At 40.7% G+C, this 104,484-nt stretch overlaps 1 protein-coding gene across 3 annotated transcripts; it reads left to right on the top strand.

Moving 5' to 3' along the window:
• Positions 1-1,342: 1,342 nt before the first annotated feature.
• MYPN (myopalladin) lies at positions 1,343-103,266 on the top strand. 3 transcript variants are annotated; one of them, XM_004049489.4, is made up of 20 exons: positions 1,343-1,401; positions 13,100-14,002; positions 34,487-34,662; positions 37,014-37,065; positions 39,889-40,003; positions 41,582-41,653; positions 50,014-50,155; positions 53,297-53,320; positions 57,265-57,381; positions 57,859-58,231; positions 65,623-66,213; positions 66,883-67,021; positions 80,184-80,405; positions 85,623-85,772; positions 86,709-86,791; positions 88,612-88,738; positions 90,627-90,834; positions 93,076-93,241; positions 98,009-98,142; positions 101,535-103,266. In XM_004049489.4, exons 2-20 carry the CDS (start codon positions 13,101-13,103, stop codon positions 101,702-101,704), a joined length of 3,963 nt encoding a protein of 1,320 aa, XP_004049537.1. In that variant the 5' UTR covers positions 1,343-1,401; position 13,100; the 3' UTR covers positions 101,705-103,266. The 3 variants fall into 3 exon arrangements, with proteins under 3 accessions (XP_004049537.1, XP_063566121.1, XP_063566122.1); XM_063710051.1 differs by lacking the exons at positions 1,343-1,401; positions 13,100-14,002 and adding an exon at positions 28,146-28,277; XM_063710052.1 differs by lacking the exons at positions 1,343-1,401; positions 13,100-14,002; positions 53,297-53,320 and adding an exon at positions 28,211-28,277 and having other exon boundaries at positions 101,535-103,257.
• Positions 103,267-104,484: the final 1,218 nt, after the last annotated feature.

Below are 104,484 nucleotides of genomic sequence, written 5' to 3'. Positions count from 1 at the left end.
ATCTGTTCAATGTGCTATAAATAGTCTCACGATGACTGAAGAGGATAAAGATCTCTTCATAAATTCCACAAGGTCAGAAATTTTTGTGTATTTTGTGCACTGCTTTATACTCAGTACCTGGTACACAGTAGGCATTAAGTAAATAATTATCAAATGAATGAATGACTAGGAAGAAACCCTATAAGCAGTTGTATGACTTAATTAAGAAAGCTAGATTTAAACCAATGTGTTTCATGCTATCAGAATCTAAGAATGATCTTTTTAAAGAATAATAACCATCATTTAAGTCTGAATTTTCAAAGTCCTGGCTTCTACCGTGATTGATAATGTTATAACATCATTTAATCTATACTAAGCAATCAGGTTAACTTTTTTCAAGTTTATTTATTTATTTATTTTTAATTTTATTATTTTTTTTGAGACAGAGTTTCGCTCTGTCCCCCTTGTTGGAATGCAGTAGCGTGATCTCGGCTCACCGCAACCTCTACCTCCCCGGTTCAAGTGATTCTCCTGCCGCAGCCTCCTGAGTAGCTGATTTATAGGCATGCGCCACCAAACCTGGCTAATTTTTGTATATTTAGTGGAGACGGGGTTTTGCCATGTAGGCCAGCCTGGTCTTGAACTTCTGACCTCAGGTGATCTGCCCACATCAGCCTCCCAAAGTGCTGGGATTACAGGCGTGAGCCACTGTGCCCAGCCAAGGAATTTTTAACGTTAGTTACCTTGTCTGCTTTTGCTTAGCCTTTGGACAAACAATCCAAAAAAGCTCTCAGCTTTAAAACGTTAGACCTTAGCTTCATGTTGGTTTTCATAGCCAAATGTCCTAAAATGTATCAGTGATTTAATGAGAGTAAATTTCCTATAGATTAAAATTAAAGATCTTAAAAATTAAAATGAAGAGTTTTTGTACATTTAAAAATAATGCCATTTTTTTGAATGATGAACTATGGTATAATGCATTTAGTGTTCATTCCAAACATCAATCAATAAATAACTTGGGCCTCTAGCTATAAGGGAAATTCTATAGGTAAAAGAACTGATTGACCCCCACCCCCATAGGTGCTGTCCTGCTATGGAATCCCTTTGCTCAGTTTTCTCCTGTCCAATCAGGTGGAATGTTTCACAGGCACATGGTTTATACAGCTCAAAATAACTTGGGACCTGTGAGCTGACAAATGCTCTGGCTCCGGTGGTGACAGGTTGTCCAGCTTCTTACAGCCATCTTCACTGAAACTAAGGTTAACTCCTCACTCTCTATGGACGGCTACTCTCTATTTCCAAGGGCGTGAAGAATTTCCCTCTTCTCCTGTGCTTTCATCTAAAAGTTCTCCCTGGATAATTATCATTGCAGTGGAGTGCCTGGATTGGACATCCTCATCTGGGTCAACTAAAAAAAGAAAGGTAATATCCAGATTTAAGTTCACAAGTGTGTTTTGATAACAGGGCACTGACAGTGGAAAAGCGAATATTTCAAAGAACTCATTACTGTTACTTGAAATGAAACCTAGGATAACTGTCTAATTACATATGACGGGACACGAAATTAAGTGAAAAATAAAGCTTTCCACATGTAAAGATTTTGGAGGGGATTGATGAGACTCACAGAGATCACAGACTACTTGAGTTCCTAAGGAAAAATATCTCAACAGAAGAAGTTGTAACATGTTGCATATCTCATTGGCATTTTCCACACATTCGTTTATTAAAAGAATGTTGTTTATATAGAGAATATGTAAGCAATGCCTATTTCCTTTTTAAAGGAAGTTGAATCTAAAATAATATGCCTGCGTAAAGACTTTCATTTTAAATTTTTTTATCATGTAAAAGGATACGCTTGCTATATTTAGTGTTGGGAGATCTGCTCCCTGGATTAATGTACACAACAGCTGCAGAAAGTCTTGCTCAAGGGACATTGCTCTTTCTTTCTCCTTTCTCTCTCTCTCTCTCTCTCTCCGTCTCTTTCTCTCTCTCCCTTTTCAGCTGCATCAGAAAGACACTTGACAGTCAGTGGCAAATGTTTGGCCTGGTACATTGCACTATTAGCAGTAATAGATGCACATCTTGAGTTATATTTTAAAAACTGTATAAGCAAAGAAAGAGAAAAGATGGATTATTATGTATTTCCAGTCCTCAAAAGTGAACATTACAGTAATGGTGTTAAGGAATTTTAGTACCTTATCAACAGATTTTTATATGCTTATTAAAGATATTAACATCAGCTTGAAAGAAACAACACAGTCATCCAGTTTTCTTTCTCAAAAAAGTATGATTCAATTACTTTTACTTTAGTAATAATGAAATGCATCCTACAAACACTAAATTAAAAATTTGTCATAACTTTATAGTCTCTCCTTAATAATAGCAGCTCTTGAGTTCACATAAAATTCATAATCCTTTTCTAGGAAATTGAGAATGTCTATACTTACAGCTATCATAAACATATTTTTTAAAACAGAAAATAACATATACTGTCCGACACATGATTTGACAACAAGCAAAATATTTAAAATCAAGGCCACCCCAAGAAATCTGAAATATATGGATAATATACTTACAGAGGTGTCAAGAGATAAAATTATAGGCCTTACAGAATCTTATAATAATGGACTATGAAACAAACAGTTGAACACTATCCAAATTCTGGAAGTGTGTCTCTATCCCCACTTATAGTATATGGCTAATGCTACTGGAACTCATAATAATGTGTTAAAACCCCAGTCTTCCATATATCTACAATTTATAATATAGACACTACTACAATATGCTTACAAAAGCACTTTCAGTAGAACAGACACAGAACCACAATTTATGGACACAAGAAGTTGAATGAGTTTTTGTCCAAGCTGGTTTTGGAATTCATAGTGGTAGTTTTTGCAAATTTGCTTTTGAACATATGACACAACAGGTAAATCAGGTTCCATTTTGAAAGGGTTTTAATGAACTAATGTTGGTATGTGAAAAAGTGAGAGTTCAATTTTTCAACAGTTAGCTCCTACACGTAATAGGAATAGTAGACTCAGTTCACTAACCTGAAAATATAAGTCAAATGCTCCTGCCAACCCTAGAATAATTAATTTTTTTTCATTCACATTGAGATTTGACAAAGATGCTGCTGGTCTCATGGTGTTAGATAACAAGATAGAAAAATGAAAGCGTTTTCTTAACAGGTTTTCCCCTCTCCTAGGGGATGATATTTTTTAAAATATCTCTGTGGTGCTTCATGGTTGACCAAATACTTTTAAAACTACTATAACATTACCCATTTGCTTAAAGGGAACAACTTAGGTAGAGACTAAATGGTCTGTTTAGAAATTTAAGAACAATTTCAGCAGATATATTTTTGGTGGGAACAAAGGTTGGTGGGACTATTTACCTGCAGTAGCTATAGAGTTCTCAGAGTTCATGTATAACCAGAGTCACCTTGACAAGCTCTGTGCAGGCTCCCTGCTACGTAGACCTCCACTCGGAGTCACAGTGCACTCCACTGTCAGGGAGGGGCCCAATAGAGCCTCCCAACAAAGCGCTTGAACTAGAACTTGATCTTGAGATCCCTTGGGACACCTACTGCTCTCTCAATCTAGCAAATGTATTATGTCAATTTAATTAGGGAAGTTAGCTTTTTTCAAATCCTTAATTGCCTTAAAAATGACACAAATAGTAAGAAGCTGAAGAAGAATGAAAGTGTTAAATTTTTGCGTTTAAAAAATAAATATTTGAGTTGATAGGGATTGATGAAGTTTTCCCATTTGGGATTTCCTATATAACAGTTTGGTTCATTATGAATGGTGAGATCTTGAGAGTGATATAAAACCTCCTATGCCTATCACTTTTGTGACAACCACCAAACCCTTTTTCTTTTTTGATCCTAGATTCTTGAAGTCTTCTTGATTGCCTTCCATGAGACTTTCTATGGGCCATAGGATTTATTTTTTACAATATTTCTTCGCTGTCTTTCAGATTAAATAGTACCTTTGAGCTCTGGCTGCAGTGTCTTTCACTAGCGCTTCCCTACATGTTTGTCATCCTCTGGATACAAAAACATACATAATACGCTTCGTAGGAGCCAGTCTTTTTTCTCCTACTCAAACGAAATCTTTACTTTCTTTCCTACATTCTTACTTTTACCAATTCGATTAAAATAATAATAAGAAAATGGCCTACTCACCTTTGGCTTATTATCTAAAAGTCTTCATTACTTAACCTCTGCCCTTAAAGGAATGTCCCTAAACGGATTCGCATTAATTCCCTGATGGATCATCTCTGCTCGGCCTCTTTATCTCAACATTCTTTTCTGATGTATGCATTTTTCTGTATTTATCTTTTCTTCTTTCAAACTGAAAAATTTTTGAGATAATGTGTCTTATATGATTTCCATATTATTATTGACATATCATTTCCATATTCCTCAAGTTCTTACTCTGGTAATGCAGTATATACTAATTTATTAAATTACTAATGCCGTTCACACGAAAAATAGACTAGAAATAAAAGTAAGATGGGGATGATCACTGTGATAGTGAAGGGATGGATATTGTAATAGTGTACCAAGTACACTCCATCTGCACCCAGATTTTAAAAAGGTGATCTGTACATAACTCTCCAGGACTGGTTCCCATTCACTGGGATTTGGTTTTTGACCCAGCAAGAACTTCTCCAAAAGAACTGACTTAGATACTTCTCTAGGGTGATATCATTGGATATAGAAGGCAAAACCAACAGGTCAATACTGGCGTTAAAGAGAGGGAGCAAAGTCTATTTTTTCTTTCCCTAAAAAGCATTCTGGGCATATTAATTACACATCACCGGCAAAAGGTCACCTCAAATTTGCATAGTGCTCTACAGTTTTAAAGTGTTTTCACAAACAGACCTATGAAATGAGTAGGGTAGTTCTGCTCATCCCTGTTTTAGATGAGTTACTTAAACATATTTATCTTTTCCTATTCTGGCTCTCTTTACAAATAATTATTAACTATTAGGCTATTTTTGGGCCTGCCTCTAAACCAGATTTAGGTTACTTGGGAGTTCTTTGGTTTTTTCATGAATGTGCTTCCCACATTATAATGAATGTAGAGCAGTGTTTAAAGACACATGTAGCTAGGTGCAGTGGCTCATGCCTGTAATCCCAGCACTTTGGGAGGCCAAGGTGGGTGGATCACTTGAGCCCAGGAGTTGGAGACCAGCCTGAGCAACATAGGAAGACTCCATCTCTACAACAAATTTTAAAAGTTATCTGGGCATGGTAGAAAGCACCTGTAGTCCTAGCTACTTGGGAGGCTGAGGTGGGAGGATTGCTTGAGCCCCAAAGCTCAAGGCTGCAGTGAGCCATGACTGCACCACTATACCCCAGCCTGGGTGACAGAGTGAGATCTTGCCTCAAAAAAAAAAAAAAAAGACACATTAAAAAAAATAATAAATTCGTTTTTTTCAGCTTTATGAAGGTTTAATTGACAAATTAAAAATTGTATATATTTGTGGTGTACAAGGTAATGTTTTGCTGTATGTATACATTTTGCAACAATTAAATCAAGCTAATTAATATATCCATAGCCTCACATACTTACCACTTTTTTGTGTGGTGAGAAAATTGAAGCTCTACTCTTTTAGTAATATTCAAGAATACATTACATTATTACTAACTATAGTCCCCATGCTGTACAGCAAGGCTCCATAATTTATTACTTCTCCTGTGTAACTGGAAGTTTGTACCCTTTGACCAACATCTTGGCATTCCTCACACCCAGATTTGTTTTCTCATTTAAATATCTAATACTTCACAATCAGAATACTTCAGTATTTATGTTTGAATTCAAGTTACTTCATACTAGGTTTTGCCAATTCTCTGATCAATGCCCCAGCTTAAATTTTCATATTATAACTAAAAAATGAGTTTATTCCATGTATTTCCAACAACAGGGTCTTCTTAGAGCCTGAAGAAGGATAGCACCGAGTTAACATGAGTTGAAAAACATGTCCAAAGGTATCAGCCTCAAACTTTTGTTTTTATGAACCTGACTCTCTTTTTTTTTTTTTTTTTTGACAGAGTCTCGCTGTTTTGCCCAGACTGGAGTGTGGAATGCAGTGGCACAATCTCGGCTCACTGCAACTTTTGCCTCCTAGGTTCAAGCGATTCTCCTGTCTCAGCCTCCCAGGTAACTGGGATTACAGGCACCTGCCACCACGTCCAGCTAATTTTTGTACTTTTAGTAGAGACAGGGTTTCACCATGTTGACCAGGCTGGTCTCGAACACCTGACCTCAAGTGATCTGCCTGGCTCGGCCTCCCAAAGTGCAGGGATTACAGGCATGAGCCACTGTGCCCCACCATAAACCTGACTCAACATTTTCAGAAAGTTCTTAGGGCAGATCCTCTTTTCTGGAAAAGTCCTAGGGAAAAAAAATAGAGATATTTAGGAAAGTAAAGGAAGTAAAATAAGCTGTCTATGTTGCCAAATTATTTTATGTGATTTGCTAAAGTCTGTCTTGATGTTTGATGCCACATTAATTGTTTCATTTCCAATCTGGTGCCATTTCATCAATGCCATGATCTGTTTTCAAGGATAATTACTCATTCTTATTTTGAAAGTGGGAAAAAAAATCTAATTTTCCATTTTGTGAGAAACAGAAAAGAGGAAACAAACTCAAATATCACTGTGACGGGGCATGGTGGCTCACGCCTGTAATCCCAGCACTTTGGGAGGCTAAGGCAGGCGGATTACTTGAAGTCAGGAGTTTGAAACCAGCCTGGATAACTTGGTGAAACCCTGTCTCTACTAAAAACACAAAAATTAGCCAGGGGTGGTGGCACGCGCCTGGAACCCCAGCTACTCAGGAGGCTGAGGCAGGTGAGTTGCTTGAACCCAGGAGGCAGAGGTTGCAGTGAGCGGAAATTGCACCACTGCACTCCAGCCTGGGCGACAAAGTGAAACTCCATAATCAAAAAAAAAAAAAAAAAAAAAAAAAAGTCAAATGACACTCTGAATACTGCAGCTGAAAAGTCTAAGAGAACTTACAATTTTCTTTCCTGAAACCTGCTCCTGCCTCATTCCAGCAAATGATTTTGCCAATGACCTAGTTGCTCAGGGCATAAATATTGGAGTAATTCTTGACTGCTCTTTCTTTCACATCCCACTTTTAATCCATCAGCAAACCGCATTGGCTCTACTTTTAAAGACATCTCAAATATGAGCATTTCTGGCCATCTCCCATGGCTACCGCTCATTTGTCCAAGCCACCATCATCCCTTGTGTAGCATGTTGCAATTGCCTCCTAACTGATCTGCTCACTTCTACTGTTACTTCCTTCAGTTTGATTCTTTGCATAGCAGCCATGATTGAACTTTTTCAAAACCATGCCGTCTGCTTCTCAAAACCTTTAAGTGGTTTCCCTTCACACGTTTAATAAAATTTGAAGTCCTTTCCATGGTCTGCAAGACCTTAAATGATCTGGCCTTAAACCTTTCTGCCCTCATTTTCTTTGGCTCTTCTTTTTCACGCACTTCTTCGCTCACTGGGCTTGACTTAAACATACAAAACACTCACCTCTTCAGGCTTTGATGCTTACTTCTACCTCAGTCAGGAACATTTTTTTTTTACCAGATGGTCACATGAGTAACTTCTCCACTGCATTATAAGCTTTGCTTGACTTTGCTAGCTAAAATAACACACTTTGTTTCCTCCTCCATTATTCTCAATCCCCCTTTTCTATTTTATTTTTCTTCCCAACATTAATATTTTCCCTACTAGAACATCAGTTCCATTAGGATAGAGACTCTGTCTTTTGTTCACCACTGAATCCACAGTGCCTAGAACAGTGCCTGGCACATAGTAGATGCTCAATAAATATTTATTGGATGAATAAATGAATTATAGGGTACCTATAAGAGCACTTATGATTTTTTTAAGTACAAATTTTATAATAGTTATAAAATTAATGCTTAAAATAGAAAGTTTTTAAATTAATGCTTAAAAAAGAAAATAATTTTCATATTTTTTATTTTGGCTAATATTTTATCAGTTTAACAATTTATATATGCATTTTCATCTGAGAATCCTCAAAGATAGAATTGTTGTCCTATTTGACAGATGAGGTTAACTGAGATTCAGATGCATTAAGTGACTTTCTCAAGAAAACGAAGTTATTTAGTGTTGGAGCTGGGATTCAAGCCCAGGTTTCTGATCATAATCAGATGTTCTCTGATACTTCTGGTATGAAAGTAAAGCATTCCAGCCTGGTCAACATGGTGAAAACCCATCTCTATTAAAAATACAAAAATTAGCCGGGCATGGTGGCAGGTGCCTATAATCCCAGCCACTTGGGAGGCTGAGGCAGGAGAATCGCTTGAACACGGGAGACAGAGGCTGCAGTGAGCTGAGATCGTGCCATTGCACTTCAGTCTGGGCTATAAGAGCGAGAGTCTATCTCAAAAAAAAAGAAAGAAAAGAAAGAAAAAAGAAAACAAAGCATGATTTCAGTTATTTTATCCCTCATAAATAAATTTTCACTTGAAAGTCATCTTAAAGTTATGACTGCCTTTACCAGTTTATAGTTTTTCTTTGTGTCTATAAGTTTTCTTTGACCTCCTTTATCTGTCCTGTTTTATCCTACAATCAAAAGTGAAAGATAGGCCGGACATGGTGGCTCACACCTGTAATCCCAGCACTTTGGGAGGCCGAGGTAGGTAGATCACTCGAGGTCAGGAGTTCAAGACCATCCAGAGTGATCAACATGGTGAAACCCTGTCTCTACTAAAAATACAAAAATTAGCTAGGCATGGTGGCGCATGCCTGTAATCCCAGCTACTTGGGAGGCTGAGGCAGGAGAATCGCTTGAACGTGGGAGGTGGAGGTTGCAGTGAGCCAACATCACACCATTGCACTCCAGCCTGGGCAACAATAGCGAAACTCTGTCTTAAAAAAAAAAAAAAAGTGAAAGCTAATAGTAGAGTTAGCAGAAAATTCTAATGAACACATAAATTAAAAAAAAAAAAATTATTGACCACCTTCTATGTGCTATGTGGGTGCAGAGATGATGGTGTACAAAACATAGTGAAGGAGACAGAGAAGAAAATACACACACTTCATATATTGTGATAAGTACTGTGTTTGGAGACTGTGTCAAGGACAGTGAGCTTTGGGAGCACATTGGAGAGGTACCCAACTCAGGGAAGAGAAGAAATCCCAGGGCAGTGATGTCTCAGCTAGGAACCAAAGACCATGTAGGATTAGGCCTGATAGGATAGTGAAAAGAGGTGGGCACAGGAAGCAGTCCAAGCAAAGAGAATACAAAGATCTGAAGTCAACACAGTTAATTCATGAGACTGTATTTCAATAGAATACAGATACACTGAATTAACTATGAATGTAGACTTTGGTTTTTCTTCAAATTTTTCCTCGGATCAAGCCACTTCACTAGTTCTGCCTCCATTTCTTATCTATAAAATGGAGGCCATGATACATGGCCATAGCTGTTAAATAATAATAATAATAATTATTATTATAGTAATAGTAACTTCCATTTATTGAATGTTTACTAAATCCCAAGCACATTTAATCATCACTTCTACCTATGATATGGCTACTACTATTATATCTGTTTTACAGATGAGTAAACTGAGGCGTATAGAGTTTAAACTTTCCCAAGTTTATACGAGGATATTAGGAAGTGTCAGAAATAGGATTTGAACCCAGTTCTATCTAATGCCAAAGTACTAGGTCATAAGTACTACATTAAAACATTAAAGAAATCTTTATTTTGAATACCTGAAAGTTTTGTTGTAATAATTTATCATAACCATAAACATAAGAACAGGTACATTAACACCTCAATTGGCTTCTTTTCTTAAAAAAAAAAAACTTATCTAAGAATTTTATTTTCTATTTCCACCACAAATATAAACTTTTTTAAAGTTCTTCAACTTTAATATCACCTTCACCAAAGCATTGTTTTTTACGAACATCAGTTGAATACCCATTATAGTGGCAAGCCCTATTTTAAGGACTTTGCCTTTGATGTTATTAATCCTCACTCCCCTGGGAAATAGATTTTTTCATGTTTTACAGATGAAGAAACCAAAGCTCAAATAAGTTAACTTCTCAGAGTTACATAATTGTTACGAGATGAAGCAGGATTTGGAATTAGATCTATCTGGTACCAAGGCCAATGCTCATTCCATGTTGCCTCAGTATAAAAGCTATCTCAAAATAAAGAGTAAAAGACAAAGTCACATTAAAACACAATATACAGGCTAGGCACAATGCCTCATGCCTGTAATCCCAGAGCTTTGGGAGATGGAGGTGGGAGGATCACTTGAGGTTCTTTGAGTTGGAGACCAGCCTGGGCAACATAGAGAGACCTCGTTCCTACAGAAAATTTAAATATTAGCCAGGTGTGGTGGTGCGTGGCTGTAGTCCCAGCTACTTGGGAGGTTGAGGAGGGAGAATTGCTTGAATCCAGGAGTTTAAGGGTACAGTGAGCTATGATCATGCCACTGTGCTCCATCCTGGGTGAGGGAGTGAGACCCTGTCAAGAAAGAAAGAAAGAGAGAAAGAGAGAAAGAGAGAGAGAGGGAGGGAAAAGAGTGATGAAGGAAGGAAGGAAGGAAATTTAAAAAACCACAATAAACAGTAATGTCCAATGAATAGAGAGAAAGCCATCCTGATTTATAAGGCACTTAATTTCCCCTCCATCTAAACAGAAACAGAAAATTAAACGAGGCTAAAGAAATAGTTGAGTTACAAATGAGGATTTTCGGTATATTAATTACATTTTCAAATAACATTTTGCACCTTATTTCATATATCTTTAACTATTACTACATGTATTTGGTGCACAAATGAGAAAGATTTTCAATTGGGGTATCAATTATACTTTCATATACTATTTTGTATATTATTCACTGTTCCACAAAATTTAATAAATAGCCATATAGTTCTATTTAATGAGTAATAATTTAATTAACTAATTTCTTATTACTGAACATGGTTCCAATTTTTAAATATTATCATGTGATAAACACCTTTGTAGACAAATCTTTGCCCTCCAACACCTTTGCATTTTATTTAATTAATTAATTAATTAATTTATTTATTTATTGAGACAGAGTTTTGCTCTTGTTGCCCAGGCTGGAGTGCAATGGTGCGATCTTGGCTCACAGCAACCTCCGCTTCCCAGGTTCAAGTAATTATCCTGTCTCAGCCTCCTGAGTAGCTGGAATTACAGGCGCCCACCACCACGCCCAGCTAATTTTTTGTATTTTTGGTAGAGACAGGGTTTCACCATGCTGCCCAGGCTGGTCTCAAACTCCTGACCTCAGGTGATCCACCCGCTTTGGCCTCCCAAAGTGCTGGGATCATAGGCGTGCGCCACGGTGCCCTGTCACCTTTGCATTTTAAATTAATCTTTTTTAAAAGGCATAATAGACTTCATCCAAATAAGTAGCTCTAGTAGGGGCAATCTCAGTCTGTGGCAAGTAGGTGGGAAAAATATTTTACTGTGGATGGTCCTTTCAGTCATCTCTAATTGCTTCTCAAGGTGGCTGCCTACTTTGCCAAATCAGAGGTTAGTTTGGGATAGCATTCTAGAAGTTTGGGAACTGGGACAGTTCCTAGGAAGCCTTTTGTGTGATATAAGTGATGCTGTCATATAAGAGAATGGAAAGAAATCAACTGAAGTAAGTTCTATTATAGGATGTTAAAGCCAGAAAATATTTAGAAGATTACTTTTTTCTCCACTTTCCCACACAGTAGCCAAGAATGGCAAATAGTCTTCACCTCCATTGCCATCTCTCATTGGTGATGGCTGAAGGAGTGGAGTGTTAGGAAAGTCAAGGTCAAGGGGAAAGTACAGTATCACTGAGCTGCAGCTTTTAAGGATGAGAGAGAGTAGTGACAGCCTAAGTCACAAATTTGCCGTCCTTTAGTAAATGTTTGAATGAATAAATGGATATAATATTAAAAATACAAAATTGGCTTGCATTATTATATTACTTTCTTAAGACTTTAAAAATATTTATTTTTTGAATAGGTAATATCGTATAATTAAAATTCAAAAGTTAGGAAGAACACAGAGCGAAGTCTCCTGCCAAGCATCACATTCCATTATATCTCATTTCCCCTCTTAACCAAAGTTAATTTAAGATTTTTTAAAAACCTAGGCTCTAACTCATATCTTTGTAGCCTAATATGAAGAAGCTAAATCATCATAGTTTTCAAGAACAGGTTGAGCCTAATAACAACATTGAATTTAAACAGCTTGTCTCTAGCAAGCTTGTCAAAAAACAAAAGCATTGTTTACTTTCCATGAGCTAGCTAGATCAAGTTCATATTTTCAGTAACTAGGTGAGATTATGTTGTCAACATCTTTCAATTTCTATAATTCTATTACATTCAAGGTAAAGAGGAGAGGGTGGAGAGCAAATCTCTGTGTATGAAAGCACTGTATAACTAAAAGACCATTATCGACATTATCAATATCAGGCTTAGAAATGTTATTTAATATTATTACAGTTATGTCATGGCCTTCACAACTGAACTTGCCTTTAAAGAGTTTAATAAAGTGGTAATCATCCAGGTCTTTATTTTCAATTTCAGGGAAATTTCATTCTGTTCTTATTTATTTCATAATTTGAGAGTAATATTTAAGTCTTTAAAGTTTGTAAAAGGGGGAGGGCACAGTGGCTCACCCCTATAATCCCAGCACTTTGGAAGGCTGAGGTGAGTGGATCACCTGAGCCCAGGAGCTCGAGACCAGCCTGGGCAACAGGCAAAAACCTTGTCTTGCAAAAAATACAAAAATCAGCTGGGTGTGGTGGCACATGCCTGTAGTCCCAGCTACGTGCAAGGGTGAGGTGGGAGGATCGCTTGAGCCCATGAGGTGGAGGTTGCAGTGAGCCGAGATTGCATCACTGCACTCCAGCCTGGGTGACAAAGTGAGACCTTCTCTCAAAAATAAATAAATTAATTAAAAGTTTGTAAAAGTATTAAAATTAGGCAATTCTTTATTTTGAACTTTAATTTCTAACGAGTCTGCAGTGCTATAGTAGACATAGACTTGTTATTCCCTAGAAATGATCCAAACTTTTTGTTATTATTATTTTGTGACAGCATGCAAGACGACAGCATAGAAGCTTCTACTTCCATATCTCAGCTTCTAAGAGAGAGCTATTTAGCTGAAACCAGACATCGGGGAAACAATGAGAGGAGTCGAGCGGAGCCCTCCTCCAACCCTTGCCATTTCGGCAGTCCTTCTGGGGCCGCTGAAGGAGGCGGAGGCCAAGATGACCTTCCAGATCTTTCAGCCTTTCTGAGCCAAGAAGAATTAGACGAAAGTGTCAATTTGGCAAGACTGGCCATCAATTACGACCCTTTGGAGAAGGCAGATGAAACTCAAGCTAGAAAACGACTTTCTCCTGATCAGACGAAACACTCACCTAATTTAAGTTTTGAGCCTAACTTCTGCCAGGATAACCCTCGAAGTCCCACGAGCCCTAAAGAGAGCCCCCAGGAGGCAAAAAGGCCACAGTATTGTTCTGAAACCCAGTCCAAAAAAGTATTTTTAAATAAGGCTGCCGACTTCATTGAAGAGCTATCCTCCCTTTTCAAATCCCACAGCTCCAAAAGGATTAGACCTCGTGCCTGCAAAAACCACAAGAGTAAACTGGAATCTCAAAACAAAGTTATGCAGGAAAACAGCTCCAGTTTCTCAGATCTGTCAGAAAGACGAGAAAGATCTTCTGTTCCCATCCCTATCCCTGCGGATACCAGGGATAATGAAGTGAATCACGCCCTGGAACAGCAGGAAGCCAAGAGGCGTGAAGCGGAGCAGGCTGCCAGTGAGGCGGCTGGTGGAGACACTACACCAGGGTCTTCCCCTTCATCTCTGTACTATGAAGAACCTCTGGGGCAACCTCCCCGGTTCACTCAAAAGTTACGGAGCAGAGAAGTTCCAGAAGGAACTCGAGTACAGTTGGATTGCATAGTGGTAGGAATTCCACCACCTCAAGTAAGGTAAAAATGTCCCATTGGTAATGCTGAGTAATGTTGCTTTCCATCTACCATGACCCTCCCAAGTATTATCATTTAAGCACCTGGTTTACAAAATTATATACTCCCTTTGAGAAAAGTAGTCGGTATCTAAAGCAGCCTGGTCCAATAGAAATGTAAACCTAGTCACGTATGTAGTTTTAATTTCTCTAGTAGCTACATTTTTAAAAACTAAAAAGAACCAGGTGAAATTAAAGTTAATAACATACATTATTTAACTAACATATTAAAAACATTATCGTAGGCTGGGCGCAGTGGCTCACGCCTGTAATCTCAGCATTTTGGGAGGTCAAGGCCAGCCGATCACCTGAGGTCGGGAGCTCGAGACCAGCCTGACCAACATGGAGAAATCCCATCTCTACTAAAAACACAAAAATTAGCCGGGCGTGGTGGTATGCGCCTGTAATCTCAGCTACTCCGGAGGCTGACGCAGGAAAATCGCTTGAACCCGGGAGACGGAGGTTGCGGTGAGCCGAGATCGCGCCACTGCTCTCCAGCCCGGGCAACAAGAGCGAAACTCAGTCTCAAAAATAAATAAATAAAATAAAATAAATAAAAACATTATCATTCAACATGTAACCAATATAAGAATTATTAATAAGATATTTTACATTATTTTTATTATACCAGGGATTTGAAACTCGGCGTGAATTCTACACTGACAGCATATTTCAATTTGGATGTTAAATTTTCCTAGGGAATACAACCTTCATTTTGGCCGGGCGCAGTGGCTCCAGCGTCAGCGTATAATTCCAGCACTTTGGGAGGCCGAGGCAGGCAGATCAGTTGAGGTCAGGAGTTCAAGACCAGCCTGGCCAACAGGGCGAAACCCCATCTCTACTAAAAATACAAAAAAAATTAGCTGGGCGTGGTAACAGGCATCTGTAATGCCAACTATTCAGGTGGCTTAGGCAGAGAGAATTTCTTGAACTTGGGTGGCAGAGGTTGTAGTGAGCCGAGATCGCACCACTGCACTCCAGCCTGGGCTACAGAGCGGAGGCTCCATCTCAAAATAAGTAAATTAGGCCTGGCGCAGTGGCTCACGCCTGCAATCCCAGCACTTTGGGAGGCTGAGGCGGGCGGATCACGAGGTAAGGAGATCGAGACCATCCTGGCTAAAAAGGTGAAACCCTGTCTCTACTAAAAATACAAAAAAAAAAAAAAAAAAAAATTAGCCAAGCATGGTGGCGGGCGCCTGTAGTTCCAGCTACTTGAGAGGCTGAGGCAGGAGACTGGCGTGAACCCGGGAGGCGGAACTTGCTGTGAGCCGAGCTTGCACCACTGCACTCCAGCCTGGGCGACAGAGCGAGACTCCTTCAATAAATAAATAAATAAATAAATAAATAAATAAATAAATAAATAAGTATAATTAAAAATTCAGTTATTTAGTTGCACGAGCCACATTTCAAGTGCCCAGTAACTGCATGTGTCTAATGACTACAGTATTGGACAGCGCAGGGCTACAATTTATAGCCTAAAAAAGGTCTCTATGCAATGAATACCTGCAGTATTTTTTTAAACTTTAAAGAAACCCAAATAATAGCATAAAAACCTATAGAATTGGGCTGAGGCTAAAGTCAATTTAAAGATTCATTATACATGTATTAAATGCATTATACACTTTCCATGTCAGCTTCATGAAAGCTATGACTGATGGATAGAGAGGTTATTCATCTTTTATTTGCCTACCATGGTCAGCTTTTCTGTGAGGCAAATGCAGTGCAAGTTTCAGGACGCCTCATTTGCCTAGGCTATACCTAATTTTGCATTCTAAGTTTATTTTACTTTTTAAAGGAGCCCTTCCACATTTATGAGCTTCAGGTCCCACAAAACCTGGAACCAGCCTTAGCCCCTAGGGTAACATGTCCTACTTTTGATTTTATAATGGAATAACATGTGAAAAATGTGGTTGAAGTGGATTACTTTTGTAGAGAATTCCTGGTATTTAGAGTCCTATAAGAGTTACTTTGTGTTTGTAACTACCTGATTATTACTAGAATATGATTTCATTACTATTTAACATTTATTCTCTGTATGTAAATAGGGCATCTGGGCATCATCTTTTTATTCCATAATATTCAATTATAGGACAATAGTAGTATTAATAATAGCATTTTTGTTTATATATAGGCATATTAATTCAAGGGATTCTGGCCCAAAGACATATTCATATATTGATTTTTGCTTTTCAAAGGTGACATAAGGCAATGCCAAATATTATTTCTACAGTGGCAGATACATTTGACTATTAGGTTATCCTGCTGATCTCCTTGAGGGCAGGGATTCTGTTGTTTTTACCTTTGTGTCTTGAGCACTGAGCACAGCTTTGGGCTCATGGTAGCCACTCAGAAATGTTGAATGAGCTAGTGGATAAAGAAACAGGAAAACAAGAAACTCAACTTAGATTTAAATCAGAAGTGAGACAGTTGGCCTAAGATGTAGCAAAGGGTTGGAACTGAAAAACACAGGGCAGTGTCTACTCTTCTGCTCTGAACGTGCCTGATGATACTCCCTGGGACTCTGGTCGGTAATGCTAGTGAGATGTCATTACAGCCCCATGACAGCTACTACTCAGCGGCATCTGGTCAGTCTAAGTACTCATTTTTCAACCATGACAATCTCAGATACAAGAATGAATTCAATGCACCACTAAGAAATGTCAATTAGGAAGACATTCCCCACAAAGCAAAGTAATGTGGTGGCCACTCAGAAACCATTTAATCAGCCAACTAAAAATTTACAAATCTTCAAATTTAAAAGTGAAAGAAATGTACACAGTTTCCATGTAGCAATGCTAATTTTTCCTGGGAAGAATTTCTTTACTGACAGCAATCATGCCTGTATCCTAACCACTGGTTGGATGCTAGGAAATTAGTAGGTATATGCTAAATATTTTCTGAATGAGTTAGTACTTAATTTTATGACTGCAATTAGATTAAGAATAGAATTAGAATTGTCCGAGTAGACTATTAGCTGCCATTTTCCTAAGCACAGAATTTATATAACTCCAATCAGAAAGCAAATATTTAGTTAGTTAGTTAGTTTTTACTGTGTGTTCGGCACAGTGATCAATGCAATGACAGACACAATATAAATATGCATCCCTGCCTTCAAGGAGCTTGCAATACAATTAAAGAAATAATCCTAATTTTTATAGTACAAACTTTAAGTAGTGTCAGGTGTCAGAGAAGGAGTGAAGGACTAGAAAAGTCAAAGAAGTCTTCAGAGATGTAGGAGGATTTTACTTGAACTTTGAATAGTGAAAATTTAGGTAGAAAGTTTCTTATTTACTCATTCAACAAATATCAATTGAGTTACTAAAGTGATTCACTGGGAGTACAAAACAACTGTGAGCTAGTGGAGGTCATAAATCTTGTTTTGAAACCAAATCTAAACTCTTCTGAGAGGGTGGCTCACAATCTAATAGCTAGGAATCAGGCAGACAGCAAACAAATCAATCACTGCAGTATTATGTAATAAGGGCTATGACAGGAGTCTGTAGAGGAGGCAGTGGTGGCTTAAAAGAGTATATGAGTTGCTTGGCCTGGAGTGCATGATAAAGGAAGTGTTAACACAGGAGGTAGAGGAGGCCAAGGGTAGAGGGGAAAGCAAGTGCAAAGCTCCCGAGGCAAGTGTTATCAGGGAACCATAAGTACTCGTCTATGTCAAGAACATAGGGTAAAGGTAAGAAAGATTAGAGATAAGGTTGAAGAGGTAGGTGGAAGGAATGGGTCCTTTCAGGCCAGGTCACTTCAGCATGTTTATGGAAAGGCACAGACTCTCTAATTATAATAATATTTTTTATATAGCAGGGAGGACACTGACCAAACTGGAAAGGAGAGTAGAGTCAGATGACTTCGAAGAACCTTGAAAGCAAAGCAGAGTAGTTCAGACTTGGTTTCAAAACAAACTGGAAACCATTTAAGGTTGTGTATAGGGAAGTAACAAGATGAAAGGGAGGATTTAAGAATAATTAATCTGGAAGAATAAGTCACATCTGGAAAAAATGAAGCCATGAAGCCACTTAGGAAGCTGCGGAAGGTATCCTAGGCATCTGATGCTCTGGTCGGACTCGGGTAGGTGTGGTAGGAACGAGGAGGAAAGATGTCAGCGAGCAATGTTTAGAAGAAAAGAAATCAAGCTGAACTTGGTGACACACCGCAGAGGAAGGATGGGTATACAAAATTTACTCCACAAGTTTGTGGACCTGGATACTTGAAAGAAAGATGGGGTCTCCAGCATGGACTGAGATAAGGGAAGAAGTGGCTGGTTTGTGGAGGAGGTCGATGGGAATTTGAGGCTGAGGGGACAGAAGGACCATTTCCAGTAGGCAGCCAGAAATGCAGGACTGAAAGTCAGATGAGAGAGTAGTGGAACTAGAAACATTCCAAGGAATACCCTGGACACTGAGAAAAGCCTGACACAATATCTCTGTACTTACAAAGGAACTGTAAACACAACTAATTCTTGGAGCCATCTCCTAGTTGGTTCAGTCCAGTGCTAGAGTGGAGTAGTGATTTTGACACAGAGTCTCTCCGTCACTCAGGCTGGAGTGCAATGGCCAGATCTTGGCTCACTGCAACCTCCGCCTCCTGGGTTCAAGCAATTCCCCCACCTCCAAGCAATTCCCCTGCCTCAGCCTCCCAAGTAACTGGGATTACAGGTGCCCGCCACCACACCCAGCTAATTTTTTGTATTTTCAGTAGAGACGGGGTTTCACCATGTAGGCCAGGCTGATCTCGAACTCCTGACCTCAGGTGATCCACCTCCCTTGCCCTCCCAAAGTGCTGGGATTATAGGTGTGAGCTACCATGCCCAGCCTGGGACACATATATCTTTTTTTTTTTTTTTTTTTTTTGGGGGGGTGAAGTCTCGCTCTGTCACCCAGGCTGAAGTGCTGGAGTGCAGTGGCACGATCTTGGCTCACTGCAACCTCTGCCTCCTGGGTTCAAGTGATTCTTCTGCCTCAGCCTCCCGAGTAGCTGGGATTACAGGCGCATGCCACCACGCCCGTCTAATTTTTGTATTTTTAGTAGAGATGGGGTTTCGCCATGTTGGTCAGGCTGGTCTTGAACTCCTGACCTCATGATCTGCCTGCCTTGGCCTCCCAAAGTGCTGGGATTACAGGTGTGAGCCACCGTGCCAAGCCTGGGACACATATATCTTTTTAAGATATAGTAGTGCTATTGAGTTTTGAAGAGGGGTGGGGTAGAGACGCCTGGAGCCCTACTTGTTTGTTCGCCACTGAAACTTTTGAGGCATCTCCACAGGACCCAGGAAAACAGATTTTGATTCAGAGGATTTCCTTAAAAAATATGTTAAAATAACAAAGTAATGAGACATTTTGGTTTGCTAAATAGGAACACCACAGTCAATAAGGATAGTATCCTTTTTTGCTATCTTAGCAAGAAAATATAATAAGCATACTGGGCAACTGAAGCCTAACCTATGTGCTCCTGTGTATTATATAATCAGTATTTTGCCCATGTTCTTGTAACCCTAGTTTAACAAGTTGAAAAATTATTTTGTTTATATTGTTGATTTCCAAGTTAATTGGGTAGAAATTGTTGTATAAGTAGGGGTGGAATCCTGTATCACTGAAGCTAGTGTGTTTTGCAAGCCTGTTAATCTTTCTTGGACATAGCTTCATTGGAGGAGTTGTCTTAGAAAATGAAATACGTTCATGTATTACCCAGAGATGAAAGAGTCTGTGAGAATTCACAGCAAATGGCCGTGATCCTTTCCTGTATCCCAGCTCCAAATTCTTTCCCCAGGAATGTACAGCTGGGTAACTCTATGTTTGCTTGTACACAACCTTTAGAGGCAGCACAAATTTACCTTTTATAGATGTTGATGCCTGCTATGGCTGTTAAGTTTTGTTATTGCCGCTTCTAGACATTTGTCTACAAGTAGTGTAGGAAACAAAATAGTTATAAATAAAAAGCATATCTTAATTTCATATTACACTATTTAGAGGCTTTTTCTTTCTACTTTTTGGGAAAATCTAGATACCTTCATTCATTCATTCATCCAACAAATATTAAGTGCCTATTTATGTGCCCCATACTGTTGTAGACACTAAGGTTAAAGCAGCAAACGAGACAGCCAAATTCCCTGCCTTCATGCAGCATAGAGTATAGTAAGGAACACAGATAATAAATACAAATTCCATAACTGTTTATATAGTTACAATTGTGATAAATGTTATAAAGGAGGGAGCATATAGCAAAGGGACCAAACCTTATGGGTTGGGAAGGTTTTCTTGAAAATCGATATTAAGGCTGAGACATAAAGGACAGCTAAGAGTTAGGCTGGCAAAGTAGGCTGTGGGGAAAAGTGTTGCAGGCTGAGGGAATAGAAAATTTGAAGCCCTTTACGCAGCAAGTTAATTGGTGAGTTTAAGAAATTGAAGAAACCAATTATGTCTTGATGTCACTAAATCTTAAAGAGTGAGGGGGAAATGGTTTGAGATAAGCATAGAGAGAGACTAGAGGCCAGATTCTCTCTCTCTCTTTTTTTTTTTTAATGTGCCTTAAACTAGTTCCAAGAGGTCAGATTCTGAAAGCCTCCTAGAGCAGGCTACTCAAAGTGGGTCCATGGACCAGCAGCGTCAGCTTCACCTGCGACTTGATGGACAGGCAAATTCACAGGCCACATCTTGGACCCACTGAATCAGGATGTCTAGGGAAGAGGCTCGGCCATCTGTGTTCTAACAAACTGCTGATAATTTGTTGAAGATAAGCAATGTGTGCAAAGGGGTACATTGTTCTAGTCTCTCTATGTATGTTTGAAGGTTTTGATAATGAAAATATTTTTTAAAATAATATTAGTAACTTTTACATGTTTTAAAACTGATACAAGTGAAATCAGAATGTCTATTTTCTTCTACTACTTGAATTTTTTTCTTTAAAAAGTATATCCATGTTACACACAACTCTAAACCACTTGTTTTCATTGCTATGCAGTATTTTACTGTATGGCTAGAATAATATATCATTGATGTACATTTGGGTGGTTTACAGGTTTTTTCCTAACATGAACAATGTCATTACAAATGTTCTAGTATGGTACACAAGCTTTTCCTGGTGAATGAGTGTGTTGGGCATAAAATTGCTGGCAGACTATGTATAACTTCAACTTTATGATAATACCAAATTGTTTTCCAAAGGAATTGTTTTGATTTACATTCCCACCAACATTGTGTAAGAGTTTTGGTTGTTCTACATCATTGCCAATATTGATATTATTGTTTGAGACCAGAAGTGTTTCAAATTTCAATTTTTATTGGATTTTGGAATATTGCATTATACTTACTGATTGAGCATCCCAAATCTGAGAATTTCAAATCTCAGATGAGATTGGCTCTAATAAACATTTCCTTTGAGTGTTGTCAGCACTCAGAAAGTTTTAAATTTTTGTAGCATTTTGGATTACATATTTTTGGATTTGTGATGCTCAACCTATACCAGACTTTTACATTTTTGCCAGTCTGATGGGTATGAAGTATTATCTCAAGTGGTTTTTATTTTCATTTCCGCAGTTACAAATGAGGTTGAAATTTTTTTGTTCGTTGACCTTTCAGGACTCATGTTTTATGAAGGGCCTGTTTACATCTTTCACCCATTTTTCTATTGGATTTTTTGTTCTTTTCTTATTGATTTATAAAACTTTTAAAATATCCTGGATAGACTGGGTGTGGTGGCTCACGCCTGTAATCCCAGCACTTTGGGAGGCCAAGGCAGGCAGATCCCCTGAGGTCAGGAGTTCGAGACTAGCCTGGCCAACATTGTGAAACCCTGTCTCTACTAAAAATACAAAAATTAGCCAGGCGTGGTGGAGGGCACCTGTAATCCCAGCTACTCGGGAGGCTGAGGCAGGAGAATTGCTTGAACCCAGGAGGTGGAGGTTACAGTGAGCCAAGATCATGCCATTGCACTCCAGTCTGGGTGACAAGAGTGAAACTCCCTCTCATCCTCTCGAAAAAAAAAAAAAGCAGCAATATCCTGGATACTACTGGATACTAGTCATATAACACGTTATGAAAATATCCTCTTCTGGTTTCATTTATTTTTCTATTTCCTCTTTTTATTTTTATTTTATTTTAGTTTATCTTTAGATAATTAGATATTCTTAACTTTTGCTCCAAATTAATTAATTTTTCCCTTTATGATGTTGGTTTTTGTAGTTTGCATCTAGTTTAAGAAATTCTTCCTAACCTCAAAGTCATAAAGATATTCTTGTATTTTGTCTTCTAAAAATTTCATAATTTTGTCTTTCACATTTAAGTTTTTAATCCACTTAAAGTTGATTTTTGTGTATAATGTAAAGCCGGGAACCCATTTTCATTTTTTAAGATTGGATAGCCAATTATTCTAGCACCAGTTGATGGAAAAGTATATCTTTTCCCCACTGATCTATAGTGTCAGCTCATCATAAATTGAAATTCCATAAACGTATGGGCTTTCTCTTATTTTCCTGTGATTTATTTATCTCGTTATAATAGGCTTTTCACAGCTCTTGGTTTCCAAATTTTTCATTTTAAGGATTTTTGGCCTTTCTTGCTCTTTTGCCCTTATAATATAAATTTTGGAATCCTCTTACCAAGTTTTAAAATCTAGGCCGGGCGTGGGGGCTCACGCCTGTAATCCCAGCACTTTGGGAGGCCAAGGCGGGCAGATCACTTGAGGTCAGGAGTTCGAGACCAGCCTGGCCAACATGGTGAAACCCCGTCTCTACCAAAAATACAAAAATTAGCAGAGCATAGTGGCGGGCACCTGCAGTCTCAGTTACTTGGGAGGCTGAGGCAGGAGAATCGCTTGAACTCAGGATGTGGCGGTTGCAGTGAGCCGAGATCGTGTCAGTGCACTCCAGCCTGGGCAACAGATCGAGACTGTGTCTCAAAAAAAAAAACAAGAACAACAACAAAAAAAACTAATAAGATTTTTGGAATTGCATTGAATCTGTATATCAATTTAGGGGAATTTGACATCTTTAAAATACTGAGCTTTCATAGTCAAGGACATGGTATATTTCTCCATTTTCAAAGGTATTCTTTAATTTCTGTCACCCAGGATGGAGTGCAGTGGCACAATGATAGCTTACTGTAATCTTGAACTCCCAGGTTCAGGTGATCCTCCTGCCTGGTTGTCCTGAGTAGCAGGGACTGCAGGTGTAAGCCACTATGCCAGCCTTCATAGGCGGTATTCTTTAATTTCTTTCAAAAAAGATTTGTAATCTTTTCTCTGGGTCTTACAAATCCTTGGTTAGCTTTATTCATAGGCATCTCATTTTTAATGATATTATTATTTTTTAATGCTATTATTAATGGCATCATTGTTAAAAATTACTTTCTATGTTTGTTATGTAATCGAAACACAATCAACTTCTATAACCTTGTTAAATTCATGAAACAATTCTCCTTTGGAGGACTTTTCCTCATTCAACAACCGCTAAATTTATGGAAATCTATCTATAGATTTTTGGGTGTGTTCTTCCTTTTTAATCCTCTATTTCGTATTTCATTATTTTTGCTGTTTTGAGCTGGCTAAATCCTTTGGTACAATGTTGGACAGAAGTGTCTTTTTCTGTTCAATACATGCTCTAGTCTTATTTCTGATCTTGAAGAGAATGCTTTCTAGCTCTATAATAACATATTATGTAGGATTTTGTTGTAAGTTCTGATGTCTAAAATACTAAGATTTTTAAAAATCATGAAAGGATGTTGAATTTTTTCAAGCACTTTTTCTGCATTTATTGAGCTTATCATGTGTTTTTCCCCTTTACTCTGTTAGTATGGTAAAGAATATTGATTTTATAATGTTAAACCAATCTTGAATTCTTTGGATAAACACAATTCTGTCATAATCCACTATCTTTTCATATATTTCAAGATTTGGTTTGCTAATTTTTAAAAGGATTTTGCATTTTTGTTCAAGTACAAAATTGGCCTCAATTTTCTTCCTCATATTTTTGTCAGAAGGTAATTGGCCCCAAGCCCCAATTGTGATATTTAATTAGTACAACTGGCATAGCCCTTGAGGCTGGTTATGGTTTACATCTTTCTGATTGGTAGTGGCATCCATTCTGAATCAGCAGTTAATTACTTCAAGTATCACTCCTGTCCAGACCATACTGCAAAGGAATGCCAAGATTTAAAGTTTGGGTAGATGACAAAAATCCCCTAAAGGAAATTGGCAAGGAACATCCCAAATGGTAGGGGGGATATAGGGCAGTCATAAAAAAGAAGAGTTGTTTCAAGAGGGATTAAGTAGTTGACTACAGTGAATACTAATTAGAGATCAAATAAGATGAAAACTGAAAAGTATCTTTTGATTTAATAACAGGGAGGCCATAATGACCTCAGTAAGAGCAGTTTGACAGGGTGATGGGCACCAAAGGCTAATTAGAAGTAGTTTAGCAGTGAAAAGGGCATCATCATCCCAAAATGGTAGACTGAGCACATGGGCCTATCTTCTCTTCCAACACCCCAAAAGCTAACTGGAAAACCATATAGAATGCCATGTGTAGACCTCAATTTTTTTTTTTTTTTGAGATGGAGTCTTGCTCTGTCACCCAGGCTGGAGTGCAGTGGCATGATCTCGGTTCACTGTAACCACCACCTTCTTGGTTCAAGCAGTTCTCCTGCCTCAGCCTCCGTAGTAGCTGGGATTACAGGTGCCTGCCATCATGCCCAGCTAATTTTTGTATTTTTAGTAGAGACGGGTTCTGCCATATTGGCCAAGCTAGTCTCGAACTCCTGACCTTATGCAATCCACTTGCCTCAGCCTCCCAAAGTGCTGGGGTTACAGGTGTCAGCCACCATGCCCGGCCTATAGACCTGAAATTTTAACAAATTTCTCAAAGGTAGAAAGCATATAGATGGAAGAGAGTCAAGTTTTGTGGGTCCTGAAGTGTACACAGTTTCGGAAGTCCCCTTTAAGATAAATAATGCAAATTGTAAATATGCAATTGGGTACAGGGCTTTGGAAGGGAGCCATGTAGGTGAAGAACCCTGAAGCTTCATTGGTTTCATGGTAAATCTGCCTCTAAGCAGGTGGAACTTGATTGACAAGAGAACCCAAAGCCCAAATTGTATCCCAGAGAGGACTGTTGCAGCATAAGGAACTCTCTGGACATGCTCCAGGCTCAGGGACAAAAGATACAATAAACGAGAGGGGGCCCAGGGCAGTCAGGGTGATTAATCTGGGAGCTACATTCAGAGCAGCTGTGTAGGTCAGTGCCTCCTGCTTCCCCTGCTTGGGCTGAGCCACAAGCACTGCCAATTTACATGGAAGCCAGAGCAGCCAATGTGTGCTGGACAAGCAGGGCAGCATCCCAGATAGCCAGGAGGACTGAGGAGCTACTGGTACACAGCACATGCCTACCTGAAATTACAGTCTGCTTCTCTCCAGCAATCACCAAACATATCCCCCTGTAATCAGAGCCAACCTCCACAAAAAAGCAAGATTTTCAAAAAGCTAAGAAGTCAACACCATGAGAGGCTCTAAATTGAACAAATAGAAGAACTTACTCTAAAAGAAAGAGTTAACATAGCAAACAGAAGAAGGGAAGAAATCATTCTTCAAAATCTATAATGTGCAAAAATTCAAGTACATTGAATTAACAATAACAACAAAACTAAAAAATTCAAGATGTTCGTTTGTTCATTCATTCAATAACAATTCATTCAGCACTCCCTACTAGTCTCACCACTATCAGGGACTATTCCAAATACTTGGGATTCATCAGTAAATAAAGCAAAGTTTCCTGCCATATTATATTCTAGATGAGGTGAAGGAGAACAGATAAATATTATATTTAATAAATAAGTAAATTATGTAGCAATTTAGTAATAAGTACTATCAGACAAAGAAAAAGAAGGATTTCTAGAGGAGACAATAAAAACTTTCTAGTCACCCCTCCTCAAAGTAATTTAATGTTTAAAAAAACTATTTTAGGAACTATTTTCATCTTCACATTTATTCATCCTCTCTTTTGTTATATCTAAAATAGGATATGTGGGCCAGACATGGTGGCTCATGCCCGTAATCCCAGCACTTTGGGAGGCTGAGGCGGGTGGATCACGAAGTCAAGAGATCAAGACCATCCTGGCTAACATGGTGAAACCCTGTCTCTACTAAAAATACAAAAATTAGCTGGGCATGTTGGTGTGCTCCTGTAGTCCCAGCTACTCTGAAGGCTGAGGCAGGAGAATCACTTGCACCTGGGAGGTGGAGGTTGCAGTGAGCCGAAATCGCACCACTGCACTCCAGCCTGGTGACAGAGCAAGACTCCATCTCAAAAAAATAAAGAAATAAATTAATTAAATTAAATTAAATAGGGTATGTGGTAAGGGGTGGTATTGATGTCTTGGTATTAGCCACTACCTACTTATGCTTTTCTTAAGTTACCAAGAAGTTTCTGCCTGGAAGAACTCAATAAATTATTTTATTTTATTTTATTTTATTATTTTTTTTGAAACAGGTCTCACTCCTTCTCCCAGGCTGGAGTACAGTGCCATGATCTTGGCTCACTGCAACCTTTGTCTCCTGGGTTCAAGCGATTCTCAAGCCTCAGCCTCCCGAGTAGCTGGGATTACAGGCACGCGCTACCATGCCTGGCTAATTTTTGTATTTTTAGTAGAGATGGAGGTTTCACCATGTTAGCCAGGTTGGTCTTGAACTCCTGACCTCAAGTGATCCACCTGCCTCAGCCTCCCAAAGTGCTGAGATCACAGGCATGAGCCACCATGCCCAACCAGAACTCAATAAATTTTAATAACACTTAAAACATAGACATATCCTCCCACTTACACTCCTACCCTCCCGTGAGTGGAACGTGGACATGAAGACTTAAGTTTACTAACTCAGTAGCAGTCAAACAGGACATACAAATTGTGTCACAAAATTCAACATAATTTTATTAGACAACATTTATTATTATCTTATTGTCCGATATACTCCAGTTGCACTCTGTATATGAAGAAGAGTTACTCTGATGCTTGGAGAGAGCTGGAAATGTGAGTAAGTAAATGTACTACTTTTTGGCTGTGTTTTAGGCCCCACATTCTTCACTTAAGAGATCAAACATTGTTAAATGAAGCTGGGCAAAGACAATTAAAGGAAAGTCCTTTTCTGGTGCACAAGCCTTCTTGAAAACATGAAAATGAAAAAAACTTGAGGCTATAATGACCCTAGTTGAGTTATTCAGTTAACATTCATACAACAAATATGTTTTGAGCAGCTAAAATGTACCATACACTGTGCTAGGTGTGGGATAGACAGAGGTAAACAAAACAAATGAGATAATTTTAGCCCTTGTGTTTATTGTCCAGTAAGGAAGAGAGACACTAAAACAAATAAACCTACAAATAAATATATAATTATAAAATATATAAAGGTTCTGGAAAGGAAAAGAACAGGGTGTTAGGAGAGGGAATAACAGAAGTTGGGATAGGGACTTTGGAAGGGCTGGGGCATGGTTAAAGAAAGACTCTGAGTAATCATTCTTTTACCAAGCGTTATTACTGGTGAGTCAGAATAACACATTCAAATTACGTTTAGAAGTTGTTAATGTGCTAAAACAATGAGTCATAATATTTATCCAAGCCATATTTTAGAATAAATAGTAACCTCACAGCAGAATGGTGATAAACAGCCAAAAGTCCAGTTACATCTGAAAAATGTGTCTCTTCAGTGTCTTCCTTCTTTCTTCCCAGGCTTGCTAGCTAGCCAAATGAGCAGATCTGGCAAGCCATCCTTGTGCATGAAAGGTGGGTCCTTTTCTTTAACCATCTGGACCTGCCCTATTTATCCCAATCATTGACTCATTTTTATTGAGCCATGAATCGTGCCTGGCACCTACTGCCATTCTGTAAGTGTCATGAGGATTTGGCATTCTAAAAACATGCCACCGGTCAGGGCATTTCTATGAAAGCATTCCCTAACATGGATGGAGGTTTGAGAGTATGGTTCCCCCTGACCCTCAAAAGTCTTCAGCATAGCAGGGTAAATTTAATACCTTTTCAGAAGCCAGCCTGATCCCTGCCTAATTTCTAAGTGGGTCATGCTGTTAAAGTCAGAGTGACGGTTACCGATTGTTTTTTTAGGCCTGCTGAGGCCATCCTGGCCATCTGAGTAAGGACAAAAACACTTCTGACAGAGAGTTTGGGCATTTGAATCATTCCACTTATCTCCTTCTGGCTATCCAATTGCTCATAGATGTTTCCACTCTCATTTTGGTAAGGACGAGAAATGTTTTCTAAATAATTTAGATAATCCTATAATGTTTGTATAATGGAAAGTATTAGTTTTGAAATAGCTATTGATATTTGTTTTATCAAGTTAATAGAGTTACATTGCTTTAAAAGCCAAATGTTATTAAAGAACAGACCATTTTCAACTCCTTTTTGCAATTTTCTGTTTATTTACCTCTAACTTCTAAATAACATGCCAGTGGTTCAAACTTTTTATTCTCAGGATCCCTTTACAATCTTAAAAATCAGTGAGACCCAAAGGAGGTTTTATGTGAGTTGTAATATTTTATTTATTTATCATATTAGAATTTAAAACTGAAAAAGATTTTAAATATTGTTTATTCATTTTTAAATAGTAATAATAAACATGTTAACAAAAAAATTATAAAAAATAACTACATTTTCCAAAATGAACAAAAAACCATTTAGTGAGAAGAGTAGCATTGTTTTTCATTGTTTGCATATCTCTTTAATATCTGGCTTAATGGAAGACAGCTGGATCCTCACATTGGCTTCTGCATCCAGTTTGTTGTATTATGTTGTTTGGGTTGAAGTAAATTTTTAAAAATCCAACCTTACACAGTTATGTAGTCAGAAACAGGAGGAGTATTTTAATAGTCTTTTCAGGAAATTGTGGCTATTCTTATTTGATACCATATTAAAATTAACTAGCAGTCGTTTCTGAAAGATTCGTTGCAATATGAAATCTGAAACCACACCAATAAACTTTTGTGCTCTGCTATACTGAAACCTACTGGTCTGTCTTGAACTTTGAATGGATAATATCACACATTGGTCATCAGGAAAATTAGTAATGCAGATCTTCCAAAAGGTGATACATTTTATTATATAATATTTTAAAATCACATTTGTTAATATCATCACTGATTTCATTAAAAAAATTTAAGTATTGGAAAACCATAAACTTACCGTGGAGGATACAAGTTTTCCAAACTTCTAATTTTCCCTTGAAACCTCAAATTTTTTCATTCCAACAAATACTATCAGTTTTTTTTTTTTTACTTGAAATGTCAGGTTTACTTCCTTCATTTTTGAGAAAATGTCTGCTGAATATCCAAGTTTGAATAACCATAATTTGTCTATCATTTGTTCTTTCAAGTTGAAATATTGTTTCATGCATTAAGCAGCTAGTTCAACCCTTAATGTAAACATCACACAAGTGTTCTTCCATATGCAACAGATTTTTATGCTATTAGTACTTATGCTATTAATACTTCTCATTTTACCACCCAAATATTAAGAACACATGGACTCAAGGTGGAGATTAATAAAAGTAATGATTTTTACTGCTTCATCAAGGACATTTTTTGGTGAAATGGAATTTTTCTTTTTCTTTTTTCTTCTTTTTTTTTTTTTTTTGAGATGGAGTCTCACGTCGTGCAGGCTGGGGTGCAGTGCCGCAATTTTGGCTCATTGCAACCTCTGCCTCCTGGGTTCAAGCGATTCTCCTTCCTCAGTCTCCTGAGTAGCTGGGATTACAGGTGTGCATCACCATGCCCACTAATTTTTGTATTTTTAGTAGAGGTGGGTTTTCTCCATGTTGGTCAGGCTGGTCTTGAACTCCTGACCTCAAGTGATCCACCCGCCTCAGCCTCCTAAAGTGCTGGGATTACAGGCATGAGCCACCGTGCCCAGCCTCTTTTTCTTTCTTGTTTCTTTCTTTCTTTTTTTTTTAATTGCAAGTGTGGTGGTAAATGCAATAACCACTAATCAGTTTTGCAACAGTGCTTTAATTTGTGTTGCTAAAGCACCAGCAATTAGACCCACTGTGGCTTTTGCACCATCAGTGTAAATGTCAATACAATGAAAAGGCAAATAATATCTTTGTATTATATAAAAATAGTTCTGTCTTCACAGAAAGTGAACCACACTTTCAGAACCACTGTGATATGCTTCTACTGCTATTGCTTGGTTTGCTGATGTTAGCTATTTCTGCTGACTTCCTATTCTGCAAGATGAAGGGTTAGCACCCCTTAAACTAGCATTCCCCTTGCTCTTTTCTTTATCACTTCATTATAATCATCACACTGTGGTTTAGGAAACTGCTTACCTTCCTGTTACTACCTAAGTACTGTTCACTACCAAGCCTGGTAGGGTAAAGTGAATGCTTCTTTGCTTGTACAACTCTTTATTTTGATCTTAAAGTTGATGACACCATTTTTTTTACATGCTTAGTTCTGTGTTTCTATTGCAAATTTGTCTTAATCCTCCAACAGATTTGTGTAACTTCTCCTAAATATTCTCTTCCATGCAGTCTTAGGTGATCCATAAGGCCCATGTTTTTCCCTAGAGAAATCCCTTTAGAAGCCCTTCTTCCTCCTGCTCCAACATGGAGCAGCTGCTGGCTCAGTCTGCAACTCAGCCTTCATTCCGGGACATTCACTAACGGCTCAGAAGAGGAGAAGTGACCTAGTGGGGAGATCTAAAAGCTCATGTTCCAAACTTGTAACCAACCTCCCTGTTTTAAGCTCTGTATCTCTTCTCCCATTGTCAGCAATCTTGTGTCTCCAAATCCCAAAACTTTCTGGGGTTCTGCTGCACAAATTGGCTTCTTCTTTGACTAATATCCCCAAGTGGGCACTTGGTTTCCACATTTCCCAAATCTCCTGGCTCCTCAACCTGCTTTCCACCTTCCACGAGTTTTGAAGTCTTAGATCTGCTATTGTCTCCCCTTCCATTCTTTTTGTCCTTATGGTTTTGTACCTTTAAAAAATTCTTTTATTCTCATTTTAGGGGCATTTCAGGAGGGGGGTAAAGATAAACATATGTGCTCCATATGTCTTGTTTAATCGGACATCCAGTATTTGAATTTGGAACTGCACACGCTCTGAGGATTTGTTTGTACAAGCTCCTTGTGGTCTTGGTAGTTTTATGCTTTGGGAGATTTATGAACCCATTTCAGCAGCTCTATGTTCTGCTGCTGCCACAACAGAAATCAAAGGTTGCCATAGAACTTGATGAAGCAAATAACAAATACTTAGAAAATATTAACTATGAATTTTTTCCATCATTCAGTCTTTCAACAAACCCATCAAACACTTATTTTCTGAGTACCTACCATGTGCCAGGGCACTATTGTAGGTGCTGACATTGTAGTGGTGAATAAGACCAATACGGTCCTCTCATGCACTTTGCAGTCTAGTGAAGGGAGCAAACCACAATAAAATAAACAAGTATATAAGACAATTTCAGATAGTAACAAATGCTATGAAGATAACAAATAGGGTAATGTGCTGGAATGACTGAGGATAAGGGGGCTATATTGGGAAGAGGGTCAGGGAGGGCCTCTCTGAGAAGGCAACATTTGAGCTGAGATCTGACTCATGAGAAGGACCTATCTTTGTAAAGGTCTGGGGGAGGAGGGTTTCAGGAAGTACCAAAATTCCAAAGTGGGGAAAAGCTTATGTGTTCACAGAATCAAAAGACCAATGTGGTTGGAACATATTGAAGGGAAGAATGATGGGAGATGGGGTCCAGAAATTAGAGCTGGAAAGGCAAATTTGGATGATGTCCCAAATAGAGGTAATAATTGAAACTATAGGATGAGATAAGATGGCCAAAGGAGACAGAGTATATAGAAAACTGTGGTAGGCACTGTGGATGCTTGCAGGAGCATCCAAGACACTGTCCTTACCTTCAAAACATTTACAACCTAGGAAACTGGTGAGGCAAGACACATTTTCAAAATAGAAAATAGTAAAAGCGTGTATAATCAAGTATTTGCATGACATAGTATAGGTTTTTTTTTTAGGTGAAGTTAGAAAATGTAACAATCATTCAGAATTGATGGTAAAATATAGCTTTGTGGAGGAGGTAATATCTGAGCCAAATTTTGATGGATGACTTATATTTGTAGTAGCTGAAAGGCAGAAAAAGAGAATCTCAGACAGAAAAAACATGGGCAGAGACTTGAATGTGGGGAGGTGACCATGACATATTTATGGAATAATGAAGAATAGCTTGACTGTTGGGAAGTAAACAGGTGAGTTTTCTTCAGTGTGCTTTAGAATCTTGCCTTATAGGATATGTGTGGTGGCTCATTCCTGTAATCCCGGCACTTTGGAAGGCCAAGGTGGATGAATCGCTTGAGCCCAGGAGTTCAAGACCAGCCTGGGCAACATAGCAAAACACGTATCTACTAAAAATACAAAAATTAGCCAGGTGTGGCAGCACGTGCCTGTGGCCCCAGCTACTTGGGAGGCTGGAGTGGGAGGATCACCTGAGCCCGGGGAGGTTGAGGCTGGAGTGAGCCATGATCATGCCACTGCACTCCAGGGCAACAGAGTGAGACCCTTCCTCCACCCCCGCCCCCGCAAAAAAAAGGGCCAGGCGCAGTGGCTCATGCCTGTAATCCCAGCACTTTGGGAGGACAAGGCGGGTGGATCACGAGGTCAATAGATCAAGACCATTCTGGTCAACATGGTGAAACCCGTCTCTACTAAAAATACAAAAATTAACTGGGCGTGGTAGTGTGCACCTGTAGCCCCTGCTACTCGGGAGGCTGAGGCAGGAGAATTGCTTGAACCCGGGAGGCAGAGGTTGCAGTGAGTGGAGATTGGACCACTGCACTCCAATCTGGTGACAGAGCAAGACTCGGTCTCAAAAAAAAAAAAAAAGAATATTGCTGTATAAATGGTGGGAAGGAGACAGGGATTACAGCACTGAGTGGTTAGATCTAAATTACAGTAAAGATTAGCAACTGCCAAGGCTACTTAATTTTTGACACTTAGTAGTTATTATACCTCCCACTTAATTACTTTTTATTATGTTGATTAATAGTTATTATTTCAAAAAATGAAAAAATGTAAAAGGGTACACTGAGCCATCTCACTCCTATCTGTCCTTATCCATCTTGTTTCCGTTCGCCCCTAATAGCCGCTTATGATTTGCATTTTATTATTTCCAATTTTCTTTTTGCAAATGCAAACAACACGAACATATCTTATTTCTTGCCCCCTTGTAAGGTCATTTTCACAAGTATAGGGGTGGGGTAGAACTTCCACATATCTATGGTGGGGCGACATAATGCAACCCGTAAACCCCATTTCTTATACAAGGCTAGCACCCTGTATGCACTATTTTGCACCTTACTGTTAAAATTCAATTATATATCTTGGGATTCTTTCCATGTCAGTACATAGTGATCATTCTCGTCTTCTTTTTAGAGCAGCATAGTGTTCTGTTGTGTGACTGCATCAGTCCCCTGAGGATGAACGCCTGAATGGTTTACAATATTTTGCTGCTTGAATGAGTAGCCTATACATTCGTCATTTTGTATGTATACCAGTGGATCTATATGATAGATTCCCACAAGTGGGATTGTTGGGTCCAAGGATATTTGCATCTGTAATTCTGGCAGTATTGGCAGACTTCTTTCATAGGGTTTATGCCATTCACACTAGCAATGTGTAAGAGTGGTCAAACATTTAGACTTTTGCCAATCTTCTACGTGAAGAATGGAATTTCCATTTAATTTTAATGTCCATTTCTCTTATTATGCACCTCTACATTTTAAACATTATTTTATATAGTATTTTTGGTAAACTTTGGCCAGAAAACTAGGCTGTAATAAAAATTTCTAACTTCAAGGATATAGAATTAAAAGAAAATATCATAACCTACAGAAACATATTTAACTTGGGTTATTTGCCAGAGTTAGGCCACTCCTGGGAGAATATGACCCCTCTTCCTTACTCTGATGGCTCAAGTAACAGAAAAAATTAATTTTCATTTAGTTAGGTCAGATGAAACTTAATAGAAAGAAATGAGTGTCCTCAACTGTACGAACCTGTATTATCTCTTAGGTTCTCTCATATAAGCGAATGTAACACTTAATGCGTATGATAGGAATCGGAAAGTCATTTTAGGAGAAGCCAAGTTCCACATCAAAGACCCTGATCTTTGTACTTGGCTGTTCCTGCTTTCTCACCAGTTTTCTCAGTTGTACCATTCTTAACTGGAGCTACTTTCTAATTTCCTGAGTGTGGTGTCAGTATGGTTTGAATACTGCCAACTCTTCTCACTGTTACAAAAAAATAAGGTTATAATGATGGAGTTTTTTGTTGTTGTTGTTCTGACTTCAAATGAAGCTCATTTAAGAGAATATCTGGAGCTGTCTATGTTATTGTCTTGCATTTGAGTCATGTCCAATGACCATATCCTTTTCCCTGCAGGTGGTACTGTGAAGGCAAGGAGCTTGAAAATTCCCCAGATATTCACATCGTCCAGGCAGGAAATCTGCACTCACTGACCATTGCGGAAGCCTTTGAAGAGGACACAGGACGCTATTCCTGCTTTGCTTCTAACATCTATGGGACAGATTCGACTTCTGCTGAGATTTATATAGAAGGTAAAACAAAATACTCTTGGAGTATGACACTTAATAGTAAGACATTTAGTTATAATAAATAAATATTTATTGAGGGCCTCCTCTACCATGCACTCTTCTAGGCAATGAGGATACAGCAGTCAACCAAGTAGAACAAAAATACTTAGGCTCATTTACTGATAATTTACATTATATGATGGGAAAGACAGAAAATAAACAACATAAACAAATAAAATATATGATATGATAGGTATATATAAACACTGTGAAAGATACAAAAACCAAGAAAAAGAGATAGGAATGGCGTATGTATGAGTGTAGGGGGCGGAGGAGTGGGGAATGAGCCACAAGGTCGTTTGAGAGAAATTTACTCTAGGCAGAAAAATAAGCAAGTGCAGTGGCCCTGAGGGTGGGAGTGTGCTTGTCTTAAGACACAGAGATGAGCCAATGTGGCCAGGATGGAGTGAGCAAGAAAGTAACAGAAGATGAGGTTGAAAGGTAAGATGGGGTGGAAGTGGAAGGAGGGAGGTAAGCAGATCACAAAAGTCCTTGTAGGTCATTGCAAGGACTTTGGTTTTGACCCTGAGGTAGATGAGAAGTTCTGGAGCATTCTGAGCAAAGGCATGACATGATCTTAGTTTTTTTGTTTTTTGTTTTGTTTTGTTTTTAAGACGGAGTCTCACTCTATTGCCCAGGCTGGAGTGCAGTGACACCATCTCGGCCCACTGCAACCTCCGCCTCCCGGATTCAAGTGATTCTCGTGCCCCAGCCTCCCAAATAGCTGGGATTACAGGCATGCGCCACCACACCTGGCTAATTTTTGTATTTTTAGTAGAGATGGGGTTTCACCATGTTGGCCAGGCTGTTCTTGGACTCCTCACCTGAAGTGATCTACCCACCTCGGCCTCCCAAAGTGCTGGGATTATAGGTGTGGGTCACTGTGCCTGGACGATCTGACTTAATAGTCACTCTGGCTGCTGTTTGAAAATATACTGCAGGGAGTCAAGGATAGATGCATGGATACCATCTGGGAACACTGGAAAGGCATTTACATTGGCATCAAGTTTATATGATTAATTTGAGGTGAAAAAAAATCAACTTATGCTCCTTTGTATCTACCTATATTTGCATTCCTATTTTATCTTATCCTCTGAATTTTGTCTGCAGGTCATTCTTTAGCACTTTTTTCACCAATAATACCTTATGTATGCCTTTGTTTTAGCATTTAAACATATTATTATGGTATAGATGCCCATTTATCAACTAGATTGTAAGGCCACGACTTATTTATATCTCCAATATGTACTTGTACTAGGTACTTACATAGTACCAAGTACATAGTGAGTATTTGATAAACATTTTTTGAATAAATACATGAATAGAAATGTGTTGGATGTGTATGTGTTTTTATCCTCACATTTTTGGAGTCCAATAAATACCTCCAGATTTAGCTGTTATATATCTTCGTGGAATGCACTATCTTGAGAAGTAAATCCAGGATGAAAGCTCTGCTAACAGTGCTGAGATTGGATTGCTGGGTTTTTTTTTTCTTTGTGACAAAAAGATTTTAAACACCCCCTATCTCACAATGAAGTATGACTTCTTAATATTAGGACTGGACGGAAGAGCATCCACCTACACCTACAATGTTTGGAATCCAGTGTAATCCCTTCTTGTATTCAATCTGTGTAGGCCAAGAGCAAGAGGATTTACGAACACCAGAGAATGTCTGCAAATACTGCTCTGTTAGGCCAAAGGCATCAGCAGGTGTTTTACATATAAGTACCCTTAGAAGTTGGGTCAGTTAATTTGAACAGTGCCACTAACTAGACATGTGACCTTGAGCAATTCCTTCAACTTCTTAGGGCCTATTTCCTTGTTTGTCAAGTTGGGTGTTAGTGTAGTGAATCAATGAGTTCATTTCTTTTTTTTTTTTTTTGAGACGGAGTTTTGCTTTTGTTGCCCAGGCTGTAGTGCAATGGCGCGATCTCAGCTCACGGCAACCTCCGCCTCCTGGGTTCAAGCTATTCTCCTGCCTCAGCCTCCAGAGTAGCTGGGATTGCAGGCATGCACCACCATGCCCAGCTAATTTTGTATTTTTAGTAGAGATGGGGTTTCTCCATGTTGGCCAGGCTGGTCTCGAACTCCGGACCTCAGGTGATCCGCCCCCCTCGGCCTCCCAAAGTGCTGAGATTACAGGTGTGAGCCACCACGCCCGGCATTACTGAGTTCATTTCTAAGATTCTGTAGGTATTCAGATATTTAGGAATCAGGTAAACAAAGTATCATCTTAAAAATCTTATGTCGTGTTTAGGAACCAATTTAAGAAATTGTTATCTTAACAATCTTATGTCTTGTTTTTATTTTTCCAGGGGTTTCTTCTTCTGACTCAGAAGGGGACCCCAACAAGGAAGAGATGAATCGGTAATTCTGATTTTCTATCTTATAGCTTTAGCATCCTCAGATCAATTAATAGCTCAAAGAGAACGATTAATTGGTTACTAGAACTTAAGAAGGGTGGCTCCAGGGTTTGACCACAAAAATAAATAAATAAATAAACAAACAAACAAGTTGAGTGGATTTGAAGAAGACCCTACTTTTGCTTAAGTCTTGCCTAGCAGATAAATTTGAATCTTTCCAATTTACTCCCTACAGAGGATGAGCTCCTTAAGGGCAGAAATCCTTTGTTTATGCCTACCTTGAAATGATAATTTGCTTCTAGCTTTTGTGCAGATACGAACATTCATAACCAGAGTAAATGATTCCTCTTTTACCCCCTTCCTATATCATTCTCGTGGCCTTGAGTCAACTCCTCCTTCTCTCCTGCCTTTTATGCCAACCACCTCCTTAGAGGGCTTCCTGTCTGCTTCTGCCTTTTTCTCTCTTTTATAGTGTCCAAACTACAACCAGTTATTCTCTAAAAGAGATCAAGATTCTGATCCTATTGTTTTCCTGACTCAGAAAAAGATTATCTATGAGAAAACAAAAATCAAACACAAAACAAACAGCAACATTTAAAAAAAAATCTTAACATGGCATACATGCAAAGCCTTATTCAGTAGAGCATCAACCAGGTTTTTCTGTCCCCTCCTTCCTTCCCCACCTCAGGCTGTCTAAATTGTTGACATCTCACCCAAACCATGTATAGTTCCTCTTCACTCCTTTGTTCAAGCTATTCACTTTGCTAGGATTGCCCTATCTTCTCTGTCTAGCAAACTCTTATTTGTCCTGCAAAACCCAGTCTAAATGTTCTTTCTCTTTGAGCTCTGTAATAAACTTCTCTCCTATTGCACACACATCACCGCTTCCTTGTGGCTCCCATAATGTGTTACAAACCTAAGGGGTATGGATTTTGATCTATAAACTTAAATAAGAAAGAAATATCCCATTTATTTATTTGCTTTAAATCTACTTGTAGTTGTTGGGATTTAGCCTCAGTTGTGTATCATAGAGACTCAAATTAACTGTGACTTAAATGAAACAGATATTTATTTCTTATTTACATACAAATCTGGATTTGGTGGGTAAAATGACCCCACATTCCACTAGGTTCCTCTGTGCTTCCTGCTTTCTGCTTTATCTCACACTAAGATGTTGCCCTCATCTTCTTAGGCTAAAATAGAAAGAAATAAAGGCTCGTCAGCCTTTTAAGGTCATCTCTCTTAAAATGCATATACCACTATCCCTCATATCCCATAACCAGAAAGTACCCATGTGGCCACACCTAGCTGCAGTGAATTTTGGGATATGTAGTCTTTATTTGGAGCAATCATGTAAAGAAATCAGGTATTCTATTATTGTAGAAGAAGAAAACAGATGCTTTGGATACATGGATTGGCTTTGCATTAGCACATCATTCTGCTTGAGACCAAATGCTGCCTGGTTAGGGAAAACATCCAGTCTGGTATTGAGTGTCACTTTCCCCCTCACAGTTTTACAATGAGCCATAGAGAGAGAGAGAGCAGTTTTGGAGCAAGCACCATTCTAAACACATTACATGAATTATCTCATTTAATCCTCACGAAACCCTATGAGATAAGAATTTTTTATTATTTATTTGTTTATTTTGAGACAGAGTGTTGCTCTGTTGCCCAGGCTAGAGTGCTGTGGTGCGATCTCAGCTCACTGCAACCTCTGCCACCCAGGTTCAAATGATTCTCCCACCTCAGCCTCCCAAGAAGCTGGAATTACAGGCACATGCCACCATGCCTGGCTAATTTTTTTGTATTTTTAGTAGAGATGGGGTTTTGCCATATTGGCCAGGCTGGTCTTGAACTCTTGGCCTTAAGTGATCCACCCACTTCAACCTCCCAGAGTGCTGGGATTATAGGTGTGAGCCACCGTGCCCCCTCCGGGAATTATTATTTCCCCATTTTAGAGATGAGGAAGCTGAGGCAAAGAGATATAACACCTAGGCCAAAGGAAAGCCCTCTGTCATCCAGTCATCTATACATGGGTTACAGGTGAGAGGCCCATGTCCCAAATCCCAAGTTCTCTTCAAGTCCAGAGCTTGTTGCTTTCTGACATGTGTAATTACTGATATCTTTAACAAGACTGGGAGCCGTTTACCAAGAGAGATGGCCTTCCCCTCTGGACGTAGGTTCTCCCTGGGGTCAGGTTCTCTGGCAAGATCCACAGACCTCTGTCTCTTCCACAACAAAACTAAAATAATCTCCCCTCTGCAGCCTTCTCAAGAATACTTGCTGGCTCTCTTGCCCTTCAAATACTCTCTTTAATTTAATTTGTGTAAACTTGAAAAGCTTGTTGACTTCATGGCGTTTCTACTTTCTGCCATGCCAAATTCTCAGAGGTTAAGTTTTATATATGAGAGACCCTGTCTTGGATCAGAGATATAGATTTAAAAAGCCTGGCCTCTTACTTGAAACGGGAGGGGGAGGGAAAATACCAAGGGTAACAACAAAACAAATCTCAAAAAATTACCTCTGCACATGCTTCCATCACTGCATTTGTCTTGGATCTCAGTTAACTGTTAATATGTTTGACTCCCTGGCTACACTGAGAACAACGGCCCAAGGACAGGAATGGTGTCTTATGCATTTTCGTGTTTGCATTGCCTAACAAAGTGTGTAGCAAAAATGCCCTTGGTCAACGTTTGTAAAATATCATCAAACCAAGATTTTTATTACACTCACCTGTAAGCAGTGATGCCATTACTAGTTTTCCTAAAATAATTTTCACAAAGAGTGATAGGTCTATTTTATAATCTATATTTTAATAATTTCTCAGAATCCAGAAGCCAAATGAGGTGTCATCTCCTCCCACTACCTCTGCAGCCATTCCTCCAGCAGTATCCCAAGCCCAGCATTTGGTGGCCCAACCTCGTGTGGCAACCATCCAGCAGGTACAAGAATCCAAGTGAAACACAAGTGCCATCCACTGTGACAGACAGTCATGGTGACCATGACCATCTTGCATGGCATGATTGTGTTTTTCTCAGGTGCAACTCCATCATCAGGATAATCACCTTGTGTTTCTGATGTTTGAGAGCAGTGGTTCCTGTTGCTTTGGGAACATATTCTCGGGCTTCAATAGGCAAATTTCTGAGGAGAAGAAACGCTTTACAAATTAGTCCCTGGCTTTTCAGCTTTATAAAGGGTGCTGATTACATATGCAGTGAGCTGTCAGCTCTCAGACTGGCCTAGAACAAACACTCTATATCATAAAACCTGATTAGTTTCATGGAGCTGCAGAGAATTCCACTTTCTAAGACGAAGCAAGCATGTAGTTATTTTTTAGAAAACAGCAAAGGCTCTCATCCTTCAAGTTAATAATAATGATACATGCTTATTGTAAAAACACTTTAAAAGTACAGAAGTATGCCAGGTGTGGTGGCTCACACCTGTGATCTCAGCACTTTGGGAGGCCAAGGTGGGAGGATTGCTTGAGTCCAAGAGTTTGAGACCCGTCTGGGCAACATAGCGAGACCCTATCTCTACAAAAAAGAAAAAAAATTAGCCAGGCATGGTGCCATGCACCTATGGTCCCAGCTACTCGGGAGGTTGACATGGGAGGATCACTTGAGCCTAAGAGGTCAAGGCCACAGTGACCTGTGATAGCATAGCTGCACTCCAGCCTGGGCAACAGAATAAGACCCTGTCCTCCCACTCCCCCACCAAAAAATGTATTAAGTAAAAAGCTTAGTCAAGATTCTACTCCAGTGCCTTCACTCCTCAGAGGTACTTCATGTTAGTAGTTTCTAGTGGGTAGTTCCAGGCATTGTCTATGCATATAGAAGAATACATATATGTATGCATAGACTTTAAAACATATGAAGTCATACTATCTAAATATACATATAACATGTTATTGATGTATTTCTTTTATATACATATTTTTTTTCTATTTTTCAAAAAATTATTTGTAGAGACGAGATCTCACTGTGTTGCCCAGGCTGGTCTTGAACCCTGGCCTCAAGACATCCTCCCGCCTCAGCCTCCCAAAGTGCTAGAATTACAGCTGTGAGCCACCATACCCAGCCTGATATATTTCTTTATTGATGATCAATGTATTTAAATATATTTATCTACAACCTCTTTTTAAAAATTATCCAACCCATTTAGTAGTGCAGAGGGGTCAAGTTTTAGTTCTAATCCATTGGTTTTCAAACTGTGATCTGTGTAGCCCCAGGGGTTCTATGGAGCTTCTTCGGAGGTTTAGGGTTAATGACACAGATCCACAGATCTATATGTGAAGGGGTGGCGTGGGGATAGGCAGCACATATTTTATAGCCACCATGACCTAGAGAGAAATAGAGTCAATTCAGTCTAAAATTTGAAGTCTGTGATTCATAAACTTAGAATACATCAGTTTTTTGGTTTGGGATGCATTTCATATTCCAAATTCTATAGGTTTGTTATGTCTCACTATCCATCTAATAATATTAGTAACAATGAATTTACTGTTGCTTCCCTTCTACCAGTGTCAGAGCCCCACCAATTACTTGCAGGGATTGGATGGAAAACCTATCATTGCAGCTCCTGTGTTTACAAAGGTAATAAAAATATTACTTCTTTCTGTCATGGCTTTAAAGATACCACAGCACCCAAAGTTATAGGATACAAGATTTATTCATTTTTATCTCAGGATTTGGTCTTCTGTATGTACAGTATAGGGTTTGGGTTGTTTTGTTAGTTACTACAGTATCGCTTCAAGTCCCAGATTTCCAATAACAGTTTTAGTAATGAGAGAAATGTCTTTCCTTCTTACCACACTAATCTCTGTGGCCATTATACAACTGTTCAACATAGGAGCCACCCCTAGAGGTCAAGTGATAAATTTCTAGCCACATATTACTCCAAAGGTTTCTCTGAATTTTTAGAAAAATTCAATTGCAGGTACCTGCCTTAGGTGCTCAAGGAGATGGAGTTAAATGCTCTTAGGAGGTTTAACATAAAGCCTCCCTCCCTCTAGGACAAAGAGCTTTCTTTTTCTATTCCATAGTATCAACTGTTGAGGTGGCATCAAATTCTGAGTCTCATAATCTTTGTACTTAGCACTAGAAAATTTAGTCAAGCACATTCATTTACAAATGAAAAACCAAGGGAGGGCCAGAGAGATGAAGCCATGTAGCCAATGTCACAGATCCAGTTAGTGGCAGAATCAGGACTACAAACAAGTTGTCCCAATTCTCAGACTATCAGACTGTGTTTATATGTTGCCCAAGCCAGTGAGTGTGAAGATGAAAAAACTGAATCACATTAGATTTTATGGTATTATGAGGACCAAATAGGCAATATCTATGCCTGGATTTATTGTTTATTGTTTGTATGAACACCAAACTTAGGCCCAAATAGATTTTATCCTCTTTGAAGTATGCTTTGGTTTAGAGCAATGGTTCTCAATCATGGTTAATTTTGCCCTTCAGAGTCATTGGCACTTTTGTTGTCACAGCTGGGGGGTTGCGTTCCTGGCATGCAGGAATGGTGCTAAACATCCCACAACACATAGGATGACAGCCCCCCACAACAAAAATTGTCTAGCTCAAAATGTCAACAGTGTTGAAGCTCAGAAATCCTGGTTTGAGCAAAATGGAAAAAATGGGCTATTTTTCTAGTGAGTACTGATCCTTAAAGGAATAGCTAAATCCACAACTTCTACAGAAGCATCCATTTCATGGGAGCTCTGCTGTATCAGATCATTCAAGATGGTTTTCCAAAACCCAGAGTGGAGTCTAGAGCGAACAACCATGTTTACTAATATCCATATCAGTTAGGCAAACATTCTTATGTGAAACAAGATGCCTCTCAATTTTTCAAGTTCAGTTCATAACCTACATTTGAGATTTTAGCTTTACTATTTTCAAAGTCTTGAAGTAGGAGAGCAACATGTTGTGATTTGGTGGATATAAGACTTTGATGAGGAGTTATAGGTGGACCTTTATGCGGGGGGTGTATGTGTGTTTGTAACATAGCTAAGAGAGCTACTTCTTATTGTCTCTTATCATCATTGCTAAGTCGTCTAACCTTAAATCAGTGATTAAGTGCCACAGACACTTTAATTTATCATGCCAGTTTGTCACACCTTAGAGACAGTGCTGACTCTTCAAAGGCAGCTAAACCACAAGATAGTTTATACTCAGTCTCAGCTAAAGTCTCCCCCTCTCTTCCCTTCCTCAACTCCATCTGCCTAGACAGACAGGTGACATCAGAGGGATATCAGGTAATATCTCCACTCAATTTGAAATCTTCCTAGGTACTGTATCTTCCCTGCATCTATGTCCAGGAAAAGAGTCCAACTCTGTAAAATAGTTGGAAGAGATTTATTCTCAGCCAAATATGAGTGACCATGGCCTGTGACAGAGCCCTCAGGAGATTCTGAGAACATATGCCAAAGGTGGTTGGGTACAGCTTGGTTTCATACCTTTAGGGAGACATGAGACATCAATCCGTACATGTAAGATGTACATTGATTTGGTCTGGAAAGGCAGGACAACTGGAAGTGGGGTCTTCCAAGTCATAGGCAGATTCAAATATTTTTTTGATTGGCAATTGGTTGAAAGAGTTATTAACAATAGAAAGGAACGTCTGGATTAGGATAAGGGGTTGTAGAGACCAAGGTTTTATCATGCAGATGAAGCCTCCAGGAGCAGGCTTCAGAGAATAGATTATAAATGTTTTTTATCAGATCTTATCAGACCTAAAGAGTCTGTTCTATCAGTAATTCCAGGAGGGTATAATGAGGCATGTCCCCTTCCCATCATGACCTGAACTAGTTTTCAGGTTAGCTTCAGAATGCCCTTGCTGAGAGGAGGGGTCCATTCAGATGGTAGGGGGCAGGCAGGGGAGGGTGCAGAGTGGGTGTGCGCTAGGAATTTCATTTTTGGTTGACACGTATCACCCAGAGCATACCTCTGGCACGTTTATCATGACAATAAAGCTGTTTACCTTTCAATCTCTCCCGTTCACCTTGAAGACTATCTCTAATAACTAGATAGGAGTCCATAGAGGCAACAATAGGTAAAAAGTTGTTATTATTTTGAAAAGTCCAATAGGACTTTAACATTTATTTATTTGTTTGCTTGTTTGTTTTTTGAGATGGAGTTTCAGTCTTGTTGCCCAGGCTAGAGTGCAATGGCATGATCTTAGCTCACTGCAACCTTGGCCCCCCAGGTTTAAGCGATTCTCCTGCCTCAGCCTCCCGAGTAGCTGGAATAACAGGCGTCCACCACCATGCCTGGCTAATCTTTTGTATTTTTAGTAGACATGAGGTTTCACCATGTTGGTCAGGCTGGTCTAAAACTCCTGACGTCAGATCCGCTCACCTCAGCTTCCCAAAGTGCTGGGATTACAAGCATGAGCCACCACACTCGGCTAACATTTATTTTATTTTATGTTATTTTATTTTATTTTATTTTATTTTATTTAGACAGAGTCTCCCTCTGTCACCCAAGCTGGAGTGCAGTGGCATGATCTTGGCTTAGTGCAACCTTTGCCTCCTGGGTTCAAGCGATTCTCATGTCTCAGCCTCCCAAATAGCTGGGACTATAGGTGTGCACCACCATGCCTGGCTAATTTTTGTGTTTTTAGTAGAGACGGGGTTTCACCATGTTGCCCTGGCTGGTCTGGAACTCCGATCTCAGGTAATCCGCCCACCTCAGCCTCCCAAAGTGTTGGGATTACAGGCGTGAGCCACGGTGCCCAGCCACATTTATTCTTTACATTTAATTTTCATGAGCTGATTAGAGCCACAGATTGAGCTGCCTTTGTGTGGTGATTCTGATTAGCTCCTTCTATTAATAATTAGATGCTCTGATTGGCAGATGCATATACTTTTGATAAATAAAAATAGGAAAATGAATTAATCATTAACATACTTTGTTTGTTAGATAAAATATCTAAAAGAAATAGCTTAATGGTGGGAAAATGGTCCTTAGTACACAGACCCAAACCCTGACGAGGCTTTCTCAGCCTCATCAGGATATGTGCTTTTGCCTCCATAAATGGGATAAGGATTGTTCAGGCATTGGGAACTAGGATAGGCAGTGGCTCAGATTCCAGAAAGACTTATCAGCAATGATGTGCTTGCGTTAGTTTCCATCAGTGAGGGCAGGATTGAGGTCATAGTCACTGCCAGTGTCATTAGCAAATTTCTGAGTCAGAGCCACCAGTGATGGATGGTATCATGTGGCTATAAGCCATGATAACAGATTATTTGCATATGTTTGTTTGGCTTATTCCTGCCCTATTTACTTGTTTAGGGACTTCTGGCATTCCATTCCCTGTGACTCACTTTCTATACTGCCCAACAAAGCATTTCTTTGCCAATCGTGGCAAGAAGCCAGTTTTGTTTTTTTTTTTAAGCAACGCTTAGAGAGCAGAGTTTTATTTAACTCCTTCCTCTGCTGGTGACAGCGAAGTACTTATCTTCTTTTAAAGAAAGTTAAAATGAAAAGGAGAGTAGCCCAGCAAAACAGTGGTAGAATTTGAAAGAGGACTGTGGGATTCCAAAACTAGTTCACTACTCTACCCATAGGTGATACTTATGTTTTTAAATGCTCTTTAACTGTGGATAGAGATAGACTATCCTCCATCCTCTACTCAGTATCAAAAATACTTTTGCTGTGTTTATGCGGGGAAAACAGCACTCACACTTCTTGAATGTGAAGGGAGGTCAATGATCAAATTAGAATCTTACTCCTATCACTGCTCCCACCCCAGCAGCAGCTGCTCTGGCAGGCTTTCAAGGCTGCAGCAGCCCTGGCCCCAGCTGCTTCAGCAGTAATTTGAAGAGTGCAAGGGGGCAGGGGAAGCGAGAATTTGAAAAAGAGCACTTCATTATATAACAGCAAAGGCAGGAAACCCTGAAATAAATGGGCCGGTAGTGGGATCCAGATTTCTGGAGTTCATGGGCCCCTCTCCCCATTCAATCAATTCTGGAGACTTTTCTTACTCAGTGATTGCATGGGGCACTTGTGACAGTCAAGGGGCAAAAGAGCTTTCAATCAGACAGTTCTTTATCAGTAAAAACCACTTTGATCCAACTCCAGCCTAAAGCACTGTGCACTTGCAGCATCTTCCAAGGTGCAAAATTATCAACTGGATTGAAAAACAAATAAAATGGCAAAACGAACCTTGTAGCTGACATCTTTTAACCAATAAGGCAGATGCTGTTTCTCAAGGATGTCCCAGCATTATGTTTGTGGTTATAGATCTACTAAGCAAGAACTATATCCTTTCAACTCACATTTATAGCAGTGGGCATGGTGCTGGGCACAAAGCAGGCACACATTTATTCTGTGGCAAATAACTTCCATTTCAGGCCAGGCACGGTGGCTTACAACTGTAATTCCAGCACTTCGAGAGGCTGAGGCAGGATGATCACTTGAGGCCAAGAGTTCGAGACCAGCCTGACCAAGATGGCAAAACCCCCTCTCTAACTAAAAACACAAAAATTAGCCGAGCATGGTGGCACTCGCCTGTGGTCCCAGCTACTTGGGAGGCTGAGGCAGGAGAATCACTTGAACCCAGGAAGTGGAGGTTGCAGTGACCCGAGATCATACCACTGCACTCCAGCCTGGGTGACAGAGCAAGACTCCATCTCAAAAAACAAAACAACAAAAAACAAAACAAAACAAAAAAACCCTTCCATTTCAGCTAAGAAGAAATTATTATTTTCATTACTTTGTGACTTCAGAGTGTCTTTAGGAGGAATAGAGAAAAAAAGTAAAATGTCAAATGGCCATGGAAGAAGACAAGCTTCCCAAGTCTCTATGTTGTCAAGTCACCCTACAAAGAATGTCCTCCCAGATGACCAGTTTAGTGATGCCACACAAGATAGATTTGCACTTTGAATACTGCATACCTGAGGAGGTTGTAGATCTTTGGTTATAGTGACTTTAGCCCAGACTCATAATTCCTAGAAAAGACTAACTTAATCTTTGCTAGTTGGAGACTGTTTGGTCTGTCTCATTTGTTGTCAGTGAAGCTGAAATGAATATGATCAAGTTTGTACACCCCATGCCATTAGTAACCAACAGCCTAAGACCTACTGCTGTGATGAACGTGATGACAGCTACACTATGTTCTAACAGGGTAACTGGTTTGGATCCTGATCTGTGGCAATGTGAGCCAGCTCTTTCTCATGAAACTTTGTAGAAAAGCAGCTTTCAGCAATAACGACCATCCTCATCCTTATAACTATGACTCTTAACAGTTTTCTAAGTGGCTTGTGAGATGACCCTTGGCACCTTCTTTACTGAGTATTGATGATGTGCCACACTGGAATGAGCTTCCATCACAGACATTAGGAGGCCCATTCCATACACTGTAGTATCTCACATAACTAGGCTGGGCTCTTGAATAGAACACAAGTCTTGCCCTTTGATGTTAAATGAATAACAACCAACTGATGGTTTAAATTGTGAGCAACATATTTTCTCAAGGAGATCCTTTTGCAAGCAGGGCTTTTGTGTAACCTCTGCAGATTGGGAACTGGCTCATATATCTGAGCTCAACTTTAGGCCATGTCAGAGCATATTAGATTGACCTCATTCTACTGTGAATGTACTGTTTCATTTACTCAACCCCTTCTGCCACCACCACCTTTTTTGATGTTTGGTTTGGCTTTCTAATTGGTTTGCCTCAAGAAGGAACGAAAACTCTATTATGTATAAGCTCCAGGAGGGTGTCTAAGTGCCATTAAAGTTTTCAATGGGCCCCAAAGCTGCCATTTGAGCACACAATTTGCTCAGAGGTCAGGGTGGAGGACATACTCACCAGTTTGCCGGGAGCACCCAAAATTCACTGATGCTTCCTGTTTTCCGTTCTTGTCATTAGTAGATGTTTTGGGAAGACAAATAATAACAAGATTTTTCGGTCAAATAATTCTTTATTAATTCAGAAACCACTCGGTGTTAATCCCATCCTGAATTACTTCAGCAAACAAATTTGGGACCTCAGAAAGAATAAAACACTGGCATTGAACTACAGCGCCTCCTGGCTGTCACAATATCAATGCATAACATCCCTGAGGTGAAAGTCTCTTACACAGCTAATGCTATGTGGTTTTCCCCAGCCCCATATTCTCCTTAGGTAAATGCTATTAAGTACGATAGGACCAAGTACAGAATATCATAAGTTGTTCAGACAAGAACTGTAAAAAATAACGAAATATTCGTAACAGTGAATGACAAAAGAGAAAAAACGATTGGCTTTCCCCTTCTCTGAAGCAAGAACCAGTATTTCCTAAATGCAGGTCCAAAAATTGTAATAATAGAAAGCCATGCAGCATTTGTTGCTTACAGAGTTTGTGGAGGAAGTTTAATTGTAACCTTTTTTATGCTTACAGTCTTTGGGCCAAATGAAAAACAAAAATATGCCAATACATGTGCCGAAAAAGCATTTCATAATCACATGAAGTGCCAACTACAGAAAAGAATGTATGGTTTTCAGCTCACAAACCATGATGAATAAGAAACTAGTTGTGAAAAAATGTGCATTTTATTATCTTCTAGAGTCTAATACAGAATACACTGATATCTTACAATTCAAAGTGGTCTTTCTAAACCTTTCATTGTGGGAGTGTGGAAAAGCATTTAATGATTCCTTCGCAAATACAACGTATTTTGCAGTGACATATGACTGTATGTGTGACTAAGATTTTATAAAGATTGTGATTGTTTTTATTCCTCTACAGATTAGTGAGCCTATCCTGTAAAGACTACATAAGAAAAACAAAACAGCACAATGAAAATCAATTTCCAGGACTGCAGAATGTAAACAAGGCAAAGCTAGGAAGACAGAACCAATTACTTGGGCCATGGAACCCTTCCACATTATAAGCAGCCACATTCTTTTGTGGACTAATACATCACTCCTATGTTGAACACATCTAGTAGATACTCACTGCAGATTTAAAGATTATTATTATTTCTGGAAATCAAACACCACTTGGGCATTTAAGAACAGAGGTACTGAGGCCGGGTGCGGTAGCTCAAGCCTGTAATCCCAGCACTTTGGGAGGCCGAGGTGGGTGGATCACTTGAGCCCAGAAGTTTGACATCAGATTGGGCAACATGGCAAAACCCTGTCTCTACAAAAAAAAAAAAAAAAAAAATTAGCCGGGCGTGGTGACCTGTGCCTTTAGTCCCAGCTATTCAGGAAGCTGAGGTGAGAGGATCGCTTGAGCCTGGGAGGTTGAAGCTGCAGTGAGCCATGATCACAACACTGCACACCAGCCTGGGAAAGAGAGTGAGACCCTGTCTCAGAAAAAAACAAACAAACAAACAAACAAACACCCCCGACCAAAAAAAAAAAAAAAAACCCAAACCAAAACAACAACAAAAAAAACACCCCAAAGACACTATATTAAAAGTAGCTACATTACTCAAAATGTCTTGCCTAATATTTAATAAATTTACTTAGCATTGGTAGAGAGAGAAAGGAAAACAATAGTGAGGGAAAAGCTTTATATGGGCTCAGATGATTCTGTCTTCAAACCTACTTTTAGGATGTGAGGGTGATCTGGCTGTGACATCTGTCACCCCATTGATGGCCAGAATTAATTCAGCTGATCAGGCTGGCTATGCGGGTGTCCTCTTTCTCCCTCATTGTTCCATGTGCGTCCCTCCCGAAGCTGTGCGCTCAGTGGAAGAAGATGACCATCCCTGATAGAGGAGGACCAATCTTAGGTCAAGGGCATAGGAGTAGCCACGCTCGCCTGCTAGAGCCTCCAAACAAGCTCTCAAAACTACTTTTGAATGCACATCAACAGAACTGAAGCTGCTAGAGATGTAGATGCTTTGGAGAAAAATGCAAATATGGAGATGGCATCTTTTTATAAAATTCAACACCGGAACTAGATTACAAAAATGTGTACTTTTTTGTTCTAACTACATTCTTCTTATCATTATAGATGCTACAAAATTTGTCAGCTTCTGAGGGTCAGCTGGTTGTCTTTGAATGCAGAGTAAAAGGAGCTCCATCTCCTAAGGTTGAGTGGTATAGAGAAGGGACTTTAATAGAAGATTCTCCAGATTTTAGGATTTTACAGAAAAGTAAGTTAATACTTTAAATTATTTTCTGATATTTTGTTTTTATGAACTTATTGTACACACTTATTTTTATAACTTTTTAACAACTAATTAAAAATATAGTCAAAAAGAATAAAAAACACCTGTAATCATACTCCTGTTAATATTTCAGTATATGTTCTCCAAGAATTTTTCCATGCATAGTTTTTAAAGAAAAGCATCATATTCTTTTTTGTAAATTGATTATTTACTCAACATTTAATGAACACCTTTCCATGTCAATAAACACAGAGCCTCCTTACTTTTTCTTTTTTTAGATGGAATCTCACTCTGTCACCCAGGCTGGAGTGCAGTGGCACGATCTCGGCTCACTGCAACCTCCACCTCCTCAGTTCAAGCGATTCTCTTGCCTCAGCCTCCCCAGTAGCTGTGAATATCTACAGTTATTGCCTTGGAATAAATTTCTAGTACGAGAATTGCTGCTATCAATTTACCTTTTTTAAGGCTTTTAAAATATGTTGCCAAAATGCCACCCCAAAGGGTTGAACTAAATTTAGGATGGTCACACAATTAATCAGCCAAAATGAGATCCTTTAGGGGAGTGAAAGAGGATGCTATTAATAATTATACAGGGATCCCAGGCATAAACTAGGTCTGCCCCAGTTGAACTGGGACACACGTCGCCCTAGCTATATCCTACTACAACCAACAATATGTGGGAATGCCTTTCATCTCACACCTTCACCAGCAATGAGTGTTAACCATTTTATTAAAAATCTTCACTAATTGTATAGGCCAAAAATGGGAACACTTGTTTTAATCTGTGCTTCACTAATTAAATCTGGGATGAAACTTTTCTTTTTCATATTTACTTAAGTCTTTGTATTTCTTTATTTCACATTGGGTTCTTGCTCTTTTTTATTGTAAGAATTATTTAGAAATTTACATGGTTAATTCTTCTTTTCTTATCGCACAATGCTTTCACCTTGTCATGCAGTGCTTTCTCCTTGACCAATTTCAGCCATAAACTACATTGCAACATACTTGCTTTTTAAAAATATGTTTTATTAACTATGTAGAGCAATCTATTATAGAAAAACTTGGGAAAGAAATTTGCTAAAATGTTGGCAGTCTTTCTCTGGGCAGTGAGTCTAGGGTCAATTGTTTTACTTCCTTTTGCATTTCTGTATTTTTTTAGTTTTTCCATAATGAACATGTATAACTTTTGTTTATTTTTTCTTTTTTACATTGATTAATAAAAATTTTACAATTTACCATGTACAACATGATGTTTTGAAATATATATACATTGTGGAATGGCTAAATTGAGCTAATGAACATACGTATTATCTCACATACATCATTTTTTGTGGTGAGTTATTTGCTTTTTTCTTAATCTTTTTCTGCCTATCACAAAATAGCAGTCTGTAGATCAGTGTGACATATGAATCAGAGCTACTGTCAGGTTTTATTGGTAGTAGCAGCAACAATAATATATTCTGAATGCCATTTAAACTGAGAGATGCCGGGAACAGTGGCTCACACCTGTAATCCCAGGACTTTGGGAGGCCAGGTCAAGGCAGACGGATCACTTGAGGTCAGTAGTTTGAGACCAGCCTGGCCAACATGGTGAAACCCTGTTTCCACCAAAAAAAAAAAAAAAAAAACCAAAAACTCAGCCGGGTGTGGTGGCATGCATCTGTAGGCCCAGCTACTCTGAAGGTTGAGGCAGGAGAATCACTTGAACCCAGGAGGCAGAGTTGCAGTGAGCTGAGATCACGCCACTGCACTCCAGCCTGAGCAACAGAGTGAGACCTTATCTAAAAAAAAAAAAAAAAAAAAAAAAAACAGAGAGAGAGAAAAAAAAACTTCAATGGGTCTACCAGTGTAGAAGATTAAAACTAAGTTCAACAACTACTTTTTGAGTGTTGGCAATTCAATATCAATCAAACACCTGTATTCAGTACCACCGTGGGCACTTTCATGAAGCCCAAAGAATTTTAAGATAAGATAAGAACCTACTCTTGGCTGGGCATGGTGGCTCATGCCTTTTAATCCCAGCACTTTGGGAGACTGAGGCGGGCGGATCACGTGAGGCCAGAAGTTTGAGACTAGCCTGGCCAACATGGTGAAACCCCATCTCTACTAAAAATATAAAACTTAGCTGAGTGTGGTGACAGGTGCCTGTAGTCCCAGCTACGCAGGAGCCTGAGGTAGGAGAATCACTTGAACCCAGGAGGCAGAGGTTGCAGTGAGCCAAGATCTTGCCACTGTACTCCAGCCTGGGCAACAGAGTGAAACTTCGTCTCAAAAAGAAAAAACCTACTCTTGAAAAAACTATGATCTATCTTGAGGCTCTTAATCTTAGAAACCTCAGAGCAGGAGGTATAGTGTACATTTTATTAGGATATCAGAGCCCAAAGCCAAGAACAATCTCTCAATCTTCACAAACCTTTTTCAGGTAAGGCTGAATGAGTGCCAGTAAAAGCAAGAGTCATTTCTGAAATATAACTAACTCAGAAACCTCCTTGGCTAAGGTTTATGTACCCCAAGTGAAACTCAGATTTATTTCAAGAGGAAGCAGTATCATTTAATTGTTGCTCTTGGGCAAGGCACAGTGGCTCCTGCCTGTAATCCCAGCACTTTGGGAGGCTAAGGCGGGCAGATTACCTGAGGTCAGGAGTTCAAGACCAGCCTGGCCAACATGATGAAACCTCATCTCTATCAAAAATACAAAAATTAGCCAGGCGTGGTGGCACATGCCTATAATTCCAGCTACCTGGGAGGCTGAAGCGGGAGAATTGCTTGAACCCAGGAGAACTGCTTGAACCCAGGAGAACTGCTTGAACCCAGGAGGCAGAGGTTGCAGTGAGCCGAGATCGTGCCATTGCACTCCAGCCTGGGCAACAAGAGTGAAACTCAGTCTCAAAAAAAAAAAAAAAAAAAAAAAAAAAGTTTTTGCTCTTTTGCTGCCTTTCTGTAATATCCATCCTGTCCGTGTTGAGATCTTATGCAACAAGTTATGTGACTTAATATTGTCACATAACCTTATTGTATCACTCCTGAGTGTGCAAGAGACTGTGAAATTCTATAGGAAGCTTCTGATGAACATGTAGTTTCTCAGTAAAATAAATGCTCAGAATCTTTTACTTTCTTTTCTTTTAGAACCTCGATCCATGGCAGAGCCAGGTAAAGATGATTTCAACTTTATTAGTATATGAGTGATTTGATATATACAAGAATACATAATGAAGTTACACTGAGATGAATAAAAAGTGAAAAATAAAGTTTTAGGAAAAAAAGATCCAAATGGGCCGGGTGCAGTGGCTCATGCCTGTAATTCCAACACTTTGGGAGGCCAAGGCGGGCGGATTACTTGAGATCAGAAGTTCAAGACCAGCCTGGCCAACATGACAAAATGAAACCCCATCTCTACTAAAAATACAAAAATTAGCCAGGCATAGTGGCGCACGTCTGTAATCCCAGCTACCTGGGAGGCTGAGGCAGGAGAATCACTTGAGCCTGGGAGGTGGAGGTTGCAGTGAGCCGAGATCGTGACACTACAGTCCAGCCTGGGCGACAGAACAAGAATCTGTCTCAAAAAAAAAGAAAAAAAAAAACCATCCAAATGAACTATAGCTTTATTGTAGGAGGAAAGGAGGGGTGCATGTGCAAATCTGGAATATATATTTAATACCTCACATGAATGCAGCTGGTTCTTGGTTATTGAGAAGTGTTTCTTAGGAATATTTTTCCTCCATAAATGGCCGCCATTTGATCCCTCTCAAAACTAGGCAAAGCAATTTTTATAATGCTAGGTCAATTTCATTTCCATAGCCTAGGTATCTCAAAACTTATGCAACATCAGATTTTGAAGCTTGCAGAGATTCAATAAAATATCTGTGATGTTATTAGATTTGGTTGGGAGGATACTACGATGAGATAAAAGTGACAGTAGGCGAAGTTAGAAAATACAAGTCACTCACAAAACAGGGCATAAACATCTGAATGCCCTCTCTGTGACCACCTGGAAAAATCAGATTATATTTGCAACCCTGTGACAGAAAGCTGGTTTGTGATCTCATTATTATAATTCTCTCTTCAGGCCGGGCATGGTGGTTCACGCCTGTAATCTCAGCACTTTGGGAGGCTGGGGCGGGTGGATCACCTGAGGTTGGGAATTCAAGACCAGCCTGGCCAACATACATACAACCCCATCTCTACTAAATTTACAAAAATTAGCCAGGATAGGGTTTTTAAGGGTTTTGGAGTGGGTTGAAGAGCGGAGATCACTGGTTGGTTAAAAAGTGCGGGGTGAAGTCATGGGACAGTGAGATGAAGAAGCCGGGTTCTCATGCTGATCTCGATCCTCTGTGGGGGTCTTCAAACTAGTTGCTGGAATTCATGGTCTGAAAAAAATGTCTTAAGAGATCCTTAAACAAAAGCCTTATGAGGCTGGGCACAGTGGCTGACACCTGTGATCCCAACACTTTGGTGGGAGGATTGCTTGAGCACACGAGTTAAAGACCAGCCTGGGCAATATAGTGAGACTCCCACCTCTACAAAAACTCAAAAATTAGCCAAGCATGGTGGTGCATGTCTGTGGTCCCAGCTACTCGGGAGGCTCAGGTGGGAGGATCACTCAAGCCTTGGAGGTGGAGGTTGCAGTGAGCCAAGATTATGCCTCTACACTCCAGCCTGGGCAACAGAGCAAGACCTTGTCTCAAAAAAAATAGAAGCCTTATGATTCTAATGTTAGAAATCCTGTCTATAGCAGCTGGGTGCGGTGGCTCACGCCTGTAATCCCAGCACTTTGGGAGGCCGAGGCGGGTGGATCATGAGGTCAGGAGATCGAGACCATCCTGGCTAACACGGTGAAACCCCGTCTCTACTAAAAAAATACAAAAAAGTAGACCGGCGTGGTGGCGGACGCCTGTAATTCCAGCTACTCAGGAGGCTGAGGTGAGAGAATGGTGTGAACCAGGGAGGCAGAGCTTGCAGTGAGCCAAGATCATGCCACTGCACTCCAGCCCGGGTGACAGAGCGAGACTCCATCTCAAAAATAAATAAATAAATAAAAAATAAAAGAAATCCTGTCTATAGCAACAATGGGGATGCAAATCAATTCTTAAACAGTCTTATGATCCTAATGTCAGAAATCCTATCTGTAGGAACAAGGGGATGCAAATGGTCAGGATCTAGTGCTATGTGACTTTTAGTGACACAGGAAGTGGGTCAAAGTGCAGCCTGATTAATGCTTAACTATATTTCTGTCCAGAACCTAGTATGCAATTCTTGTCAACCCTGTGGTTATGGTTTCAATATCACACTGACTGGAATTGTGTGTCTCAACTACCACTTAACAAGAATAGAGTTAGCCTGACTGGCTTAGACCAGTCATGATTTACCATCTGAGGCTGAGAGGAACCAGCTTTCTTCAGAACATATGACCACTCCAAGTAGAGTAGACAAAGCCAGGGTTCTATCAACAAGGAGGTCGGAGGATGAAGAGTTACTGAGTAGGTACTTGCCTTGGTCCACTGTGTGCTGCTGTAACCGAATACCTGAAACTGGGTGATTTTTAATAAAGAACAGGGATTTATTTCTTACAGTTCTGGAGGCTGGAAAGCCCAAGATCAAGGGGCCTGCATCTGGTGAGGGCCTTCATGCTGTGCCACTCCATGGCAGAAGGCAGAAGGGCAAGAGAGCAAGTGCGCAAGAGAAGGGAGGGAGAGAGGGGGCCACTCTTACTTTCATGACGAACCCACTCCCAAGATAACAACATGTATCTATTTATTAGGGCAGAGGCATCATGACCTAAACACCTCCCTTTAGGCTCCACATCCCAACACTGAAGCATTGGGGATTGTTTCCAGCACATGAGCATTGGGGGACATGTTCAAATAGCAATACTCAATACTACCTGCCACGCCCCACTGGCCAGATTTCCTAGAAACAGTCTAGTTAATTCAATTCAATTATCATGAAGCACTGAGATGCCTGCCAAGTTTCTCCTAATGCAACTATTTTTTAATAATTTTGTTTTTAATGTCAGTTCAATGGAGTGATAACTGGAGGTTTATGCTACTGTCTTATACCTCCTCTTTATTAGCTGTCAAGGAATATCTAACTTTAATAATTTTGGACTGTAATCATGTGGTTCTACCTGGGAATCACCTCTGTAGTTATTCACAGAGAATCATCGTTCACAGTGCATCAGAGTAATCCATAAGAATTACCACAGTAATACAAAAGTAGAAATGCATTTCACTCTTCTTTCACACAGAATTTCAAGTTACTCTATCAGCTCATTACTACTAGTAAAGCAAAATATTTATTTGCTGTCCAATTTTAAATTGTGGTCCTTGTTTAAAATAATCTCAATGCAAAAGCTCCCCAAGGAAATGGTGAGAGATCTAGGCTCAGAAAATGTTTTATTAGTCCTTTAATTTCACAGAAACTTCTTTTCCTTTGACTCCTAATTTGTTTTTGTGATTTTTTAAAAGTTTATTGTTATTCATTTCTATTTTTGCCATCTGTACTGATGACATAAAAATAGAAGATTATCTGAGAATCCATATTTTTACAAAATCCCCTTGTCAGGCCGGGCATGGGGGCTCACGCCTGTAATCCCAGGACTCTGGGAGGCCAAGGCGGGCAGATCACCTGAGGTCAGGAGTTTGAGACCAGTCTGCCAACATGGCAAAACCCCATCTCTACTAAAAATACAAAAATTAGCCGGGCTTTGTGGCACATGCCTGTAGTCCCAGCTACTCGGGAGGCTGAGGTAGGAGAATCGCTTGAACCTGGGAGGTGGAGGTTGCAGTGAGCCGAGATCTTGCCACTGCGCTCCAGCCTGGGCAACAGAGCAAGACTCCACCTAAAAAAACAAAAAAATCCCCTTGTCAGTACTTGGCCTGTCTGCATGGAGTTATTGTTTCTACATTCTTTGACTCATTTTGCCTACTAATCAGTCAATTCAATCAAATAATTGTTTTGACCAGTTGTTTTCAAAGAATTAATATAGCCAGCTTTTTATATTGACTTTGTAGAATCATCATCTGATACCAGTAAATTCTATAATTCTGTTTTCATAATGAAGTCAGTAACCATTCTGTTTCACTGGCATATAGAGGAGATTTGCACCTTGGTCATTGCTGAGGTGTTTGCAGAAGATTCTGGGTGCTTCACATGTACTGCAAGCAACAAATACGGCACAGTGTCAAGCATTGCACAGCTGCACGTGAGAGGTAAGGACCCTTTAATGCTAGATCAGTTTAGCCTATGACTTTGAGTGTGAATATGCAGATTTTGTGTTACCATTCCTTACTGTTTTTCATACAAAGCTGGCTTGGCTCTTCTAAAAAGATTTGAATTATTGAGGAAAATGTTCTTGAACAGTGTCCAATTTTCAACTTCTTATTGCGCTTACAGCCACCACCCCAGTTAACCTGCTGTCATCATTATATTTCCTAAGAGAACATCTCCTCAATAAATTTCTAAATTTCTTTCCAAAAGGGTACTTAGATTTTAAATTTAGTTTTTTATTTTTAATTTAATTTTTTCCTGTATCCTTACCATTCTTTAATGCCCCAATGATGATCTGTTTTTGACAAGCACTTTCCCATTCATACATTCATCTGGTGTGAACACTTTCCCATTTGTGCACATGCCCCAATTCAGGCTTACAGTGGCTGACAGCTCAGGTCCTGTGATTGTCCTTTCAGGAAATGAGGACCTCAGCAACAACGGGTCTCTTCACTCAGCCAACTCCACCACCAACCTGGCAGCTATTGAGCCACAGCCCTCCCCACCCCACTCAGAGCCTCCATCTGTGGAACAACCCCCCAAACCCAAACTCGAGGGGGTTCTGGTGAACCACAATGAGCCCCGGTCCAGCTCCAGGATTGGGCTTCGTGTGCACTTCAACCTGCCTGAAGATGACAAAGGAAGTGAAGCATCCTCCGAGGCTGGTGTGGTGACCACCAGACAGACCAGGCCCAATTCTTTCCAGGAGAGGTTCAACGGACAGGCAACAAAAACCCCAGAGCCTTCTTCCCCCGTGAAAGAGCCCCCTCCAGTTCTGGCCAAACCCAAACTGTAAGTAAAAAGTAGGATGAATAACCAGGAGCTTCTGTGATCTTTTCTTGAATCTGATCTCCTTAAAAGTAATGGAACTCAGCTAGGCACAGTTGCTCACACCTGTAATCCCAGCACTTTGGGAGGCTGAGGCAGGAGGATCGCTTGAGCCCAGGAATTCGAGACCAGCCTGGGAAAAATAGTGAGACCTCTGTCTCTAAAAGAAAAATTTTAAAGTAAAAAAATTAGCAGGCATGGTGGTGCACACCTATAGTCCTAGCTACGTGGGAGACAGAGGCAGGAGGATCACTTGAGCCTAGGATTTTCAGGCTGCAGTGAGCTGTGATCGTGCCACTGTACCCCAGCCTGGGTGACAGAGCAAGACTTGTCCAGGAAAAAAAAAGATGGAACCAAAAAGGGGAATTCCCAAATGAGAAAATACACATTAAATGTTTTGCCAAATGTACATCCTTACATCAATAGAAGCATACTATCACTATTATCCTTAATTAATAATCTACCTCCAAGCAATGTTGCACTTAAACTAATTCAGAAACATTTGTCTGACATTCTGACATTAGAGGCCCCAGGTAAAGTACTTCTGTGCTTCTCTTATAAAGACTTTTTTGTGTCTAATCGTCTTTACAGTCTCTAATTTCATCCTTATATTTCCCATTTCTGCTTCAACTTAAGCTTCTGTAGTCATTATGGAAAAGCTATTTAGTATTTTTTAGATAGTTCCTAGCTGCTGCTGGATGAATATAATAGGATGAATAAGTGGTCATGATTTTCTGACTCAACTCAGGAGCCTACTGTGGTTGTTGTCCTGACTCTCTAGAAAGCCATGTTGCAATGTTTAAAATGTCTATCCATAACAAAGCAAATACAGGGCATGATATTGCTATTATTTCCTGTTTTATCCACACATCAAAATGATAAAAAATTGTTTCTAATTACAAAAACCTTTAAATATCAACATCAAAATCTACAGTCCCAGTGCACCCACTGTGTGTTGCTCATCACCATGAGATGTTCACTAGAAGCCATTCGTGTTTAGTTTTATATTCTGCTCACCACTATATAAGGCAAAATTCTGGACATAAGATTCAATGTTGTGAAACATGCCCCTAAGCAAGTCACATCCAGAAATGTCAGTCCCCTCAAAGTCCTGTCAGTCACAGGAAACAGGAATCCACTTAAAGTAAAAAGAGGGGAAGAGATTATTGCAGGGATATAGGCAGAAATGGGTAAACCAAACACAACCAAACCCTGCAGGAGAAGAACTAGAGAGGCGGGAGCTGGGCCTCTTCACCTGTCACTCAGGATCACAGGTCAGTCCAGCCTCTGTCTGATGGAGCTTGCGCGGCTGGTTCGCCCTCTGTCTACGTGAGCATCTCCTTGTTTCCTCTTTACTTATCTGATCCATTCTTCTCTCTTTGAAGACCCATCAACTCATAAGTGGCCCATCATGGCCATGTCCCCATTCCACATCATGATCTGTGTCAAGTACCACTGTTAACTAAATCAGTCTCAGCCCCTCAACTCCCAATTCTAATTGGTCCAGGCTGGTCAGGTGACCTCCTGCCCCCTCCCCAGTACACTCAACTGTTAGAGGATTTATGTTTGGAAGAAACTGGGTGGGAGAAGTTCTCAGAGAAGGGAGTTACAGGGAACAGGTAACCCCAAACAACCTCCTGGGGAATTGCCTCCTTTGTAGGACTGTCTCTCCCCCAGTAACAGTTTTAGGGGCCGTTACATATGATGATGGAAAAAAAATTCTGCCAAAATATTTAAAGAGGTTTATTCTAAGTCAATATGAGTGACTGCGGCCCAGGGAAATACAGTCTGCAGAGGTCCTGAGAAAGTGCACCCAAGGCAGTCAGGTTGCAGTTTGGTTTTATGCGTTTCAGAAAGACAAGAATTGCAGGTAAAATCATAAATCAATACAAGAAGACAAACATTGGTTTGGCCCAAAAAGGCAGAACATCTCAAAGCAGGGACTTACCAGTCATAGGTGGGGCTGGGTATTCTATGGCTGGCAATTGAAAGAGTTAAGTTTTGTCTGAAAACTTGGAGTCAGTAGAAAGGATTGTTCAAGTTAAAATAAGGGAATCCGCTGTTTGTCATGTGATGCCATGCCAGAGTCGGGATAAAAAGAAAACCACCATACACGGGGTCAAAAAGGCCTGTTTCAAATTAGCCAGGTGTGGTGGTGCGTGCCTTTAATCCCAGCTACTCAGGAGGCTGAGGTGGGAGAATTGCTTGAACCCAGGCGCAGAGGTTGCAGTGAACCAAGATCGCGCCACTGCACTCCAGCCTGGGTGACAGAATGAGATTATTTCTTAAAAAAAAAAAAAAAAAAAAGACCTGTTTCATGAGATTTTATGGCTTGTAGAAGTGACTTTCCGGCCAGGCATGGTGGCTCATGCCTGTAATCCCAGCACTTTGGGAGGCCAAGGCGGGCGGATTACGAGTTCAGGAGATCGAGACCATCCTGGTTAACATGGTGAAACTCCGTCTCTACTAAAAAAAATACAAAATAGAAATTAGCCAGGTGTTGTTGCGGGCGCCTGTAGTCCCAGCTACTTGGGAGGCTGAAGCAGGAGAATGGCGTGAACCCAGGAGGCGGAGCTTGCAGTGAGCCAAGATCGCGTCACTGCACTCCGGCCTGGGCAACAGAATGAGACTCCGTCTCAAATTAAAAAAAAAAAAAAAAAAAAGAAGTGACTTCTCTCTCTAGGCCCCTTAGAATAGGATTTGAGCGTGGAAAAAGGTCAGAGTTCAGTCCTCAGGTACGTCAGTTAGGATTAAGTTGAGCTTCACTTTGCAGACAACCCAAACTAACAGGGTTTAAATACTTGAGGGTTTATTTTCTCTCACATAAAGTAGACAGGGAGTCTGGGGCTGTGATGTGGGTTCCATGGTCATTAAGAATCCAGTCTCCTTCTGTCTTTCTGCTCTGCCATCCCAAACACTGGCTTCTTCTCCAGGTCCCCTCATGGTCCAAGACGGCTGATGGTGGTCAAGTCACCACATCTACAGTTCAGGCAGTCAGAAGGGACAATAGGCAGAAGTCATATTCTTTTTTTTTTTTCTCCGAGATGGAGTCTTGCTCTGTCGCCCAGGCTGGAGTGCAGTGGCGTGGTCTCAGCTCACTGCAACCTCTGCCTCCCGGGTTCAAGCAATTCTCCTGCCTCAGCCTCCCAAGTACCTGTGATTACAGGTGCACACCACCATGCCTGGGTAATTTTTGTATTTTTAGCAAAGAAGGAGTTTCACCATGTTGGCAAGGCTGGTCTCAAACGCCTGACCCTGTGATCTACCCACCTTGGCCTCCCAAAGTGCTGGGATTACAGGTGTGAGCCACCCACCGCACCCAGACAAAAGTCACACTCTTGATGTTAGAATCCCTTCTAAGGAGACTTCTTAGAGGTTTCAACCAAAATCTGCTTCTGCCTCTTTGGCCAGAATTTAGGCAGATGGGACACTAGTTGCAAAGGAGGCTGGAAGTACAGTCTTTAGCTGCACATATTGCCACCATGAACAAAATCGGGTTCTTTTACAAGGGGGGAATTAAGTAGACAGCAGTGTCTGCCACATGAGACTTCCAATTAATATAAGACGTCTTTCTACTAAATCATGTAGTGACACCCTCTAAAAACATAGTTCTCAGCACTATATAATTCTTTAATATTCTTTGCCTTCCTTTTCTCTTGTGTATATGCATATGTTTACATTAGTATAGATATGAATATATATATTCACACCACATACACATACACCACACCCTTTGTAAATCTACATGCCTACAACCTTTTCTTACTAGTTTTAACCTCATTAGTTCAACCTCACAACTTTGCATTAAAATATATTGACTCAGTCTTCTCAAGGATACAATTTTCTGCTTGTTCCTTCAATTTGCTATTCATATGGAAAATAGAGATAATGTAGATCTTAAAATTGCTACAGAAAGGGAAGCTGTCATTTTTAAACCTTGTATCATCAAAGCCTGACTTTGAAATTTCAGATTGAATATTAAGCTGTCTAGAGCAGTGATTCCTCACCCTGGCTACACTCTAGAATAAAATATGGAGCTTTTAAAAAACATTTATGCCCTCCAACTCAATTGAATCAGAATCTCTCCACAGATTATTTTAATGTGCAGCCAGTTTGGAAATCACTGGTCTAGAGTTAGAGAAATAACCCCAGCCGGGCACAGTGGCTCACGCCTGTAATCCCAGCACTTTAGGAGGCCAAGGCAGGTGGATCACTTGAGGTCAGGAGTTCTAGACTACCCTGGCCAACATGGTGAAACCCCGTCTCTACTAAAAATACGAAAATTAGCCAGGCATGGTGGTGCATGCCTGTCATCCCAGCTACTTAGGAGGCTGAGGCAGGAGAATCGTTTGAATCTAGGAGGCGGAGGTTGCAGTGAGCTGAGATCATGCCACTGCACTCCAGCCTGGGTAACAGAGCAAGACTCTGTAAAAAAAAAAAGAATAAAAAAGAAAGAAAGAAAAAAGAAATAACCCTGAGAGTTGCTACTATTCCCCACTCCCTACCACCCACCCGCTATACCCAGGAAACCACAATAATTAACATTTAAAAGTGAGATAATGTCAGACAAAAGTCAGAATATACTAGGAAAGCCTATGCTTTGGGGCCAAATGTTTCTTTAGGGCAGCAGTTCTCAGTCCTGGATGACTGTGAGAATCACCTGGGGCTTTGTGGTAGGCAGACCCGCTGCATCAGCATCACCTGGAAGCTTGGTTGGAATGCAGACTCCCAGGCCCCACCCCACACCTGCCGAATGAGAAACTCTGGGGATGGAGGCCAGAAACCTGTGTTTTAACAGGCCCTCCAGAGGATTCTGAGGCCCAGTAGTTTGAGAATGACTGACCTACATTTGAAAAGATAATAATAACTCTGTCTGAATTCCATCCCAGGTAAATTAACTCTGAGCAGGTGCCTAAAGCAGCAAGGTTCATTTGTCGTTTACAGTCTCCAGGTGATTCAAATGTGCAACCAGCACAGTGACTACTGCTAAAACCATAGCAGATTTACTCAGAACTAGTTTTCCAAGTCAGTGATGCACTGGCAAATGTTTAATGACTGACAGGGGTGAGAAAGCCCTGATTTTTAGCATTTGCACCAATTTCAAGCTACTAAGAGAAAGTCATCGAATGGGTAGTTGAGATGTGCACTACCTGTTCTTCAAAGCCAGTGAACTGGCTCCAGCACACACTGCCAGAAATTGTCGTTGCCAAAACTGCTTTCAAAAGTACTTGATACAGTATCTCAAGTTTGTTGTCTGGCATTTTATCTTAAGAATTCAAAATCCTTAATAATTTCTTTTATATTCCTTATAATGCAGAGTCTTTGTGTCCCAAAAGCAACACATATTTCCAAAGAATATAAAACCAGCCAGGCGCATGCCTGTAATTCTAGCACTTTTGGAGGCCAAGGCGGGCAAATTGCTTGAGCTCAGGAGTTTGAGACTAGCCTGGGCAACAAGACAAGACCCCCAACTCTACAAAAAATACAAACAATTGCTGGGTGTGGAGGCACGCACCTGTGGTCCCAGCTACTTGTGAGGCTAAGGAAGGAGGATCACTTGAACTCAGGAGGTTGGGGCTACAGTGAGCCGTGATTGTGCCACTGTACTCCAGCCTAGGTGACAGAGTAAGACTCTGCCTAAAATAATTAAATAAATAAAAATAGAATAAAGAACATATAATTAATGGTCCTGAAGCACTGTGATCTCACCTATGGGTCTTCCCGTGGTTACTCATTCAACAGTAGATTCTCCTAAACATCAAAGTTTGACAGCCTTAATGACTTTATGCATATATGATTTTAAGACATTTTTGTTGCACTTTGTTTGTTAAAAAATAACTCTTTTGTGAAGAGAAATTCAATAGACCATTGAATTCAATGGACCATTAAGGCAAATCACGTGATGCCTCTGTGACTCAGGTTCTATAAATGGAGAAACTGCTTCCAGTTTGATCTTTCTCCTTTTAGGAACAATAAAAGTCTAAGGCAAGGTTTATAATCAGGGTGAGCATATAATCATCATTCAAATTAGGACATTTCTGAGAGCGAAAGTGAGTTCTATTAATAATGATGTCGGGGCCGGGCACGGTGGCTCGCGCCTGTAATCCCACCAGTTTGGGAGGCCAAGACGGGCAGATCATTTGAGGTCAGGAGTTCAAGACCAGCCTGGCCAAAATGATGAAACCCTGTCTCTACTAAAAATACAAAAATTAGCCGGGCATGGTGGCAGACACCTGTGTTCCCAGCTACTTGGGAGGCTGAAGCACAAGAATCGCTTGAACCCAGGAGGCAGAGGTTGCAGTGAGCCAAGATGGCACCACTGCACTCCAGCCTGGGCAACAGAGTGAGACTCTGTCTCAAAAAACAGAAAAACAAAAACAAAAACAAAAATAATGATGCCAGGAAAAGATGTTAAACCAGGACCTTCCTGAATGTATGGGGACATGTGGTCACCTTATCTATAAAGGTTTGTCATCGCGAGAGAATGAGAAACCCCTCTGAGACACATCTGGCTTCTTTGTTAAGGTCGGCTCTAAAACAAGGCAGAGTGGAGAATACAGCATGTTCTCATGGAGAATTCAGCCCTTTTCAGTAACTCACACTGGCGTGCCTTCTGTTCTGAAGCTGGGATACTTTCCTCTGGTCATCAGAACTTTGAGCACTGCCTCCAAGAGAAACATTGTCTCTATTTCTCTTTTCCAATTTATAAACTCTGTTGCACAACTCCAAGGTCGCAATACAAAGAATACAGTGTGAAGGACGCCCACGGAAAGAAGGAAAGACACACTCACCAATTATTGACCAGCTGATTTCTTGCCACTCTGGTTGTGTGTTCTTTATCAGCATCAAGTTATTTTATTTATTTATTTATTTATTTATTTATTTATTTATTTATTTATTTATTGAGATGAGTCTCACTCTGTCACTGAGGCTGGAGTGAGGTGGCATGATCAGGACTCACTGCAATCTCCGCCTCCAGGCTCAAGCCTGGGATCTCAAGTGATCTTCCTGGGATCCTCCTGGGATCGCTAAAGCAATCCTCCCACCACGGCCTCCTGAGTAGCTGGGGCTACAGGCGTGCACCACCGTGTCTGGCTAATATATATGTATATACAATTTTTTTTTTTTTTTTTTTTTGTAGAGATGGGGTTTCACCATGTTGCCCAGGCTGGTCTGAAACTCCTGGACTCAAGTGATCCACCTGTCTCCACCTCCCAAAGTGCTGGGATTACAGGCATGAGCCACCATGCCCCGCCTATCATCAAGTTATAAACAGTCTGTCTGAACACTGTTTGAAAGGTGAGGCCAATAATAACACATTTCCTTCTCTCTCTCCACCCTTGTTTTGTGTACAGTGATTCCACTCAGTTACAACAGCTTCATAACCAAGTCTTACTGGAACAACACCAGTTGCAAAACCCACCTCCTTCATCTCCTAAGGAGTTTCCTTTCAACATGACTGTTTTGAACTCCACTGCTCCCCCAGCGGTGACAACATCCAGTAAGCAGGTGAAGGCTCCTTCATCACAGACGTTCAGCTTGGCCCGGCCGAAGTATTTCTTCCCCTCCACGAACACCACCGCAGCAACCGTGGCCCCTTCCAGCTCTCCGGTGTTCACTTTGAGCAGCACTCCTCAAACTATTCAGAGGACAGTGAGCAAAGAAAGCCTCTTAGTGTCTCACCCCTCTGTGCAAACCAAATCTCCAGGAGGGCTTTCCATCCAAAATGAGCCACTCCCACCAGGCCCAACAGAACCAACACCGCCACCATTCACATTTTCCATCCCCAGCGGAAACCAGTTTCAGCCCCGCTGTGTGTCCCCAACTCCTGTCTCTCCTACCAGCCGGATTCAGAACCCAGTGGCTTTCCTCAGCTCTGTTCTGCCTTCTCTCCCTGCCATCCCACCCACAAATGCCATGGGGCTGCCTAGAAGTGCACCATCCATGTAAGTGTCATTGAGGTTTCTTGATGTAAGATGCTAGTTAAGAGGTGATGTGCGCATTGAATAGCTTGATCTGAAACAGGGCTCTCATTTTGTGGATTCCTAGATAATCTTATTCTCTTAGACACAGAATGGATGTGGAACACTTCAGGACAAAGGGGATGATTTCTTTGAATGATTATTAATAATTAAAATATCAGGCTAGGTGTGGTAACTCATGCCTGTAATCCCAGCACTTTGGGAGGCCGAGGAAGGCAGATCACTTGAGTTCTGGTGTTTGACAGCAGCCTGGGCAACATGGTGAAACCCCCGTGTCTAGGAGAAACACAAAAAATTAGCTGGGTGTGTTGGTGCATGCCTGTAATCCCAGCTACTCAGGAGGCTGAGGCAGGAGAATCATTGAACCCAACAGGCAGAGGTTGCAGTGAGCCGAGATCACACCACTGCACTCCAGCCTGGATGACAGAGTGAGACTCTGTCTCAAAAAAATTTTTTTTAAATTAAAGTATCAAAAAGACCTTTACAAATACCGATTCTCTGCACAGGGCTTAATTCCCTAAGTGCCTAATGACCACTGGTTTCCGGTTGTCATTTCAACCACTCTGATTTCTAGGCCTTTTTACCCTGGCCAGTGCTTTTCATGGGTGTGTCGGGTGTGGATTTATCTTACAGGCCATCCCAGGGATTAGTGAAGAAAAATACAAAGTGTCCTCAACCAGTGAATGATGATAACATTCGTGAAACTAAGAACGCAGTGATTCGAGACTTGGGGAAAAAAATAACTTTCAGTGATGTCAGACCAAACCAGCAGGTAAGATTGTTGGATTCAGAAGGTTTATTGAAATTTTATTGTAAGGAATTTAATTTTGCTTGATTCAGTCCTCGGATACTCAGGTAACCTCAGTGAGGCTGATGTTGCAGCTCAGATGGTAGAGCACAGACTAACCAAGGTCATGTGAGAAACCTGCCTGTGTGGATCTGCGGTTCTTAATTCTCCCAGTAGTTAACTGTTTACTTGTTTACATGTATTTACCCAGAATAGGATATATTAAAGAAGAGAGTAGACAATCTATTGCGCATCCCAGCAATCCTCACCTCAGTTTACAATCTAAACTTTTTTGAGACAGGTCTTGATCTGTCACCCAGGCTGGGGTGCAGTGGTACAATCACGGTTCACTGCAACCTTGACCTCCTGGGCTCAAGTGTTCCTCTTGCCTTAGCTTCCCAAGTAGCTGAGACTACAGGCCCGGCTAATTTTTTAATTTTTTGTGGAGACAGGGGTCTTGCCATGTTGCCCAGCCTTGTCTCAAACTCCTGGGCTCAAGCAATCCTCCTGCCTCAGCCTTCCAAAGTGCTGGGATTACAGGCATAAGACACCACACCCAGCCTATGACCTAGACTTTAAGGAATTCTGGGGTTCTAAGCTGTCTAATCTTCAATCTAATGTGCTTAAAAGTTTGATCACCGGTACCTCTCAATCCTTATATTAGGTTGAATCATGTGAAATAGCCATTAGGCAACATCCTGTTGTTCAACCTGTACAACTCTTTGCTTTCTAGTAGATGCTTACACCAAAGGAAAAAGAGGAAAGCTACCTGTGAGCATCATTCAAACAAAAGAAAGATAGACTGAACGTTTTCTTATTTGAGGCATTTATTTTTGCTTTTGAGAATCCAGTGGTTATTTTTAATGCAGGTTTACATTTTAATAATATAACTCTTGGTTTATTTCCCAAGATGGGAACTGATAAAAATATTACAAAATTTCAGTCAGTACAGTATGCCAAATATTGTGGAATTTGTGGACTCCTAGAAACAAAGCTCTCGATTTCCCAGACCATATGCTGTTTTCCTTAGTATTTCTGTCTCTTACTTCCAGTGGAGCCATGGATATATAGTAATTTGCAATTGTGTTATATATTGAGCAACTTATACTGAGTGGATTCTTTTGAAAATGTGCTTCTTAAAATCTTTTAAAAATTCACTTAAAATTATTAAGGAGAATATTTAAACTTGCCATAACTGAGTATACTTTTCATGGATTATTTCACCAAATTTCATCTATTTCTGGGAGGCAAATGCCAACGCTACTATTCTTCTCTTCCATCTTCTAGACAGAGAAACTAAGGCACAGGCTCAGTAGTGGAACTAGAACTAGAGCTATGGTTTCCAGGATACTCTCACACTTTCCCTGAAACGCTGCAGTGTTTTCAGTTTTATGAGAACAGTTACCTTCAAGCTCTATACATGTTGTTCTGTCTAATGCAGATTTGTTTTCCTATAATACTGTCACCACACTTGTGGTTGTTAATCCTTCTAAGTGTCATTGTAATTATAGCTGTATTCAGCCTATGTCTTTTACAACTCGGAGAGAGAGCAATTAGAGCCTTGTAAAAACAATGCTAGCTCGCACATACGCTGTTTGATTTTACTTTTATAGTTACTCTGTAGGTAGATCCAGGATACCCCATTGCCCAGCTCAGGGGAAAGAAGGGTTTTTCTCTTAGTTACCTGACATGTGTGTACATGTAAACGTGAAATTCCACAAGTTGAATGCCATAAACCCAGTAGAAATCTCTCTTAAACCTCCATCATGAATTAACTTCTGGACTAATCGCAGGAACTAGGAAAGTCTCTAAAAGCATCTCAACACTCTCCTCTGAATATTTGTGACATATGTCATTCTCCTGAGAATTATTATTCTGAGAATTATTACAGTTGGTTAATTACAGAATTGATCTTAGACTACATTCCATGCCATGGATAATGAAATCCAAGCTGCATAAATGAAATTCGGGAAACTGGGAGCTGTCTGAGATGGAATGCTTGCATTTGGATGGCAGATGTTGACTCTGAGGAAGTTTTGGGAAATAAAATGATGATCATATTATAATATTGTTTAATCCATTGCTGCCTTCGGAAATGATAGTAAAAACATCATGAAGAACTGTCTAAAATATACTGTGACCCACGCTGGTGAAGTTAAGATGAAAGTCAGCTTAGGAAAGTGTAAAAACACTAGACAAGCAGAGAAAAATTATGAAGAGACACCTGTGTATTGATAGTCGTCTAGGCCTGCAGTCCGGGGTCACAGGAATGAAAATAATCTGTGTTCTCATTCCCATATTAGCCTACACATGTGGGAATGGGGTGCAAATGATTCCTTTGGAAGAGTATGCATTTGTTTTGCTTTGAAAACTTTTAGGTCCAGAAAGCTGGGTTCTCTTGCCCTATTTTAGTTCTAAGTAAATAAAGAATACACTGTGCTAGAACACTTGCATGATCTAGCATTAACACATTGTGCTGAGCATGAAAATAAATCAGAAGTCCTTGAACAATGAATATTACTGACTATAAACAATTTTCTCCCCAGAACTCAAGTTTATAAATTATGTTTTAAAATGTGTTTTCTTTGATGTATGTACCACTTTGTGTTTCTCTGTTGTGATAGTTCAGTCTTTGCCTTTTAACTCATCTTACGTATTTACAATCAGCAAGTAACATTTGTAGATTCTTAGAACCTTTTGAAATGAGAAGGTGCCATCCTTTCAGAGGCTCATATTTATTAAAATTTTTAGCTTTCTAAACTTACAACAAAATGTCTTTGAGTTGGGGATAAGCCAAGAGAAAGGTTTCCTTATTTCTAGATTTTTAGGCTGCATCATTTCCTATTTTGAAGAGTACCATTCATCACCAGTGGATCTTGACTGGACATCAATAAAACCTAAATGGTTTAGGTTAGAATGGTGAATCTAAAAAGTCAGAGGAATCCAGGATCACGGCCGGGCGTGGTGGCTCGGGCCTGTAATCCTAGCACTTTGGGAGGCCGAGACAGGCGGATCACTTGAGGTCAGGAATTCAAGACCAGCCTGGCCAACAGTGAAACCCCGTCTCTACTAAACATACAAAAATTAGATGGGTTTGGCAGTGGGTGCCGGTAGTCCCAACTACTTGGGAGGCTGAAGCAGGAGAATCACTTGAACCCAGGAGGTGGAGGTTGCAGTGAGCCGAGATCATGCCGCTGAGCTCCAGTCTGGGTGACAGAGCGAGACTCTGCCTCAAAAAAAAAAAAAAAAAAGAATCCAGGATCGCAAAGCATAATGGAGCTTTCATGACAAATGATTTTAATTCATACATGACTTAGCATGAAGTTCTGCACCCAGTAAATATTTGTTGACTAGCTATGTTGATTGAGTGTTAATTTCTAATCTCCATTTCCCACCCCTCTACCCCCAGCTAATGTCTTATTCCAACTTTTCTCCTTGACCTCATTTCTCTGGAAACTTTCCCATCTCGTTATTTGGTCCTCTCACACCCCCCGCTTTTTATTATTATTATTAATGTTTCTTTTAAACTATCTGCAGTTTCCAGATACTGCCCTATGTGACAGAGGGAAAAAAAATAAGTGCCTCCTAATTTTTGTTCTGCCTTTTGTTCCTCTAATCTCCTTCTTCTCTGAGCTATTCTGTCAGTTCTTCTATTTAAGTCTTTCCTCTTTCATCTCTTACCACGAATTCTTTATGACAATCCTCTTTTGTGAGCCGTGAATAGTCATGCCATTCATTCCCTTTCTAACAAGAATTTCACATTGGCCTTACATTCTACTTTGTAAGGCCACTGGCTTTTTGCTGCCCACTTTGGGCATTGCAGGACCTTGGCTGCTGGGATAGTGAAGTGTCTCTGTATCCTCTGCCATGGACCCACACAGAATGCACCAGTCAGGAGCAACCTGGGGGCTCAGACTGGGCAGTGTCTTGTTCATTGCTGCATCCCTGTTGTGCATGGTGCAGAGTCGGTGCTCAGTGAACATTGCTGAATCAACCCACGACTATGGGATTTACATTAGTTTCAGAAAAGGTAATAAAACTGTTAACCAAGTAGAAAAGTTTGGATTTGTTGCAAAACTATGGAAAATAGTTCACTTGACTATATAGATTCTGATTATACCTCATTATGGATACCACCCACTATGGTAACAATCCAACTTAATTAGCTGATTTTAAAAGATGAAAACTTTTTTATTTTTTTGAGACAGGGTATCACTCTGTCACCCAGGCTGGAGTGCAGTGGTGCGATCTCCACTCATTGCAGCCTTGACTTCTCGGGCTCAAATGATCCTCCCACCTCAGCCCTACCCCCAGTGGCTGGGTCTACAGGTGCAAGCCACCACACCCTGCTTATTTGTAGTTTTTTTTTTTTAGAGAGAGGAGGTTTCGCCAAGATGAAATCTTTTAAAAACACACAGAAATTAAACAAAACTCTTGTGTTAACCAAACATTTAAGTATAAAGTAAATCTGTGCATCTTTTAATAATTCTTTATTCTTAAGTACAAAATTGGATTAAAAGTATTTGTAGGCAAGCTCCTTGAAGGTAGAGTCTGTTTTGCAGAATGTTGTATCCCCATTGTCTATCACAGTGTTTAGCACATAATAGGTACTTACTAAGAATTTGGCAGCAGAGACAGGGTAGGCTATGATAACTAGTTATTTCTACTGAAGGCAACAAGTGATGTTAGATAAATGGCAAAATAAATTATCTTCTAGGTATGTTAACCTCCAAGTTTCTGTCACCCAGGCTGGAGTGCAGAATGCAGTGGTGCATTCTCTGCTCACTGCAACCTTCAGCTCCCAGGCTCAAGCAATTCTCCCACCTGAGACCTCCAAGTAGATGGGACTACAGGCACGTGCCACTACTCCTGGCTAATTTTTGTGTTATTTGTAGAGACAGGGTTTCACCATTTTGCCCAGGCTGGTCTTGAACTCCTGAGCTCAAGCGATCCACCCGCCTTGGCCTCCCAAAGTGCTAGGATTACAGGTGTGGGCCACTGTGCCCGGCCTACCTCCAAGTTTATCTAAGAATCCTTTCTTCTGTCTCTAAACTCTGTCTGTCTCTGGAAAGAAAAGGAGAACACTTTCTCTAACACACAGTGCTTTCTTTTAGTGCACATCATACCCAGAATCTGTTGGGAACACTTTGAGCAGGTTTTCTAGCTGGCTTGATCCTGTTTGATTATTTGTCCCTGAAGTCCAGGCTCAGGACCCAGAGTAGAGAAAGCCCGCGGTGAGCTCAGGCAGTGACTGTTGGATCATGGCCCATACCTCAGCAGTGCCGTATCCAATTGGGATGCGTCATTACATTATGGTTCGCAACAGAAAAACTGTCTCCACCAATTGGAAGGAACTGCCAATTTGAAGAAACTTTTTGCTGATGTGTCCCAGAAATCAAATGTTTCAAGTTGTCAATTTATCAGCCTGAAGAGGATTATCTTTTTTAAAAAAATGGTTATATTTTCAAGTGGCATATTCTTCTGAAGTAAATATTTTTAGCTTTTCATTTCCTTTCATAAAGCAACTCTAATTCTATGCAATTCATTAGTCTAGAGAGGATGGGTCATTTCTCATTGATTTAATTTCTATAACACCCAGATTTACACAGAAAAAATATTCTTTCCTTTGAGTGTAGACGTCATCTATGAGCAGCTAACACAAAAACTCCTGTTTTTACTCACAAAGGAGATGAGGCAAGGGAAAATGGAGAACACGGCATAAACCCAGTACTGGACATTTAAAATGGACATTTACAGACAGTGGATTGATAGTGAAACATTTGTGCCGAACAGTGCAGAAAATACCTTTACATTTAATTTTAATTTTTTTTTTTGAGGCGGAGTCTTGCTCTGTTGCCCAGGCTGAATTGCAGTGGCATGATCTCAGCTCACTGCAATCTCCGCCTCCTGGATTCAAGATTCTCCTGCCTCAGCCTCCTGAGTAGCTGGGACTACAGGTGCTCGCCACCATGCCTGGCTAACTTTTGTACTTGTAATAGAGACGGGGTTTCACCATGTTGGCCAGGCTGGTCTCGAACTCTTGACCTCAAGTGATCCACCTACCTCAGCCTCCCAAAGTGCTGGGATTACAGGCGTGAGCCACCATGCCCGGCCTAACTTCTGCTCCTGATTCTTTCCTTTCTTGATCCTGAAAGGACCTAAGCTGATCCCACATTGACTTTGTTTTGTCTGTGGCCTACGGATGCATGATGGGAACCACAGCACACCCTCTGCCCTGACACACTGTAGGCCTGCAGGCCACTCAAGGCAGCCTTCCACTTGCCCATCAGCAAACAGCCAAGCTTGCTCCTCACTCTAGATTTCTCAGGCAGGGGGCAGATGGCAAACCCCTGTGTCCTCCTAACTGTAGGAGGCATAGCAAGCTCTCCAAGCTCTCCAATGGACCCTGGACCCTCTCCAAGAGGGTCCATTTAATCTCCCTCGCTAAACTTGAGGTGAAACAAGTACCCCAGGGTTAGGGGTGGAGGTAGGCATCTCACAGACATTAATGGCTCTCTCCAAAGTCCTCTTGCTGGGTCTTCTCCCTCCTGACTCTTGTGTCTGTGATGAAGGTAAAAGGTTGAAATCATCTAAGCTGTCCTTAAGCAGCTGCTTTGAAATTTCTGAATAATAATGTGTCTCAAAAGCCACTTGTTTTCTGATATCTAGCCCATCTTGGTGCCTCAGTAGAAACTTCTGATTACAATCTAGTTACAAGTGTATCCTCACTACCTGGTTACTAATGTTATATGTATATATATATATGGCATTTTTTTTTTTTGAGATGGAGTTTTACTTTGTCGCCCAGGCTGGAGTGCAGTGGCATGATCTCGGCTCACTGCAACCTGTGCCTCCTGGGTTCAAGTGATTCTCATGCCTCAGCCTCCTGAGTATCTGGGACTACAGGCACTCGCCACCACGCCTGGCTACTTTTTTGTATTTTTAGTAGAGACGAGGTTTCACCCCATTGGCCTGGCTGGTCCCAAACTCCTGACCTCAGGTGATCCACCTGCCTCAGCCACCCAAAGTGCTGGGATTACAGGCATGAGCCACCACGCCCGGTCTCTAATAGTATATTTTAAACAACTCATTGAGTTCTCTGTTTTCATCACCTCTCAACTTGGAGTAGTGGTTAAGATAATAAATTTATAGCCAAGTGTGTATTTACTATACACATTTATAGTCAAACAAAATGCACATATTTTCATCATATTGCTTCTGTAGTTCCTCTGGCTAAATCAATTCAAGCATTTAAATTCTGTAAAATCAGGCCCCAACTTAAAATCAAGTTCCTAAAATTGGTTGTTTGGAATACATAGAGACAATGTGGTATTTATATTCTCAGGCAGGTGCTTAAAGGCTATATATAACCCATTGTATTTCTGAAGTATAAGTATAATCATAACTTACCACCATGTATAATAATATTTCTCTGTGGCCAGGCACGGTGACTCACGCCTGTAATCCCAGAACTTTGGGAGGCTGAGGCGGTCGGATTGCTTGAGCTTAGGAGTTCAAGACCAGCCTGGACAACATGGCGAAACCCCATCTACAAAAAATACAAAAATTAGCTAGGTGTGGGGGTGCTGTGTGCCTGTTGTCCCAGCTATTCGGGAGGCTGAGGTGGGAAGATGGCTTGCGCCCAGGAGGCAAAGTTTGCAAGGAGCCAAGATCACACTGCTGCACTCCAGCCTGGGCAATAGAGCCAGACCCTGTCTCAAAAAAAAAAAAAAATTATTTGGAAAAAAAAATAGTTCATAATATAGAATTTCAGGAATTCATCTTTCCCTGTAATAACTCTAACAGTGTAGTTAGCCAAGAACTTACCAGTTCTCCCCAGTCAGGCAATAGAAGCTGCAGAAAAGGTTCTTTAGCTTGTAGCAAGAACTCTGTTAGAATAGGGGCTAGAGGTGGTATGGATGGATTGGAAATTTGAGGACATAATGAAACAAGATAAGAAGCCATAGAAGGTTAAGACCTCTTGCCTATTGAAAACCCCCAGAGGCCAGGTACAGTGGCTTAGGCCTATAATCCCAACACTCTGGGAAGCCAAAGTGGGAGGATTGCTTGAGCTCAGTTCAAGACCAGCCTGGGCAATATAGGGAGACCTCATCCCTAGAAAAAAAATTAAAAACTAGCTGGGCATGATGGTGCATACCTGTGGTCTCTGCTACTTGGGAGGCCAAGATGGGAGGACTGCTTGAACCCAGGGAGTTGAGGCTACAGTGAGCTGTGATCACGTCATTGCACTCCAGCCTGGGTGACAGAGTGAGAACCCTGTCTCAAAAAGAAAAAAAAAGAAAATCCCTCAGAATACTTCTCCATTTTGGGCTGGCTCCTTGGTTACTCCCTTTATTTTATTCTACAGACCTCAGGGACTGGTATTCTTGTTTCTCTTCATCCATCAAGTTTTTCTTTTGTTCCTGGTAATTTGGATTCAGATACGTAATCTCCTGATACAAAGCAAGCAAAGCCTTTGTAAAGGTTTTCAGGAATAACTGGAAACAGACTATATGAGAGTAAAAAGAGTCTGATATCCACCTTGATATGCCCTTTTCTTCACATAGTCCCGTAGGAACAAGGGCCATTCGTAGAGAATTGGTAAAAGGATCGGATGCATGAATGACCCAAATAAGATTTACCAGAGTAAACCCGAGGAGTCCAGAGTAAACCCAGATCCTGTGTTAACTGTTGGAGGCATTTTTTTTTTTAGACGGAGTTTCACTCTTGTCCCCCAGGCTGGAGTGCAATGGCACAATCTTGACTCACTACAACCTCTGCCTCCCGGGTTCAAGTGATTGTCCTGTCTCAGACTCCCGAGTAGCTGGAATTACAGGCACACGCCACCATGCCCAGCTAATTTTTGTATTTTTTGAGGCATTTCTTTAAGGAACTGTGGCAGGACATAGAAGTGAGACAGGAGCAGAGGAAACAGGAATGGAATGAGGGCGGGCAGCAGACAACACCAGGGTTGGGTCTGGGGAAACAGCTGCAGCCCCAGTGTCAGGGAAGGGACAGGTTGGGAGACGAAGCCTTGGAGCTTTCCCTTCTGACTTTCGGTGCCTGTGCCCTGTCCTTGGCTGGCCAGCACTAACCAGTCCTGGGAGTATGCTGAGAAGTGGGGGCTGGAAATGGGAGGTGGAGAACCAGGATCTGTAGCATCGAGAGAGGAAAGAGGAGAATCTCTGGTGGGTGAAAAGGAAACATCTGAAGCCACACAGCCTCCCCATTCCTGTTAACCATTTAAGGGTGGATGGCTATAACTTGGTGATGATGGAAACTGGGACTTCCGGCCGGGCGTGCTCAAGCCTGTAATCCCAACACTTTGGGAGGCCAGGGCAGGTGGATTGCTTGAACTCAGGAGTTCAAGACCAGCCTGGGCAACATGGTGAAACCCCGTCAGAAAGAAGGAGGGAGGGAGGGAAAGAGGGAAGGAGGGAAGGAAGGGAGGAAGGGAGGAAGCGAAAAGAAAAGAAAAGAAAAGAAAAGAAAGGAAAGGAAAGGAAAAAAGAAAAGAGAAAAAAAGAAAGAAAGAACCTGGGACTTCTGCTTGCTTTAGTCTTTGTTTCTGAAAAATGAACAGAAAACTCTGAAAAGCACAGATTAGCTTTTAGAAAACAATAACATTTTCTTTATCATTTACCCATAGCAAGAGTCCCCAGCTAATTCCCTAGTGGGGGCCTCCAGGGTGGGTGCCATCCGCATACCCTTCCCAACACCCCCTGCCAGATACAGGCTCAGTCAGCACCTCTAGGCACTCCTCCTTATGAGCACAGGCACCCAGTCCACACTCCTCTCCACCAATGATCACAGAGCCTGAAATAAATGGAGAACAGCCACCCTCATGAAAAGTTTGGGGTCTAGGATCTGCATGTGGAGTGAGAACTATGTGAATTATTCGTTTTGAATGTAATTTGAAAATAATAAATAATAAAATGTAGCACCTATCTCACATGGTAAGGGAATAAAATGATTTATTGGTTTACTTCTAAACATCCTGGAAAATAAACCCAAATTTATTAAAAAGAAAAGTAATATCAATTTAGAATCACGAATACAATCCAACAAAGAAAAAAAATTTCCTGGTGTAATTTTAAACTGGCAAGTCTAGAAAATACTTCAAACTTGTGAGACCATTTAATATATTTCTGGAAAATGTAGTCATTGTGAAGAATTAGGTTGAATCATATGAAACTTCTGATAGTCTACAATTGGTGACCTACAAAAATGTCAGTTTCACATGGTTCTACCTAATAGGTGGATAGTGGAAGCTTTAATTGTTAACTTTTCCCAAAAATATTCCTATAATGTAGAAAATAATCTTAATATATTTCAACTAAATCTGGTTTCAGAATCCAGTAACAATCTTTTACTTTAACTGATTTGAATGATCTCGTTAAAAATTAATAAGCTTTACTGGATGTTAATCACTTTTTCCACCCTATAAGAACTGTGTACTTACTTTTTTTTCACCCAGTTTGAGACGAGGCAGAGAGGAGCAGATTTAAAATTGGTTCCAGTAAATTAAAACCAAGAAACACTTGGTTTCTGTAGTTCCAAAGTTAAAATTCTATCCAAATTCAGATGATTATATTGAATGCATAAGGCAGTAATTAGAGAACATCACTAATGTGATTTAGCTTGAGAATGCATGAGTCCTGAACTCAGTTACTCTCCCGCTGACTAGGGGCAGGTGCATATCAGCCACATGATTCCAAATTCCACTTCAGGAGCATCCCAGTACCATCTCCATAGAGCTCCCCTAAATTATAAAATTAGGGTTAACTAGAGTCATAAGTTTAACCAAAGGTCTCACTCTCACCCCAAGCACATGGCTCCAGATTCCTCAAAGATGTGTTAATGTCAGAAAAAGTGATTGCTTCTATTTGATTCATGTATTCACTCATTCTTCAGATCTTATTGAGCGCTCACCTGCCATGGTGCAGGTACTCTTCTAGGTGCTGTCAATATAGGGAGAAGGAAGACAAGATCCCTGCTCTTGCGGAGCTAACATTCTAACACTTGAAGATTCAATCATTCAATCAATAAACAAACAAGAAAAATACTAGATAGTAACCAGTGCTATGTAGAGAATTAGAATGGGGAGTTACATTAGATGAAGGGATCTGGGGAGGCTGCTTTGGGGAGGTGACATTTAAGTTTGATGGGCAGGCTATGGCAGGGAGAGGGAGTAAGAGGAATCCAGGACGAGTCCTAGATTTAGGGTTTACTTAGTGCTGTCAAAGTGTGGTCCGAGGACCTGTGCCAGCCTGCAAGATGTCACCTCTCCGCCTTGAGATTAGCACAAAAATTAAGAGTAACCATTCAGGGCTGGGCATGGTGACTCACGCCTGTAATCCCAGCACTTTGGGAGACTGAGGTGGGTGGATCACTTGAGGTCAGGAGTTCGAGATCAGCCTGGCCAACATGGTGAAACCCTGTCTCTACTAGAAATACAAAAGCTAGCTCGGCATGGCAGAGGGCGCCTGTAATCCCAGCCACTGCACTCCAGCCTGGGCAACAAAACAGAGGGGAGACTCCGTCTCAAAAAAAAAAAAAAATAGTAACCATTCAGATAATTTCATAGAAATTTGACAGGGAAGTTTTATATAGTATACAATAATTTTGCATTTCTTTCATTTGGCTAGTAATTTGTTTTTATTTTACTTTACAAAAGTGCAGCCTGGAAATTTTTAAAACCTGATTTTCATGGTAGACAGTGTGAGAAACATTGGTTTAATCACTCAATCAAGTGGTGAATAGTGGTGCCATTTCCTGAAATGAGGAAAAGCAGGTTACAAGTACCTCTTGGGGACAGAAATCAAGCATGTGCTGTTTGAGCCATCCTGTTTGAAATGCCCATTAGACACCATAATGTAGAGTAGTAGTATATGACTCTGGAATTCTGGGAAAGAGACCAGGCTTGGAGATATGGATTTGGGAGTCATCAGCAGAAAGTATCTGAAGCTAGGAGATTGGATGAGCTCACCTAGAGCAGAGGAGCACAGGAGACTGGTGCGGTGAGAGAAAGAGAAGGAAAGACCAGTATGGTGTGTCACGGAAGGAAATGTTTCAAAAGGAAAAAGTAGTCATCTGTGTCTAATGCTGCTTAGATCAAGTAAGGTAAGAACGGATAAATGACAATTAGATGTGGCATATTTGGAGACCCTGACAGTAGCAATCTCAGAGGAAGAAAAAGAACACAAGACTAATTGAAGTAGGTTAGCAAGAGAATAGGTGACAATGAAACAATCTCATAACATTAGAGGATTATTTCACATGGTTTTGTTGTGAGGGGGGCAGAGAGATGCAGTGAAAGCAGACATGGGGTTAAGAGATATTTTTTTTCTTTTTCTTTTCTTTTTCTTTGACAGAGAGTTTTGCTCTGTTGCCCAGGCTGAATTGCAGTGGCATGATCTCAGCTCACTGCAACATTTGCCTCCTAGGTTCAAGCAATTCTCATACCTCAGCCACCCCAGTAGCTGGGATTATAGGTGTGCACCGCCACACCCAGCTAATTTTTGTATTTTTAGTAGAGACAGAGTTTTGCTGTGTTGGCCAGGCTGGTCTTGAATTCCTGGCCTCAGGTGATCCACCTACCTCAGCCTCCCAAAGTGCTGGGATTACAGGCGTGAGCCACCATGCCTGGCCTCTTTTTTTTTTTTTTTCTATCATTCTTGTATTGTTACAGTAGAGATATATTTTTCAAGACAGGTTTTCCTCAAGTGTGAAGATGGAAAAATCCAGTAGAGACAGGAAGCTGGTGATGCAGGCATGTATCAGAATGCAGTTCAGAATGGCTTTGCCAAAATAACGCTATAGGAAGTTTTCCATATTGAAATGAACACTAATAGTAGCCCTGAAAATTATATTCCATCTACATTCCATTTCCTACAGAATTCTCCTGGGGCTGCATGCTCAGGTGGAAAATCAGGATGCACTAAGGCCGTGTGGGATTTTAGGAGAGACACTGACATTTCCTTTAGTGCTCCATGGTGAGAAACTGGATCTGGAACATACCTGGTTCATTTGGATTTCATGGTATAAATCTAACGTCTGAATCTTAAAAAGTGGCTTCCTCAATTGTACTGATGGACATGTTCTTCCTTGCCATATGGAAATTGAAACACGTTTGTCATTTTGACAGGAGTACAAAATTTCAAGCTTTGAGCAGAGGCTGATGAATGAAATAGAGTTTCGCTTGGAACGTACTCCTGTTGATGAATCAGATGATGAAATTCAACATGATGAGATCCCCACGGGCAAGTGTATTGCTCCCATCTTTGACAAGAGACTCAAGCACTTCCGGGTCACAGAAGGCTCTCCAGTCACATTCACCTGCAAAATTGTTGGGATACCTGTTCCAAAGGTAGGGAAGATGACAAGCCAGTTGGCCACCTCACAGCATGAAACTATAGACAGTGCCTTCAAGAAGGTCTTTAAAAAATATACGCAATGTTTTTTCTTCTTTGTTGTATTTGTCATTGATATAGTTGTACATGTTTTAGGGTATATGCAATATTTTGATACATGTATACAATGTGTAATGATCAAATCAGGATAACTGAGATATCCATCACTCAAACATTTATCTTTTTTGTGTATTGGGAATATTACAGTTTTTCCCTTCTAGCTATTTTGAAATATACAACAAGTTATTATTAACTATAATTTTTCCACTGTACTATCAAGTACTAGAACTTATTTATTCTATCTAACTGTATGTTTTTACCCATTAACCAACCTCTCTTCATTCCCTTCTCCCATCTACCCTTCCCAGCCTGTGGTAACCACCATTCTACTCACTACCTCCATGAGATCATTTCCTTTAGCTCCCACATGTAAGTCAGAACATGCAATACATGCCTTTCTGTGCCCAGCTTACTTCACTTAACATAACAACTTCCAGTTCCATCCATGTTGCTGCAAATGATGGGATTTCATTCATTCTTTTTATAGCAGAATAATATTCCATTGTGTATAGATACCCCATTTTCTTTATGTATTCGTTCATTGATGGACACATGGGTTGATTCTGTAACTTGGCTATTGTGAATAGTGCTGCAATAAATACAGGAGTGCAGATATCTCTTCAACATACTGATTTCCTTTCTTTTGGATATATATCCAGCAGTGGGATTGCTGGATCATATGGTAGTTCTATTTTTGGTTTTTTGGAGAAAAGAAACTCCATACTGTTTTCCATAACAGCTGCACTACTTTACATTTCCACCAACAGTGTATGAGGGTTCCCCTTTCTCCGCATCCTCACCAGCATTTGTTATTTTTTTGTCTTTTTGGTAATAGCCATTCTAACTCTGGTGAGATGATATTTCTTGGGGTTTGATTTGCATTTTCCTACTGATTAGTAATGTTGAACATTTTTTCATATACCTGTTGGCCATTTGTATGTGTTTTGAGAAATGTCTATTCAGGTCTTTTTTGTGTGTGTGTGAGACAAAGTCTCACTCTGTTGCCCAGGCTGGAGTGTGGAGGCACAGTCTTGGCTCACTGCAACCTCTGCCTCCCAGGTTCAAGCAATTCTCGTGCCTCAGCCTCCTGAGTAACTGGGATTACAGGTGCCTGCCACCACACCTGGCTAATTTTTGTATTTTTAGTAGAGACGGGGTTTCACCATGTTAGCCAAGCTGCTCTCAAACTCCTGACCTCAGGTGATCCACCCTGGAGGCCTCAGCCTCCCAAAGTACTGGGATTATAGGTGTGAGCCACCACGCCCAGCCTATTCAGGTCTTTTGCCCATTTTTAACAGTCTTTGTTTTTGTTTTTGTTTTTTGCTATTGAGTTGTTTGGGTTCCTTATATATTCTGGTTAGTAATCCCTTGTCAGATGGATACTTTGCAAATATTTTCTCCCATTCTGTAGGTTGTCTCTTCACTTTGCTAATTGTTTCCTTTGCTGTGCAGAAGCTTTTTACTTGCTGTAATCCCATTTGTCTATTTTTGCCTTTGTTGCCTGTGCTTTTAAGGTCTTACCCAAAAAAAATTTGGCTAGACCAATATCCTATAGTGTTTCTCCATTGTTTTCTTCTAGTAGTTTCATAGTTTCAGGCCTGGCACTTAAGTCTTTAATGTATTTAGAGTGGATTTTTTTTATCTGGTGAAAGGTGAAGATCTAGTTTCATTCTTCTCCATATGGGTATTCAGTTTTCCTAGCACTATTTATTGAAGAGACTGTCCTTTCTCTCGATGTATGTTCTTGGTGCCTTTGTCAAAAATGAGTTGGCTATAAATACATGGATTTATTTCTGGGTTCTCTATTCTGTTCCATCGGTCTATGTGTCTATTTTCTTGCCAGTACCATGGTGTTTTGGATATGATAGCTTTAAGGTATAATTTGCAATCAGGTAGCATAATGCCTGCAGCTTTGACCTTTTTGCTCAGGATTGTTTTGGCTATTTGTGGTCTTTTGTGATTCCATATGAATTTTAGAATTGTTTTTTCTATTTCTTTTTTTTTTTTCTTTTTTGAGACAGGGTCTCGCTCTATTGCCCAGGCTGGAGTGCAGTGGTGAGATCTCTGCTCACTGCTACCTCCACCTCCTGGGTTCAAGCGATTCTCCTGCCTCAGACTCCTGAGTAGCTGGGATGACAGCTGTGTGCCACTATGCCTGGCTAATTTTTGTACCTTTAATAAAGATGGGATTTCGCCGTGTTGGCCAGGCTGGTCTTGAACTCCTGGCCTCAAGTGATCCGCCCACCTCGGCCTCCCAAAGTGCTGGGAATACAGGCGTGAGCCACCACGCCCAGCCTGTTTTTTCTATTTCTGCAAAGGATGTCATTGGTATTTTGATAGGGATTGCGTTGAATCTGTATATCACGTTGAGCAGTATAGACATTTTAACAATGTTAATTCTTCCAATTCGTGAACGCGGGATATCTTTCCATTTGTGTGTGTGTGCCCTCTTCTATTTCTTTCAGTGTTTTATAGTTTTCCTTGTAGAGATCTTTCACTTCTTTGGTTAAATTTATTCCTAGGCATTTTACTTATTTATTTTTGTAGGTATTGTAAATAGTATTGCTTTCTTGATTTCTTTTTCAGAGTGATTGCTGTTAGTGTACAGATGCTATGGATTTTTATAAGTTGATTTTGTATCCTGCAACTTTACTAAATTTGTTTACCCTAAGAGGTTTTTGATAGAGCCTACATTTTTCTAAAATATAAGATCATGTCATCTGCAAGCAAGGATAATTTGACTTCTTCCTTTCCAATTTAGGTACCTTTATTTCTTTCTCTTGCCTAATTACTCTGGCCAGGACTTTTAGGGCTACGTTGGATAAAAGTGGTAAAAGTGGTAATCTTTGTCTTGTTCCTGATCTTAGTGTAAAGGCTTTCAATTTTTCCCTGTTCAGTACGATATTAGCTGTGGGTTTGTCATATATGGACTTCATTGTGTTGTGTTCCTTCTACACTCAATTTGTTGAGGCTTTTTTATTATAAAGAGGTGCCGAATTTAATTGAGTGCTTTTTCAGTGTCTATTGAAATGATCATATGGTTTTTGTCTTTGATTCTGTTGATGTGATGTGTCATGTGTATTGACTTGCCTATGTTGAATCATCCTTGCAGAGCTGAGATGAATCACACTTGATCATGATAAATAATCTTTTCAATGTGTTGTTGAATTTAGTTTGGTAGTATTTTGTTGAGGACTTTTGCACCTATGTTTATCAGGAATATTTACCTGTAGTTCTGTTGTTGTTGTTGGGTCTTTGACTGGTTTGAGTATCAGGATAATGCTGGTCTTGTAGAATGAGTTTGGAAGTATTATCTCCTCTTTAATTTTTTGAAATAGTTTGAGTAGAATTGATATTAGTTCTTCTTTAAATGTTTGGTAGAATTCAACAGTGAATCCATTAGGCCCTGGGCTTTTCTTGGATGGGAGACTTTTTCATTACTGCTTCAATCTCATCACTCATTATTGGTCTGGTCTGCTTAGGTTTTCTATTTCTTTGTAGTTTAGTCTTGGTAGGTTGTATGTGTCCAGGAATTTGCCAATTTCTTCCAGGTTTTCCAATTTGCTGGCATATAGTTGTTCATAATAGTCTCTAGTGATCCCTTGTGTTTCTGTGGTTATCAGTTGCATTGTTTCCTTTTTCATCTCTTATTTTATTTGGGTCTTCTCTCTTCTCTCTTTCTTTCTTAGTCTAGCTAAATGTTTGTCAATTTTGTTTATCTTTTTAAAACACCAACTTTTCATCTCTTGTATTTTTGGTCTTTTGCATTTTTTTAGTCTCAATTTCATTGATTTCTGCTCTGTATTTATTATGTCTTTCCATCTACTAATTTTGAATTTGGTTTGTTCTTGCTTTGTTCTTTGAGATGCCTCTTTAGCTAATTTATTTGGAGTCTTTCTGGGTTTTTTTTATGTAGGTATTTATTGCTATAAACTTCCCTCTTAGTAAGAAAGTCTTATCAGACTCTAGTGAAGTGTCTACAGAGAGAATGAAAACCCATACCAGAAAATTAGCAAAGCCCAGATAATTTCACTTAAAAAAAAACCTTATCAGGAATGAGATCATTAAATAGTCAGGCTAAAAAGAAATCAGACTTATGGGCAAGTTCAAATTTTAATAAAAGTTTAAAATAAATGTCTTAGTCATGATACTATATTTTGGGCTATTGATTTTCATAGCCATCAAACTCACCAAATTGATATTTTTCTGTCTGCTTAATATCTATTTAATATCCACAGGGTACCTGTTCTTGTACAAAGTGAACTGTATTAGGTTGGTAAATGCTGAAAATGTCATATCGTTATCACTGGATGCTGAAAAATCACATCAGTCAGCAGATTTTTTGGCAGTCAGCTGAGAGAAGGATTTACACCCAGCATGTTTGTGGCAGAGGATCTCTCTGCTCTACTTTCATAAACATTAGCATAGTGTTATCATGTATGGTTAGGTAACCAGGAAAAGTAGAGGAAGACAGCTGCAACCAGCACTTTATCTCCTCTGTCTTTGAGAGATCTCCTTCACACATGCAAAACTTAACATGAAATATATAGATAGATGTGTATGTGCACACACACACACACACACACACACATAGATATTTACATTTTGGCTAGATGAGAAATTTAGCAAGTTAATCCTAGCCTCATTCCATTTAGTGTAACAAACCATACTAACTTTTCAAGCAAGGTGACTTGTTCTAAGTGCTGAGATCTGCAACTGCAGGAAACTTGAGCTTGTAAATAAGGTAATGAGAAAATATCCACTCTCCTGGTTTTCATTATTTTGCTTCTGAAGACATGTCCAGTCCTTAGGGTGGCTTTTAAAACTGTGTGAAGTACAAGAAAAATAGTCAAAAGCTTCATCTTAGCCCTAAATTATATTGGATTCTTGACTTAAATAATATAATATTTAATATTGAATAGTATTATACAGGTACAAGTGGAGGGGCATATTATACAGCCATTTTTAATATGTTTTATAACTTTTTTTCAAGTGCTTCATAAAGTATGGTCACTTAAAAGATGGCAGTTGGCCCTTTCCTCACCCCAGACCCTAGTTCATTAACCTCTAAAGATAAACAAAACAGTGTACATCTTGATAATTTTTCATTTCAGGTTTACTGGTTCAAAGATGGGAAGCAGATTTCTAAGAGAAATGAGCACTGCAAAATGAGGCGAGAAGGAGATGGGACATGCTCTCTGCACATTGAATCCACTACCAGTGATGACGATGGCAACTACACCATCATGGCAGCCAACCCCCAGGTGGAGACGCAGGGTTCTGCGCTGTGCTGCACTCTGAGGAAGGAGCGGTTGATGTCATTGTGAATGAGACCTTGAGAAGTGCGAGTTACTAAGGATTGCTGAGGAAAATGAATGAGAAGCATTGTGATTTTGTGTAACTAGGGCACAGCATCACAACTTAAAGGACTAGTTAGCCACTGATGGGTCACTCAATCCTTCAGCCTTTGTCAAGGGACATTAGTACTATTTTTTCACTATGTATACCTTGTAGACTTCTTGAACTAGATCTTGTGTTTCTCAACACATTGATTCTCTTGAAGAGTCAATAAATCATTATATCAATCATTCTATCAAGAATGATCTGTCATTTTTTTCTTTAGCGAATAGGCAAATTACTTTGCAAAGGTTTGTGAATATCCCTCAAACTCATAATATCCACATTTTGGGATTGTTTTGTTTTTTAAACTTGGAAAGCCATAATCATCCACTTTCCTTTTCTGAATGAAGCCAAATCTTAAAATTCCCCTAAAAGATGTGGCAGAATAAACATCTTCAATTACTGTTTGAATAGGAAGTACAGAACTATAACATCCATTCCTATTGAAATGTTAGTTTTGAAGAATCTCTGTTGAGGAATGTATGAAAATATTTGGCCATGCTTTCTAAATTTTGACTGAAAATAAAGTTAAGTACATAAGAATTCAAATTTCTTTTTACCTTTGTGCTGTTCATATCTCAGTTTAAAAATGAAAGTCATTACCATACTCTTAAAAATCTCTCCCCCTGGAATATTAACAATGATTTAAGAAATCATATTTTATTGTTTTTATTTCTCTCCCCCGAAGAAAAACTCATAATAGCCAAAATTGCACGATGTTCTGGTCCAGAAAATTTTATGTAAATTGAAAAAATGTGAGATTGTTCTTATTTTAATCTTGCTCTTTTTCTGTTTGTCAGGGGAGAATCAGCTGTTCTGGCCACTTGATGGTACAAAGTTTGCCCATTCGCAGTCGACTAACCTCTGCTGGTCAGTCTCACAGGTAAAGACAGTAAGAATTCCCCCTCTCTAGGCCCTTCCCAAGCACCTGCCCACTATCGTGAGCACCAAAGTACTGGATCCACAAATTCTTAACTAAAGGTAGTCCTTCACTTGCAGCACTAGCATCACCTGGGAGTTGGTTGGAAATGCAGAATCCCAGGCCCCACTCTGGATCTACTGACTCAGAATCTGCATTTTAACAGAATTCCCAGGTGATTCACAAGCATAGTAAAGTTTAACAAGCACTAGTCTCTGGGTTTTTTTTTAAGTTTGATTTTTATTTTTAAGAGACAGGGTCTCACTTTGTTGCCCAGGCTGGAGTGCAGTCGTGTGATCATAGCTCACTGCAACCTCAAATTCATGGGCTCAAGCCATTTTCCCACCTCAGCCTCCCAAGTAGCTGAGACTACAGACGCATGCCACCATGCTGGCTCAATTTGTGTGTGTGTGTGTGTAGAGACAGGTGTCTCACTATGTTGCCCAGGTTTGTCTCACACTCCTGGCCTCAAGCAATCCTCCTGCCTTGGCCTCCCAAAGTGCTGGGATTATAGGCATGAGCCATCACTCCCAACCTGGCATGCTTTTAATGGTTCAAAATTTGTAACCATCAGTAGCACCTGCACACATAATATGTAAATCAGACCCATTGAAGTAAGTTACCATCTTTTGTTTCATAAAACAGAAACCTTTAATGATTGAATGTATATTGATGGAATGTTTTTGTTGTTGTCTCCAATACAACAACTGGTTTTCTTCCTCTCTGATTTTACTAACCACTAAGAAGAAAGAGCCTGGCTTTCCACCTGAATCTTACGGTGCCATGAAGTCTTAGCAAAGCATTCCATAGCTGCTGACACAGATGAATTAAATGTGACTTACCAAAGGAACAAAAATAGTGACCCATGTTTCAGATACAGTATTTCACCACCGTTGCAACTATACTTTCTTCTTTTTTTTTTTTTCATTTTTTTTTTTTTGAGATGGGGGTCTCACTCTGTCACCCAGGCTGGAATGCAGTGGTGCGATCTCAGTTCACTGCAACCTCCACCTTCCGGGCTCAAGTGATCTTCCCACCTCAGCCTTCCAAGTAATTGGGACCACAGGTGTGCGCCACCATGCCCGGCTAATTTTTGTATTTTTTTGTAAAGACGGGGTTTCACCATGTTGCCCAGGCTGGTTTCAAACTCCTGAGCTCAAGCAATCAACCAGCTTCAGCCTCCCAAAGTGCTAGGATTACAGGCTTGAGCCACCACACCTGGCCCCCTCTCCCTTTGCCTCCTCCTCCTCCTTCTCCTCCTCCTCCTTTTTTAAGAACAGCTGTTACCATTGGTCAGTCTTATCCAGTTTAAGTTCATAGTCATCTTTAATGGTCTGCCATAATTTACAGCCAGGTTAAATTTTATTACTCAAAGACACAGGGGTTGCAGCTGCCTTACTCTGGGTAATAAACAGGACTTCTCTTTTGGCTCTCGTTTGAGGTTCAGATTGAATACTGATCTATTTGTTTATTTTGATGGCTTTTGAATAACTGGTCAAACTCATAGCAAGGGGAGCTGAGCCCACTTAACCCAGAATGACAGAAAGAAGCTAAGCCTGTTTATTTGATTGCAGATCTCGCAAGACAATCCCACAGTGTATGAGTTTGTGTTTTACATCAGCTCCACACCATTATTTATTGTTTATAGTCCAGCCTCTCCTTTCCCCCTTCAAAAAAAAAAAAAAAATCTGTTCTCTAGGTCTGTAGCCATGCCTAAATGCCTATTATCATAAGTTTGTAAATTTATTTATATGTTTAATATCTGAACATGCTTGTTGTTATAGGGGAAGATCCCGAGTGCAAGAAAGAGACAAAGAGCCCCTACAGGAACGCTTTTTCCGACCACATTTCCTGCAGGCTCCTGGGGATATGGTAGCTCACGAGGGGCGCCTCTGTCGGCTGGACTGTAAGGTAGACTCCAGCACCCATGCTTAGTTCCAGATCTGTTCATATTTTGTATTTGTTTGCATTCATTTTTATTTGTATTTGTTTCGTGGGTTTTTTTTTTTCAGGAAAGATGAGAATGGGGAAGGGAGACAGATCACTTTTTTTATCATAAGGCTTGTTTGGAGTATTTAATGTCAGATGAAATTATTTTATGAAATTTTTGAATCTTTATATATTAATAAAAATTACATTGGTATTATATCAAGTTAATTGCATTTTTAGAAGACAACCAAAGAGGTGATACACAGTAGTTCCCCCTTATCTGAGGGGCCCGCGTTCCAAGCCCCGCAGTGAATGCCTGAAGCTTTAGGTAGTACTGAGCCTTATATATACTATTTTTTAAAGTTGATAACCAAGACAGCTACTAAGTATCTAATGGGCAGGTAGCATAGACAGTGTGAACGCGGTGGGCAAATGGGTGATTCATACCCGTGGGTAGGATGGAGTAAGACGGCATGAGATTTCATCATGTACTCAGAACGAAACACAACTGAAAACTTAGAAACTTTATTTCTGAAATTTTTCATTTAATATTGTCAGACTGTGGTTGACCTCGAGTAACTGAAACTTTAGATAAAAGGAGGACTACTATAATTCAGACATTTGCATCTAAGCTTTTTAAGAATTCTAGAATGCTATGGAAGATTTAGATACAAGTCTTTTCATATGGTGTCTGGAAAGCCTTTATTACTATAAAGCCATATGGTGTGATTTTCACATCCTTGAAGTGAATTGTTGAATGTGTGGCCTTTGAAAATTTATAGACATGAAAATATGGCTCCAAGGTACTGTATGAGAACAGAAGCTGGTTTCTCATACTAATCAACCTCCATTACCTTTAGCTATTCTGCATTCTCATTTTTTGACCGGGCTCTAGTTGAGCAGCTTGGATATCTCTCAGAAAGAAGAGAAGCTTACGTCACCCTTTCTGCCCATAGAGGCAAAATGCTATGGAAGACTTAGATGCAAATTAGTCAAAACTTCAGGTTAAGCATTCATAAAGGGCCCACTTCTATCTGTGGTTCTTCTTCTCTCTGTGGCTGCCTAAATAATATTCGGATTGATTGCTACATCCCCCTCCCTAAACTCTGAAAGATTCCCATGCCTGGGTCCCATCCGCAGAGATTCTGACTTATGGTAAATGGGCACCAGGATTTTTAAACACCTCCCACATGATTGTAATACACAGCAAGATTCAAGAACTCTGGTTTAATATCTGGCCTTTCATCATCCTCAGCAAACTAACACAGGAACAGAAAACCAAACACCACATGTTCTCACTCATAAGTAGGAGTTGAACACTGAGAACACATGGACACAGAGAGGGGAGCATACCACGCCCTGTTGGGGGGGTGGGAGGGGTGAGGGGAGGGAACTTAGAGGACAGATCAATAGGTGCAGCAAACCACCGTGGTACACGTATACCTATGTAACAAACCTGCATGTTCTGCACATGTATCCTGTGTTTTTCTTGTTTTCGTTTTTTTTAGAAAAAAAATCTGGCTTTTATCTTGGCTATTAGGTATGTAAGCAGTATATCATCTCTGAAATTGACGCTGCAGTCCTATTATATCTATCTATTTCACTTTTTAATTCTTATTTATTCTAATCTAGAGTATAATCAAATAGGTTAACCATGACCTTAACTGTGACCAAAGTACCATACAGTTCAAATTCATGCAGCTGTTTATTCAGACCCTTCTTTTCTCTCGGTGCCCCTACAGAGAGGTTTCTCATCACTCCATGTTTTCTCTCACTGTCTGTTTGGTGCCAAGCAAGGATAAAGAATTCAGCCATCAAATAAATGTGCCTGTCATCAGTCATTTGCCTCAGCTGTCCTGTTGTTTATTAGGTGAGTGGTTTACCGCCCCCGGAGCTGACATGGCTACTCAATGGCCAACCTGTGCTACCAGATGCCTCCCACAAGATGCTGGTCAGGGAGACCGGAGTCCACTCTCTGCTCATTGACCCACTCACTCAGCGCGACGCAGGGACCTATAAGTGCATCGCTACCAACAAAACCGGGCAGAATTCTTTTAGTCTGGAGCTCTCTGTAGTAGGTAAGGTTTGCTGCTGGGACCCCTAAACACAACTTCCTCCAAAGTCATTACCCAAATAGGCAGAGCCTCTGCCAGAATTCCTTCATCCTTTGCCCTACTAACTCCAATCTCAATTTCCCCTTCACTGTGGTAGGGGTGGTATTTCCCACATCACTTTCAAAAACATGCCAGTAATCTAAAATCATAATATGACACCATGTGCATAATACCCATTAAATAAATGAGAGCCATTGTAATCATCAGTCAATCAATCAATCAATTAGCTGTCACTAAATTCCAGTTATTTGCCCTGCAGTCCATCATTCCTGGAACATACCAGGCTCTTTGTCCTCTGTGTAAGCTTTCATGCCTTTGCACCAATGATCCCTCTACCTGAATGTCCTTTTCTGCCTGGCACCTCCTACTCATTCTGTAAGACCTAACTGAAATGTCACCACCAGGTACAGTGGATCCACCAGGCACAAATACCCCTTCCCAGCCTAACAACCATAAAGTGTTTCCATAGCGCTCAGAAAAGGAGAGATTCATAGAGCAGGTAGGGCCTTCTGTGTAAATGTTAATTATTTGCCTCCCTGAAGAGATGCTGAGCTCCTGAGGTCAGAGACTGTGGCTCGTCTTGCACATCTCCAGTGCCTCTATCTCTCTTCTGCGTATCTCAGTGCCTGGAACATGGAAGGTGCCCAAGAAATATTGAATCAATATCTAAACAAGTGAAACTTTATATTCTTAGATGATGTGAACAAAACACTGTAATGCCTATACATAAGGACAACAAGACATTGTCATCTGGGAGGTGCCAGCCCTGAAGTAAATTTCAGAATGCAGGAATTCCGGTGCTGGGCTTCCTCCTGCTCTCAGTGTGGCCCTTTAAGAAAATCAGGGTGCGGGGCGCGGTGGCTCACACCTGTAATCCCCACATTTTGGGAGGCTGAGGCGGGTGGATCACCTGAGATTAGGAGTTCAAGACCAGCCTGGCCAACATAGCAAAACCCCATCTCTACTACAAATACAAAAATTAGCCAGGTGTGGTGGCACACACCTGTAATCCCAGCTACTAGGGAGGCTGAGGCAGGAGAATCCCTTGAACCTGGGAGGTGGAGGTTGCAGTCAGCCAAGATTGCACCACTGCACTCCAGCCTGGGTGACAGAGCAAGACTCCATCTCAAAAAAAAAAAAAAGAAATTCAGGGTGGCTTCAGCATGCTAATCCTCTCTCTAGGCTAGTGGCAGTTTCCCCTGTATATCTTTTTCCTTTCCTCACTTTTAATTTCTTCTCACCAATAAAACAGGAAAAACTCATTCTGCAAGAATACATTGATTTCAGGCTTTTACCTTTATTCCACTATTTTGCTAAAAAATATTGACTTTAGAACCCTAAGACATGAGGTACCTTTACCTAAATTTGTCCTGGCCAAATCTCTAAAAGCCTCCTTGGGAAGCACAGTCTTGTGTGTGTGTGTTTTAGATAGTGTTATTCTGTAGGTGTCAGATTTTTGTGGAAAAACTATTATGTCTTCTACAAAATAAAATTCCTCCCCCAAAAATCTGTTTTAGTAAATAGAATATATGGTTCTCAAAATCTACTGTTGAGATATAAAAGAAATTCCTTTAATTCCACCATTCCTGGCATTTGCATCCCATGCGTATGACCCAGATCCTCAAGTATTGCCTCTCGTGGGATGTGCAGAGATGGTTGCCCCATTTCTTTTTGTTTTTTAAACCATTTATGAAGCTTTTATCAAGGCAGCGATCCTCACTAAGAGACATGAGGAGTGTTCTGACCAGGAGGTAAGGTGGGTGCATGCCCACTCTGCTAAATTCCAGAACTGTGGTGACTGTGAGGCATGAACCTCAAAGTACTTACTATTCAAATAAGAATGACCCTTCTCCACCAGGCACAGTGGCTTATGCCTGTAATCCCAGCACTTTGGGAGGCCAAGGCGGGTGGGTCACCTGAGGCCAGGAGTTCGAGATCAGCCTGGCCAACATGACGAAACCCCATCTCTCCTAAAATGACAAAAATTAGCCAGGTTTGGCGGTGCATGCCTGTAGTCCCAGCTACTCGGGAGACTGAGGCAGGAGAATCACCTGAACCTGGCAGGGGAGGGGTGCAGGCAGAGGTTGCAGTGAGCTGAGATCTTGCCACCGCACTCCAGCCTGGGTGACAGAGCAAGACTCTGTCTCAAAAAAAAAAAAAAAAAAAGAAAAGAAAAAGAAAAAGAATGACCCTTCTCTTGCTCAGCCAAAGAGGTGAAGAAAGCACCTGTGATCCTGGAGAAACTACAGAACTGTGGTGTTCCCGAAGGCCACCCCGTGAGACTGGAGTGCCGCGTGATAGGCATGCCCCCACCTGTGTTCTACTGGAAGAAAGACAATGAGACCATCCCTTGCACCAGAGAGAGGATCAGGTACAGCAGCCACCACATCCAGAGGGACTCCCACTCTCAGTGGGGCTTGTTGCACCACCCAAATAAGTCTGCTGCTATTTGAGCCTGGCTTATTTCATTTAGAATAATGCATTTGCGTTTCATCGATATTATTGTGTGTATTAAGAATGTATTCCTGGCCAGGAGCGGTGGCTCATGCCTGTAATCCCAGCACTTTGGGAGGCCAAGGCGGGTGGATCACGAGGTCAGGAGATCGAGACCATCCTGGCTAACATAGTGAAACCCCGTCTTTACTAAAAAATACAAAAAATTAGCCAGGTGTGGTGGCAGGCGCCTGTAGTCCCAGCTATTCGGGAGGCTGGGGCAGGAGAATGGCGTGAACCTGGGAGGCGGAACTTGCAGTGAGCTGAGATTGCGCCACTGGACTCCAGCCTGGGTGACAGAGTGAGACTCCATCTCAAAAAAAAGAAAAAAAAAAGTACAAGGAATTTATGGAAGATTTTGCAAATTTTTTGTCCCATGTCTTCAATTATATCAGGACCCAGAAAAGCTCTTTGAAGTAAAAAAGCTAAAATAAAATGAAACATCAAGGCAGTTATACTCCTTTTCCATCCATCACTAAATGATTGTTTTTAAAATAAGCTTAAGGATCCAGTTTCTTAAACTGGGTACGTTGCTTAATCTTCCCTAACCAACTTAGGGAAGTGGCAATTTCTTTGCCATTTTGGTTTTATACCACAAGGGGACAAGTAAGTAAAGGTAGCTTCTGTACAAAACTTTCTACTGAGAATTATTTCACCACAGTAAACGGAAATTGCCCCAGAGAATGCTGTAGCTGTTGGGTTTTAAAGAATTTTGTCATCTAAAATATGTGTGTGTATTGTGTGTGTTGGGGTTGTGGGGGTGCATTTTTCTACAGTAAAACTTAAGCAAGAACAGAGAATAGTCTTGGGTTAATGCTCCAATCTAACAATGCAATATGTTAAACTAGATTAAACTGTATACTCTAAATAAACTGAGGGTCTACAATTTTAAATATGGTTTTATTGGGCAAAAACAAGACCAATGTCTGGAAAGTTCATTCCCAGTCGAGGCTGACTGCTGGGACCGGGTGATTGCTCAGTCCTGGACTCTGAGGACCAGCTCGGTTTAGTCACCACTTCCTGGGGAAGGCAGTGGCAGGGGAGGGAGGAGGAGTGACTGAGATGCTGCCGTGGGGAAAGCCTAAGACTCAGAGACCGCTGCCCACTCACTGCCCATTCATCTTCCCCCTGCCTTTAGTGACAAGATGCCTGTCATTTTAATGTAAGCACAGGACATTCTGGCTGGGCACAGTGGCTCATGCCTGTAATCCCAACATTTTGGGAGGCCAAGGCAGGAGGATTGCTTGAGACCAGGAGTTCAAGACTAGCCTGGGCAACATAGCAAGACCCCATCTCTAAAAAAAAAAATTAATTGTCTAGGCATGGTGGCACACACCTGTAGTCCCAGCTACTCAGGAGGCTGAGGAGGGAGGATTGCTTGAGCTCAGGATTTGAAGGCTGCAGTGAGCCATGATCATGCCATTGTACTCCAGCCTGGGGACAAGCAAAACCCAGTCTCAAAAGAAAAAAAGAATAGGATATTTTGATACTTTAAACTCATAATGATTAGCTTCTGAAAACCACACACCTAGGAACATCTGAATGGTCCTAAAACGCCCACGCACGCACGCGCACACACACACACACACACACACACACACACACACAGAGAGAGAGAGAGAGAGAGAGAGAGATACAGTTGCTCCTCAACTTACGATGGACTTACCTGGATGTAACCCCATCATAAATTGAGAAGCATATGGAATGCAAGCATCCTAAGTCAGGAACTGCCTGTATATCACTGTGATTATAACTGTGTTGTAAGTGTTGTAAGTATTTACGGTTTTCACGTCCCTGCCTTCTCTCACCTATATACCTCTGCTCAGGACATTCCTTCTTTGGGAACTCTCTTCGCCTTCTTCTCTACCTCCATGCTGCAGCCCACTTCCCTAATGTCTGTTATCCCTTAATACTCACCTCAAACATCATCTTTCTAGGGAAGAGCAGCACCCCTGCTTCCTCTCCAGCTTGGTCCAGGACTCAGTTGATGTTCTTCTACCAGCAACTGTTGCACATAGTCACAATTGTTAGTACTAATGGTTTCATTCTCTCTCCCAGACTAGACTGTGAGCATCTTGAGGGAAGAGACCACGTCTTCTTTGTTTTCGTATGTCCTGACTCTTCACAACACCCAATGCCTTTCACCTAGTAGCATATTATGTAAGATGAAGGAATTACAAACAAATGCATGAATTTCCACGGCTATTGCCTCACCTCACTAAACTACAGCAATAGCACCCTAATGTGTCTCTCTGCGGCCAGGCTCAAGCCCTATCCAATACCCCTCCTCACCACTGTGAGGATGATCTTTTAAGAATGCAAACTGACCGGGCGCAGTGGCTTACACCTGTAATCCCAGCACTTTGGGAGGCCAAGGCAAGTGGATCACCTTTGGTCAGGAGTTGGAGACCAGCCTGGCCAACATGGCAAAACCCTGTCTCTACTAAAAATACAAAAATTAGCCAGGCATGGTGGCATGTGCCTGTAATCCCAGCTACTTGGGAGGCTGAGGCAGGAGATTCACTTGAACCTGGGAGGCGGAGGTTGCACTGAGCTGAGATCACACCACTGCACTCCAGCCTGGGCCACAGAGTGAGACTCTGTCTCAAAAAAAAAAAAAAAAAAAGAATACAAACTGATTATATCAGCTCCTGCTTAAAATATATCATTAGTTTCCCATAGTCTAAGAGGAAGGGTCCCGTCCCTTTACCATAGTGCACGTGACCCTCTCCCCTGCCTTCTTCCTAGTCCCCCCCACTTGCCAGTACCCCGTGTGCACTCCAACCCCAGCTGTAAGGAATATGCCATGCTCCCTCCCACACCACCATGCCTTTGTGCAGGCTGTTCCACCACCTGGAACAGCCACATCCCACCATCCCTGTGAGTTTCCACTGGACCTTTGAGACTGAGCTGGAGCACATCTTCTGGGAAGTTTTCCCACCCTTGAATTGGCTACATTATATTTCAGTGCTTGAGAAATAGATTTTTAAAGTAATCTCGTCTTAGTCGTCTCAGGTCTTTATACAGTGTTACATTTTTCTGTGAGCCTAACCTCACATATGCTGGTGCTTCTGAACATCCAGTATCTTCATGCCTCCTTCTTGATGCCTGTGGCTTCCCAGAATAACCTTTTCCCCTCTGTCTTCCCCAGGCATCTTTCCCACGACATTACTCTAGCATTTGTTGCATTCTATTTATCTTTATTTCTATTTATTTATCTTTTATTTATTTATTTTCCATTAAACTTAGGGATCCTTCTAGAGAAGGAATTTCTTTGGCCAGGTGTGGTGGCTCACACCCGTAATCCCAGCACTTTGGGAGGCCGAGGCGGGTGGATCACCTGAGGTCAGGAGTTCGAGACCAGCCTAGATAACACAGTGAAATCCTATTTCTACCAAAAAAAAAAAAAATTAGGCAGGCATGGTGGCAGGCATCTGCAATCCCAGCTACTTGGAAAGCTGAGGCACAAGAGTCTCTTGAACCTGGGAGGGGGAGGGTGCAGTGAGCTGAGATCACACCACTGCATTCCAGCCTGGGAACAGAGCAAGACTCTGTCTCAAAAAAAAGAGAAGGAATTTTTGTCCTGTTCATCTTTACACCCTCAGCACCCAAGGCAGTAGCACCTAGCATTTTCCCTAACATAGTATTCGATAAGTGTTTACTAAAGAAATATATCAAAGAATGAATGGATTAATTAATTAACTAATCAGAAGTTGAAGGTAGCCAATGTGTTAGTGTAGTGAAATTGTGGTGGATATTTTATTACTTTATTCTTGTTATACTCGTTATTGATTGATTTATTCTTGTTTATTCTTATTACTTTATAAATTCTTAGACATAATAACTTTCAATGAAAGGTAAACAATTATTCATCCTTTGAGCTCAGGAAGCCGTTGCTGTTGCCCCTACTGTGCAAATGAGCTGTGGCAGCCCCAGAGGAGAGCTTGGAAGTATGAGTGATAAGAGGGCCAGGCCAACAAGGGGTGTAAGGAACATGTGGCCCTATGGTTTTTGATCCATGGCTGCATATTGCAATTACTGGGGAGTTTCCAAAAATCCTAATGCTTGGATCCCAGCCTTTGATTCTGATATAATTACCTGGGATATGGCCTGGGATTCCAATATGCAGTCAAGGTGAAAAACTATGGATGTGGAGAAAAACGGAAGGAAACAGCAGGCTGGTTTCCTCCTAAACCTCATGAAGCTGGAAGCTGCACGAGCCCAGCTGGTTACATTAGGAAATGCCGTCTATGCTGCCAGTTCATCCACCCCCTGGCTCTATTTTGTCTTGCTTTCCCTGTTCATCCCAGAGCATCCTAACAAAGTTATCGACGAAATGTCCAACCTTGTTTGGAAAAGAGATCTTTCTGAACTTTGGTTGTGAAAAGTGGGGGTTCTGCTGGTGGGGAGTGCAACTTCAGTGGACTTGCAGCAGTGGGGAGGGCAACAGCAGGTCTCAGCCCCAGCTGCCCCCTCCTCCTAGCATGATTAAGCTCACTGCTGCTCTTCTGTGACGTCTTCCACCTTCAAATTTGTCTTGATGTCTGCCTTAAGCTGAGCTCCCCCTTCTTCCTGGAACCCTAAATTTGACAAAGGCATTTCTGCCCCCCAATAAAATATAGGTATATTCTCTCTTTTTCTCCAGTATGCACCAGGACACAACAGGGTATGCCTGCCTTCTCATTCAGCCAGCCAAGAAATCAGACGCTGGATGGTACACGTTGTCAGCCAAGAATGAAGCCGGCATCGTGTCGTGCACTGCCAGGCTGGATATATACGGTAAGTGTAATGCTGTTAGTTGAACATCTGTATGCAACTGACAGCTTAAAAATTTTTTTTAAAGATAAATGGGTCAGGCAAGGTGGCTCACGCCTGTAATCCCAGCACTTTGGGAGGCCAAGGCAGGCAGATCACCTGAGGTCAGGAGTTCAAGACCAGCCTGGTCAACGTGATGAAACTCCACCTCTACTAAAAATACAAAAATTAGCCAGGCATGGTGGTACACACCTGTAATCCCAGCTACTCAGGCAGCTGAGGCAGAAGAATTGCTTGAACCCAGGAGGCAGAGGTTGCAGTGACCGGAGATTGCACCACTGCACTCCAGCCTGGGCAACAGAACAAGACTCTGCCTCAAAATAAATAAATAAATAAATATAGATGGAATATGTTTCCATAAATGAATCGGGTAGACTATACTATATTTTAGTGCTTAAGGGATAGATTTTAAAAGTCATCTCATCCTGGTTACCTCAGGGCGTTTGTACACTTTTACATTTTACTATGAGCTTCACCTTCTTCCAAAACAGTGCCTCTAATACCAGGAATTACAGCTAGTCCAGAGTTTGCAAGTGCTTGTGCCTCTGAACAGCCAATGTTTTCTTGCCATCTCCTTGCTGCCGCGGGCCACCCACTGGAACTTCCCACTACCTGTGATGCCCCAGCAGAATTTTTGAAACTCCTTTCATTTATTCATTTAACAAATGTGTGTTGCTCCAGTCCCCCAGACTTCTCTAATAATAGAGAGCTGTCCTAATAATAATAATAATATCAAGTGACATTTGTAGAATGACACATAGGCTCCCCTCTCTCGTCCAAAGGCGGGATTCAGAGTGATACCTTTAAATCTCCCAGACCCACGAGATTATTATAATTGTAGTTACCTTCATTTAACGCTGAAGATTACATGAGAGTAACAACATTGTACAGGCTGTCCCACCACCTGGAACAGCCCGCCCCACCCTCCCTGTGAGTTTCCACTCAACCTTTTAGACTGAGCTGGAGCACGTCTTCTGGAAAGCTCCCCCACACTTGAATTGGCTGTGCTATATATTTAGTGGAAGACTCGGAGAGGTTAATGACTACAGCTAGGAAGCAAATCTAGGCCTTTGCATTGTTTCTTTGAACCACATTTCCAATTTTCAAAAGGATCTAAGAAATAAATGTTTATTTATGTATTTGTGTGCTCAATCCTACACTTTTTGACATTAACTGGTATTTTTAGAGACATATTTCTTAACCCAAAAGAGTGTTTCTTTTTTTTAATCCTTTTTTAAAAAACATAATTGATTAGAAAATCTCACATTCAAAACTGGCTTAACCTAATTAGCCAAAATAATAAATAAGACTAGCTCTGTCTATTACCTGATAGATCTCTCTGCTATTTATGGTTGCATAGCAGGTGTTCCCTTTATTTAGTACCATACAGGAGGGGCTTCAGCTTGCCATTTTCTCTAGGTCTAGTTTTTGGAGAAAATATATAATTTTCTGGTTATTTTCCCTTATCCTAGGACTTGAGAAGAGATTAAACTGTGAAGGAAGCAGACACTAATGTACTTTTCCCTGGAGAAATCGGGGGAGAAAGAGGCCAGTAGTGATATGTTCCTTAATCAAGGCTCAGTCCTTAACCATTTCCCAGTCTTCACCAAGTCAGAAGGCAGTAGGTCTCCAACTGAGAAACTCCCCACCAATAAGCCCTGAAGCAGATGACTCTTGTGCCAATCCTGCCCTCCAGTGGCTGAGTTTCCAGGTCACTTTGCCCTGGCTCTCCTCTCCCTTTCGTTCCTGTCCTGCTTCCATGGCACCAACAATAGGCAGTGCTGTTTCCTCAGTTGGGACCTAGGATGGAGGACGCATGGAGGACTTGGGCTGGAATCGATTCCCTTCCCCGCCACCACACTTCCTGCCTTTCTGAGGAATAGGGACACGTAGGACTCCCCTCTCTCTTCTCTCACTTCCTAATCCTAGGAAATGCAGTAGTCCAGTTAAGATGTCAGAGAGAGCCGGGAAGGGCTAAGAGATGGAGGGGCTGGGAGGAGAGACTGCGCAAGAGCAGGCCTTACTGAGTGTCTGCTCTTTAGTGAAACCGCTCTAGGTTTGGTCCTCCAAATTTTGATTTTTCTGAATTCACTCAGAGGTATGTAGACTGGAAAACTGAATCAAGATGATGAAATCAACAAAGGACCAATTTCTAAATCAGAATGCTAGAAAGGGGCACAGCTTTCCAGGACCCAGAGCACGAGAGTTCCCCACCTAGGGAACGCCCTTCTGCACATCAAGGTCCCCAGAAACCTAATCAGAAGATTGCCCGGTAATTTCTGAATCAGGAACCACAGCAGAGACTATGAAGTTTGGACAGATAGCTCGCTCAGGCCATGTTCAAACCTTAAAGTCATATCTGCTAAAAACAGCAGCACTTGGTGAACATAGAAACTCTAATAAATTATCTTTTGTCCCTGAACCATGGTTGATTGTACCTAAATTACTTTTCAGTCTTCTTGCTGTAACAATAGAACCTGATTAGGGAGGTGGGAAGGTAGGTAATGACTGATTAGGGTGATTAGGGTGTGAGGTAGGCACTGCTCAGAGGGGCAAACCCATTGTTTGGCTTTCATTTCTGGAGCTTTCTTGTCTCTATCTTTTGAGGTACCCTCTTTGAGAGCCTACAACCCTCTGTACACTGCCCCTAACAGGTCTTCATGGTAGGACGCTGGAAGGGGATAAGCTTGAGAAATCACCCTAGTCACCCATTCTTCCATCTTATAGAATTTTCTTTTTTTTGTTTTGTTTTGTTTTGTTTTGTTTTTTGTTTTTTTTTGAGATGGAGTCTCGCTCTGTCGCCCAGGTGAAGTGGCATGCCTTAGTGTGATCTTGGCTCACTGCAACCTCTGCCTCCTAGGTTCAAGTGATTCTCGTGCCTCAGCATCCTGAGGAGCTGGGATTACAGGTGTATGCCACCACGCTCAGCTAATTTTTGTATTTAGTAGAAACTGGGTTTCACCATGTTGGCCAGCCTGGTCTTGAACTCCTGAGCTCAAGTGATGTGCCCGTCTCAGCCTCCCAAAGTGCTGGGATTACAGGCATAAGCCACCGTGCCTGGCCGCATCTTAGAGGAATTCTTATCTCTCACTTGTAGGATTCTAATCTCTTACTGAATTAGAATCACAGATTTTGGAATTAGGGGCTTAAGATATCACCAGCACAGTTTCCTTATTCCTGGCAGGGAAGGCTTTATTGTTCTCTTCCACAAATGAGGCAATTCAGACCCAGGTATAGTTATATGCTTTACCAAGAACGCTCAGGGAGCATCGGGGTGAGGACAGAATGCACCTCTGCAGCGTACATGCTGGACTGCATTCCTTTGATTGTAACACATTATTTGGTCCATTTTTCAGCTCAGTGGCACCATCAGATCCCACCGCCCATGTCTGTCCGGCCCAGTGGCAGTCGCTACGGATCTCTCACCAGTAAAGGACTTGACATATTTTCTGCCTTTTCCTCCATGGAAAGCACGATGGTGTATTCATGCTCTTCTCGGAGTGTAGTGGAGAGTGATGAACTTTAAGAATGTCTAGGTGCCTGCTGTGTAAGAGAGCGGACTGTGGAGGGGGAATGAGAACAAGCCAGACTTGGTGGTTTCCAAGCTACCGAAGTTGAGTAAGTTCCCACGCTGCTGGACCTGTGGCAAGGAGTGCTTTGAATAAGTCAGCTAGGGATTCTTGCAGTCTCAGCTGAGGGAGAAAGGTAGGGCTGTGCCTTCTAAAGATTCCAACAGAGATGTGAGAAGATAATACAGATGAACCAAAGATGTCACACAGTTGCCATCCACTGCTTTGGGAAAAAACTAGCATGCTCCCCTGCTCCCTGTTGTGTTAGGGATGTTTAGGTCATACTAGGAGCAATTAGGAGCCATATGCCTGGGCTGAGAGGAGTTAGGCAGTAGTGACCTTAGGATATGACTAACTCACCAAACAATGCCAAGGAGAAAGGTGGACAGGTCACCATCACCTTTCATCGATTACATGTATAGCAGTAGTTTTGGTGAATTCACCAAATCAGCTTCCACTTAGCATTAGGAGGTCATGCCATACAACTCACGTATGGGGGCAAACACTTTTGATTTGCATATCCTGGGTGTACTGAGCCACATAATAAGGTGTCAAAATGTGCTTGAGATTCCAAAAACTTGCTGAAACACTTGATATTGCACAGTGCACTTATTTTGTGGCCAAAACATGGCCTTACCAGCTTGTCTGCACTATTTTCTTTTGGGTGGTGACTGTTTTTTGCTGACTTTGCATATCCCTAGACACTAGAACTAAACGATTGGTAATAAACCAATCAGAAAGAAATCCTCTGTGGGGTCACTTTAAAAACTACTAGCTTCAACTACCACTTACAAAATGTGCAAGAGTCATCATTTGCCCATAAAATACACCTCATGGGCTCCTACCCCTTTCCCCAAAAGTCTGAAAGTGTAGGAGGAAGGAAGAGATACAAACAAGGAGAGGAAATGATGGGAGAGTGTTGTTTTTGTCACTTGCCTCAGCAGAGCAGTGGTTTTGGAAGGAGAGGTCTTTAATAGCTTTGAAATGCTTTGAGATCATTGGTCAAATTGCGTTTTCTATGTAGAGAATATTCTGCTAGGTGGAAAAGTTGGGAGAAAGGGGAATATGCATCTTTATTCTAATCACCAATTCAAACCCTGCCTCTTAAGGAATTTTTAGACTTGAGTTCACTGTGATATCCCTAGTACCTAGAAGAGTACCTAGCACAAAGTAGACATTCAATAAATATTTGCTGGATGAATGAATCTTCTGTTATTATGTCTATTATAAGATAGCCTAATCTTATATTCTGCAGGAATATGCCACCCACACACCAGTCCAAACACTGCCCTGGGAATGCTCATCACAGCACAGTTTGCTCTAGGCTGTGCAGGGAAATGAATTGCAGGTGTCTGTTATCAATTCCCTGTGCTGGAATCTCTGGTGCTGTCTGTGCCAAGCACACTCAGCTGGCATTGTATTTGTGTGAACAGACAGTAACTGCTTAGAAAGGCTTGAAACTGTCTTCACTTCAAGGCAAGGATTTCCAGCATAAAAATAAATTCATTCACTGGAGAAATCATTTGTATGTCTACTCTGTATGAGATGCTGTGCTAGATACTGCGGCAGATATAAAGATATGAATAAGTCACAGTCCCTACCCTCAGGGAGCTCACAACCTATTAGGGAAGGTAATATTTGAGGTATGCAGAATGCTGTCTCTTGAAGCAAAATAGAAGCTTCTAGTGCTCTTCATTCTATTTTTTTCATAACTTTAAAAATCTTTTCAATCTTTATTTCTTAATAAAACAAAATGCCGTAGGTTACATCCTCAAGCAATAACTATTTCAATTATTCAGCAGAATTATTAGATTCTGTTTTTTAATGTATTCAGTAACAGCAGTGAAATACAGGCATCCTTAATGGAATAGAATGCATTTCATATGGAATCCAGTAAAATATTGTTTCCATATTGACTTCTGAGATCTCTTATAAACAAAGAGCACTTTTTTCTTTCTTTTTTTTTTTTTTTAATGGAGTCTCACTGTCACCCAGGCTTCAGTGCAGTGCCACGATCTTGGCTCACTGCAAACTCCGCCTCCCAGGTTCCAGCGATTCTCCTGCCTCAGCCTCCCAAGTAGCTGGGATTACAGGCACACACCACCACGCCCGGCTAATTTTTGTATTTTTTGTAGAGACAGGGTTTCGCCGTGTTGGCCAGGCTGGTCTCAAACTCCTGACCTCAAGTGATCCATCCACCTCGGCCTCCCAAAGTGCTGGGATTACAGGCATAAACCACCGTGCCCAGCTTAAAGAGCACTTCCTAACTCCAGGACTGCTCCTAGATTGTACACCAGACCTCCCCATCACACCTACTTCTGTAAACCCTAGATAGTTCTCCCATGAAAGGATGTTCTTCATCTCTCTATTTAAGCTTTCTGAACAGAGAACTAAGATAAATATTACATTTGGCAACTAGGTGGCGTTGTCTCACCCCAAATATTAACAGGCCTAAAAATTACTGAAATTTGAGCTATTAGATTATGTTAAAGCGGGGTTTCCCAACCTCAATACTACTGACACTTTGGACTGGATAATTCTTTGTTATGGAGGACTGTCCTGTGCATTGTAGAATGTTTAGCAGCATCCCTGGCCTCTGTCCACTAGTTGTTCTTCCCCAAGTTGTGGCAGCCCAAAATGTCTTCAGACATGGCCATATGTTCCCTGAAAGGCAGAATCCCCCTTTGTTGAGAACCACTGTGTCAAACAAATCAAGGCCCTGCTTTAAGAATTCCAT

The sequence above is a fragment of the Gorilla gorilla genome, chromosome 8 (assembly GCF_029281585.2).
Source record: "Gorilla gorilla gorilla isolate KB3781 chromosome 8, NHGRI_mGorGor1-v2.1_pri, whole genome shotgun sequence".
In the NCBI taxonomy this organism is placed as follows: Eukaryota; Metazoa; Chordata; class Mammalia; order Primates; family Hominidae; genus Gorilla; species Gorilla gorilla.
Note: the sequence above shows the minus strand (reverse complement) of the source record. Positions and strands in the feature narration are given on the sequence as shown.

Bases quoted from the DNA above. Each gene is read 5' to 3' on its own strand.
- MYPN (XM_004049489.4), top strand. From the start codon at position 13,101: ATGCAAGACGACAGCATAGAAGCTTCTACTTCCATATCTCAGCTTCTA. The intron at 88,739-90,626 runs GTAGACTCCAGC...GTTGTTTATTAG, and splicing joins TCTGTCGGCTGGACTGTAAG to GTGAGTGGTTTACCGCCCCC. The intron at 98,143-101,534 runs GTAAGTGTAATG...TCCATTTTTCAG, and splicing joins TGCCAGGCTGGATATATACG to CTCAGTGGCACCATCAGATC.